Source organism: Lithobates pipiens, unplaced genomic scaffold, assembly GCF_037356315.1.
Source record: "Lithobates pipiens isolate NorthernLeopardFrog02 unplaced genomic scaffold, aLitPip1_a1.2 Scaffold_13, whole genome shotgun sequence".
In the NCBI taxonomy this organism is placed as follows: domain Eukaryota; kingdom Metazoa; phylum Chordata; class Amphibia; order Anura; family Ranidae; genus Lithobates; species Lithobates pipiens.
In genome coordinates, this window is record NW_027507718.1 from 417,302,883 (window position 1) to 417,447,061 (window position 144,179).

Below are 144,179 nucleotides of genomic sequence, written 5' to 3' on the forward strand. Positions count from 1 at the left end.
AAACAAGACAGGGACTGTGTAGGTTTGTTGTGTTAAGTTGAATCTGTTTGTCATTTTCAACCGGTACATTTTTAAAGTGTAGCTCCAGTCAAAAAAACTATCTTTAAGCTTTTTGGAAAACATAGGGAAGGGTTATCACCCCTGTATAATTTGTTTTGTCGTCCATCTTTTTTCATCTCACTTGCTGCTGTCTCCTTGCGTTTGCAAGTAGGAGATGTTTGTAAGTTGGATGTTTGAAAGTAGGGGCCTGCCCTATATTATAGTGTTATGTACTGGGTACAGAGCACGCAGACAGCACGCACTATCTCCTAACACTACTGACTGCAAGCTCTATTATTAACCACTTGTTAGCCCAATGTTTGCATAAAGTGAAAGATGAAGTTATGCTGAGTAAATAGATATCAAACATGTCACTCTTCAAAATTGCACATGCCCGTGGAATGGCGCCAAACGTCGCTACTTAGAAAATCCCCATAGGCGACGCTTTAAATATTTTTTTACTGGTTACATGTTTTGAGTTGCAGAGGAGGTCTAGGACTAGAATTATTGCTCTCGCTCTAACATTCTCGGCGATACCTCACATGTGTGGCACATGCGAGCACATGGGGACATGGGCGCTTTAATTTTTATTTTATTTTTTTATTGTTCATTTTACTTTATTTTAGTTTGACATTTTTTTTCCCAAAAATATATTTTTGATCACTTTTATTCCTATTACAAGAAATGTAAACATCCCTTGTAATAGGAATATGGGGTGACAGGTCCTCTTTACAGTGAAATCTGGGGGGTCAATATGACCCCACATCTCACCTCTAGGCTGGGAAGCCTGAAATAAAAAATAAAAAAAAAGATTCTGGCTTTGATCGTACTGGCGAGTTGGTAGAAGCACCGGAGGGCGGTGAGGGGTGGGGGGCGTCTATGGCTGGGTACTTCAGGGTATCACCGAGTATGGCTGGGTATCTCTGAGTATGGCTGGGTATGGCAATTTATGGCAGGGTATTACAGAGTATTGGCGGGGTACTACAGAGTAATAGCAGGGTACTGCAGAGTATTGGGGGTACTGCAGAGTAATGGCGGGTACTGCAGAGTATTGGGGGGTACTGCAGAGTAATGGGGGTTACTGCAGAGTAATGGGGGTTACTGCAGAGTAATGGGGGGGTACTGCAGAGTAATGGGGGGTACTGCAGAGTAATGGCAGGGTACTGCAGAGTATTGGGGGGTACTGCAGAGTATTGGGGGGTACTGCAGAGTAATGGGGGTTACTGCAGAGTAATGGGGGGTACTGCAGAGTAATGGGGGGTACTGCAGAGTAATGGCAGGGTACTGCACTGCAGAGTAATGGCGGGGTACTGCACTGCAGAGTAATGGCGGGGTACTGCACTGCAGAGTAATGGCGGGGTACTGCAGAGTAATGGCAGGGTACTGCAGAGTAATGGCAGGGTACTGCACTGCAGAGTAATGGCAGGGTACTGCACTGCAGAGTAATGGCGGGGTACTGCACTGCAGAGTAATGGCGGGGTACTGCACTGCAGAGTAATGGCGGGGTACTGCAGAGTAATGGCGGGATACTGCAGAGTAATGGCGGGGTACTGCAGAGTAATGGCGGGGTACTGCAGAGTAATGGCGGGGTACTGCACTGCAGAGTAATGGCGGGGTACTGCAGAGTAATGGCGGGGTACTGCAGAGTAATGGCAGGGTACTGCAGAGTAATGGCAGGGTACTGCAGAGTATGCACTGGTATTGCAGAGTATTGGCAGGGAATTGAGGGGTTAAATTCGGTGAGCAGCGATGTGGGCACTGCAGATGCAGCCCACATCGCTGCTGACACCGATCTCTTTCCCCTCCGCTGTACCGATCGGTACAGAAAGGGGAGGGAGGAACAGGCGTCATAACATGACGCCGGTTTGTTTCCAAGTGATCACTCCGTCATTTGACGGAGCAATCACGTGGTAAACGGCCGCTATGAGCGGCCGTTTACCGTGATGCGCCGGGTCCTATGGACCCGGCGGTCACGGATGCTCTCGAGTGCGCACACCTCGGGGCACGCGAGAGCAGAATTCTGGGAGGCTGTTAATTAACGGCCTCTCTGAGTTAAACAACCGCCCTGAAGCCGTTAATCGGCAATGGGCAGTTGTTAAGTGGTTAAAGCTAGATCACTAGCTATATAGGTGAGGTGAATATAGTGGTGTATACTGCAGTCAGGGCACAGACAACAACCACTACACAGCAGCAAGATAGGAAATCAGCCAAAAACGATTGGTGTGTACTGTGTTGAAGGTACACAGAACACCCACTGCTTCAGATGCAAAGTAACACACTACAGGAGGCCTCCTTAAAGGCGGCCTTATATAGTGTGGGGCGTGCACTACACAGTCTGAGCTATGATTGGCCACAGGCAGGATGCCTGTGGCCAATCATGGCTCTCCTCGCTGCCGGCGCTGCGATTGGCCAAGCATGCGGGGTCACAGTGCATGCTTGGCCAATCATCGGACAGCAATGCACTGCGCCAACGCAGTGCATTGTGGTCCGCGCGCGCGTCACTCGAATTTTGACGCGAACGGCCAAAACGTTCGGAATTCGCCGAACGCACGAACAGCCAATGTTCGAGTCGAACGTACGTTCGACTCGAACACGAAGCTCATCCCTACTCCTGAAGACATACTATATTTGCTCCCAGGTATTGTAGTTCATCATTTATCATGTATCTTTTCCTTTTTGTATTTAAACCCCTTACATTATAAGTAACTACATTAATTATTACCATAACTCCCTTCTAACGCCTGGTTACTTCCCCCCCCCTTTTTTGGGAGCGTCTGGTGAGACCCAGGGATATACCTGTCATACTACCTCTATGGAAGAAGCGAGTGAGAGCACACATAACAAAAAAGAAACAAACCACACAACAACAAACCCCCTCCTATAAACCCCCCCTTCCCTCTCCCCCCCCCCCCCTTGTCCTGTAACGAAACGTCTCGCAAGACTGGGCAGGACTCCCTCTTTCCCGTTAACTCTATGGTTCAGGTTGGCCATTATTTGCGGCCACCTATCTCCCATAGTATCCCTGGGGTTCACACCCCCAATCCATCAGAGACCTCTCTTGCCCCCTCCCTTCTTCCCCCCCTTCCCCTCCATCCTGACCTTCTACTTTTATAACCTTTAATTCAATTAAAATCAAGGATTATTAGCCTTTCCTCTCTCCTTTCACCTTGCTCTGCCCTCCTGAACCCTGTTGTTTTTGGGCCTTTTCCGTGAGTCCCCCATATCCTCTTCCCTTTCCCAATCCAACTGTGGGGGAGGATTTATATCTAGACGATCGCAAAAATCATGAAGATCTTCCGGAAAGCGCAGAACTGCAGAGCGTCCCTCCTTCCTTCCTATCAGGCATGCCGGGAACCCCCATTGATATGAGATATCGGCTGCAACCATCCGCTCCATAAGCGGTTTTAATCGCCTCCTTCTTCTCAATGTCTCTACCGCTAAATCAGAGTAGATCTGCAATTCCGCGCCCCCATAGGTCACCCCTGGTAGTGTTCTAATTCTTCCCATTACCTGAGTTTTTTCCTCAACATAATGAAATCTCACTATTACGTCCCGCGGGGCTTCTGATCTTAATCCTGGGGGTTGCGCCATTCTATGTATTCTGTCTATTCTGAGTGGGTCTGAAACTTCCTTATCTAACAAGGGGTTAAATAGTTGTTGGGGTATTTCTCTAAGCACTGAATTGCTATGAGTTTCAGGGAGTCCTTTTATTCGTAAGTTCTTTCTCCTACTCCTATTTGCCTGATCTTCTAACTTATACATAAGTGTTTTATTTCCTCTCTGAAGGGCTGTTACCTGATCCAGAATTTCTTCTATCTTTTGCTCATGGGCTTCCACCCTATCTTCTATTTCCTCCACTCTCTTCAAAACCTGGCCAATATCTGCTCTAACTACTGCAATTTCCGCTTTTAAAGATGCTTCCATTCTTGAAAACATCTCTGAGTGCATTTCCCTTATTTGCGAACCTTGTTCTATGCCGGGGGGCTGAGCATTCTCTCTTAAACCTAAATCTCCTCCCTCAGTGCCCACTTCACCCCCCTCTCTTGGGCACCTTTCTGCCTTATGTCACTAGCTTGTGTCCTTTCCTCATTTTTATTGGGTCCTGTTGTCCTTGAGGTAGTAATCTTCCCCCCTCTACTCTCTTCCCCTTTATGTCTACTAGGTCCAGAACGCAGTTATTTTTCTGCTCTAGGGCTCCCAATCTCTTCTTCTCTTATGCTAGAGTTGGCAACCATATATTTCTGAATGCCTACAGGACTTGAAACAGGAGTGGTTGTTTTATTTGCTTTCCCCGATTTCCCTTTCATATTGGCGGTGCCCTTACAGCAATCTGGGTTTTACCTGATTTCTATAGGATTCTAAAGCTTACTTTCCTCCCCTTCCAAATACTATCCCTGAGCTTACTTTCACCAAGGAAATTGGGGGTGGGGGGTGACTGGACCCCACAAATAGCCCAATATGTCGCCGAGCCTATGCTCCCCACTGGCCCGCCTCCTATCTTACACCCCTATAAAGTATCTCTAACTAATTCTTAATGAAATATACACCCGACAGCCAATATTCCCCCCACAGTCCCAAAGTCCCACTTCAGTCTTAGTTCAATCTTTCATAAAATGCTGATCTTTGGTACAGGTCTCTTCTTCTTGCTTAGATTTCCTCTCGGGTTTCAGGTATATAGCTCAGTTTTGTGTTTTTTTTTATCCGTTTTTTAGCCGTTATGAACCGAATACTAATAGGACCAATAATTTCACTTAACTTAACAGTACCCGATAGCGTTCAGTAATGCTCCAATGATATTTTAGGCAATTATTGCACCAATATCAAACCAATATCAAACAGTCCTTAATATTTTTTATTTTAATTCTTCCCGCTCCGTCCAGGTCCCATTAACCACTTGAGACCCGCAATACGTCTATTGACGTCATGGGGTTTCGCTGGTTATATCTAAATGATGCCTGAGTCCACAGACATCATTCAGATATTGCCGTTTTCAGCCGGCCATTCCCTACACCATAAGAACGATCATAGCGGCTGTTCCGCCGCTTGATCGTTCTTACGGGCGGCGGGAGGGGACGCCCCCCCTCCCGCCGCCCTCCGGTGCTTCTACCGACTCACCGTTTCCATCGGTGAGTCGGTCACAGGATCCGCCGGCCCCAGCATGTGATCATAGAGATTTCCGGCGGACTAGATTGTCCCCGGAGTCTCTATGATCGTTCGGAGGCCGGGCGCGATGTTATGACGTCACGCCCGGCCTCGGTATTCAAATTAACGGCGCCAATCTGGCTAGGAAGCCAGGATCGTTTTTTTTATTTATTTTTTATTTTTTTATTCTTCCCAGCCTAGAGGTGAGATATGGGGTCTTATTGACCCCATATTTCACTGTAAATAGGTCCGATCGTGCCATATTCCTATTACAAGGGATGTTTACATTCCTTGTAATAGGAATAAAAGTCATCAATTTTTTTTTTTTTTTTTTTTTTAAGTGTAAAACTAAAAAAAATCAAAATAAAATTAACAATAAGGGGAGCGGATGGCAGCAGACTAGGTGAGCTCCGCTAAACCCTCAGCCCCGACAGCACGTTTAACACCGTAACCACCGGCGAACATGAGCAGGCTCACCCGCCGCAACTCAGGCAGCCGCTCGAGCCGTCCCACACCGACCTCCGGAGCCAGGAACATCCCGGACATTTTCAAATCGCAGCCTCGCCGCACTAAGGCCTTGCCCAAGATGGCGCTGCCTCGTGGAGAGGACGAGCTCAGTGATGATTCGCAATCCGCTTATGAGGAGGAGGTAAGGGAAGCGCAAGCCGAGCACCCCCTTACACTGACTGACATGATGAAAATAGCGGCAGACATAAAGGGCACATTTTCATCCGCCATTACCGAGCTGAAGGCAGACATTCTCTCCATATCAGAGAAGCTGGAGGGGGTGGAGAGGGCAGGCTCCAAACGGGACAAAGCTATCATGCGCCTGGAAAGAATATCAGATTCCCACACAGCCCATCTTATTGCGATGAACAGGCAATTAGAGGACTTGGATAAGAGGGGGAGGAGGAACAACGTTAGGGTGAGAGGCATACCGGAATCGGTGGAGCCCGATAACATCCCCTCCGCCCTTCAATATGTATTCAACGACCTACTAGAGAGACAAACAGACACGCCAATAGACTTTGTTCGGGCACACCGTGCCCTGAGGGCACGACCCGCGGATACAGCACCACCGAGGGACGTAATATGCTGTCTCTCTGACTTCAAGCTGAAGGAGGACATTATGGCCAAAGCAAGGAATGCTGCACATATTTCGTTTAATGAAACTGAACTTTCCATTTTTCAAGACCTCTCGCCCATAACTCTGAGTAACAGACATGCGCTGCGTCCCCTGCTGGAAGCCCTACGCAGGCAAAATATCCCATACAAATGGAAGTTTCCCTTTGCTCTACATGTCACTTTCATGGGCAGGCAGCTGTTCCTACGCACACCGGATGACTTACCGGATTTTTGCCAGGCAATTCAAATTCCACCGATCGATCTCCCGGATTGGTACAAGGACTTTCACTATGTCCCAGCAACTCAGCCCTCACCGGATTCCCCCAATTCCACGCCCTCTAAGCCCCCACACAAGAAGGGGAAGTTCCAGAGGTTGCCGACACCGGGCCGGAGCTCCACACCCAGGCGCTCCTCCGCTCCGAGGGCCTTACAGATGAATCCACCTCAGGAAGGATGAACGGTTGGTAAGAAGAACTCTTATATCACCCTTAGGATCTTATAGGCGGTCATGCTTGGAATGGAGCCGTGGTCCGAACGGCCCTCCTTTTCTCTTCTTTTGTACATCGTTCGTTGGTTCGCTTCGTACCCAGTTTATACTTTAAGTTGTTGTGGTACCTACATGTTTTTTCGGACCTTGCACGGACGCGCCCCGGCGATGGATCGGACGGATCAGCCGATCGATTTCTACGCCTCCTTCTTTGTTGCGGTGTCTACTTGCTTCTTCGGAACTCACACGGACGCGCTCCTGCTACAGACCGGGCGGACCGTCCGACTGGTTGTTATGTTCCCCTCTACCTTTTTACTCACCACAGGAGGACAATGGCTGGCATGTAGCAGTGACCGAACTGCTTTATTTTAGATAAGTACTAACACTGTGGTATAAGGTTTCTCTTTTTACACCCAATGAATGGGTTGGTTACGGTTGTTAATTTTATTATGCACGAATATAATTAAGCTTCATATTAAGGGGCTGGGGGGATGCGGAGAATGATTGGCAATTGTAGACGGATTAATCACCCCGGGTAGACTGGGTTTCTGTCTGTTGGCATTGCTTTGAGTGCTCTCCCACTTCCCCCGCAAGGGGTATCGTGGATTGGTACCCTGGGCGGCCTCACTGGGGCTCTCTTCTGCCCTGGGGACTGTCGCTGGGGGGGCCAATCTACAGCCCCACTTCTAGATTTTGCCTCTGGGGGCCACCCCCCTGGAGGTTGTTAACTGAATTTTCTTGACCCACTCTCTTGGTGTCAGTTAGTGGGCTTCTCTACCCCCCTTCTCCCTCACTTCCTTCCCTCTCCCCTTCCCTCTCTCTCCCCCCCTCCCCCCCTCTCTCTCCCACCCTCTCTCTCCCCTCAATCTCTCGTACCTCTCTTGGCCTCCCCTAAACCCACTCCCTTACTTGTTCCTATTCTGTTCTATTCCCTCTTCTTTCCCCTCCCTCCTCTATCTATTACATAATGATCTACTCTGCTCTAGGCCAGAACCCGACTGTGGTTTCACACAATGTGCGCGGTCTCAATATACCGCATAAAAGAACGCAACTGCTCCGCCACTTGAGGAAGGGGAGGCCGTCCTTCGTGTTTCTGCAAGAAACCCATTTTAGGGCTGATTCCATTCCTAAAATGACTGACAAATTTTTCCCTAAGGCCTTTCATGCGGCTAACCCTGACTCGAAGACTAAAGGGGTCTCGATACTGTTAGGGAGAGACTCTGGATTCGAGCTCACACAGCAGCTGGCGGATCCGGGGGGACGGTACCTATTCCTCAAGGGCACAGTAGGGAAGCTCCCTGTTACGTTAGCATGCATTTATTTTCCAAATACAGCACATGTGAGTTTTTGCCAAACCATGATTGATGAACTTGCTGGGTTTGCCGCCGGGTGCATAATCCTGGGTGGGGATTTCAATGTTCCGTTGGATCCCCTCCAGGATACCTCGGACGGCAAATCCGCTATCACTTATCGTAAGCTCAAAAAGATTAGAACTATCTTGAACTCTCTAACATTGGCTGACTCTTGGCGAGTTTTGCACCCACTGGACAGAGATTACACCTACTTTTCCACTGTACACGACAAGTATACTCGTATCGACTTCTTATTTGTGACACAAAGGGACTTGAACAACCTTAAAGAGGCGCATATCGGGACGAGATCGATCTCGGATCACGCACCGATATCTCTGAACCTCGCGTTACAACCTTCACGCCCACAGTCGAGTGGCTGGAGACTTAACCCAACATTACTGACGGATCCTACAATCCTAGACCAGATTAGAGAAACTATACAACACTACTTTAGAGAGAACACCACCGAGGATGTTTCCCATTTAACTATATGGGAGGCGCACAAGTGCGTTCTCAGGGGCAGGCTGATAGGCTTGGCGGCACAAAAGAAAAGAGCGACGGAACAGGATTTGAAAGAGGCCTTTATAAAAGTGAGGGATTTAGAAGCTCAACACAAACGATCGATGGTGGTTGCTCGGGCGGATGACCTGCTTATTGCGCGCAAGGCGCTCCAGGATAAACTAGACTTACAGGCTAAACGGATATTATTTTTTCGGCGAGGATTCTTTTATGAACACGGGAACAAAAATGGCAAATTTTTGGCACGAGCTTTGAGGGGCGTACGGTCCTCCAACACCATTATCCAGATCAGAAACAAGGAAAACAGGCTAATACACGATACGGAAGGCATTGCGGCGGAATTCCATAGGTTTTACTCTAAGCTCTACAACATTCCACCCTTGCATAAACTGGCGACGGTGGATGGGCCGAGAGGCGCGATCATAGACCAATATCTACGTAACAGCGGCATGCCAGGCCTATCAGTGGACGACGCTACAGAACTAGATAAACCCATTGAGGAATCGGAACTAATCCGGGCTATTAAATCTTTGAAAACGGGCAAGAGTCCGGGCCCAGATGGTTTTTCCGCTATTTACTATAAGACCTTTATACCCTTATTGACGAAGCCATTGCTCCGCGCTTTAAATTCCCTCTCAGCACACCAGGAACCCTCACCTTCCTTTAATTTAGCGCACATCACAGTGCTCCCTAAACCTGGGAAAGACCCCAACTCCTGCTCCAGTTACCGACCGATTTCGTTGCTCAATTTAGACATAAAGCTCTTATCGAAAATTATTGCTACCAGGTTGAACACTCTGCTACCCGAACTAATCGGGCCGACACAGGTGGGTTTTATGCCAGGGAGGGAGGCGCGGGATAATGTGGTTAAGGCGATAAACCTTCTCCATTGTATTAGGGGGGATGCTGTCGAGGGCCTTCTCCTGTCTACGGACGCGGAGAAGGCCTTCGACAGAGTGGCATGGGACTTCATGTTTGCAGTATGCAGGTGGGTGGGTTTCCAACCAAAATTGATGGCCTGGATCTCTGCACTCTATCGAAGCCCGACGGCCCGGCTCAAAATCAATGGAACCCTTTCGGAACCAGTACTTATACGAAACGGCACGCGTCAAGGGTGCCCTCTATCCCCTATATTATTTATCCTAGCATTGGAACCCTACATCCGCACAATCAATGCTAATCCGTCGATCAAGGGCCTTACGTTGGGACAAACGCAATTTAAAATAGCCGCTTACGCGGATGATCTTCTATTTGTCATAACCCAACCCCACACTTCAATCCCTAACCTCTTGAAGGAATTTGAGCTATTTGGATACATCTCCAACTTTAAAATTAATTACGAAAAATCTGAGGCTCTGAATATCTCCCTTAACTCTACCCACCTGCTGTCTGCCAAATCTAACTGCCCCTTCAAGTGGGTGGACCACAGACTTAAATACCTGGGGATCTGGCTAACACCCGACCTGGACAACCTTTATGTACAAAATTTCCAACCCCTCCTAAATGAACTTCGCACAGATCTTCATGACTGGCACCGTCACCCACTGTCATGGTTCGGAAGGGCGGCGGCGGTCAAGATGACGGTTTTGCCACGGGTACTGTACCTTTTCCACACTCTACCCATCAAACTACCTAGGCGGTTTTTCGCACATCTGACAGCGCTAATAAGGGACTTCATTTGGGCCGGGAAGAAACCCCGAATTAGCTTATCGACCTTGACATTGCCAAAAGTTAAGGGGGGGATTAATCTACCGAACTTCAAATATTACTACTATGCGGCACACATGGTTCGTATTCTGGACTGGAATTGTCATGCAGCATCCAAGGACTGGGTGGGACTGGAGGGCCGAATGACGGAGACTCCCTTGCGGTTTCTGCCTTGGGTCACCAAGGAGGCCCGTTCGGCCTCACTGTCCTCGCACCCCCTGATAGGGCCCACCCTGGAGGTCTTTGGAGAGGCTTCACGCCAATGTGGACTGGCCTCCGATCCGGGCCCTTTGACTCCCTTAGCCCACAACCCTAGCTTTGCATCAGGACACACTACAGTTTCGTTCCCGCACAGAAATGATGGGACGCCTGTGACAATAGCACACTGCGTAGAGGCAGGCAAGCTTAGGTCTTTTCAGGACCTCTCTAGAGACTTAAGAGCAAAGCATTTTACGCACTGGCAATACCGACAACTGCACGACTTTGTACACTGCCCGACTAACAGACCGCATGTTCTGAGGGAACAGACATGGTTTGAGCAACTGTGCATCACGGGAGAACCGGTCCGGAAGGCGACCTCTCTGATTTACAGTTGGTTACAGGCGACCAGTACAGACCACTCGACCAAACATAAACGAGACTGGGAGAGGTTCCTCTCCACAACCTTCACTGATGAGCAATGGAAACATGCCTGCATATTGGCACACAAGTGCTCCATAAGCACTAGTTCCCAAGAAACAGCATACAAGGTCTTGTCAAATTGGTATTTCACACCAGTCAGACTTAGCAAATGGTATCCAGGCACGTCAGAACTCTGCTGGAGATGTGGAGGGGCAGGGGGTGATATGATACATATTTGGTGGGATTGCCCACAGTTGCGGAGTTTCTGGATTGAGATCTGTGCACAGATCAGGGCCATCACCGAAACCAAAATTACTCTCACACCTGAGTGCTGCTTGCTCCACATCTCCAACTACTCTCTGGGCAGGTACAAAAGATCAGTGGTACGCCATATACTGAATGCGGCCAAGACAATTATTCCCCGGCACTGGAAATCGCCTCACCCCCCTTCACTGCGGGAATGGCTCTTAGAAGTAGACTTCCTATATAAGCTAGAAGAAACCGTGGCGATGGCCTCGGAAAAAACCGATAAATTTCACACACTATGGAGACCCTGGTTTATTTTTAAACTTACAGATGGTTATGCAAAACTCTGTACTGGTTGACTTGTGATAATCAGCTCGTCTAATTATATCTCTGTCTAATTGTAAATGTGATCTTACCGAAGCTGGCTATTATGATGTACGAATATGCAAAATGGTATCTCTGTCCACCCCTCGGGTTCGGGGCCAATGGAATTGGTACCCCTCAAACTACCCCCCCCCCCCCCTCTATCCCCTATCCTCCTGTCTTGATCCTTTACTTCCCTCTTCTAACCCTTTTTCAGACACTTCAAAAATTCCTACCCCCACAAATGAAAATATTATTTTGCACGAGTTTCAGGGGGTTTTTGACTTTGACACTGATGTTTTATGTTAAGGTTCCCGTTTCTATAGAGACCTCCCTATGGTTTGTTTTTCTTATGTACCAACTTATAACACTGGATTGTGCGGTGCTCTATAGCGGACTTATGTAATAGAACAACATGTTTTTTCTTTTTTTTCAATGCCCTGTGGGCTGAATGTTGATGGATATACTTGTTCTTTTCCTGCAATGTATCAGGCTGTCAATTGTTCAATAAACTATATTGTTCAAAAAAAAAAAACAATAAGAAAAAAGTAAAATTTTAAGCGCCCCTGTCCCCGTGAGCTCGCACACAGAAGCGAACGCATACGTAAGTCCCGCCCACATATGAAAACGGTGTTCAAACCACACATGTGAGGTATCGCCGCGAACATTAGAGCGGGAGCAATAATTCTAGCCCTAGACCTCCTCTGTAACCCAAAACATGTAACCAGTAAAAAAATTTAAAGCGTCGCCTATGGGGATTTTTAAATACCAAAGTTTGGCGCCATTCCACGAGCGCGTGCAATTTTGAAGCGTGACATGTTGGGTATCTATTTACTCGCGTATCCTCCTCTTTCACATTATGCAAAAAATTGGGCTAACTTTACTGGGTTTTTTTTTTTAAGCATGAAAAAAACGCGTTCGAAAAATTGCTGCGCAAATACCGTGCGAGATAAAAAGTTGCAATGACCGCCATTGTATTTTCTAGGGTCTTTGCTAAAAAAACATATATAATGTTTGGGGGTTCTATGTAATTTTCTAGCAAAAAAATTAGGAATTTTACATGTAGGAGAGAAATGTCAGAATTGGCCTGGGTCTGAAGTGGTTAATAGCTAGTTACTACGTCTCAAGGAGAATGCATGGGAAGTCCACAATAATTCCACAATAATTATCCTTAAACTTGCTCAATTAGTAGTAGGTATTAGTAGTTCATTATTTCTGATAGAATTCATGGCTTGATTCCACCCTTGTCAGGCCCAATATAGCAGAGATCGTCCAGTAGACATGTGCATTCGTTTTAGTCCGAATGCATTTTCGTCCGAATTTCAGCTATTTTCGTTTTCGTTTTGACAAACGATAACGAAAGCACAGAATCCGAAAAAAGAAAGATCCGACATAAATAAATGCTTTATTTTCGTTTTAATTGTTACAACAGTTCGATATAGAATAGGAGATTCGACGTGACTCTGACAATAACAATCTGTGTCTATAGAACCTGTGGTCGAATGTGCCTAACCTTACCTCTATTAGTCCAAGATTATATAGAGAAAATATTCGACAGAGAAAAAAGATTTGACAGAGAGAAAAGATTCTGCAAGTTACTGTCCTAAAAAGTGTTTGGGGACCCGGGTCCTGCCCCAGGGGACATGTATCAATGCAAAAAAAAGTTTTAAAAACTGCAGTTTTTTCGGGAGCAGTGATTTTAATAATGATTAAAGTGAAACAATAAAAGTGTAATATTCCTTTAAATTTCGTACGGGGGGGGTTTCTATAGTATGCCTGTGAAGGGGCGCATGTTTCTGGTGCTTAGAACTGTCCCTGCACAAAGTGTAATTTATGCAGGAAAAAAGTAATTTAAAATCACTCGCAGCTATTATGAGTTGTCGGCTCCGTAATACAGAGAACACTCATTGAAAGTCAATGATAAAAAAAATAAAAATAAATAAAAAATAAAAGCGTGGGGGTCCCCCAAATTCAATTACCAGACCCTTCAGGTCTGGTATGGATATTAAGGGGAACCCCGCGTCAAATTAAAAAAAAATTGATGTGGGGGTCCCCCTAAAAATCCATACCAGACCCTTTATCTGGCAGGCCGCAGGAAAAGAGGAGGGGACGAGAGAGCGGCCCCCCTCCCTCCTGAACCGTACCAGGCCACATGCCCTCAACATTGGCAGGATGCTTTGGGGGTCTGTGACCCCTCAAAGCACCTTGTCCCCATGTTGATGAGGACAAGGGCCTCATCCCCACAACCCTGGCCGGTGGTTGTGGGGGTCTGCGGGCGGGGGGCTTGTACAAAAGTACCCCTACCATTTCACAAAGAAAGTGTAAAAAATAGTTAAATAAGACAAACACACTTTTAAAAATTCCTTTATTAAAAATAAAAAAAAAAAAAAAAAAGATTCCAGCGGTGGTAATCCACTCTTGCTATCCAGCGACGGACAATCATCTCTCCGGGGTCCAGCGATGACTCATCTGAATCAGCGCAGCGAATCCATCCATCTTCTGTCTCCACGGAGGAGACACTGCGGGGATTCCGGCGGCCTGGCGTTTATCATATGCAGAGGGTGGGGCCACCCGTCACCTGACCCCGCCCCCTCTGACGCAAGGGGAAACCCGGGCTTCCCCGTGACGTATGGGTGACCCGCCCCCCTCTGATGTAACGGAAACCTGCCTGTGTTACATCAGAGTGAAACTTTTATTGTTTCACTTTAATCATTATTAAAATCACTGCTCCCGAAAAAACGGCCATTTTTAAAACTTTTTTTTGCATTGATACATATCCCCTGGGGCAGGACCCGGGTCCCCAAACCCTTTTTAGGACAGTAACTTGCAAATTAGCCTTTAAAATTAGCACTTTAGATTTTGAACGTTGGAGTCCCATAGACTTTAATAGGGTTCTAAAGTTCACACGAAGTATGCTATATACTAGCTCCGTCGAATCTTCTTTATACATTCAACAGACACCATAAGCCTTCAAAGACAGATTGGACCGTAATTCATGTGGATTTTCGGATGAATGCAATTTTTGAACGAAAAACTAAATAAATAAAAACGAATTTCGGGAGTAACTAAATAAATTTATTTTTTGGACGAAAACGAAATTCCGAAACGAAATATTTTACTCTGCACATGTCTATCGTCCAGCATCACCAACCTTTTATTAAACCACCGTCTATGCGTTTATGAGGGAAAAACCATCCACTTAAAACAATAAGACTATACGAGCCACCTCAAAAGTGTGTTTCTCCTTTATCCTTATTCATCGAACTCTGGATCAGCATGCTCTTTTTTTCTTCCTCTTTTAAAACATCCCCAACATTTACAGCTCTTCTCTGCTTAGAACTTTAAGCAGCCACCACAGATAGACACTTGCTAATGTCCTTATGGGCCTTTCCAATCTGGCCCAGCTGCTCAATGCCCATCATACATTGTACACTGTATTCACTCTCCCCTATCAGCCTTACCTCCGTAGTCCGGGTGTCTCTAGCCGGAGGGGCGCGGAAGAGTCCTCAATAACTTCTATAGCAAAAAGTCCCATCCACAACAGCCACCTGAAGCACTCACCCGGTCTGATAGATTAGAAAGAGAGCCTTTCCGTAGTATCATGCTGCACCACTCACCCGGTCTAGGAGAATAGAGCTTCAGGCTACTATACCGCTGTGTGTCTCAGCCTCTCTGCCTGCTTCTGCATATCACCGCATATCCCAGTGTCAGGCTCCACGGGATCGGCGCTACATCCTTCTCCTCCGCCGAACCCTCTCAGCTAGCTGCAAGTATGCTAGCGGCGTAATGTCCGGCTGGCTGCCGGGATGGAGTAGGGTGCGGGCGGACTGGGGATCGGCTGAGCGGATCGGCTGAGCAGGCTGAATACAGCTACACAGCGAACCGGAGCAGCAGCATATTGCTGAGGAAGGAAGAGGAAGGAGAGCGCAGGGTTAGCGGGAGGTTAGGGCTTCCGAGGTACCTCCGGCACACCTAAGTCATGGTGCTCCACCCCCCCGTCATGGTGCTCCACGCTATATGCACAAAGTATAACTCAATATTAACATTTATAGATAATAGCATCAGAGATCGAACCATGGAATATCTGATTGCCTTCCGGGGATTAGAAAGGAATTTGTTTCCCCCACTAGAGCCTTCCTCTGTATCAACTGTGAGTATAGGGTTCTGTATATAAAGGCTTTCTATTTCATTTTTATTTTTTTCTATTGGTTGAACTAAATGGATGTTTTTTTCAACCTAACTAACTGTAGCTTGGGGAGTTATTTACGAAAGGAAAATCCACTTTGCACTGCAAGTGCACTAAATCTAAGGGGTAGATCTGAAATGAGTGCGCTCTGCTGATTTTATCATCCAATCATGTGCAAGCTAAAATGCTGTTTTTTATTTTCCTTGCATGTTCCCCTCAGATCTACAGCGACTGCACTTCCAAGTCCACTTTCGGTGCACTTTCAAGTGCACTTGCAGTGCAAAGTGGATTTTCCTTTAGTAAATAACCCCCTTTGCATCCTTGCTTGTTCCGGAACAGGCACACTTTTCTGTTGTCTACAAAAAGCAGAAATTACAATTTTAAATGTTTATTATGTTTATCCACATTTATACCGAGTTACATAAATATCAGTTGTGAAAATACCCATTCTATTAGTTAAAACTATATTATTTACGAACTCTGAAAGCAAATCTTACGAACTCTCTTGGAAAACTAAAGCTACCCAAATCTAGCCTCAATGCAGGCAGCGGAATCTCTCACCCCAACGAAGGATAGTGTACATTTACCCCCTAAGGGACTTACTATCACCCCCTACACCCTGGACCGCTCTCCACTAACTATGAGACAAGTAATTTGCATACCTATAGGATTAGCACTATTGTATAGCATTATTTGTTAGAATCACCTATATCCCCACCCAAGAATGTACCCTAATTTAAGTAACCCACAAAAGTGTCAGCATGCATTGTATATGATCTGTTTCTTTTTCTGAACACTGTTGTAATATCTAACTTGGAATAAAGAAATAAACTATATTTTAAAAAGTGGCAACAATTCTCATTCAATATTGGCTCAAGTTCCTGTAATCTGTTTGTCTGCAGTAGACTCGACATATCCTCTTCCTGCTCCTTGCTTCAGTTTGTGTATTTGATAACAGCGTCATATGCTGACAAGAAATTGAAAGAGTGACTAAGGACAAGTGAGCTGAGTGACAAGTAAACTGGGTCTATATGTATCATATGGCACTGGGGACTAGATGGCACGCTTTGGGGGGGGCATCTTAACAATGTTTATGTACAGTTGTACAGTTCAATAGAATTTCTGCATACACTGCAATGGTGCTTTGATTTTTATTTTCATTTTTCTTGTCTTTATGGTAATTTATAAATCAATTTAAACCTCTAAACAAAGTGGAATAAATAGTGGCGGTCTAATATAGCCAAACTGATAATAAGACTGCATAGACAGTAACCAATTATTAGTTAAGTAGTAGAAGTTAAGTAGAATCTGTTTGTAATTTTGAACTGGTACATTTTTAAAGTGTAGCTCCAGTCAAAAAATCTATTTTTAAGCTTTTTGGAAGACATAGGGAAGGGTTATCACCCCTATATAATTTTTTTGTCCGTCCGTCTTTTTTCATCTCACTTCCTGTTGTCTCCTTCCATTTGCAAGTAGGAGACATTTGTAAGTTGGATGTTTGAAAGTAGGGGCCTGCCCTATATGCTCTGCAGAAATTTGCGCCTAAGTTGTTGGTGTTGCCACAACACTGTAAGCCCTCAAAGTGACTCTTGGTAAGCGCTGGAGAGCCCTGCTGTGACCAATATATCAAGAATTGTGATTACATGCCATTGTTGAACAGTGGTAGAAAAATAGGGCCTTTGGTGGTAGTGGTGGTGGTAGTGGTGCTGGTGCCACAACACTGTAAGTCCTCACAGTTACTCTCGGTGGGCGCAGGAACGGGCCCTGCGGTGAAATATTATATCAAGAATTGTAATTGCATGCCCCTGTTAAACAGGGGCTGAAAAATTGGGCCTTAGGCACTGCTTGCTGGTGCCACAACACTGCAACCTCTCCCAGATACTCTAGTTGGAGTGCAGGAATGAGCCCTGCTGCAAAGCATTGCATCAAAAATTGTAATTACACGCCCATGTTAAACAGGGGCTGAAAAAATGGGCCTTAGGCACTGGTGCTGGTTCCACGACACTGCAACCTCTCCCATATACTCTATTTGTAGTGCAGGAATGAGCCCTGCTGCAAAGCATTGCATCAAAAATTGTAATTACACGCCCCTGTTAAACAGGGGCTGAAAAATTGGGCTGGTGGCATCACCCAGAACCAAAAATGTTCTTCCAAGATATCAGCGGAGGAGGAAGAGGATAGATAGTCAACATAACAGGACAGTCACTCAGCATCAGCATAGGCAGTCTTGAAGGGATGTGATATTTCAAAAAAAATTATTCTATTACATCAGCTTCAGGTGCTTGGTAGCTGGTGGTGATCCAAGACTGATTCATCTTTATGAAGGTCAGTCGATCAACCGAGTCGGTGGACAGACGCCCCCTTGGATTGGTAACAAAGCCACCAGCAGCATTGAAGGTGCGTTCCAAAAGAACGCTGGATGCAGGACAGGCCAGTAGCTCAATTGCATACTGTGCAAGCTCTGGCCAGTGATCCATCCTCAAGACCCAGTAAGACAGAGGATTTTTGGTGGGAAAGGTGTCCAAGTCTGACCTTGCCCCTAGGTATTCCTGCACCATGTAAATCAGACGCTGGCGATGATTGCTGGAACCGATCATACCTTGGGGCTGTGGACTAAAAAATTGTCGGAACGCAACGGTCAGACGGCCACCTTCTCCACCGCTCCTTCTGTGGCTGACCGATGCCTCAGCAACACGTTGTCCAGGACCAGGAGTTTGTAACCTCCCAGTCTCTGGGAACGCGTTGCACAGACCTTTCTACAAGGCCTCCCGGAGATGTCTCATCCTCTGCTCCCTCTATAAGGTCCGCAACCTTACCCTTGTACCGTGGATCAAGGAGAGTGGCCAGCCAGTAATGGTCCCTCTCCTTGATCCGAAGAATACGAGGGTCCTTCTGCAGGCTTTGCAGGATCAGTTAGGCCATGCACCGTAGGTTAGCTGAGGCATTCGGTCCAGATTCCTCTGGGTCACTAAGGACAACATGATCTGCAGCTACCTCCTCCCAGCCACGTACAAGTCCACAGGTTTCTTGGGACTGTAAATCATCCCTACAAGACTGCTGCTGCTGATGCTGAGTGCCAGGATCCACCTCCATGCTGACACAATCATCCCCCTCCTCCTCCTCCTCCTCCTTGTCCTCTTCCTGTGTGATGGGTGGGGCAGCAGGAACACTGTCTGGATAAAGGGGGCCTTGAGAGGCAAGGAAGTCCTCCTCTTCCTGCCTCTGTTCTGCCTCAAGTGCCCTGTCCATTATTTCACGCAGCGTATGCTCCAACAGGTGGACAAGAGGTACAGTGTCACTGATGCATGCACTGTCACTGCTCACCATCTTTGTGGCCTCCTCAAATGGTGACAGGACAGTGCATGCATCCCTGATCATGCCCCACTGGCGTGGTGAGAAAAAAAACAAGCTCCCCTGACCCTGTCCTGGTGCCGTAGTCACACAGGCACTCATTGATGGCCCTCTGCTGTGTGTGCAGCTGCTGCAGCATGGCCAACGTTGAGTTCCACCTGGTGGGCATGTCACATATAAGGCGGTTCTTGGGCAGGTTCAACTCCTTCTGAAGCTCAGCCAGCCGAGCACAGGCATTAAATGATCTGCGGAAATGCACACAGACTTTCCTGGCCTGCTTCAGGACATCCTGTAAGCCCGGGTACCTGCCCAAGAACCTCTGCACCACCAGGTTAAGGACGTGAGCCACACAGGGCACATGGGTCAGTTGTCCCTGTCAGAGGGCGGAGAGGAGGTTGGTGCCATTGTCGCAAACCACCAATCCTGGCTTAAGCTGGCGTGGCGTCAACCACCTCTCGGCCTGCCCCTGCGGAGCTGACAAAATATCTGCCCCGGTGTGACTCCTGTCCCCCAAACAAACCAGCGCAAGCACGGCATGGCATCGTTTTGCCTGCGTACTTGCGTAGCCCCTTGAACGACTACGGAGCACTGCTGGTTCCGAGGACAGAGCACTGGAAGAGGCCATGGAGGAAGAAGAAGAGGGGGGGGGGAGGAGAGAGGTGTGTCACAACCAGTAGTAGCATTTTGGAGGTGTGGTGGCGGAGCAACCTCCAACACTACTGCACCTTGTCCTGCATCCTTCCCAGCTGCCAGAAGAGTGACCCAATGGGCCGTGAAAGACAGGTAACGCCCCTGTCCATGCCTGCTGAACCATGAGTCAGCACCTTACCACTGACTGCCCTGTCGAGCGAGGCAAGGACATTGTCTTCCACATGTCGGTAGAGAGATGGAATCGCCTTCCGTAAGAAAAAGTGGCGTTTGGGGACCTGCCACTGAGGAACAGCACATTGCACAAACTCATGGAAGGCGGCCGAGTCTACCAACTGAAAAGATAGCAGTTGAAGTGCTAGCAATTTAGCCAAGCTAGCATTCAACCGCTGGGCATGTGGATGGCTGGGAGTGAACTTCTTTCTACGGTCCAGCAGCTGGGGCAGGGAAATTTGCCTGCTACAATCGGACGTGGGTATACTGCTAGCAGAGTGCCCGCAAGTACTTGGCTGTGACACACCTAATTCTACACCTTCATTCCTCTCAGTGCAGGTTTCAGAGAGGACTGAAGGTCTAGTGTGGTTGGAGATCCCAGCTGATGGAGAGCAAGGAGAGGTCCGCTTTGTTCTTTGGTGTGGGTCTTTCAGGTAAGCTTGCCAACGAGCTGCATGGCAGGTCAACATATGTCTGGTCAAGCATGTGGTGCCCAAGCGGCTGATGTTTTGGCCACGCGAGATACGCTTGAGGCATATGTTGCAAATAGCAGCAGTGCGATCTGATGCACTCCTCTCAAAAAAGGGCCACACCAAAGAACTTTTAGAAAAACGTGCAGAGGCAGCCCCCGGCACAGGCGGAGGTCTGCGGTGTGATGCAGTCAGTGTGCTGCCCCCAAGCTGGCCCCCGGAGGGCATCCTGCTTCATTGGAGATGTGCCTCCTCCTTCTCTTCTCTCCTACCAGGCACCCATGTGGAGTCAGTGCCCTCATCATCCTCTACCTCTTCATCACTTGAGCAAACCTGGCAGTATGCTGCAGCTTGTGGAACATGCTAGATTGCTGTCCTTCTGGAGCATCCCCTTGCTCTGCGCTCACGCTACTGCCTTCCTCTAGCTGAGTATCATCATCAGAGCCTACAAAACACTGGGCATCCTCCTGGAGCATGTACCCAACACTGTGCTCAAACAGTTCGGGGGACTCCTCAGGAGGACGTGGTGGGTGTAGGGAAGGAGTCACTGATGATGACATTGAGACGAGGGAAGAGGATGCGTTGGTAGCTGCTTTGCTAGTACCCTGAGCCTGGGAGAGAGAGGATGAGGAGGATGAAGAGGGCTTGGTCATCCACTCTACTAAGTCTTCGGCATGATGCGGCTCAACACATTCAGCTGCCGAAAATAAGGACAAGTGTGTCCCATGGCCAGGTGCTAATGACGATGCACCGCGTCCACGACCAGCACTGTTGTCTCTAGACACAGAGCCTGCTTGCCCTCTTTTATTGGCTCGTGCCTGTCTGCCTTTCCTTGTTGGCCTTCCAGACATGGTAATGGCCTGCAGGGAGATGGGAAAACCAGCAATTGGGTAGTCTATATTGTGCTGGAGGCACAAAACACCCACTAACTCCCGCAGATGCCTTTATTATAGAACACCAGCAATAAAGGGCAGATACAGGTGTATATTGTGCTGTGCTGGAGGCACACAACACCCACTAACTGCCGCAGATGCCTTTATTATAGAACACCAGCAATAAAGGGCAGATACAGGTGTACAGTGGTGTGAAAAAGTGTTTGCCCCCTTCCTCATTTCCTGTTCCTTTGCATGTTTGTCACACTTAAGTGTTTCGGAACATCAAACCAATTTAAACAATAGTCAAGGACAACACAAGTAAACACAAAATGCAATTTGTAAATGAAGGTGTTTATTATTAAAGGTGAAAAAAAATCCAAACCATCATGGCCCTGTGTGAAAAAGTGATTGCCCCTTAAACCTAATAACTGGTTGGGCCACCCTTAGCAGCAACAACTGCAACCAAGCGTTTGCGATAACGTGCAATGAGGCTTTTACAGCGTCCTGGAGGAATTTTGGCCCACTCATCTTTGCAGAATTGTCCTAATTCAGTTACATTAGAGGGTTTTCGAGCATGAACGGCCTTTTTAAGGTCATACCACAACATCTCAATAGGATTCAGGTCAGGACTTTGGCTAGGCCACTCCAAAGTCTTCATTTTGTTTTTCTTCAGCCATTCGTGGTGGACTTGCTGGTGTGTTTAGGATCATTGTCCTGCTGCAGAACCCAAGTTCGTTTCAGCTGGAGTACACGAACAGATGGTCGGACATTCTCCTTCAGGATCTCTTGGTAGACAGCAGAATTCATAGTTCCTTTTATCACGGCAAGTCTTCCAGGTCCTGAAGCAGCAAAACAGCCCCAGACCATCACACTACCACCACCATATTTTACTGTTGGTATAATGTTCTTTTTATGAAATGCAGTGTTCCTTCTACGCCAGATATACTTGGACACACACCTTCCAAAGAGTTCCACTTTTGTCTCATCGGTCCACAGAATGTTGTCCCAAAAGTCTTGGGGATCATCAAGATGTGTTGTGGAGAAATTGAGACGAGCTTTGATGTTCTTTTTGCTCAGCAGTGGTTTTCTCCTTGGAACTCTGCCATGCAGGCCATTTTTGCCCAGTCTTTTCCTGATGGTGGAGGCATGAACGCTGACCTTAACTGAGGCAAGTGAGGCCTGCAGTTCCTTGGACGTTGTTGTGGGGTCTTTTGTGACCTCTTGGATGAGTCGTCGCTGCGCTCTTGTGGTAATTTTGGGCGGCCGGCCACTCCTGGGAAGGTTCACCACTGTTCCATGTCTTCGCCATTTGTGGATAATGGCTCTCACTGTGGTTCGCTGGATTCCCAAAGCTTTGGAAATGGCTTTATAACCCTTTCCAGACTGATAGATCTCAATTACTTTCTTTCTCAATTGTTCCTGAATTTCTTTGGGTCTCGGCATGATGTGTAGCTTTTAAGGATCTTCTGGTGGACCTTACTGTGTCAAGCAGCTCCTATTTAAGTGATGCCTTGATTGTGAACAGCTGTGGCAATAACCAGGCCTGGGTGTGGCTAGAGAAATTGAACTCAGGTGTGGACAACCACAGTTATAGTATGTTTTAACAAGGGGGGCAATCACTTTTTCACACAGGGCCATGATGGTTTGGATTTTTTTTCACCTTTAATAATAAACACCTTCATTTACAAATTGCATTTTGTGTTTACTTGTGTTGTCCTTGACTATTGTTTAAATTGGTTTGATGTTCCGAAACACTTAAGTGTGACAAACATGCAAAGGAACAGGAAATGTACACCACTGTATATTGTGCTGTGCTGGAGGCACACAACACCCACTAACTCCTGCAGATGCCTTTATTATAGAACACCAGCAATAAAGGGTAGATACAGATGCATATTGTGCTGTGCTGGAGGCACACAACACCCACTAACTCCTGCAGATGCCTTTATTATAAAACACCAGCAATTAAAGGGTAGATACCGGTGTATACTGTGCTGTGCTGGAGGCACACAACACCAACTAACTCCTGCAGATGCCTTTATTATAGAACACCACCAATAGAGGGTAGATACAGGTGTATATTGTGCTGTGCTGGAGGCACACAACACCCACTAACTCCTGCAGATGCCTTTAATATAGAACACCAGCAATTAAAGGGTAGATAAAGGTGTGTACTGTGCTGTGCTGGAGGCACACAACACCCACTAACTCCTGCAGATGGCAGATGGCTCAATTAGAGAAGAGCAATATAGGCAGATACAGGTGTATACTGCGCTGAAGGCACACAGACAACACCCACTAACTCCTGCAGGTGGTAGATGGCTCAATTAGAGAAGAGCAATATAGGTAGATACAGGTGTATACTGTGCTGGAGGCACACAACACCAACTAACTCCTGCAGATGGCAGATGGCTCAATTAGAGAAGAGCAATATAGGTAGATACAGGTGTATACTGTGCTGGAGGCACACAACGCCAAATAACTCCTGCAGATGGCTGATGGCTCAATTAGAGAAGAGCAATATAGGTAGATACAGGTGTATACTGCGCTGAAGGCACACAGACAACACCCACTAACTCCTGCAGATGGCAGATGGCTTAATTAGACAACAGCAATAAAGGGTAGATACAGGTGTATACTGCGCTGAAGGCACACAGACAACACCCACTAACTCCTGCAGATGGCTGATGGCTCAATTAGACAACAGCAACAAAGGGTAGATACAGGTGTATACTGCGCTGAAGGCACACAGACAACACACACTAACTCCTGCAGATGCCGAAACACTACACAAGGCCGCTGCGCTGGCGGCCTTATATAGTGTGGGGCATGTACTACACAGCCTGAGCTATAATTGGCCACAGGCATCCTGCCTGTGGCCAATCATGGCTCTCCTCGCTGCCGGTGCTGTGATTCGCCAAGCATGCAGGGTCACAGTGCATGCTTGGTCAATCATGAGCCAGCATTGCACTGTGATGGCGCAGTGCATTGTGGGCCGTGAGTGCCACACGAATTTGGCGTGAACGGCCCATAACGTTCGGTATTCGGCGAACGTGCGAACAGCCGATGTTCGAGTCCCAAGCTCATCCCTAGTGAAGGTCCTAAAAAAGGGCTGGAGGACAGGGAGAGGTAGACCTGCACTCAGGCTTTAGTCATCATGTCTGGTGGTGAAGACTAAAATTGGTTGTAAATAGCCTTTTAGGCCAGGCCAAGTGAAGCTATCCCCCTGGAAAATTTGAGAGAATTTACCCAAGCAAGATGTGAACTGCAGTGATCTGGTCTCAGGAGGCTACAAGTAAGGAGTTCTGAGCTGGACACAGAATGCTTAAGGAACACCAGAGCCCTCTGAGTACTAATGACTCCGGGTGGAGAAAAGAGTGAGCAAGTGAGTAAGATGGCTTACTCGAAATGTACTGTGTGTTGCTTTCACATGTGACTGTGAGTGATTGACAAAATGCTGTCAAAGGACCCTGGATAGTATGTCTGGGATTTGACTGTAAATGTCATCTTAAAGTAACATCATTAAAATACAGCATCCCTATCTTTTTGTGTCGACCTTCCTTGCGATATAAGGCTTAATGGCCAAGAATGTAATGGAAGGCCTCTGGTATGAAGATGGGCACAAGCAAGAGGGTTGTTTTACTGGTAGGAACATGTGGGGAAGTGACCTGTGCTCCTGGCACAAACACACAGCCAAGCTCCATTACACATTAGCAATTGGGGTTTAATATGGCTAATATGAATTGTGTTTAACATTTCTATATACTAGCACTGCATCTTACAATAAAATATAATTAAAAAAAAGTCAAGGTATGTAGAAATTAATTTTATTGATGCAAATGTCACCTTAAAAAATGTGCAAGAAATGATTAATTGTAAAATGAGGCTTTACAAAGGAGCTTTGCTTGTCTTATACAGTACACCTTTTACAGCGCTGTAGGCCATTCTCATTGCAGGCCGTGCACTTTAAAGCTTTAAAAGAGTCCGTGAAGCAGTTCCGGAACACTGACATCTTGCTTCCATGGCACACTAGACAAGGGACAAAGCCAAAACCCCCACAGGAGGCACATGCATGGGGGTGCTGAACTCTCTGCAGGAAAAACAAAGAAACACACATTATTAGATTATGCTGTCGGACTGGCTATATGAACATTTTAGTTGGGCAGCCCTCCATTTAAGTCAAAAACATATATATAATAGAGGATGTGGTTATATGAGAGCTGCATCACCACTATTTGGTCCCATATGACTTCTTTCATATCCCCTCCACACAAACACACACAACATGGATGTCCATATCTCCTTTATTTGGCCATCCTTAATTGCCATATCTGCTACAGGCTGACCAGATTTTAGTCAATCAGAGGATTGCTTGTGTGCATATAGTACATAACTTGCAAGTGCACCACTACATTAATAACACCTGGCTGTGCTACTGGGCAACCACAAATTGCGACTATTTATCTGGGTCTGTCCCCAGGCTTTTTATTAAAGGAAAATGAAGTGTCTTCCATTTTAGACATTTCAACAACTTGTTTTGTAAGTCAGATTTTATACTGTAATCTGCAGATGTTCAGGAGATGTAAACAGCTGCATACAGTAGTTCCCTTCTGAAGTACAGTTTGTACTTGATTGTAAAGGCAATCTGTGAATTGCTCATGTGCCATGTATCCAATTGTTTAGAGTAACATATTCACAATTGTGCATGTGCCTCAATCAGTGCTAACGATTCTCTAAAGAGCAACTAGAACAAACAATAATGCAGGATAGCAAGCCATTATGTCAACTTGTAACAGAAGTATTAGGTAACCTAAAGTCAACATACCATGGATAAAAAGCCATCAAATGACATGGATAATTCATAACCGTGAATAACATAATGTATGAATGTTTATCTGAACTGAACACTACAAATACTTTATGGATGACTATAAAGATGTAACCAGTGCAGTAATAAATGTTGATTGTTGCTTTTCGGAATGATCAGCAACCAAAACTAAAATAGGAAAAAGCTATAACCAGTTGTACCCTGTTTTTTTTTACTACTCTATAAAGCCTGTCCCCAGGGCCGTCTTTAATATTGATTTGACCATGGGCAAACATTTTCTGTAATTTCACTCTCCATCTGCTCTGAGACATACAATAAATAGCAGCTAGACTTAAAACCAGTTTACTGTATCAGATCAGGCAGCAATTGCGATTGGTCGCCAGCAGTTACAGCACATCATTACTGCTTACTGACTAGTTGCTAGAGGTTGCAGCACACATTATGGCTCACTGATTAGTTGCTAGAGGTTACAGCACATCATCTCACTGCAGGGGAGCATGATATACATATGAATGCTACTTTTATTTACAAATCAATGCCATTGGCCGCAGGTATTTACTTAATAATGCTGCCGCTATTTACATATGAATGCGGGTTATTTACATGTAAACACATGGTCTGCAGGTGAGTCATCTGTACATAACAATAGGCCAGAGCTGGGCAGCATTAGTACCAGCACTTCACACTGAGATATCGGGACACAGCACAGGACTAAAACTTCAAGGAACAAGGGAAATTTAACTGGGATGGTTGGCAAGTATGAGGCAGCAGTTTTGGGCCCCACAACAATGACAGGGCCCAGGGCAGCTGCCCCTTTTGCCCTGCTTTAAAGACGGTCCTGCCTGTCCCCAACATATACTGTACGTATGTCAACAAATACAATTGTTTAACATCAGGCAAACAACACCTCCAATGTTTACCCCTGATAGCCCTTGCTATCTGCCAGAAAAATATCACCATCCCTGGGAACCAGGGGGAGGCAGTAAAAAAAGACTGAATGTAATAGAAAAAACAATAGAAAAAACAAAAACTTAAGCATTTAGTTGTTCTAAAGTTAAAAGTTCAGTTTTCAATAGATGCTTGTAACTTCCTATCAATTGAACTGAAACCACAAATAAAGATGTCGTCCAACCAAACTATGGAATATACAGAAGGACAAAAGATAGCTGGATGGAAGATATCCAATTAATATTGCAATTCAAGTCACAGGAAGGTACAGTGCCTTGAAAAAGTATTCATACCCCTTGAAATTTTCCACAATTTGTCATGTTACAACCAAAAACGTAAAAATATTTTATTGGGATTTTATGTGATAGACCAACACAAAGTGGTACATAATTGTAAAGTGGAAGGAAAATGCTAACTGGTTCTTCAACTTTGTTTTACAGATAAATATCTGCAAAGTGTTTGCTGCAATTACGGCTGAAAGTTTTTTTTGGGTATGTCTCTACCATCTTTGCACATCTAGAAAGTGACATTTTTGCCCATTCTTATTTGCAAAATAGCTCAAGCTCTGTCAGATTGGATGGAGAGCATCTGAACAGTAATTTTCAAGTCTTGGCACATATTCTCAATTGGATTTAGGTCTGGACTTTGACTGGACAATTCTAACACATGAATATGCTTTGAGCTAAACCATTCCATGGTAGCTCTGGCTCTATGTTTAGGGTCATTGTCCTGCTGAAAGGTGACCCTCCCCCCAATCTCAAGTCTTTTGCAGACTCTTATGCCGCGCACACACAATCGGAATTCCGGCCAGAAAAAGACAGATGAGAGCTTTTCATCGGAAAATGCGACCTTGTGTGTGCTCCATCGGAATTTAGCTGTCCGAATTTCAGCCAGCCAAAAATTGGTAGCATGTTCTCAATTTTCCAGACGGAAAGACTTTCTATTGGAAATTTCCGATCATGTGTATGCAATTCCGGCATGCCAAAAATTACGCATGCTCCGATTCAACTATGAGACGGAAGCTATTGGCTACTGGCTATTGAACTTCCTTTTTCTAGTCCCATTGTACGTGTTGTTCGTCACCGCGTTCTAAACGACCGGAATGTGGTGTGACCGTGTGTAGGCAAGTCGGAATTCCGTCGGGAAAACCATCAGAGCTTTTTCCGACGAAAATTCCGATCGTGTGTACGTGGCATAACAGGTTTTCTTCTAAGATTGCCCTGTATTTAGCTTCATCCATCTTCCCATCAACTCTGACCAGATTCCCTGTCCCTGCTGAAGAAAAGCATTCCTACAACATGATGCTGCCACCACCATGTTTCACATGAGAATAGTGTGTTCAGGGTGATGTGCAATGCTAGTCTTCTGCCACACATAGCGTTTTGCTTTTAGGCCAAAAAGTTCAATGTTAGTCTCACCTGCTCAGAGCACCTTCTTCCACATGTTTGCTGTTTCCCCCATATGGCTTAGCTGGATGGCCATGTCTTGGTAGGTTTGCACTTGTGCCATAATTTCCATTTTTGGATGATGGATTGAACTGTCACTTTGTACTGGTCTATCACATAAAATCCCAATAAAATACATTTAAATTTTTAGTTGTAACATGACAAAAAGTGGAAAATGTCAAGGGGTGTGAATACTTTTTCAAGGCACTGTATTCTGTAAGCATCTACCGAAACCTGAGCTGTTTGCTTTGAAATGACTAAATTCAAGTCTGTTTTCTCAAATATATCCAGTCATTTTTAAGAGTTAAGTAATCCTAAAGCCAACAGTTCAGTTTTTTTAGAATTTGTGAATTGAACTGAAATCTCAATTAATGATATTCTTTCACCCAAAGTATTTTGTAAGGTGAAAAGAAGAAGTTTGAAATAAATGAGGGGAAGTTTGAGATAAAAATGAGGAAGACAAAGCAGCAGCCGAGTGTGCCAACACTGCTCCGCCATGGATGCATTACACTGAGTTAGTGATATCATCTTAAGACAGGAAGTGTGTTGCTGGCACGATCCCAAGGTGACAAAAAAGGAGAAAGGCCTGAAAAAAATCTTTTGCAGCCATCACATCTTTAATACTTTAACTAGCTGTAGACAGTAATCCCATGGCTATCCTACACAAATACCATACAGATGCCCTGCTTATGAATACTTTGCAGGGGGTGAACTGTCTTAGATAGTCTTTACTATACCACAACAAACAATCAAGTTTAAAATCTATGGCCTTAGATCTTGTGTAATACTCCTTATTGCTATGCATTATGGGTACAAAAGTAATTATAAAAAAAATTAATTCCCGCCAGCAAAATGATAAAAAAAAAAACACTTTATCAGTTTTCGATGACGTGAGGGCATTTTTGGAATAAAATCTTACAATTCATAAACTAGCACAAAATCCTTGCACACAAAAAATTAGAGAAGTTCTCACAATCCTCATCATGTTTCATGTGATCTGCCTTCTCTAGTGACCACCTCATTAAGTCCTGAAACCTGTCTTTGGAAGTGACTTAGAATTAATTTTGGGGGTATTGTAGTGGTCCTTGGCTACTCCTTGCAGTTACTTAAAAAATGACAACTTCCTACCTTCCGTCCAGACTTACCCCTGACTGCCACTAATCATTGAGGTCACTCATGGTATTTCCTGCACAAATGTCAGAAACATCATTTTTTTGGCCCCTCTTCTCACACTCTTTCTCTTTTTCTTTCTGTCTGTAGCCACCATGTCCTAGGCAGGGGTGGCTGGACATTTTCAGTTCTGCCAAGTGGTAATCTGCCCAAGCTAATTTGTAGCATCTCACATGGTTTTCCCATAAGCTTAGTGTTGCTGATGTTCCAGGCTGCTGTCAACAAGGCCTTTAATAATATATAGGGGAGTAACAGCAATGCTGGGTCGACTCATGAATAATAATGTCCTGTCTGGTTAAGGGGGACATAGCACCCAATGTGCAGAGCCAGTAGAAGATGACCTGCCATGGGGAATAAGTGAAACCCTCAGAGAAACCTGGTACTCCCTTAGAGAGGAAGCATGGATCACCTAATGCCTTGCTATGTCATTCTAAAGATAGTGCTGCCAGTGTTTGCTGTATTGTCCTTTTTTTTGCATTGCACTGTGGTCCCTTCTACCAACAGAAAGAATGGGATCAGAGTCCGGAATTGCCGCTGGATAGATCTGGAGACCTAACCCTCCTGTGAACCTGGAGAGAATTCTTTCAGAAAGACAAGCACAAGACTGGTGCCATATGTTATTTGAATCTGTAATTTCAGCCATGGATTCGCTCTGGGGGATTTTTAGCTTACTAAGTGCTGGGGTACTTTTTTCCACTGAGGGGGTTGCTACATATCTAAATCTATGGGGCAAGGGGGCGCTACATATCTAAATCTATGTCAAATCAGTACATGTGCATTTCCTTCACATACAATATTTTTCATGCAACAATCACTACAAAGATTACTTTTGAAAGGATCATTTACCTCAATCTTCATTAGGAGATCTTGAAGTTCTCCAGATTCGTTCATTGACAGTATCTTTTCAGCACCCTGTAATGGAACATAATCATGAAATCAAGCATTTTTGTATTACAATTGAAGTATGATAGTATGTGCAAAAAAAAAAAAACATGCTTATTTTCCAGTTTCTGGTAATTTGAGTCTGTATGGTCATATATTGACTTGTAAGTTATTAAAGCCTCCAAGCAAAAATTTCATGTGTTACTAGTCTGTTATGCAGCATTAGGAATAAAATTTAGCTAATATATATGTATGTATGTATGTATATTGTAAGTGATACAGTACTTTTACACATAGGATTATATAGTAACACATATAACACATCTGGTGGGGTTATTGAAAGTTCATTCTCTCAAAGTCGTAAATCTGTAATTCTTGAAGCTAGTTAAATCTTATCAAGATGAGTTTGATAACACAGACTGTCTCTACACAGGTGTTTTTAATTGGACAAAACCAGTTATAAATTACTTTAACCTCCCTGGCGGTGATCCCGAGTCTGGCTTGGGTTGGGATTTTATTTCCACGAGCAGTAACCGAGCTGGATACATCGCTGGATACAGGGAGAGGTTACTTATCTTGTCCCCTGGATCCAGCGATGTCCTCCGCGCTGTGATCGAACTGTCCTCCGCTCGATTCACACAGTGCCAGAGTGCCACCGAGCTCCATTCCCTGCGACGTTATGGCGCACGGGAGCGGAGATCGGCGCCAAATTCAAAAAAGTAAAAACACACAAAACACACACAGTACTGTAATCTTACATATTGCAGTACTGTATAAAAAATTACACACCCCCTTTGTCCCCAGTGGTCTGTGCAGTGCCCTGCATGCACTTTTATATTATAAATACAGTTTTTTCTGCCTGGAATTTGGAGATTGTCCATAGCAACCAAAAACTGTCCCTTTTTTGTCAAAAGTGATTTTAGACCAACTAGAAAACAGCGATAATAAATTATAATCACTTGCAGAATTGAGTGATAGTGATTTGTGGGGAAATTCGCCATCAAACACTAAATCTAATGACAGCGACAATTCAGCAAATTAGCTAATTTCAGTGTTTTTGGATTTGATTACATTATTGAATAATTTTTATTATTATTTATTATATTATAAACTTTATCATACCCGGGATGTCTGCTAGAATTTGAACAGATTTAAGAGAGTTATTCCTAAGAATTACAGTACTACAATAAAAAACGCCAAATTTCCATGCAAAATAATCGTACCGCTTTCAGCACCTAAAACCAGAACTAATCATACCGCCAGGGAGGTTAATGAACATATAGGAATTCTGGGAATAATTAAGTTTATCTGGTTTTAGAACAGGTGTCAGATTTATGGATAGTTTTATTGACGTAGATCTTAGCGACCAATCATATGTAGGAGAGATGATTAAGAAAAGGCTTGTAAAAGGGTATATAAATGCAAGCTCTACAATTGTTAGACAGACAAGTCAGATAGGCATATATCAGGCTGTCTGTTTGTCTATGCAGCCCTATTACAAGGGTGGCAGATGGTCAGAACCAATAGGCAAATATCTGTCCATAACTTGTCTCCTCATACGAGTCAAATAGAGAAGACTTCTTAACTTGTTCCAGAGTGTGATCTTAGGTGAATTTCCCTCACGAACTTGGTCGAGCTGGAACCCAGAACTCTGAGGGGACCAGACCACCGGTCGATCGACTGGTCCCTATCAGGTGATGGGTTCCCAAGAATTGGCAGAAAAGACCCATTCTGCTTCAAAGTGAGAACAATACACAATTGTGTTTCAATTTGGTTAGAGAATAAGAATACCTATATCTAATATGCTTGCATTGTAAGAAACTGTATAAATTAGACCTGTATCTTTTAATACTTTGAACATAAACCTGTATGTTACCAGCTGTTAATAAACCTGCATTGCTAAAGTCCTGCCTGGTTCGATACTTTACTATTCTACTTCATTACCCACCACATTATTTTATTCAAAATGCTAACCATAACATACAAAGCCATCCACAACATCGCCCCCAACTATATCACCAACCTCATCTGCAGATATCGCCCAAATCATCCCCTCTGCTCCTCTCAGGACCTCCTGCTTTCTAGCTCCCTTGTTACCTCCTCCCATGCCTGCCTTCAAGACTTCTCCAGAGCCTCTCCCATCCTCTGTAACTCCCTGCTCCAATCTGTCCAATCAGCCCCTACCATGTCCACCTTTAGGAGATCCCTGAAAACTCATTTATTCAGAGAAGCCTATCTCACATCCACCTAACAACTGTCCCCGAGCTACCCCCCATCAAATCATTCTATGCAGCTGTTACCTTTTGTACCACCCCCCCCCCCCCCCCTCCCTTTAGAATGTAAGCTCTATGAGCAGGGCCCTCCTATACCTTTTGTATTGTACTGTAATTGTGTTGTCCCCCTATACATTGTAAAGCGCTGCGTAAAATGTTGGTGCTATATAAATCGTGTATAATAATAATAATAATATTTAGGTCTTCCTGTAAAATTTCTATATCCTGATGTGAAGTTATCGCACTGCTTATTTTTATGTCGTCAGAAAAACTGAGATTGATATATTTATACTAACCTCTATATCATTCATGAATAAATTAAACAGAATTGTTCCCAAGACAGAGCCTTGAGGTACCCCACTTACAACTCCAGACCAGTCTGAGTACACATTATTTATCACCACCCTTTGGACATGTAACCAGTTTTCTATCCAAGAACAAATCCTATGGTCCATGTCTACAGACCTCAGTTTTTAGATGACACGTTTATGGGGAACTGTATAGAATGCTTTTGGAAAATCTTTTGGGATGAAGATTTTACACGAATAAACAAAAGCTGGTCATTATAAGCACTCCTGTCAGTAGTAAATGGTTTGTGTCATGCCTTTCCATATACAATTTCCTGAAATTAAACATTACACAAAGGTAAGGGCAGAAGGAAAGGTTAGTACTGGCAGTCCTCTATTACAGTTATGGCATTTTTGTGGAAGCATCTATTTAAAGACAGAGTTTGGTAAGCCTATAGATCTTAACTTATACATTAGCTGCCTGTAGGCAAGTGTTAAATGCTTTAGCAAAGCTCATCCACAGCCATCCATTTGTCTTAAATTTAGCTTTCTTCCTCATAAAAAAAAGATTTGTTTGTGAATCCATGCTATCCTTTGCCTATGATACAGTTTTCATACTCCTTTATGTTTATCAAACACCTAAATGTTTTCCCTACTATATAAGTTAAGCTATACAGGCCTGTAGTTACTGGGTGAAGCCCTTGGTGCCCTTTCATTTCCATTACTTTTTAGTAATAAGTATTTCAAAGAAGTACAAAAGCCAACTAGAAAATATGTGGCAGAAAATGTTGGATAACAGTCTTTGGATATATTCATGCTTACAAACATGGGCGTAGCATCAGGGGTTGCATGGGTCACAATTGCAACCCCACCCATGTTCCAGGGGGGCCCTTGAAGCCTCCATCTTCCATTATATGTTATGCCTGTGTTAGGTTCTGCAGCAGCACACACTGTCATATCAGGGCACTCATGAGGAGCTCAGCTGTCACAGGCAAGATAAGGAGACAGAGATCCACCCCTCCCCCAGCAGCCTACCAGGCACTCTTATTGGGGTTAACTCACACAGAGCATTCCCGAGTGGTGGGCATAGCCATCCTAATAAGCAGGGGTGGGGGGGCTGCACTTTTCCTGACCTTTCAGCTTTGCAATATGTACTGCTTTTCAAAGTCCATCGTGGTCCACAGAGGGCCCAGCGGTGCGGGGGAGGCTGCCTATAACATTCCCCTGTTATTCAATCAGTTGCAGTTGTCCCTCTGGGATCTTCAATATCTCCCGAGGCAGCCGGAGTTGGTGAGCAGAGCCGAGGGTGTAGCTGCCTCCTCCATTCCTCCCAAATACTTATTCACAGGCTGATCCCATGGCTGAAGGTGGAGAAAGAGGAGACAACACAGCAACCCCAGGTGTCTGCATCTCCAGCCATGCAGTAAGGGATTGAGCACACTGTCATTGTATACAGTCCTAACCTGCCACTATACCATCCCAACCTGCCACAATACCACTCTATACCACCCCAACCAGCCACTTTACTGCCCAATACTAACCTAACCTGCCACTATACCACCCCAACGTACCATACCACAAACTGCTCACTGACACTACATACTGCTCACAGACTTCCCTGTCACTACATACTGCTCGCAGACTTCCCTGTCACTACATACTGCTCACTGATCTCCCTGTCACTACATACTGCTCACTGACTTACCTGTCACTACATACTGCTCACTGACACTACATACTGCTCGCAGACTTCCCTGTCACTACATACTGCTCACTCACTTCCCTATCACTACATATTTCTCAGGGACTTCTCTATCTCTACATACTACTTACTGACTTCACTATCACTACATACTGCTCACTGACTTCCCTATCACTACATATTGCTCACTGCCACTACATACTGCTCACTGACTTCCATATCGCTGCATATTGCTCAATGGCTTCTCTGGCACTACATGCTGCTTACTAACTTCCTTGTCACTACACACTGCTCAGTGACCACACTGCCAATACATACTGCTTGCTGACACTACAACAGCTGCCTACTAACTGTCCTGTCACTAAATACAGCTCACCGACTGCCTTATCACTACATACTGCTCACTGACTTCCCTGACAATATATACTGCTCACTGACTTCCCTGCCATTACATACTGCTCACTGACTTCCCTGTCACTATATACTGCTCATTTACTTCCCTGCCACTATATGCTACTCACTGACACTACAGACTGCTCACTGACTTCCCTATCACTACATACTGCTCACTGATACTACATACTGCTTAATGACTGCACTGCCATTACATACTGCTCAATGATTACCCTACCATTACATACTGCTCACTGACATTACATACTGCTCACTGACTGTCCTGCTTCTACAAACCGCTCACTGACCATCTTACCACTACATACTGCTCTATTGACTGACACTGTCTGCTTATAAAAGTAGTGTAAGTTTAGAATTTTACAGTGACATTCGTTTTTTTGTATTTTTACTATTTAGTTGGGCATTACTAGTTACTGTATTTATTGGTGTATAACACACACTTTTCACTCTGAAAGTCGGGTGCAAATAGCGTGTGCATGTTATACGCCAATACTTCAATTTTAGCTGCCTCTGAGGGGACAGGGAGGGGGCGGGACAAGCACTGTCAGATTCCATACAGTAAAAATCTCCTGTTTACTTGGCAGCCTCTGTAATAGGAAGTCCCGTTTCCTGGCCCGTCATTGGACCACTGTTCTGTCTATCATAGGAGATTCTTACTGTATGTAATCTGACAGTGCTTGTGTGGCGGTGCTCATCCCGCTCCCTCTTTGTCCCCTCTAGGCTGCAGGTGGGCATTGATCAGGCTGCATTGATGACAATGGTGAGGCTGCTGCTTTGAAAGCAATGGTGAGGCTGCTGCATTGGTGGCAATGGTGAGGCTGCTGCATTGATGGCAATGGTGAGGCTGCTGCATTCATGGCAAAGGTGAGGCTGCATTGAAGTGGACAGATGAGGCTGCATTGATGGCACTTGTGAGTCTGCAGATGGGCATTGATAAGGCTGCATTGATGGCAATGGCAAGGCTGCAGATGGGCACTGATCCTTATTTTGCTTCAAAGTTCCTTATTTAAAATGTAAGTTTTTTACTGAAACTTCCCTCTTAAAATGAATCTGCGTGTTATATGCCTGTGCGTGTTATACACTGATAAATACGGTAATTTATTTTGTTTTAATTTTTTTTAAAGTTGCCTAACTCTGGTGATCTTTTATCTCTTTCATTTTGTTCAGGTAGATCTCCACCTTTCAAAGGTGGCCTACCCCTGCTCTACGGTATTCAAAAGATTTTGGAGAAACTATCCACATTTTGACATATCTCTCCAATTCTTTTGAATTACCCTCTCAAAATGTAAATAAAGGTCTGAGCATCTTTAGCTACTTGGAGTATCTTGGCACGCAATGGAAGTTGCAGGTGGTAGTATGTGTGTGTTTGGCAGTTCAGCTTTTACATCAGGGCCCACAAGCTTCAAGCTACGCCTCTGCTTACAAAAATACAGTAATCAAGGTCTGTATCCACTAATCCAAAATCATCTGTAGTGCTATACATTTAGCTTCAAGAAATAATTACCGTGTGTAACAGAAGAGAATCCCTTTAAGTAGCCTCTCTGCCTCTCCGTTCAGACTATGGAGAAGTATATGGCTACATCAATAGATATTAACCATGGCGTAAACCTGACCTCTCCCATTCGGGAGAAAGGAGGGGCAAATCCACCTCCCGTGCTGGAGTGTGTTTTACGCCTGCTTTAAAGAACAAATTTTCTCCTACATCACGCTGTGCAACACTTGTCAGCTTATGTACGATTTAGTACATGCAAACCTTGGTGCCTTTTAATAAATAGACACCACATTGATCTTGCACCAATCCTTTGGTACCAAAACAGTAGTTAAGGTGTCTATAAAAATTAGAAACAATGACTACAATTAGAAACAATGGCTGTTACCTCTCATAACTAAAAAAAATTTATGTATTTTGAGGAGGTCTTCAGTTACTGAGTGCTGACCGATATTTGGTTATTTTTTTTAAATAAATGGTCAACATACAGTTTATCAAGTTAATCACTATTCCCATATCTCCTCACCTTACAGTTTTTACAGTACAGACTTAAGTGTATATCTGTTAAATGGTATTGTATCACAGTCAGCTGAACCTCTAAAGTACATTGGGCAAAATGCTGATACCAGGAAAGGATAAACAAAGACCTGATCCTAGCACCTTTTATCGTCCTCATTCTAAGGTAGCTCATAATATACAGAAATAAAGCACACATACTATATATCCCTACTAGCTCATCAATGTTATCGTCAGCACATCAACTGTGATTTATCACATACAATAATCCTGTTTAAAAGGCAGGTGGTGCTGTGTATCCGTGCAGGACAATACAGGCCAGAACTCTAAAGCTACCCGCTATAGCACATCATAATATACTTAAATCATCTGCAGTGTTTCAATTACTTTACCAATCTAAAATATAATAAAATTTGGACATATACCTGTGGCAGCCTCATGATTTGCTAGCTAAGGCTGCTTCATTTCATAATACAGAAAATTTGACTTGTCATTGTCCAGATGACATTGTGAAATTTAGTAAGTGACAACAGATCCATTCTGGGTTAGTGACTTTTATATCTGTAGGAAAAGCACACCATTTGTACTTCAGTGGGTTAATAAACCATTTTTATTTTATGACCAGGACTAGATTTTAATTAGAAAATGTGTTAAAAGGTTGATTTTTCTCCCTTTTTTCATCTTAAGCACATACGTAACAAAGTTTTATAAAGCAAACAATGAAACAAAGGGCAGATTGCTGCCTCTCCAATATGGGCTGATGTGCATAGATGTTTTATAAAGGTTTGTGATTACATTGCCCTTTACATTCATTGTATGCATTAACCATGCGTTTGCTATGCGAATGTAGCACCCTGTAGTTTAGGCAGGGAGCTCCTTACACATTTACTTGCCAGGAGTAGTTATCCTGGTTGATTGATAGAGATCTATTGATTTCTCCCTACGTTAAGCCTTGTTGCACTTTTCTCTTCTACCACTAGGTGGCCAGGTACTTGGTGGTACTAGATATGAGAAGGGCAACCCAAGGTCAGGTTATGGGTATGTAGGGTAGCTTAGCCAATGGACAACGGTTTCCGTGAATCCCTTGGCCTGCTGAGAGAACCTATATATTTGGGTGGAGTCAGTTGATTTATGTTCTGTGCCACCTGGACGGCTGTCTGGGTGGACATGTGTCATATTGCCTGGGCTACTAGGCCAGAGATTGGGCCTGCTAGGCTGTCCGAGGGCCTATCCAAAAGCAAGAGAGCAATGCGGGGTTGGGACTGCGGCTTGCAGTCCAACCAAAAGTGACGGTTCTGTCGGCCAGAGAACCTGTCATGGTCGGAGGTAGAGGAGAAGCTGTCGCCAGTAAGGGACCATCTGCCTTATTACCAGGGACCACAGTGAGTAACTGATGCAAGTACCAGAGCAGCATTCTCATCCGATGGGGACGGTGAAGAATCAGGAAACTTCAATGATAATCAAGCCAGAGACTCAGCCAGTGGAGGTGAAGCTTGCAGAGCAGCCAAGTGTGTCAAGCTAGGGACCTGAACGGGCCAGCGTAGGTGAAGCTTGAAAGGTATCTAGAGTGCCAAGCTAGGGACCCAGCCGAGAAGCACGGGTGACGCTTGCGGAAAATACCACATGAAGATTGGAGGAGCTCAAGGGTTTCAGTGGCAGTGAATGAGAGGGTCTAGTGAGAGACTGGGAGCTCAGTGTATGGAAGAACTACAAGGAGAAGTTGTAGTAAAGCTTAAAGGACTGTTACGCTTTGTGTTAGTAACTGTTAAAGACTGTTGCCATAGGAGACATGTGCAGATGTGGCTTCTTGCTAGAGGCCTTTCCCTGCATGGCTGTCCTCCTATTGAAGTCTCAGAGTCTGCTAATTGAGTTTGCAACTCTAAGGGCGTCCTGGCCCTAACCCTCTCTCCCCCCCAAAAATACAAAAGAACAGTTAAGAGAAATAAAACCTCTTTTACATCCAAGAAGTATCTGGCACCCAATGACTTTCACCTTTGCACTCACTATGCCTCACAACCCACTACATACAGAAGGATGTCAGCTATGTCTGGCCCTGGAGGTTTTCATTAGACCGAAGAAGGCCTGGGACCTTGCTACATTTTGCACCCAATGTGGGGCCAAGACATTATTTATGCAGCCGTCGCCCATAGCAACCGACCTCAGCTCCATCGGGATTTCGTCTGGCTCCGTGGGAAGGTGGCAAGTAACGTTTACATTTTTAATGGACTGTGTTGTCCTGTGTACTATTGATGTGGGGAAGAACCAAGTCTCACTGCTCAGAGGAGAGGATCAGCCTAGTCTTTTGACACTTCCCGCCAGCGCTGTGAGGGTTAATTCAGACTCCAAAATGGACTCCATTACAGTTATGGTGCATTGCAGCCTGAAGTAGGCGTGTGCCACAGTTCCCAAAGAACCTTTGCACCAATCCGTTGGCAGGGGGAGGAGTTTCCGCTCTGCAGAGGAGTATAAAGAAGTGCTGATACTTGTGTCTGATTGTGGGTTGGAGAGAGAGATGGCACAGTTCGTGAGCAAGATGACAGATTGGAGAAAGTATGCTGCTTGGTTTTAGTCCGAGTGATGTGAAACCTCTCCTAATCGACACTGGAGTGCGGTATACACCGAGAGGCAAGCTTGCCCTGTATACAGCTGGAGGCTACGAGTCTCTGGGACTGATCTGTGAAAATTGTTCTGGCCTTGGATCGTCTGTGAACACTGTGGAGAGCATCTGTTCAAGGTTGTCCCTCCAACTCTACCTCTGCGGATTCTACATGTGGATTGGAATAAGAATGTTGCTATCCCGGCTGGGAGTGATGTCCAGATCCTGCCAGCTGTCATCAGAGTTGTGCAGGAAGCTGCTGCCCCTGCTTCTGTGCCCCAGGACCCAGCGCACCCATTACTCCTCGCCCTGATGTCCGAGCCACCCGGGAAGGAAGTACTGGAGCCGCATAAGCCAGCAGGAGTGAGAGTGGTGTGCCTGTGGGGGAAATGATTCCAGTGGCCATCAAAGGGGATGCCAAGGTTGTGCCAGCTAAGGCATTAGCCTTCCATTTCAGACTCAGACATTCTGTATGACGTGAGGAAGAGAAACTTTCCCCTGTTGTTGCTGCCAACGTAGCAAATAAATTGTCTGCTAATACAGTCCCACTGATCAGCATCTCCAGATCTTTTGAGAAAAATCGCTGGGCTCAACAGGTTCCCAAAGTTCACCCTACTACGCCCATGCCTACATCTAAAGCTGATTATAAGCTGGATCGGGTCGCTGGGTGCTCCATTCAGAGTGTTTCAGACGTCTAGGTTCTACCCGGATATGGGGATCCCAAGACCCTGCCTCGGCTGTTGAATATACAGTGGTTTATCATAAAAAAGTGGCAGAAGACTATGGATACCTATACTTCTACATTCTCCCTCATCGCGAAGAGAAGGAAACTCAATGGGTGGATGAAGCTGTGCGCAGTTTCCCCCGCATCCCCCTGCAGATAGACTTTCTGAAACTGTTACCTAAGGTGGCTGGAAAATATCTCTCAGTGATAAATACCTGGGGCTACAGCCATAAAATTAATCTGGACAGCGTAATCCTCCGTAGACCAGACAAGAAGGATGCTAAGATCCCAGGTACTACTTGTAAATATCATAAAGATGCTACTATTACTATTACCCTAGATTACAAATATATGTTGTGTGATGTCAAGGACACTATGCTGACAGCCACTTCACACACACATTTAAAGTGTTGCTGGTGGTGAAAATTCCAGAGAGCTGTTCTGCCCAGACTATCCAGGACTGAATGCTGCCAGTAGATACATAGAGTACTCAACTGAAGCCATGTTGGCTAAAGTTTTAAGTTGTTAGGGTGATCCATCCTGAAGGGCGACTTGTGATCTTCAGAAGGTTGTTGCTCTTAAGAAAAATCTTCTAAAGTCTCCAGCTGTCGTGGGCAGACTGCGGATTTCTTTGCAAGGGGGCCTGTGTCCTGAAGTGTGGCCCCTTGTGTAAGAGAATGTATAAACAACTGACTCCATCTTAGATTCCCCTCCATTTTACATAAAGTAGAAGTGAACTTTTTGTGTGTGTGTGAGTTTTTTCATGGTCAGCTTGACTAGCAGTTTGAGATAGTGTGGTTAAGCTAATTCTCGAAGCAGAATCCTGTGTCAGCAAGTCATCAGCTATTTCTTGTTATCTAGTCAGCAGCCTAACTCTTGATAAGAATGTCCTGAGTAGGGATGAGCTTCGTGTTCGAGTCGAACATACGTTCGACTCGAAAATCGGCTGTTCGCATGTTCAGCGAATACCGAACGTTATGGGACATTCGCACCAAATTCATGTGGCGCTCACGGCCCACAATGCACTGCGCCATCGCAGTGCATTGCTGGCTCATGATTGGCCAAGTATGCACTGTGACCCCGCATGCTTGGTCATTCACAGTGCCGGCAGCGAGGAGAGCCATGATTGGCCACAGGCAGGATGCCTGTGTCCAATCTTAGCTCAGGCTGTGTAGTACATGCCCCACACTATATAAGGCCGCCAGCGCGGCGGCCTTGTATAGTGTGTTGGTGTCTGTAGGAGTTAGTGGGTGTTCTCTGTGTACCTTCAACACAGTATACACCGTTCGTTATCGGACGATTTTGCATTCTTGCTCTTCTGTAATTGAGCTTTTAGCAATCTGCAGGAGTTTATGGATGTTGTCTGCGTGCCCTGAACGCAGTATACATCATTCTATCCACCTATATAGCTAGCTATATTGCTCTTCTGTAATAGAGCTTGCAGTCAGTTGTAGGCGATTGTGCGTGTTGTCTGCATGCCCTGACCGCACTATACACCATTATATCCACCTATATAGCTAGCTATATTGCTCTTCTGTAATACTGACTTGGTAGAGTGGATGACCAAGCCCTCTTCATCCTCCTCATCCTCTCACACCCAGGCTCAGGGTACTAGCAAAGCAGCTGCCAATGCACCGTCTTCCCTTGTCTCAATGTCGTCATCAGTGACTCCTTCCCTACACCCACCACGTCCTCCTAAAGGAGTCCCCTGAACTCTTTGAGCACAGTGTTGGGTACATGCTTCAGGAGGATGCCCAGTGTTTTGTAGGCTCTGATGATGATACTCAGCTAGAGGAAGGCAGTAGCGTGAGCGCAGAGAGAGGGGATGCTCAAGAAGGACAGCAATCTGGCAGTCATGTTCCACAAGCTGCAGCATACTGCCAGATTTGCTCCAGCGATGAAGAGGGAGGGGATGATGAGGGCACTGACTCCACGTGGGTGCCTGGTAGGAGAGAGGAGGAGGAGGAGGAGGCACATGTCCAACGAGGCAGGATGCCCTCCGGGGGCCAGCTTAGGGGCAGCACACCGACTGAATCACACCGCAGAGCTCCGCCTGTGCAGGGCGCTGCCTGTGCGTGTTATTCTAAAAGTTCTTTGGTGTGGGCCTTTTTTGAGACGAGTGCATCAGATCGCACTGCTGCTATTTGCAACATATGTCTCAAGCGTATCTCGCGTGGCCAAAACATCAGCCGCTTGGGCACCACATGCTTGACCAGACATATGTTGACCTGCCATGCAGCTCGTTGGCAAGCGTACCTCAAAGACCCACACTAAAGAACAAAGTGGACCTCTCCTTGCTCCTCATCAGCTGGGATCTCCAACCCCACTAGACCTTCAGTCTTCTCTGAAACCTGCTCTGCGAGGAATGAAGGTGTAGAATTAGGTGTGTCACAGCGAAGTGCTTCCGGGCACTCTGCTAGCAGTACACCCACGTCTGATTATAGCAGGCAAATTTCCCTGCCCCAGCTGTTGGACCGTCGAAAGAAGTTCACCCCCAGCCATCCACATGCCCAGCGGTTGAATGCTAGCTTGGCTAAATTGCTAGCACTTCAACTGCTGCCTTTTCAGTTGGTAGACTCGGCCCCCTTCAGTGAGCTTGTACAATGTCCGGTTCCTCAGTGGCAGGTCCCCAAACGCCACTTTTTTTCACGGAAGTTGATTCCGGCTCTCTAAGGGCATGTGGAGGGCAATGTCCTAGCCTCGCTGGAAAGGGCGGTCAGTGGTATGGTGCATATTACCGCTGACTCATGGTCCAGAAGGCATGAACAGTGACGTTACCTGTATTTCACGGCCCACTGGATCACTCTTCTGGCAGCTGGGAAGGATGCAGGACAAGGTGCAGTAGTGTTGGAGGTTGTTCCGCCACCACGCCTCCAAAATGCTACTACTGGTTGTGACACACCTCTCTCCTCCACCCCCGTCTCTTCTTCTTCCTCCATGGCCTCATCCAGTGCTCTGTCTTTAGAACCAGTAGTGCTCCATAGGCGTTCAAGGGGCTACGCAAGTACGCAGGCAAAACGATGCCATGCAGTGCTTGCGCTGGTTTGTTTGGGGGACAGGAGCCACACTGAGGCAGATATTTTGTCAGCTCTGCAGGGGCAGGCCGAGAGGTGGTTGACGCCACGCCAGCTTAAGCCAGGAATGGTGGTTTGCGACAATGGCACCAACCTCCTCTCCGCCCTCCGACAGGGACAACTGACCCATGTGCCCTGTGTGGCTCATGTCCTTAACCTGGTGGTGCAGCGGTTCTTGGGCAGGTACCCGGGCTTACAGGATGTCCTGAAGCAGGCCAGGAAAGTCTGTGTGCATTTCCGCCGATCATTTAATGCCTGTGCTCGGCTGGCTGAGCTCCAAAAGGAGTTGAACCTGCCCAAGAACCGCCTTACATGTGATATGCCCACCAGGTGGAACTCAACGTTGGCCATGCTGCAGCGGCTGCACATGCAGCATGGGGCCATCAATGAGTACCTGTGCGACTACGGCACCAGGACAGGGTCAGGGGAGCTTTGTTTTTTCTCACCACGCCAGTGGGGCATGATCAGGGATGCATGCACTGTCCTGTCACCGTTTGAGGAGGCCAAAAGGATGGTGAGCAGTGACAGTGCATGCATCAGTGACACTGTACCTCTTGTCCACCTGTTGGAGCATACGCTGCGTGGAATAATGGACAGGGCACTTGAGGCAGAACAGAGGCAGGAAGAGGAGGACTTCCTTGCCTCTCAAGGCCCCCTTTATCCAGACAGTGTTCCTGCTGTCCCACCCATCACACAGGAAGAGGATGAGAAGCAGGAGGAGGAGGAGGAGGAGGATGATTGTGTCAGCATGGAGGTGGAGCCTGGCACTCAGCATCAGCAGTCTTGTAGGGATGATTTACAGTCCCAAGAAACCCGTGGACTTGTACGTGGCTGGGAGGAGGTAGCTGTGGATCATGTTGTCCTTAGTGACCCAGAGGACTCCGGATCGAATGCCTCAGCTAACCTACGCTGCATGGCCTCCCTGATCCTGCAAAGCCTGCGGAAGGATCCTCGTATTCTTCGGATCAAGGAGAGGGACCATTACTGGCTGGCCACTCTCCTTGATCCACGGTACAAGGGTAAGGTTGCCGACCTTATCTTGCCATCACAGAGGGAGCAGAGGATGAGACATCTCCGGGAGGCCTTGCAGAAAGGTCTGTGCAACGCGTTCCCAGAGATTGGGAGGTTACAAACTCCTGGTCCTGGACAACGTGTTGCTGAGGCATCGGTCAGAAGAAGCGGTGGAGAAGGTGGCCGTCTGACCGATGCGTTCTGACAATTTTTTAGTCCGCAGCCCCAAAGTATGATCAGTTCCAGCAACCATCGCCAGTGTCTGATTTACATGGTGCAGGAATACCTAGGGGCAAGGTCAGACTTGGACATCTTTCCCACCGAAAATCCTCTGGCTTACTGGGTCTTGAGGATGGATCACTGGCCAGAGCTTGCACAGTATGCAATTGAGCTACTGGCCTGTCCTGCATCCAGCGTTCTTTCGGAACGCACCTTCAGTGCTGCTGGTGGCTTTGTTACCGATCACAGGGTGCCCCTGTCCACCGACTCGGTTGATCGACTGACCTTCATAAAGATGAATCAGTCTTGGATCACCCACAGCTACCAAGCACCTGAAGCTAATGTAACCGAATATTTTTTTTTTAAATATCACATCCCGTCAAGACTGCCTATGCTGATGCTGAGTGACTGTCCTGTTATGTTGATTGTCTATCCTCTTCCTCCTCCGCTGATATGTTGGAAGAACATTTTTGGTTCTGGGTGATGCCACCAGCCCAATTTTTCAGCCCCTGTTTAACAGGGGCGTTTAATTACAATTTTTGATGCAATGCTTTGCAGCAGGGCTCATTCCTGCACTACAACTAGAGTATATGGGAGACGTTGCAGTGTCGTGGCACCAGCACCAGTGCCTAAGGCCCAATTTTTCAGCCCCTGTTTAACAGGGGCATTTAATTACAATTTTTGATGCAATGCTTTGCAGCCGGGCTCATTCCTGCACTACAACTAGAGTATATGGGAGAGGTTGCAGTGTCGTGGCACCAGCACCAGTGCCACTGGCCCAATTTTTCAGCCCCTGTTTAACAGGGGCGTTTAATTACAATTTTTGATGCAATGCTTTGCAGCAGGGCTCATTCCTGCACCACAACTAGAGTATATGGGAGAGGTTGCAGTGTCGTGGCACCAGCACCAGTGCCTAAGGCCCAATTTTTCTGCCCCCGTTTAACAGGGGCATTTAATTACAATTTTTGATGCAATGCTTTGCAGCAGGGCTCATTCCTGCACTACAACTAGAGTATATGGGAGAGGTTGCAGTGTCGTGGCACCAGCACCAGTGCCACCAGCCCAATTTTTCAGCCCCTGTTTAACAGGGGCATGTAATTACAATTCTTGATATAATATTTCACAGCAGGGCCCGTTCCTGTGCCCACCCAGAGTAACTGTGAGGACTTATAGTGTTGTGGCACCTGCACCACAACCACCAAAGGTCAATTTTTCTACCACTGTTCAACAATGGCATGTAATTACAATTCTTGATATAATCGTTCACAGCACCCACCAAGAGTCACTTTGAGGGCTTACAATGTTGTGGCAACACCAACACCTTGTGCGGCCATTTCTGCAGAGCAACATCCAACTTACAAACGTCTCCTACTTGCAAACGGAAGGAGACAACAGGAAGTGAGATGAAAAAAGACGGATGGCAAAACAAATTATACAGGGGTGATAACCCTTCCCTATGTTTTCCAAAAAGCTTAAAAATAGATTTTTTGACTGGAGCTACACTTTAACCACTACAGATCCGCGCTATTGCCAAATGACGGCATTAGCGCGGACCTACATTTCCGGGACTACGTCTATTGACGTCGTCCCAGTTACGAGCGGCCTGCGCGCCCCCTGAGGGGCGCGCGCGGCGCGCTCTGTGATCGGCGAGTCCGTGAGACTCGCCTGATCACCGATCCGTGTAAGGGGTCGATCCCGACCCCTTATCACATGATCAGCTGTCAGCCAATGACAGCTGATCATGTGATAGAACGGAGCCGGTAATCGGCTATTATTCCTCCTCGCGCTGACAGCGCGAGGAGAGAAAAAAAAAGCCGATCACCGGCGGCCGTGATCGGGACATCAGTCCCGATCACGGCCATCAATACAAGGGACCACCTGCCACCTGCCTGTGCCCACCTGCCTCCCGCAGTGCCATCCTGAAGTAAAATAAAAGCAAAAGTAAGTGCCCCCCGTCAGTGCCCATAGTGCCCACAGTGCCACCCACAGTGCCACCCACAGTGCCACCCACAGTGCCACCCCACAGTGCCACCCACAGTGCCACCCACAGTGCCACCCAATCTGCCTCAAAGGTGCTGCACCCCAGTGCCGCCCATCAGTGCCCAGCAGTGCCGCCCATCTGTGCCCAGCAGTGCCGCCCATCAGTGCCCAGCAGTGCCACCTATCAGAGCCACCTATCAGTGCCACCTATCAGTGCCCATCAGTCCCATCTATCTGTGGTACCTATCAGTGCCCATCCGTGCCACCCATCCGTGCCACTTATCCGTGCCCCCCATCCGTGCCATCTTATCTGTGCCCATCTTTGCCCATCAGTGCCGCCTTATCTGTGCCCATCGGTGCCGCCTTATCTGTGCCTATTAGTGCCGCCTTAACTATGCCTATCAGTGCCCACCGGTGCAGCCTATCAGTGCCCACCAATGCAGCCCATCAGTGCCCACCAATGCAGCCCATCAGTGCCCACCAATGCAGCCTATCAGTGCCGCCTAATCAGCGCACTTCAATGAAGGAGAAAAATGACCCGTTTGCAAAATTTTATAACAAACTATTAAAACATGATTTTATTTTTATTTTTTTTTGCATCTTTTTTTGTTTGTTTAGCAAAAAATAAAACTCCGAGCTGTAACTAAATACCACCAAAAGAAAGCTCTATTTGTGGGAAAAAAATGATAAAAATTTCATTTGGGTACAGTGTTGTATGACCGCGCAATTGTCACTCAAAGTGCATCAGCGCTGAAAGCTGAAAATTGGTCTGGGACTGAGGGGGGTTTAAGTGCCCAGTAAGCAAGTGGTTAAAAATGTACCAGTTCAAAATTACAAACAGATTCTACTTAACACAACAAATCTACACAGTCCCTGTCTTGTTTGCACCTCCTGTATACTGCTGTTCTGAGTATATAGGGCCTGGGGGCCCCACGTCTTTCCTTTTTGTTAATATGGGTACGGGGTTCACCTTAATATCCGTACAAGACCCAAAGGGGCTGGTAATGGGCAGGGGGGGGGGGCTACCCATGCCATTTTTTCTCAATGATTTTCATCCATATTGCTGGAACCAATTATTACATTAAAAACGCAAGCAGTTTGAAATGACTTTTTTTCCGTTAAATGTCATTTTGTGCAGGAACTGTTCTAAACACGGGAAACACGTGGTACTTCACAGGCATACTATAGACACCCCCCAGGCACGATATTTAAAGGAATATTTCACTTTTTTTCACTTTAATCATCATTAAAATCAGTTCTCCCGCCAAAACTTCCATTTTTAAAAACATTTTAGGCATTGACCCATGTCTCCTGGGGCAGGAGCCAGGTCCCCAAACCCTTTTTAGGACAGTATCTTGCATATTAGCCATTAAAATTAGCACTTTTTATTTCGAATGTTCGAGTCCCATAGACTTCAATGGGGTTCTAAAGTTCGTACGAATTTCCGGTCCATTCGAAAGTTCTGGTGAAGAAACGAACCGGGGGGTGTTCGGCTCAACCCTAGTCCTGAGTGTAAGTTTTGTAAAACCCTTAGACACATATTTTTACTGGTATATAAACTACTGTTGTATTCAATAAAGATGGAGATCTTATGAACACACTCAAGCCTGTTTCCCTTGTCTCATTTAGTCTCTCATGAATCCAAGTGTCCCGGTGGTCTGCCTGCATAAACCAGGGTGGCCATCACGGTGTATAATTACTTTCACCTTGCACTAAGGCCTGGCTGCCTGTTGCTTGAAATGCAGCTATGTGATCTAATATCTCATGTGTCTAACACCGGAGATAGGCATTCTGACGTCTCCGCGTTCTACGCCCAACTAGGAAGTGCGGGCGGCACACGAGTCCCGGCCGGCTCGTTTTATTTATACGATCGTTTTCTTCTTTGCACATGTGAGTGTAATATTTTATATTTTATTCCATTAAACTAAGTGGTTTTACGCTATGCGAGTGCCTTTTGATTTATTATATGATCCACGATACCCTCGTTCCCTGTATGGAGGCTTCGTATTGGAGATAAAAGCTGTGTGGTGCCTGTGATGGTTCATCCAGAACTTCTGTGCTGTTGCTCTGTTGATCTCATTGACACTGAGATCTATAACTCTGGTAAGCGGCCCCTCTTCTCACTGGTGGAGGATTGTTTGGATTGTTTTTCACACAGGAATCTGTGGGTGTCTACTCCATAATATCACCTTTGAAGAACCAACACTATTCTTTGGACAATTTTTTCAGTTTTTTTCTCCTTTTTTTATTCAATGCATATTTTTTGTTAATTTTTTTCTTTGCTTATTCACTACAATTAATTTATTGGTGTGTAGGTTTATCTTTTCTAATGTATATGATTTATATATAAGGGGTATACAATTTATGCTAATTTCATTATTGGTTCTGATTTAAAAACACTTTTTTCACTTATACGATGAAAAGATATTATTCACTTATATAATTTAATTATTTGCATTTAATTAATTGGTTAATTTAATTAATCTAACTATTTGCATCTATTTTTGTCACCAAAAATTATTATTTATTTTTTTTTTTTCTCATGATTATTGATGTCTTTTTGTGATTAGTTTTTAGAAAAAAATAATTTTTGTTTTTAGCGCAGCTCACTTTGTTCACCTATTTAGTTTGATATCGGAGTATTACGATTAGGGTTGTTGCTTGTAGGGAATTTATATAATATAATTTTTTGTTTGAATAGCGCGGTTTACTCTTTATACCGTACTTATCAAGGATGCATGCACTGTCACCCTTTGAGGATGCATGCATCAGTGATACTGTCCCTCTAGTCTTCCTGCTGGAGCACACGCTTTGTGTTATTATGGACAGGGCATTTGAGGCAGAACAGCGGGAGGAAGAGGAGGACTTCCTTTCCTCTCAAGACCTCCTTTATCCAGATAGAATTCCTGCAGACCCGCCAACCACACAGGAAGAAGAGGAGGAGGATTGTGTCAGCATGGATGTAGAGCATAACACTCAGCAGCAGTCTTCAAGGGATGGATTTCAGTCCCCAGAAACCCAAGGAGTTGTACGTGACTGGGAAGAGGTAGTTACGGATAATGTGATCCTTAGTGACCCAGAGGACTCATAATCGAATGCCTCTGCAAACATACGCTGAATGGCCTCCCTGATTCCGCAAAGCCTGTGAAAAGACCCAGGGATTTGTGGTATCAAGGAGAGGGATCATTACTGGCTGGCAACCCTTCTTGGTCCACTTTTCAGGGGTAAGGTTGCAGTACTCATCCTGCCTTCGTAGAGGGAGCAGAGCATGAATCATCTTTAGGAGGCCTTGAAGAAAGGTTTGTGAGACGCATTTCCAGACCCTGGGAGGTTACCATTTCCTGGTGATGGACAACTTGTTTCTGAGACTTCGTTCAGTGGTGGAGAAGGTAGTCAGCTGGCCGATGCCGTTAAACAATTTTTCAGTCCTCAGCGTCAAGGTCTGATTGGTTCAAGCAACCATCACCAGTGTCTGCATTATATGGTGCAGGAATATCTAGGGACAAGAGCAGACTTGGAGACCTTTCCAACAGCGCATCCACTGGGTTTCTGGGTCTTGAGGATGGACCACTGGCCAGAACCTGCTCAATATGCAATTGAGATACTGGCATATCCTGCACCCAGCGTGCTTTCTAAATGCACATTCAGCGGTGCTGAAGGGTTTGTAAGGGATCAAAGAGTGTGCTTGTCCACAGACTCCGTTGATAGGCTCACATTCATAAAAAAGAATCGGTCTCGGGTCAGCAGCTATCAGGCTTCTGACGCTGATGAAACTGATTAAATTTGTTATGGATCTGGGATCCCTTGAAGACTGCCTATGCTGACTATCCTCAATCTTGATGATACCAGATTCCAACAATATATATAGTTTAGGGCACCACCACCCAAGGCCCAAAAGTTTAACAGGGGCATGTAATTACAATTTCTGATCAAATATTTCACAGCATTTTTGAGCCCAACAAGAGTATCTTTGAGGGGTTACAGTGTTGTAGCAACACCACCACCACCCAAGGCCCGATCTTTCTACCCCTGTTTAACAGGTGCATGTAATTACAATTCTTGATATAATATTTCATAGCAGGGCCGTTCCTGCCCCCAACAAGATTAACTGTGAGGGCTTACAGTGTTCTGGTACCACCACCACCAAAGGCCCAATTTTTCTGCCCCTGTTTAACAGAGGCATGTAATTCCAAACCTTGATATAATATTTCACGGCAGGGCCCATTCCTGCCCCCAACAAGATTAACTGTGAGGGCTTACAGTGTTCTGGTACCACCACCACCACCAAAGGCCCAATTTTTCTGCCCCTGTTTAACAGGGGCATGTAACTCCAAACCTTAATATTATATTTCACAGCAGGGCCAGTTCCTGCGCTCACCAAGTGTAACTGTGAGGGCTTACAGTGTTCTGGTACCACCAACACCTAAGGCCCAATTTTCTGCAGAGCATATATGGCAGACTGTATAGTATATATACTGCTGTTCAGAGTATATAGTGCCTGGGAGACCCCCGCGCCATTTTTTTTAAACTTTGGGTGCAGGGCTCCCCTTAATATCCATACCAGACCCACAGGGCCTGGTAATGGCCTGGAGGGGGGCCATGCCACTTTTTTCAATGATTTTCATCTATTTTTCCGGGACCCGACAATACATTACAACTGTTAGCAGTTTTAAATTCCTTTTTTTGCTTTAGAAATGTCATTTTGCTGTGGTATTGTTCTAAACGGAGGGAAAACTGCGCCACTTTACAGGCATAATATAGACACCCCCAGGCACAATATTTAAAGAAATATTTCATTTTTATTGTTTCAATTTAAGCATTATTAAAATCACTGCTCCCGAAAAAAACACCCATTTTTAAAACTTTTGTTTGCATTGATACATATGCCGTGAGGCAGGACCCGGGTCCCCAAACACTTTTTATGGTAATAACTTGCATATAAGCATTTAAAATTAGCACTTTTGATTTTTTCATGTTCGTGTCCCATAGACGGTGTTCGAACACATTTTTTGCCTGTTCGCATGTTCTGCTGCGAACCGAACCAGGGGGTGTTCGGTTCATTCCTACTCTTGGTACTTCTCTGATTAATGCTCTTCTTGCCCTTTGTGCCATACTCTTTCCATTCTTAGATTATGGATTGAACAGTGCTCTGTGAGATGTTCAAAGCTTGGGATATTTTGTTATAACCCTGCTTTAAGCTTCTCCACAACTTTATCCCTGACCTGTCCGTTGTAGGGTCCTTGGCATTCATGATGCTGTTTGTTCACTAACATTCTCTAACAAGCCTTCAGAGAGCAGCTGTATTTATACATAGGTGACACCTGAAGGCAATTGGTTCCACTAGATTTTAGTTAGGGGTATCAGAGTAAAGGGGGCTGAATACAAATGCACGGCACTCAGATATTTATTTATAAAAACTTTTGCAGACCATTTATGATTTTCCTTCCACTTCACAATTATGTGCAACTTTGTGTTGGTCTATCACATAAAATTTCAATAAAATACATATTTACGTTTTTGGTTGTAACATGACAAAATGTGGAAAATTTCAAGGCACTGTACATAGAGTACGCAATCCACTTGCACTGAATGTCAACATACATCATAACTCACATCAAATCCACATTGACATGTTCACCATGCACGTTTATATGTGGTAAGGTATTTCTGAGTTGTGATTTGACTGCATCCAGGTTAATCACTGAAAATCAACTAGGGACCTGGCATATTCAAAAGGAGATCAGTGATATCAGCCCCCATATTTTTCTTTAATTGATTGTAAAGACTTAATATTTTAATTCTTGCATAGACACAGGCATAGCTAGTTCTGTTTAAGCATGCCTTATGCTGGTGTGCTTAAATATATTTTTAAAAACATTACAATCATAACTTGATGTATGTCGTTTAAAGATACTTCAAAATTTTGTTTTTACCATTCAATTTTGAAGTGAATGGACTTTACGAACAAAAAACACAAACAATGTTAGAAATAAATTCATTTGAAAAAATTGTTTCAACCTACTCTTTTAAATTTTCTTATCAATGTCCCTATTAACAATTAGAAAATCAAACTTTCTTAAAACTAAACATTTCAAAAAGAAGTAAACCACTCAAAAATTGTATTTAAAGTGGTGATCTACCCGCATTTTTTTTTTTTTTAAGTCAGCACTACAAACACTGTAGCTGCAGACTTTTAATAAGGACACTTACCTGTCCAGGGATCCTGTGATGTCGGCCCCCCAAGGCTGATCCATCCATCAGATCGGGTGCAGGCTCTGCCATTCTAATTAAGGGAAACAAGAAGTGGAGCCTTGCAGCTTCACAGTCTGTTTCCTACTGTGCATGTGTGAGTCGCGCTGCACTTTGTGGATGGATGGCTGTCTTCTGAGACACACACATGTCCCAGAAGACATTGGGGGGGCATGCCGAAGATGAGGATATGACATCCTGCGCCACAGACCGGATGGATTGGAAGTACAGGCTGTACTTCATAAAAAGGTAAGTTAGAAGAAAAAAAAAATTTAATTAGCTAAAAACGAGCCGTGTTGAGGTGGTCTTTCATTTAAGACCCCCTCTCAAAATGGGTGGAACTCCGCTTTAATGTTTAACATAGTTAAAGTTATTATTATTATTATTCAGGATTTATATTTGAATTTAAGTACATTCGTTTGTCCTGTCTTTTGTTAGGTGAAAAGTTTAAAGCCAATGAATGCAATAAAAATCATACTACCTTTATAGCAACTCACCCCGAGATAATGGTGCACATGCGCGTCACGTAGCACTTTGTAAATAGCCGCCTGTCTTCTGAGACACACACATGTCCCAGAAGGCATCAAGGGGGCTCGCCAAAGAAGAGGATTTGATGTCCTGCGCCACAGACTGGATGGATCGGAAATACAGGCTGTACTTCATAAAAAGGTAAGTTAGGCCGCGTACACACGGGCGGACTGTCTGACGGACTTGGTCCGCTGAAACGTGTTTCAGCGGACAGTCCGCTCGTGTGTGGGCTTCAGCGGACTTTTTCAGCGGACAGTCTGGCGGACTAAGTCTTTCGGAATTTCCGTAATATTGTCCGTCCAACTTTGGTTTCAGCGGACAGTCCGCTCGTGAGTAGGCAAGTTGGACGGACTAAGTATGGCGCATGCTCAGAAAGGATTTACACGGCCGAAGGTTGCATTGCAGTGTATTGGACGTTGTATTTCTAGTCCCGTCGTACGTGCTGTACACGTCATCGCGCAAGCTTTCAGCGGACTGTCTGTTCATCGTGTGTGGTCAAGTCCGTTCATTCGAAAGTAGGACGGACTGTCTGTCGGATTGTCTGACGGACTTAGTTGGCCAGACAGTCCGCCCGTGTGTACGCGGCCTTAGAAGAAAAGAAAATGTGACTAGCAGTGTTGAGGTAGTCTTTCATTTAAGACCACCTCTCAAAAGTGGGTTGAATTCCGCTTTAATGTTTAGCATAGTTAAAGTTGAATTTAAATACATTAGTTTGTCCTGTCTTGTGTTAGGTGAAAAAGTTTAAAAGCCATTGAGTGCAATAAAAATCATACTACCTTTTATTAGAACTCACCCCGAGATAATGGCCATCAATGAAAACGACAGGCAGAGATGGCAGTTCCGATACCCGGCGACATCTATCATCCAGCTCTTTTCCATAATCACCATTCAGAGCAATATTCTTTTCTTCAAACTTTACTCTATGATTCTGGAAGATCTTCCTTACCATTTCACACCTTTCAAATGTGTTTCTCACCACACGTAGACTGGTAGTGTAGATCACTATCCGCCCATATTCCAGTGTGGAAGAGGCCTGCAAGACAACCAACAAAGAACAATGTGCAAAACGCAGCAAATCACAGCAGCCAATAATCAGCCATCTTGCATTCTTTCAACTGCTCTAATCTATTAAAAGGGGGAAAAAATGTTATAGGTCTATTGTCAGTAATTACAAAATGATGATTAAATAGGCATTTTATTATTTTTCACATCTGTAGTACAGCTTAATTAGTAACCTGTCAAAATTGTAATTATTTTAAATTTTTTTTATCATTAAATGGCTACATCAAAGGATGAAGAATACTGCACTTAAAGTAGAACTGAACGCAACATTTTTCATTTTGGATAGAGTCCCACTTGGAAGACTTCTGTTTACTGCCTGTGTCATAGCCATAACAGGAGGTGAGAGGAAGAGGAAATCCCTCCAAACTGTGGGAAATCCCTGATAGTTGCCAGGGTCACTTGATATATGCATTTTTTTTCCTGTTCTAGTGGCCACTCTCAATTTTTTTTTTCACTTTCACTTCAGTGATAATAGTCATCGAGAAAAATAGGGATAATAAGACATGGTTCTACTGCCTTGAATATACCTGCATCAAGTACAATGGGTTATAAGGTCCATTCTGACATGTAAGCCGAAGTGGGGATGGAACACACCTACCCAATTACCTTCCCCCTCCCCTCTCTTTTAGTTATTTTTTTATTTTTTTTGGCGGGGGGGGGGTTGGACCCAGGAGTGCCATCTTGAGTTTGATTTAGACAGGTAAAGTCCAGGGAAGTGATCACCAATGGGAGACACAGGTGAACCGCCCATGTAGCTTGCTGTGGTGGGTGGCGATGAGGCCGGTTATTTAAACTATTGGACAAGTGCTAATTGTGCAACATTGTCCTCACAATTGCCTGTGTACAAGGTACTTTTTTTCTCTACGTACAGTATCTATGTTTATAATTTTTGTACACCCACTTTTGGGGTGGTCTGTAAGGTATCTTGATTTTGGTAGTTTACCCCTATGTAAAAACAAAAAAAACTTTTTTATTTGAAAAGTAAAGAATGCATAACACAAATCCAAATTGGGGGTGAATCTCCCTAACAGGAAGACAAGCAACAAATAAAACCTGTTCTAATCCCTTTCCACTCTGTTCTGTGTTCAGTTATACTTTATAGCTGGCTAGTCTGTACATATAGCCACACTTTAAAGAACTTCTATATAACTAAAACTAATTTTAAGAACACAGGTGTGAAAGTAAAGGAGAATTTGAGATTTTCAGTGGGCATCAGAACAGGAAAAAAATACATATATCAAGTGACCCTGTTGACTACCAGAGATTTCCTTCTGTTTTGAGGGATTTCCTCTCACTTCCTGTTATGGCTATGGGACAATGAAAAAGTTTGCGTTGAGTTCTACTTTAGGTGTTGAATTCCTTATCCTTTGATTTAGCCATTTACTTATAAACAAGACTTCTAAAAATGTAAAAAAATTACCATCACTCTGCTGTGCCAATGGAAAGGTTTGACAACATTTGTATGTTTGTAATGCTCCTGAAGATGCACATGTGTAGTGTATAAAGATTCTATAGTCTCAAAGCCACGTCACTTGTGAAGGATGAATAAATTCAAATTCACTCCCAACCACTTTTCAAAACCAGACCTGTGCCCTCTCCCATTTATTTTCTGCATAGACGACAAAAGGTCAAGAAATGCAAACATAAATAAGCAACTTTTATAACAACGATGGTCATCAATATAGGACACAATTACTACTGGCTCATTCACTTGTAGTGAAGATCAGAGAGGATGTGAGGGGGTTTGCTTCAAGGTCAGCATGAAGGAAGTAAAGTGGTAGGGAATCCAAAGGTCACACCATTTGGTTGATCTGGTGAGGCAAAAAAGTGATCTTCAGCAAATATCTGATTGCAATGAAATTATGAGTTTAGGTAAACTTATGTTGTGCTGTGAGGTTATGACAATGCTGTAAGTTTAATTTTTGGTAGGTATGAAAGAAGATAGACAATACAAGACAGAGAAAAAATAGAAAATGGAGCCACTGATATTGTGCTTGAGGCTGGAGAGCGGAGGATTTGACTGTCCCTACTGTATTGTTCCCTTTTGACAGGCTTTGCCCTGTACTCAAGCACTGTTGATCTCTTGGTTTTGAGGTCAATCCTTCTGGTAAGTAGGTCGGGTATTTCTGTGATGGTAGATCTGCATGATGGAATGCTGACACTTGAAGGGCACATATTAGAAGGACTGTTCACAATATTAGCTTGCATTTATATACTAATTATAATTTTTTGGTGTTTGAGCAGTTATATCACTGAATGGTATAAAAAGGGTTGAAACTGAAGCGCCACACCACTGCTAAGAGGTCCAGATACAACGTTATTCCATTAAAGGCCAGAGGTACAATTCAAAAGGTAGCCAAAGTGTTTCATCAGGGCTTAAATGGCAACAAAGCAAACAAACCAGAAGCAGACTTGACCTACAATGGTATTTCTTCCAGGAGTGAATTCAAAGCACAGGCCTAGTCAGCAGCTTGTTTGGCAGCCTATCACTAAATCACTGAATAGTGACACTATATTTGTCAAAAGTTGTTTGGCAACAACACATCTAAAGTTGTTGGGACAACACATCCATTTTTTTCATTATATTATTTGTGTTTTGGTATCCTGACACTTTTTAATGTGCATCATCCCTTATTTCACATTTTGAATATATTTATTTGGCATTATTTCATTAATTTATTTTTCACCAAGCACCCGGACTTGCTCCTTTGCTGCTTCCAGTTGCATCGCTTGAATAGCACTCTGTCACACACACACACACCGAAGGGCCCCAAACTTAATCAGGCACTTGTGACCTTATAGCCAGAGGCAAAACCTATAGAGTCTCTCATCATAGACTGAGTTAGTAGTGCAGAGACAGATAGTATGTTTGATGTCACAGAAAGGACTACACCAATAAGTTGCAAGAATTTCTATCTATGGTCATTTCAGGAGATCTCTTGGTATAGTGATCATTTCCACTTGGTGTAGTGATCATTTTATGCTTTAATTAGAATGTCACATAGATCTTTAAAGAATATCCAAACCCAAAAGCAAAAACGTAAGATGTTATCGTAACAACTTACCAAATCTTAGATGTGGTGGCTTCAATAGTATTCTTCTCTTCCTTTATTTTCACCTGGTGATCTGGCCAGTAAGTCTGTTATTTTTCAACTTCCTTTAACAGACCAAGCAGTCCAGAAAAAGTATCAGTTAGAGGATTGAGACAAACCATTTACCACTGATGACTGAATGGTCAGCTTTTTTTCATTTATGTAAAACCTTTATCCCAAAAGAAACAAAATAACTATTGCTGCAACTGCTTAAAAAGAGTAAGCTGGAGTTCGCCGTTAATGTGTTAGTCAAGTCCATCAGGTTGAGATTGCTGCTGTCCAAATGTGTCTCTGTTGCTCCTCCAGTAGAGTGGATACACCCTAAGACAGAAAGCATGTTACTGGCCAGATCACAAGAAAAGAAATGCAACTACCACATTTATGGACTGGTAAGCTGCAATATCATAAATTTTTGTTTTTGGGTTTAGATACATTTAAAGTCTAGCAATAACTCAAAAGAATGTGGGATAACAGGTCATTATATCCCTGTGTTCCATGCTTTTAGAATTAAAGTGATTCTAAACGATCACCTTGTAAAACAACCCATTCAGTTTAAGACTGAGTTCACACTATTGTAAATTGCATGTGAATTTTTCCACATCTATTTGCATGTCAGGAGATTGTGACCGGCTCTCAATGGAGCCAGTTCACACATCACCGGAGCGGCTCTGGAGTGAAGTCCTGTGTGTCTTCTGGTCGTTTTCAAGTCCGAATTCAGCCAAAATTCGAACCGTAATCAGACCTGAAACGGTGAACAGGGACACATCAGGCCGCTGCTGTGAGCTGCTCCATTCTGCAGTGTGCGCCCAGCCTAAAAATGACAGGCAAAAGATTTATGTATAGATACAAGCCACAAGATACTAGACACACCACCGGACCTCCTAGATGCCTTACTACTCTCTAAATGTGGGCACGGCATGTGGACCCCCTGAATCTATCTGGGCATATTATGTGGATGGTCATGCCCTACTTGACAGCCTGAGGATACATAGAGGATACTATATATTTAAATTCACTGGCCTCTGGGGTTTTCTAACTATATTTTGGCCTCACTCCAATCCCCAATATTGTGAATGGACCATATCCTATGTACTATTAGCAGGTTTATAAGAGGTTTACCAAATATTCATGTTCATCACTTACATTTGGGTTTCTCTCACCCTTTTGGCATGCCTACATGTATGTGCCCTAAGTAGTGACCTGTGGGTGAACTCCTTTGGTTGGACTTGATGCTCCAGTGCCCACCCAGAGGGCTGCTGTGTTGATGCTGTTATATGCCAGAATGAGTGCTATATTGGTTTCAATAGCTCCAATGCAGCTAAGTCTGGTAAAACATGTTGGCACATGAAGAACTTTCTTACCAGCACTAATATTTTAAACATCTTTGTGGATAAACACATAGAATGTACTCTACTCACACGGATGTATAATTATTTTTAACTATCAAAAATACATATGAATTATACATATTTATAATGTTTGTTTATAGATTAAAAAACTTTATAATTTAATAGATAAGTTGCTTACTCCTTGTCTAGCCTGTACAGTCCAATTTTTCTCTTCTTTCATTCATTCCCCCCCCCGCAAAAAAACACTTTCTAAATACCCTTTTCCCCTTTTTCTTATAAGTGATCACTTTCCCTCTGTTCTCAGCTGCATAAGAGAAGGTCTGTTAGGACAAGTCTGATTATTGAAGGAGAGCACACTGAGTTGCCAGCATGGCTAAATAACTGACCACACTGTGTTCTCCTGCTTAGTGTGGTCAGTTTTTAGTAGGAAAGCAGAAGGACTGACAGGAAAACCAGGGATTTTACACAAAGGAAGCAATACAAAGAGAACAGGATAATTGTCCATGCAAGTACATGATACAGCAGGCACAAATCAGGAATACAATGTGTTCGGGTAACAAACACTTTAAAGCGTTTGTTAACCCAAACGTCAAACATCATTTCACTAATTATGTGACTTCTGAAGGTAATTGGTTGCACCGGAGCTTTGTTTTTGCTTCTTTAAAGCATGTTATATAGCACAGTGCTTGAGCTATGTCATTTGGGTCCCCCCCCCCCATATCACCTGAAATACCTGGGTGATCCTGCCTGTCCTTCCCTTTGTAAACTGACTACAGTGTATTATAGCCGCTAAGCCCCGACACCGTGGTCAGTTCACATGCCTCCATCACCCGCAGCTCTCCTGTTCTCCTTTTTCCTCTCTTCCATCCTCTCCCACCACCCCTCCCTGCCTGTCTGCTCCTGTGTCAGTGCTCGCCCCTCCCCTCCTGCTGCTAAAATAACTTGTATTGTCCTCTATAATCCTCTCTGCGTCCTAATGACAAGTGCTCATGTCTGTGTGGTTTATAAAAAAAAGCCTTCTTTACTGTATTTCAGAGTGTTTCTGGACAATAACGTGACCAGCCATCTCTCTCTCTCCTCTCCTCCTGACTGACGCCAGTGGGGGAGTCTTGGCCCCACCCGATGCATCTCTCAGACAGCGGGAGGAGAGAGGTGGCCAATCTTTTGATTGCCGGGAAATGCTCTGAAATATGGTAAAGAAGGCATTTTTTTTTTTTTTGAAATCACACAGACAGGAGCACTTGTCATTAGGACACAAAGAGGATTATATGAAGTAGTCAAAGTGGGTTAACAACCACTTTAAGGACAGGGGCCTTGCTAATTTACAAGTTATTCATTACCTCTGTAGGGATCTGCTGCCCTCCTCTGTCTATATTTGTAAATAACTCCTAATATGAAAAAGTTGTTTATGTACATCATTTCTTGTGTCTGAAGGAAAGAGGAGCTGAGACCACATATCCCCATGGAAGAACTGTTGCTATTCCAGAACAGAAGCATGGGTTATTAGGCAAGTGTTTCTATCATAGCTTCTGGGTGTATATACTGTATGTACAGTGCCTTGCAAAACTAGTCACCCCCCTTGGCATTTTTCGTGTTTTGTTGCCTGACAACCTGGAATTAACATGGATTGTTTAAGGATTTGCATAATTTAATTTACAGAACATGGCCACAACTTTGAAGATGTTTTTTTTTTGTTGTGAAGCAAACAACAAATAGGACAAAATAACATAAAAAGTCAATATCCATAACTATTAACCCCTCTAAAGTCAATACTTTGTAGAGCCATGCCGCTTTGGATAAGTCTCTATGAGCTTGCCACATCTTACCAGTGGGATTTTTACCCATTGCTCTTTGCAAAACTGCTTCAGCTCCTTCAAGTTGGATGGTTTGTGCTTGTGAACAGCAATCTTTAAATCTGACCACAGATTTTCTATTGGATCGAGGTCTGGGCTTTGACTAGGCCATTCCAACATCCCCACAGCATGCTGCTGCCACCACCATGTTTCACTGTGGGGATGGTGTTCTTTAGGTGATATGATGTGTTGGGTTTGCACCAGACATAGCGTTTCAATTTTAGTCTCATCAGCAGAGCACCTTCCTCCATACATTTTGGGAGTCTCCCACATGCCTTTTCACAAACTCAAAACGTGCCATTTTGTTTTTTTGCTGAAAGTAATGACTTTCTTCTGGCCACTCTGCCATGAAGTCCAATTCTATGGAGCGTACGGCTTATTGTTATCCTATGTACAGATACTCCAGAGTTACCTTGGGTAACTGCTGCCTCTCCGATTAATGCCCTCCTTGCTGGTCCGTGAGTTTTGGTGTGTGGCCGTCTCTTGGCAGGTTTGCTGTTGTGCCATGTTCTTTCCATTTGGTTATGATAGATTTAATGGTGCTCCTAGGGATGATCAAAGATTTGGATATTTTTTTTATAACCTAACCCTGAGTAGTACTTCTCAAAAACATTGTCCTTTAATTGTTTGGAGAGTTCCTTGGTCTTTATGGCAGTGTTTGGTTAGTGGTGCCTCTTGCTTAGGTATTGCAGCCTCTGAAGCCTTTCAGCCCCCGTTCACACCTATGCGAATTAGATGTGCGTTTCCCCGCATCTAATTTACATTGCAGGAGAATGTGACTGGCTCCCTATGGAGCCATTCACATATGTCCAGGGTGGCTGCGGAGCACACTGCACAAAAACACTGTGCATCTTTGGCTCCATTTCAGGGCTGAATTCAGGCATAGAATCGCCCCTGATTCGTCCCTGAAATGGGGAACAGGGACACACAGCGCTGTGAACTCGAGCTCAAAAAGGTGTGTATATGCAATGACAGATCATGTGACACTTAGATTGCACACAGGTGGACGTCATTTCACTAATTATGTGACTTCTGAAGGTAATTGGTTGTACCAGAGCTTTTTATGGGCTAAATAACAAAGGGGGTGAATACATACGCACATGCCAATTATCAGTTTTTAATTTCTGAAAAATAGTTTTATGTATATATTTTTCTAATTTTACTTCACCAACTTAGATTATTGTGTTCTGATGGATCACATATAATTCAGATTAAAAAAAAACATTGAAGTAATGGCTGTAATGTAACAAAATAGGTAAAAAGCCAAGGGGGTGAATACATTTGCAAGACACTGTATGTATGTGTTTAATGACCCGTGATAGAAGTACCATATATCTTTTCCCTTGTTGTTATCTTACATGCACTATATCAGATAGTTATATGTGTGATCCAGTGTGCGTGTGTGTATGCTGTATGTTAGTAGGTGAGCCAGCTTTTTTTGCAATAAAGTTTATATGCAGCTCCTATTAGTCTAGTTACTAAGCCCTTTTGGTCCGGGATTCTATAGCTAAATTTAGCTCAGGGCTTAGTAATAACCAGCATAGGCTAGAGTCAGGTTAGGCATACGATAGCCACTTGGTAGTTAGAGGTCTGTTTGCATGACAGATTAGATGCTACTAGGGACTAAGCACAGAGTAGATAGGATGACTCCAGAGTCACATCACAGTTTGTTCTAATGAAAAGCTGTGTTCTAGGCTGGTTAGACAAAGGCTGGAGGGTCTTCCTATCACTGCAGATCTTGCCTTTAGTTCTCCGACACCAAGACAAATACTGCATCATGATCATCCTCAGGGGCCCCTGCAACTGGACTATGTTGCAACGTTCATATGGTTGTATCTCTAATAATAACTATATATACCCGGGTATATGTGCACAATTCCACCATGACTCTTGTTGGACCTTTTGCAGATGATACCTGTTTGTACATTGGATGTATGTACTATTATTAATCTTTTTTTAATATAAGCTTGTATTATTGCCATACTGGTGTGCATGTATATACTTATGGTTAAAATGATTGTAAAGGTTAATTAAAAAAAAAAATAACAAACATGTTATACTTACCTGCTCTGTTTTGCACAGAGCAACCCCGATCCCCTTCTTCTGGGGTGCCCCGGTGGTGCTCCTTGCCCCTCCTCTTCATCCAGTGCCCCCATGGAGAGCCGCTTTCCTTGGGGGCACCTGTGCGGGCATGCTAACGAGTCCCACTTCTGTGTCCATTGACACACACACACACCAGGACTCGGCCCTGCCCCCCGCTCTCGTGTCACTGGAGTTGATTGACAGCAGCTGGAGCACTGATCTCGTTCTCGTCGCTGGAACAAACGGGTTCAGGTAAGAAAAGGGGGGGGGGGGCTCTGGGGGGCAGCTGCAGCACAGAAGGTGTTTTCACCTTAATGCATAGCATGACTAAGATTAAGTCATTATAATATTGTATTTGACAAACATCTTTCTTACCAGAAATTTTAGCTTGTACGACGCATGCTGAGTAGTGCACTGCTTTGTGCTCTTAATCCCCAGAATATGTATTATTCAGTTAAACTCATACATTGTGTGTAAGAAGCACAGTCGCTTTCTATGAAGAGAGCCTTTGTTCTTGTATTATAGTTACTCAAAGTCATTATCAGTTCAGCCTTGTGCCATGCCTGAAGATAAAGTGTGTGTCCTTTGGGACGCAATCTAATACGCCTGTCTGTCTGATCTCAAACACTCGATAGTAAAAGTGTTTGTGAGTGACTTCAGTTGACCCTTACAGATTATTTTCACAAAAAAAGTATTAGTTTAATTCGTGCTATGTGTCTAGAGAGAAGAAGCAAAAGAACACAAAATAAAGGTGACTGAAAGGGGGATATTTGAAAGCAACCTTTCAGGCAAGAATTATGGTTATTGCTGACATATTTGGACATTCCAGGACTGTCATCCTTATCCTTTACTGCTTGGTAAGTCAATAACCTGCAATATGTAAATTGTGCCTTTTCTGTGTCAGCGATTTACCTGGTGGTGAAGGAAAGATAAGAATGACATCCCTGTGCTGTGTACCTAAAAATACATCACAATTGCCAGCTGCCATTTTTCTGTCCTGACCAACATATCTTTAAAGTGGTTGTAATCATCTGAAAATAAAAATGAACAAAGCATATTATTTTATAGTGTTTACTTCTATAGTTGGGTGCCTGTCTTTTCTGTCATTTCTCTGCTTTTAGCATAAGCTAATTCTGAGTTTTTCAAGACTCCAGGAAACTGGCATCCTCAGATGTGCATGTTTCCCTATGAGACTGTATAAAGGGGGGCTGTGCCCTTTCCTTCCACTCAGGTCTCAGATTATACACAGCTCCATGCTCTGTGCTGTACAGTGTGTGACATCAGATCCCCACCCCCCCACCTAATGGATGCTGAGAAATATGATCAAATTGTGTACTATGGAAGGCTGCGTAGGAGGAAAAACATGTAGATGAACAAGTACAGCTTATGTAGGAGGAATCACTGGGTATTATCTGATGCTAGTAACTTCAGTCGGCTTATGTAAGGGTTTATTATCCATTTAAATTGTTTTGAAATATCTGTTAATAAATAAAGGAGATTTTTAAAATGCTTATGTTGCATCCAAATCTGTTATGTTTTGTCAACGATTTCTCTGGTTTTGGCAGAGATCCAACTGTACCCAGGCCCGGATTTACTCCCTTTGCCATCCCAAGGCCAGGTCCTTCAATGCCGCTCCCCCACTCCACCCACATACACAATACACAATACACTACCATTCTTGTCCTTTATCGATGACTGCTACAATAGATCAATTAAAAACATATCTCTACACACGAGAACACTGAAAATAACTGGCTTTAATTGTACAGACTGAAAATACTCTGTAATGCAGAAAATGCCTTTTAAATATTATAGCAGTAAGAAACTCCCTACATTTTTATTTTTTAGTTCTAACTTTTCTTTTGGCAAACTCATCGATAATCATCTTCATAGGACAAAGTATTTAAAAGGTCTGACTCAATGGCAAGTAAAGCTAAACTGTTCAGTCTTTCTTGACCCAAAGATGATCGTAAATAGTTCTTTATGCAAAATACATTTCATTCATTTTTATGCACGACAGCTCAGTTGCAGTGCACAGATACAGTATGCATTTTGTACCACACTGCTCAGCTTGCAGTGGCGCTGTTGCAGTGTGAAGAGGACACATAGAAAACAATTGTTTTCTATTGCCCTTGCAGAGACCTGTGTTTTGCTAGTGCAGAAATCCCAGACCCCCTTTACATCAGTGTCTTCAGTCCCCCCCTTCACATCTCATCACAGACCCCCTTTTACATCAGTGTCCTCAGTCACTCCTTTATATCTCATACCCCCTTTTACATTACGACCCCCTTTTACATCAGTGTCCTTAGCCCCCCTTAGGTTACATCCCCCCGCCTCATCCCAAACCCCTATCACAGACCCCCCATTAAAGACTGACCCATAACAGACTTATGCCCCCATCACAGACTGACCCATCACAGACCCTCCCATCACAGACTGACCCCCCAGATCACAGAGCCCTCATTACAGACTGACCCCCCATCACAGACCCCCATAAAAGACTGACCTGTCCCACAGCAGACCCCCCCATCATAGACTGCCCCCCCTCATCACAGAACCCCCAACACAGACTGACCCCCATCACAAACTGGTCCTGACCCATCACAGACTCCCCATCACAGACTGACCCCCCAAATCACAGACTGAGCCACCATCACAGTTCTCTCTCAATATCAAACTCCTTTACAGCACAGCACTCCCCACTCCCTAAAGAACCCTACCTTATTCACACAAGACATGGAGCCTGGCCGCTCTGGGCAATGGGCGGGACTTTTCACGTTAAAAGTGAGTGATTTATTGCTGGGACCGCCCCGCTGCCTAGCAACCAACCCTCCACTTCTTAACTTAAAAAGTCCTGCCCTTTGACTAGAGTGGCCACGCTTCGTGTTTTGTGTGAATAAGACAGGCAGTGTAGGAAGGGGGCAGTGCTGTGATATTAGAGAAGACACGGACCTGCCGCACCTGCCATTCTGCTATGTTAGTGCAGGGGGCAGCTGAGAAGTCGCTGCAGGTGTGACACCCATCCTGCATGACTGCCACCCCAAAGCCTGGCCCCAGTGGCCTGGTGGGACATCCGGCCCTGACTGTACCATATGCATATGTCAAGGGAGACAGACTACTTACAATGCGTGTACTAATACATTAAAGTGAACCTTTTTTTGGTCATGCAGAGAAAAGTCATAGAGCCCATCCCCCCTCCACAGCGGCATATACTCATGTTTTCTCACTTGCCCACCATGTCATTCAGCCACTGGAACTAGAGAAGGAAAGCCCCAAGAGGGCAACAAACCAATTTGTAAGAGCACACACAGCTATAGACTCTTTTCCCATAGTCTATATGACATAGCTGGACCAATACAGAAGGTGCATAGCACTGTCACAAGGGACAGAGGGAGAGCCACATGCTCATCCTTACCCAAAAGTGTCAGGTATTTCATCTTCCCCCAAGTAACTGAACAAATGTGCATTGCCATTGTTAGGCCCAACACAAGCAGCTTCTCCTATGGGTGTCTTCTTTGGTGTCTGTGGGTTAAGCACTTTTATGCAGAAGCATCCTTATAGTGATAAAGTGCCAGTAAAGAACAGAGTTCAGATGTATAGATCTTCCCTAGGCTCTCCTTGGTCTCGAATGTGTCAGGTGATATAGCCAAAGAAAGTCTAGAAGGACGTCTCCATACTCTGAGCCAGGAGCCATGCATCCGTGGCCTGATGTGTTTTGCATGAATGGTAGATTTGTGCTATGCTTGGAGGGATTTCTGTTGGTTGGGATTTTTATTTGGGAAATGCATGAGAATGCAGAGAGATTTCTGCTTGGGGAGCAAGGGGGGATTTTGCTTGGGGAGGGGGGGCATTTTATCTGAGGACATTTTTTTTTGTTGTTGAACTCTTGCAAAAAAATAAAAAAATGGCGGAGGTGGGACTTTGTGTATGGGGAAACATGATTGTATGGGAGAAAGGGAAATGTTTTGTTCAATTGTTTCCTGTGGTGCTAGAGAAGTATTCCATGTTACATAGGCTTAAATATTGTACTCTGTGCTAAGTACTCCTGACCACTGCACTCTGTACTCTGGGAATAGAGCAGTCAAAAGCAAGCAACAAACAACACAGCATACATGATGCAACAGTCAGGAGTATGCAATGAATAGCGTGACATACAAAGCTAAGCATTTAGGGTACAGTATGTAATGTGCAGTGTATGTCATATACTCCTGACTGCCACATTCTGTACAGTTTACTGTTTGATACATACATATGTTTAGCCCCAGTCCAAAGCACTAGCAGTAAAGGAGCTGCTGCATGGATCAGGCTGTCAGCATTACAATGATACTGCAGCTGCCCAAACTCAACTGCCTCTGCAATTTCTTTCTCCCTCCTCAGTCACAAAGGAGTCGAGCAGCTGTGAGGAGAGAGGACAGAAAGAGTCTGGAACACAGTGGTGATGGACATCTCTGTCTATGTAAAGATGTGTACTGCCACCTATAAAATAATGAATGGTATCATCCAATCGCCATTCTGTTGGTTGATAAATTTAAATGTCAGTTTTACAATCTAGTAGACAAAGCCCTACATATGGGCACCATCACCAAGATGACTTGGGAAGTACATAAGAGCCCAATATCCCAAGTTACCAGCATTGTATGCCCTTTCAAAAATTCATAAAAAACGATCTACTCCACCTGGAAGACCAATAATTTAATAAGTTTAACAGGAAATGGCAGTAAGTTAGTGGATTCTTATGTATGTACTTTCATGCTTGGTCTATCAATTAATGGCAAAATAAACGATAGTCCATGTTTTTCTGAAAGTGTCACATTGGTCGACATTGATGTGGCGAGTTTATATTGTTCTATTCCCCATGAGAAGGGTATCAAAGTAGTGAGACAATTTTTTTAGCAGGGCAATGCCCATAGCAGCCACAAATTTGGGTTTAGTTTGAGTTGACTCAATTTTATTTTCAGTCACAACGTTTTTGTGTATGATGGGTCCCACTTCCTCCAGGTTCATGGAGTAGCTATAGGCACTTGTTGTGTTCCATTCAACACAAACCTGTTCCCGGGGAAGTAGGATCTGGTTTTCTTGCTATCTGAGAAAGCATCTACATTTATGTCCCACATTGTCCCTTGGTTGTGCTATATTGACAACATTTTTCTAGTGTGGGAGGGTTCCACCAACTTGCTTCACAGTTGTTTGGCTTTTTTGAAAGCTAATAAGTATAATCTAAAATGTACTATGTCCTACAGTTCACAGAAAACTACTTTTCTGGATGTTGAAGTTGATTTTTTACCAAAGGGTACACTGTCATGTAATCTCTATCGCAAACCCACAGCTGGGAACACAATACTGGAGGACAGATAATTTTGCATCCAAGCCTTTAATAGGATTGATTCTGTACAGCCAATACCCAAGGTTAAGAAGGAAGAGTCAGGACGATAAAAAAATAAATAAATTGAAGCAGCTGATGCACTCAGATGCTGCCTCCTTGAGAGAGGATATGGCTAGACTTGTCCTAAAAAGGCTTTCCACTGGGTCATTGGCCACTCTCATGATTTATTGTTTAATCATAAAGGTAAAAGCAATGAGAAAGCTCCCTTTCATATCATGAATTGTCATATATCATGAAATGCTATTCCTCAATACTGGCATCTTTTTTGATTATTGACAGTAAGGTAAGCAAATTTGTTTTAGGTCACATTTAAAAGAGCATAATCTCTATGAAACAGGCTGGTAAAAAGCACTTGGTGATATGGGAGCTGTTAAATGTGTGGTTGGCAGATTCTTCTTCATTGCAAAGCATTTTGTAATTTTCAACATCAAAGATGTTGTATATCCGATGGTATGTTCTTGCTGAGTCTTTTATATTGGAATAAATGTCAATTTGGATGACACATATATGATCACACACATGCCATGCCAAATAGATATTCTGCTATCAGTAGGTACATGCTGATGGAACAAAATTATGTGCTTCCAAAAGTATGGTTTCTGGTGTTGAATAGAGTCCATGTTGATCCCAGGGGAGGTGATTGGAATAAGCAGATACTTCAGAGAGAATTGCAGTGGATATATAGGGTAAAAGCCACAATTTCCCAGGCATCAATTTCCCAGGCATCAATGAGACCACGAGTTTCAAATGATATCTGGAGGATTTAGTGTCTGTTAAATTGAAAGAAAAAACCTGAGCAAATGATGCATATGTGAAATACCATACGTGCACCTACAAACATGTGCATATTTTTGTATATGGTTCTTCAAATTTCCAACCTCTTGGACTCTCTCTATTGAGTAATGTTGTTTGACGAATTTCATGTTACTGTTCACTGTGCATTTATACACATTTACACATTTATGTGTATAGTCTTTTAAATTTCGAACTATCTCCCCAATGGGTATTGTCTTTTGACACACTTTATATTATTGCTTATTGTGTGCTATATGTTTCTGTTGTATTTTGTGATTAGGTTTTTTATTACCTCTATCTAGCCCTTTAACTGTTTATCAGTGGTTTATACTAATTTTATCTTTGCCATTTTGTTTCTCTTGCAGGATTTGGGACTCTGAGGGAGACTCTGCATTGGTTCCCTGATATACTCGATCTCACCCAGCACACATGGGCCCACCCCATAGTTCTATGGGGACAGGCATTCGTGGTCCATCTGCCCTGGGGTGAGATGGTCTGCTGGGCTGCAGTAAAGCATGCTTGCTTGCCCCACATCACCTGTTGCCTCTTTCCCTGGTGGATCCCTTCCACCCATTTTAGGCGGGTGGAGTGGACAGCATGTTGTTTCAGCACCCCCACTACTCTGTACTCACTGTTAAGCAGTTGCGCAGGCAGTGATGTCATGGTGCCTCAAGTGGGAGGGGATCGCCGCCATTTTGGAAAGTTGTTCACTTCCCCACATCCTGTTTGCAGCACATGGTTTACATGCTATTGGCACCGTTTTCACTTCACTAAAGTAAGCTCCTCCTTCCATATTGGGCTTATATAAGGTGCTGTGCTGGCAGCTATTTTATCCTCATTTGCACTTTGATCTTTGGATCCCTCCATTCCATCAAAGGATGAGGCATATTGCAATGCCTTGCTTCATTGTTTTTCATTTTGTGGTATTATATTAAAAGAGAAGTATGGGGTTTACAAAATAATAATAAAACATTATGCTACATCTGTCCCTTGCCACCTCTGCACTGAGAACTGAGCAATCAAAGACCACTGATTGCTCAGTTCTCCCCACCGCTCCGAGCAGAGAGCAGTAACTGTCAGTCAATGGCTCTCTGCTCTGCCCCTCCAGTGCTCATTACTCCCCCCAGGCAACACTGGCCTGGGGGGAGGGAGCAGCTGAGTCAGTCTCCCAGCAACACAGGTGAGGGGCTGAGCCAGCTGGCAGTCCAGGCCTTTTGGTAAATCCCGACTGTAAAGTCAGGATTTTTCCCCAGCCTGGACTAGCTGAGTGACATCAGCAGACAGTGGGTTTTAGCCAGCTGTTGGATGAAAACAGATCACAGGAGTGTAGAACAAGCTTCAATCCTGTGACCCATAGGATAAGTAGAGCCAAAAAAGCTTTAACCATACCTCTCCTTAAATTTTGCTCTGTTTATATAGATGTTTTATGTCGATCCCTGTGCGGTCTATTTATGGTGGGTAACCAGTGTGGGGTGGTCACTGACTCCAGAACCTTTGTATTGTGAATACGTGTTGCAATGAACTGATGGACACAGTATATGCAAGTGACGTGTGTATACACAGTATGTAATATCTACTGAGATCCTCTATTGGGAATCCATCATATAACGTTCATCTTATATAACATGTTATTTCATCCACTTTGTATCTGTACCACAGTGGCGGCTGGTGAAGTTTTAAGATGGGGGGGCGCTAGACCACGCCCACCCTTTTGACCCATCCCACTTCTCATAAGCCCCACCCATTATAGAATCCACCAACTCCGTCCCCTGTAGTACATCATATACAAGGCTCTACATTATACACAGGGCTCTATACTTCATATACCAGGCTCTACATTATAGACAGGGCTCTGTACATCATATACCAGGCTCTACATTATACACCAGGTTCTAATGACACATCAATATGTCTGACAGCCCAGCCACACTCCTCGTTCACCAGAGAAAAAAAAACAGGAAACACAAAAAAGGTGCTCGGGAAACAGCAATAGGCAGAGGTCACCGCAGACAATGAAGTACAAGAAAGCCTAATAAAATAAAACAAATACAGTCATCACATTTAGTGACTGCAATAATGCAATATCTTACATGTTTTCCTTTAGTGGTGGGATCAGAGGGATGGTGATGATCAGAGACAGAAGGATGGAGGTGGGGTGGGGAGTTGGATCAGTGGTGGGTGGGATGGGATCAGGGACAGAGGGATGGATCAGGGACAGAGGGGTGGATCAGGGACAGAGAGATGGTGGGTGGGATGGACCAGGGACAGAGAGATGGTAGGTGTGATGGATCAGGGACAGAATGACGGTGGGATGGATCAGGGACAGAGAGATGGTAGGTGGGATGGACCAGGGACAGAGAGATGGTAGGTGGGATGGATCAGGGACAGAAGGACGGTGGGATGGATCAGGGACAGAGAGATGGTGGGTGGGATGGATCAGGGAGAGAAGAAGGACGGTGGGATGGATCAGGGACAGAAGGACGGTGGGATGGATCAGGGACAGAGAGATGGTGGGTGGGATGGATCAGGGAGAGAAGGACGGTGGGATGGATCAGGGACAGAGAGATGGTGGGTGGGAGGGATCAGGGACAGAGATATGGTTGGTGGGATGGATCAGGGACAGAGAGATGGTGGGTGGGATGGACCAGGGACAGAGAGATGGTAGGTGGGATGGATCAGGGACAGAGAGATGGTAGGTGGGATGGATCAGGGACAGAAGGATGGTGGGTGGGTGGGTGGGATGGATCAGGGACAGAGAGCTGGTGGGTGGGATGAATCAGGGACAGAGGGATGGTGGGTGGGTGGGATGGATCAGGGATCAGGGACAGAGAGCTGGTGGGTGGGATGAATCAGGGACAGAGGGATGGTGGGTGGGATGGATCAGGGATCAGGGACAGAGAGATGGTGGTTGGGATGAATCAGGGACAGAGGGATGGGTGGGTGGGGGGAGGCTTCATATGGGCTGTGTGTTTCACAAGAGCCTCCACTGGTATAGACTACATTAAAAGGCTAAACATTTTGAACTGGCATACAAATTGTTCTTTAGGTTTAAAGGCAGGAGAAATTGGCTTAAAGCTCACAAAAAAAATCAAAGGCAGTGAGCAAATCTTCAATATTACATATCGATAAAGATTTACTACTACATACTAAAGGGACAGAAGTCATCAGATGATACACAGAATGCAAGCACAATGCGGAGAATATTTGACAACTACTAAAAAGGCTTCTATTGAAACCACAGCTACAGGAGGTAAAGCTGAACAGCAACCACGACCATGCAGACATAGCAGCGGGACCTAGGCATTCACATCCAGATGCAATACACTGTCAGGGTTTGATGAGTATATTTTAGTGAAGCAGTGGGGAACTTTTGCTAAAGGTAATGTTATCCTGGGGTGTTGGGGGGGGGGGGTAAAACACTGGAAGGAGTGTTGGTTTCCGAATGGCCAACAAGTGCCTATACTAGATGTCACTGTCTGCAGTAGACAGGCTTTTGGAGAGATTCAGGTCTGACTGCCAAACCGAGACACAGCAAAACCAGTGGAGATAATAGAAGTGCTGATCGTCAGTGCTGCCCGTGTGAAGCCTCCCCCTCCATCCATCCTGTAGCTCTGCCCCCCTCCTGTGGATTTCCAGCAATGCATCGCCATCTACCTTGTTGTTTCATAGTGCAGCAGCAGTTCACATTCCTCTGCTCCTCCGCTCGGCGCACTGATCCGACAGGGGAAGACCGGAAGTGACGGCTAACTAGTCTGTCACTCAAACCCATAGCATAGTAAACCTATGGGCGCCGGGCGGATGCAGATCGGCATTTGTAGTTGCGCCACAAGGCGGGTTAAAACCCCGCAAATGAAGCGCCGCGTCTGCAATCTTGTGATTGCGTTGACGTGGCGCTTCACATAGTGCACTGTGTCCAGCGCTGCACTGTGTCCGGCGCTCGTACACAGTGCACTTAAGGACTTTTTTTCTTTTCTTTTTTTTTAAAGGGCCATTTAAAAAAAAAAAATTTTTTTTTTTCAATTTTTTTTTTTTTTTTGTGACTGCCTGGAGGGGGGGCGGCGCCCGGGCGCCCCCTATGGACGGGCCGCCACTGCTGTACCACCCATTGATGGATGATTGTACCCACCAGTGATCTACAGTGTTATATCTAGTATATTTTGTTAATGTATTGTGAGATCATTAAATCTCCATCTTTGACCCAATGCTGCATGATCAGCCCTTTCACTACTTTTGATCATTTTTTATGCTCTTTGCAATGACGATTGTAAAAAATCTTTTATTCATTGTTCTTGTGTCTTTCTTGGGTGCTTAAAAATGCCCTCTATACTCTAAAAAAAAAGTTTATATGATTCCTTAAGGTGTGACACACCAAGTTGAAACAGACCCAGTAGCCTTTTTGTTTTCTGTACAACTACAGTACCCATACCTGGATCAAAATTTGGCCGGTTCAGAAAGGACTGGAAGAATTTTGATCCATGTATGGCCAGCTTAAGTGTAACTGCACTGAAAGTGTAGCAACACATTAACGCTCAGTTTTCTGTGATACACTTGTTTAGCACAATAACTGAAAAAGCATTGATGGCACAGGATCAGCAAAACAGCTGGGTTAGTATTTTCAGAGGGAGATTAACAATGGCAACTGAAAAGCTCACTTCGTAAAGGTTCCCTTTTAGGACATGGGTGCTCAACCTGTGGCACTCCAGCTGGTGCGAAAAAATACAAGTCACCTCATGCCTCTGCTTGTACCGCTCAGCCTTGCAATGCCTCATGGGACTTGTGGTTCCGCAGCAGCTGGAGGGCCACAGATTGGGCACCCATGCTCTAGTACCTCTTCACATTTGCTTGTTTTTCTGCAGTAAAACACACGCACTTTACTGCCTGAAAATTACATTCTTTTTTATAATTTCCATCTGTGTGCTATAATTTTATGTGTTTTTAAACAATAAGGTTCCATTCACTTCAACAGTCGAAAAACAAAAAAACATATGATATATACACACCTTATAGAATATTACTCCAAAATAATTTATTGAAAAAATCCTATAAAAACAAGGGTCATGTCCAGATATCCTCCTTAACCCTCATCCTCCCATAAGACCAACCCCCCCCCCCCCAAATCCCAATGAAAGCACACCCCAACCTACCTAACCTACCAAATCTCCTCTCAATCCAGTACTCTAACTAGTCTGCATGTACCCCCAAGTCCAGGGGCAATGGTCCTACTTAAAAAAAAAAATCACAGAAAAATATCCTGCTGAAAAAAGTAAAAGAATGGTAACATGAATCCTCAGCATTGAAGTAAAGATGAAAGTATGAATATTTTTGAACGTGTATAGAGTGAACCAAACAAAGGTATCCATAGGCTTCTACATTAGCATATAAGCAGCTGGGAAAGATATCACATCATGTGGTGATTTGATTACTGCTGGGCTATAAGTTCAGTAAACGAAGGGAGAGCTGAAATAGGGATTGCTCAGACAGTCCATCCATCAATATGAAACAGTGGAAGACTGTTGGTTTTGACATGTCTATTCCAATGTACACAAAAAAGTTGACAAATCCATATTACTTCTTGACAAGCTTGTGCTGCTGCAATGTATTCTGCTTCAGTTGAAGATAGAGCGACAGTTGCTTGCTTTCGACTAGACCAACTTATGGTTCCTTCCCCATACTGGAAGATGAATCCACTTGTGCATTTGCGGTCTGTGCAGTCCCTGGCCCAATCAGCATCCACATGCCCGACCAGTTTTGGATTGGATGTTGCTGGTAACCAAAACTTCATCTAAATTGTTCCTTTGAGGTATTGTAGCACTCTTTTTATTGCATTCCAATCACACTGACAGGGAGCTGAAACTTTCCTGCCTAGTAGGCCCACTGCTGCCGCTATGTCTCATCTTGTCACAGTGGCAGCATATAGCAGCTTACCGATTGCTCTGCGATACATGTCATTGTTGGGTAGCAAGTTTTCTGCTCTTTAGAGCCTGGTTCCATAGGAGTTTTCACTTCCTTTGCATCTTGCATACAGGCATACCCCACTTTTAAGTACACAATGGGGTTTATTTACTAAATCTGTAAAGTGCAAAATAAGGCTCACGTCTGCATAAAAACCAGTGAGCTTCTAACCCCAGCTTGTTCAATTCAGCTTTGGTTATAAAACCTGGAAGCACGTTGGTTTCTATGCAGAAGTGAGCCTGATTTTGCACTTTATAGCTTTAGTAAATAAACCCCATTGTGTACTTAAAAGTGGGTTATGCCCGTAGGGAATTATTTAAAGATTTAGGAGATTTTCTGAGATTGGTTAAGAAGATAACTTCCATCTTCCCTCTCTATTTGGATTCCCAGATAGTAGCAAATGTTCCCAAGTTCTTTGATTTCAAAATTTTCTTTTACTTCGTGAACTATCTGATTGTAATCCCCTTCTTGTTCAAAACAAGTTATAATGTCATTGACATAAATAAGGATGTATATCCATCTGTCTGCTTGATCCCTGGAGTAGATTCTTCTTGAGAATCCCTCTCTAAAAAGCACTTTGTTCACTTTCTCATTCCACATCCTTGCAGATTGCTTAACATCGTAGATGCTCTTCTGAAGTTTACACCCAAGGTTGTCTCCTTGCTCAAACCCTGGTGGTTGCTCCCTGTAGAGATTTTCCTTAATGTTTCCATATACAGTGCTTTGCAAAAGTATTCACCCCCTTGGCTTTTTACCTATTTTGCTACATTACAGCCTTTAGTTCAATGTTTTTTTTTTATCTGAATTATATGTGACGGACCAGGACACAATAGTCTAAGTTGGGGAAGTAAAATTAGAAAAATATATACATAAAACTATTTTTCAGAAATAAAAAACTGATAATTGGCATTTATGTATGTATTCACCCCCTTTGTTATGAAGCCCATAAAAAGCTCTGATACAACCAATTACCTTCAGAAGTCACATAGTTTGTGAAATGCTGTCTACCTGTGTGCAATATAAGTGTCACGTGATCTGTCATTACATATACACACCTTTTTGAAAGGCCCTAGAGACTGCTACACCTAAGCAAGAGGCACCACTAACCAAACACTGCCGTGAAGGCAAATTAACTCTCCAAACAAGTAAGGGACAATGTTGTTGAGAAGTACAAGTCAGGGTTAGGGTATAAAAAAATATCCAAATCTTTGATGATCCCTAGGAGCACCATCAAATCTATCATAACCAAATGGAAAGAACATGGCACAACAGCAAACTTGCAAAGAGACGGCCGCACACCAAAACTCACGGACCAGGCAAGGAGGACATTGATCAGAGAGGCAGCACAGAGACCTAAGGTAACCCTGGAGGTAATGCAGAGTTCCACAGCAGAGACTGGAGTATCTGTACATAGGACAACAATAAGCCGTATGCTCCATAGAGTTGGGCTTTATGGCAGAGTGGCCAGAAAAAAGCTATTACTTTCAGCAAAAAACAAAATGGCACATTTTGAGTTTGCGAAAAGGCATGTGGGAGACTTCCAAAATGTATGGAGGAAGGTGATCTGGTCTGATGAGACTAAAATTGAACCTTTTGGCCATCAAAGAAAACACTATGTCTGGCGCAAACCCAACACATCACATTACCAAAAGAACACCATCCCCACAATGAAACATGGTGATGGCAGCATCATGCTGTGGGGATGTTTTTCAGCAGTCGGGACTGGGAAACTGGTCAGAGTTGAGGGAAAGATGGATGGTGCAAAATACAGTGATATTCTTGAGCAAAACCTGTACCACTCTGTGTGGGATTTGAGGCTAGGATGGAGGTTCACCTTCCAGCAGGACAATAAACCCAAGCACACTGCTAAAGCAACACTTGAGTGGTTTAAGGGGAAACATGTAAATGTGTTGGAATGGCCTAGTCAAAGCCCAGACCTTAATCCAATAGAAAATGTGTGGTCAGACTTAAAGATTGCTGTTCACAAGCACAAACCATCCAACCTGAAGGAGCTTGAGCAGTTTTGCAAGGAGGAATGGGCAAAAATTCCAGAGGTAAGATGTGTTCCAGTTTTTAACGGCCCTTCTGGTTATTTGGACATATATATCTTTTGTGGCCCCCAACAATCTCCCAGCACCAGGGCCACAAAAGATGTATATGCCTTGGAGGGGACAGGAGGAGGCGGGACGAGCACCGTAAACACATAGGAGAATTTCCTGTTTATGGGTGGCCTCTGTAATAGGAAGTCTGGTCTCCGGCACTGCCATTGGACGACTGTACTCTCCATCAAAGGAGGCGGGACTTTCTATTAACCTTCCTGACAGTATTCCAGAGTCTGGCTCGGGGTAAGATTTAATTACCATAAGCGATCCAGACTCGGGATCCCATCGCAGGATCCATGTAGAGGTTTACTTACCTTGTCCTCTGGATCCAGCAATGTCTCCCATGCTGTGATCTGCGAGCCGCCGTGTTTCGCTCGATCTGTGACAGCGCAGAGCTCCATTCCCTGCGAGCATTGCGACACACAGGGACGGAGTTCGGTGCCAAATTCAAAAAGTAAAAAACACAGTATAGATACAGTATACTGTAATCTTACAGATTACAGTACTGTATCAAATAATTGCACATCCCCTTCATCCCTAGTGGTTTGTCCAGTGTCCTGCATGCAGTTTTATATTATAAATACTATTCTTTATGCCAGGAAACTGGAGATTGTCCATAGCAACCAAAAAATTTCAGTTTACATCAAAAGTGGTTATAGACCAGCTAGAAAAAAGCGAAAATAAATTAGAATCACTTGCAGAATTGAGCGAAAGTAATTAGTGGGGAAATTTGTCATCAAACACTAAAAGTAATGACAGCAACAATTCTGCAACTCAGCATATTTCAGTGTTTTTGATTTGATTACATTATTGAATAATTTTTATTATTATTATTTGTTATAATTATTTATAGTTATTTTATATATATATATATATATATATATATATATATATATATATATATATTATTATTATTATTATAATTTATGATTTCGTATTTAAAATTTTATCATACCCGGGATGTCTATTAGACTCTTGTTTGGACAGGTTTAAGTGAATTATTTCTAAGAATTACAGGCCTACAATATAAAACACCAAATTTCCATGAAAAATAATGGTACCTCTTTCAGCACCTGAAATCTAAAATAATCATACCACTAGGGAGGTTAAAGAGGCCACCATGTAAACAGGAGATTTTCCTGTAGATAATCTTTGGCGCTCGTGAGTGCATTCCTGGAAATGGTGCTGCATTCCTGGCAATGGTGAGTGCATTCCTGACAATAGTGCCGCATTCCTAGCAATGGTGGTGCATTCCTGGCAATGATGAGTGCATTCCTGGCAATGGTGGGTGCATTCCTGGCAATGGTGGGTGCATTCCTTGCAGTGGTGGGATCTGCATTCCTGGCAATAATGGGTGCTGCATTCCTAGCAATGGTGAGGCTACATTCATGGCAGTGGTGGGTCTGCAGATGGGCACTTGTGAGGCTGCAGATGGGCACTGACCCTTAATTTGCTTCACAGTTCTTTATTTAAAATTATTTTTTTTGTCCTGAAACGTCACTATTAAAGTGAAGGTGTGTGTTATATGCCAATAAATACGGTATATCCAAATAATGCGCCCGATATTCACACACAGCCACAAAGGCAAGAGAATTATTGTTGGGTAGTGTATTAGTGCTCGAACACACTTAGACCGCATTTTAATAGTTCAAAGAATTCAGGCAAAATGGTCAGCCCTCAGTCCTGTCCAATTCATCAAATCTGGCCCTTTTTGAAAAAAGTGTGGACACCCCTGTCATAGAGACTTATCCAAAGCAACTTGGAGCTGTGATAGCCGCAAAAGGTGGCTCTACAAAGTATTGACTTTAGAAGGGTGAATAGTTATGTACATTGACTTTTTCTGTTATTTTGTCCAATTTGTTGTTTTCTTCACAATAAAAAAAAAAAAAAAAAAATCTTCAAAGCTGTGGGCATGTTCTCTAAATTAAATGATGCAAATCCTCAAACAATCCATGTTAATTCCAGGTTGTGAGGCAACAAAACGCAAAAAATGCCAAGGGGGTGAATACTTTTGCAAGACACTGTAACACAATAAGGAAGGTACATCCTGTGATTACATGATATCATAGAATACATGCTATAAAACTTCAGTGCCACCTGCTGGTATAGATATTTATAATGCATAGAGTATATAGTTCATAGTACAAAGCATTGCTGTTGCTCTTCAAACAGGGGCTTGTAGTTCATTCACACACAGAGCTGTGTAATGACGAGGGAGTGTAAGCGGAGCCCCACATGGCCACACTTCTTTTAAAAACTGACAGCTAGTACAGGAAACTTCTCTCCATACTACAGCTCAGTTTCAGTGTCTTAGCAATCTTTATGTAGAACAACAATTAATTTCTTCAGATCCTCAGAGAGTTCTTTGCCATGAGGTGCCATGTTGAACTTCCAGTGACCAGTATGAGAGCAATAACACCAAATTTAAAACACCTGCTCCCCATTCACACCTGAGACTTTGTAACACCAATGAGTCACATGACATAGGGGAGGGAAAATGGCTAATTGGAACCAATTCACTTGGAGCCAAGTAGAGGGGTATACTCACTTTTGTTGACAGCGATTAAGACTGGCCATATACCTATAGATTATCTGCAGATTTTTTATGGTCAGATGGAAAAAGTGGAACAGATTCCTCCATCTATGCTAAACTGTGTGGATGGAGGAATCTCCCACTTTTTCCATCTGACCATGTTAAAGGGGGCTCCTGGATTCCAATAAGCCCCCCGCCCGCAGACCCGACAACCAACGGGCAGGGTTGTCGGGAAGAGGCCCTTGTCCTCATCAACATGGGGACAAGGTGCTTTGGGGTGGGGGGGGGGCGCTCGCTCGTGCCCACCCCCTTTCCTGGCCGGCTGGGTAGCGTGCTCGGATAAGGGTCTGATAAGGACCTAGGGGGGACCCCCCGCCGATTTTTCGACGCTTACTTCGCTGGTCCCGGCTACCTGGAGCCGCACTCAAAATGAGCGGACTTTCCTCCGTGTGTGTGGGCGAGTCCGTTCATTTCAAAAGTACAGTGAACTTAGTACGCCATACTTAGTCCGCCGCAAAAGTACAGTGTGTGGGCAGGTAGCTCGTTCGGAAAATCCGGCGGACAGTCCGCCAGACTAAGTCCGCCGGATAGTCTGCTACGTGTGTAGGCGGCATTTGTGTGACCGTGTGTATGCAAGACTAGTTTCGGCCAAGATTTTGTGGTCGGAATGTCCGACCGTGTGTATGGGCATTAGACATTAATGGCTGTTTGTTGAGGTTTTTTGAGGGGACAGCAAATTTACACTGTTATACAAGCTGTACACTTACTGCTCACTGCATTGTAACAAAGTGTCATTTCTTCAGTGTTGTCACATGAAAATATATAATAAAATATTTACAAAAATGTGAGGGATGTACTTACTTTTGTGAGATACTGTAACCCCTAAAATAAAAAATAAAAATAAAAAAACAAAGCTCTTCTGTCTCAAGTGAGCCTGTAAAAAATTAGATTTGCCTGGCTGTGCAGGATGGGGGACCCTTTTCACCAGCGGCTCCTACGGGGATGCTCTACACATGCATTCAGCATAATCAGATCATCGGAGTACTGACTTTTGATAAATATATTGCAATCCGTGTCCCAATGCAGCCCTCCAAAGCAGGGAATTATAATTGTATGGCATTTGTCAAACTGAATGCAGAGTTTACATTCATGAATATTTACAAGGATAGGACAACATATGTTCAACAGAATCTGATTAATTACCATATCACTGTCTGCTGCCTTTACTCCTGCTGTCTCAAGTAAATATCTACATAAATAATGTATCTACAAAGTGAATTATTTTGTTTTTTGTCTCTGTAGAGCAAGTGATACTTTGCACCTATATATTGCAGCAAAAACAAAAACACCACCAAAAAAAAATCATAGTCAAGAAGCTATAAGGATCTATTTATGTTTGACAATGGTATTAATAATGTGGGTCTGACTTATAAGCTGCAATATGATCTTACCGGGCTAAACCACTATATCCAGCACAGAGCTGGGCTTTACAGATGCGCCTAAATATAGTAGGTTCCCAAGCAAGCAAAGCTAAGTACATTTTAGCGTATGAGGAAAAGAAGGCTAATAGCTTGGTCAAATAACCTGTCAAAACCATGTGACATAGCTTTCATCCAATCAGGAAGAATTCTCAGCAGCAGTATGCAAAGAACATTCTGCAGAACACTGCTGAGTGCTCCAATTTTAGTAAATCTACACATTGGATTCTGCAAAACGCTCTCTTATATTCTTTCATTTAGCATTACATTGCTGTGTACTTCAGGAAGTACATCACAGAGGTCTCTCTCTCTTTCTCTCCCGTAACTGTCAGGCCAGGTCCCTAGGATGCCTCATAGCATTGTATACTGTGTTCTGTAATACACCTTGCATGCACCATTTGTTTCTCTTCACCACAACACTTAATTTCCTTAGAGAATTTCTTACATACATAGCATGACAGAAACATACTCTAGGGGTTTATGTACTAAAGGCAAATCCACTTTGCGCTACAGGTGCACTGCAATTGCACTTGGAAGTGCATTCACTGTAGATCCAAGGGGGACATGCAAGGAAACGAAAAAACAGCATTTTTGTGTGTACATGATTGGATGAAAAAATCAGCAGAACTTTCCCTGATTTCAGATCTTTCTCTCAGATTTACAGCGACTACACTTTCAAGTGCACTTGTAGTGCAGAGTGGATTTGCCTTTAGTAAATCAACCCCATAGTCTCTCCAATACATCCACTTGCCAATAGTGCATTAAAAAAGCAAAGTCCATAAGTGGCTCAGTCCCTACTTTGGAACCCCAAATGGGTGGAGGTAACTTGTAGAACAAAAAGATCTTACATTCTGCAAAACTCCTCCTCTATCCTCCTCCTCTATCCACACATAGCCTGATAACTCCTACCAATGCAGATTGCTTGTATTTATAGGCTCACAAGAGCTAGAACATGTGAGTTTGCATGACTAAGCAACAGAAAGTGAAAATAATAACTCTTAACTCTTAACTATTGGTGCACCAGGGAGGGGGGTCAGTAGGGGTTCACTTTTTTAGTGCCAAATAAGTATCATTTATACTAAAAAGCCATGGCATGTTTGTTTTACCCATTCAAAGTCTATGCACAGCAAGTGGTTAAAGGTTTCAGAGAAGACTTTAGGTGGCATTTGTGCTACAGGAGTATTTTCCAGCAATAGATAGGGTTTGGATGAAAAGGACAGCAGAATAAATGTCCTATTACAAACTCATGAGGAACAAAACTCAACAGGAAACAAAACAGCTATAACACACCACAGTATATGGGACGTACACACTCTAGGAACTAGCTTTCCCAGGTCTTCTATTGGCTATTATTCTTCCTCCCATATTACACTGTAGCCCAGAAAGGACAAGGCAATATGAAGCACACTCCATTTATCCTACTTAATGATGGTCATTGTATACCTCTTCACAGGTCTTCACATGGTGCTCTTGGCAGCAATAACTTTTGACAGACACCTTAGTACTGTCCCTGCAATATCTCCTCTACTGCTCTATGTCCTTCTGCATCTCTCTTTCTCTTGACATGTTGACATGTTGATTGGTTTTAAAGCCTGCTTAGAGCCTATTTATTTGCTAAACACTGGCTTTTTATTCATGAGCTTTGCAATTGTGTAACTTTCCCTTGCTGTTTCATAGGGCTATGCCTCGGTTTTAAATCTTTCTGTTTATTTTAAACCTATCTGGACTTCCTTGTTGCCACCAGCCTTGATATGTCTGTCTTCTTAATAAGTGCCATTAGGTCATGTTAGGTGTGCTAAAAGAGGAACACTGGGCAGATATATAAAAAAATAAAGCAAACAAATACAACTTAATCCAAATGTGGATTCATTAAAAAAATCATACCATTTATTTTTACATAGAACTAGCAAAATAATTTGTCTTTATGTCAATCTCTTGTAATCACCAGCTCAGCCAAACTCAGACTGGACAGGGGCAGCATGGACAGCCAATCAAAATGCACTATATTGCACAGTGCTGTTCATCTATGTGCTTCCTGGGAGGAGGAGGAAGCAGAGTGATGATCTCAGTATGTTACTGCTTTTTTTTTTTTGACCAATCACAGGCAGATCCTAGACCAGGTCAATATCTTCATTTTTACTTTTGTAAAATCCCTATGTGAACTACTCGTAAATGAGAAATAAGGAAGACAGAAGAAGAATTTTGCATCTGCCTCTTTCCCTCACAGTGAGATATTTAGCAGAGCTAAAAGTAAAGTAAAGCAATACTCATTTATAACAGGTATGTAAGAGAACAATGTGATTGGTTTCTGATACTAAATTCGATGTAAGCACCATGAACACCATTTTAATGTGCCTCAGGTAACCATAAAAAAAAACTTCCGTGAGGAGGGGCTGAAGTACAAGTAAAATATTAAAAATATATGTATCGCCAACTGCCTGAAAGAGCTGCTTGAGTTCTGTACCCTGCCTCTCAACCCCAAGAACAGACCCTTCTGGCACACCTAGTGAACAGTGTTAGTGTAAACGCAGTAGTAGATAGATGGAATTTTTTGTAAATCTGAAGTTATGTTTGCCAAAGACTCTTTTGCATACAGCAAACAGTAAATGGGTATCTAGTAGTCAAAAATAGCAAAACTCTCTGAATTATCATGGTTTAGCACAAAGCTATGGGTGAATTTCAAATAACACAATCAAAACAACTTAAATGGCTCCAATGCAGCCTATGTGCTCAGGCATAAATAAAGACAGATTTGGCTTGATAGCAGACAGTCTGTTTCCCTTGAATCTTGAACTCACAGACCCAGACAATAAATACATGAAGAAATAGGCAACAGTGTAAATGATCAACTTTAGGGTTTACGTTAGAGTGCCTCTTTAATGAAAATTACTAGGACCACCAAATCACTGCTACTAAAGGGCAAACAGGAAGGTCCCCACAATTGAGATATCTGCTATCTTCAGCTAGCCTGGCATTGGTGCACTTGATGTCCCGTTGGGCAGGATGAGCAAAGTTTATTTGGAAGTATTCTGGCAAGGTAAATTGATGTGCAGAATGATGGCAGTATCCTGGTAAACAAGATGGATACTGTGACTGCTACTGTGTTTCTACAAATGTGGGCACAGCTAAGGAAACATTGCCTGCATACAGTGTCTTTAAGGTGGACAAGTGCCCGCTCACCAATCATGACCAAGGGATCAAGTGAGATGTCATGGCAGACAGGTTCACCAGAAGGCCCGACTGGCCACCTCACAACCGGAACAGCTCACGTCCTCAGGAACGCCTGGAGATACACTTGGGTCATCTGACTCCTGGAGCTGTGACAGGATCAGTAGGCTAACCTCTGGAGATGTGGCAGACAAGTTGCCCTGATGAGGAACAGCTGTCCCTCCAGTCAGGTCCGTCTTTTTCCTCTCACCTCGTGGTGTGTCTCTCCTTCTCTCAGGCATCCTCTGATGTAAGAATCCCACATGTGAGGGCATGCTGGGCTTTGCAGTTCCTGACCACAGGGAGAAAAATGGGACCACCTGTGCTGGGGACTACATGTCCCAGGATCCTTTTTTGCTCCATACAGCCCTGGATTTAGTGGCTCTCCTCCTGTCAATGGGAATGGAGGGGATGGAGCAGAGGGGACAACTGAGTCCTCACGAGCGTCGCTTGCACACTGTAAAGAAGAGGAGAGGGAGGGGGGATAATTCCACCACAGTAGCTGGCAGGCACTCTCTCCCTCAGAGAATGTGTTATGTGAACCTCGCGCTAAGAATAGGTATAATTTATAATAGTGGAAATAATTAAGTGATAAAGATGTAAGCTACTCCCTTCAAAGTGTACACAATGCTAACTTAAGTGATCAGTGACAGTGGTAGGGGGCGCTAATAAATTTGTTTGATCAGTTATCAATCAAATAATTAATTGTAACATATATAACTAAATATACATAATAAAGTGCTCCGTGCTAAATAATTTGGATTTTACATTTCCTATACAACAATAATTGAAAACATAAATGAATAAATTAATTTAAAAGTCCATAGGTTCCTCTGTGGTATATTTCCAAAATTCAACACCATCTCCATATGCAGATAACTTTGCAGTTGCACCCGATGTGTATGGTTAAATTGCTTACTCACCAGAAGAACATCACCTCTTTAACTAAAAAGAAGGTAAGAAAGAGCTTTTTTTATGGATGTTTAGACTTGCTTCAATAATAAGAGATGAGCCAGGGTAGCCTTGCAAATAACAACCTCCTCTCCACCAAGGTATCCCATTAGAAATAAGATAAAAAGGGTGCATAGCGTAAAACCATTTATTTTAAAAGATCACACATAACAAATGCCAGTTGGATGTTTACATTTAAAAGTGCCTTCTCCTGGCACTAAGGACACTTGCACGTGGTACCTGGCAGGGATTGTCAGCCCCCCAGCACTTGTGGGCCGGCGTGTGTTCCACCGCAATAAATCGGAAGTTCGGGCCCTGGAAGTGACGTGACCGGAATGCGCACATGCTGATGGTGTTGAATTTTGGAAATTTATCCCAGAAGAACCTATGGACTTTCAAAGGAATTTATTTATGTTTTCAATTATTGTTGCATATGAATGTAAAATCCAAATTATTTAGCATGGAGCACTTTATTATGTATATTTAGATATATATGTTACAATTAATTATTTGATTGATAGCTGATCAGATTCAATAGTGCCCCCTACCACTGTCACTGATTTCTCTCCCTCAGAGCCTATGTCTATGTCCTGGCGGCAGCCGAGCCGCACTCACTGCATGAACTTCAGAGAACTATTTATATCTACATGAATAACTTCTGCTGACGCATTCCATATAGTTCAAGAGCCCCCGGTGATCTGACATCTGCTTGGTCAAATTCACTGTACCTCCCTAATAAACATAGGGAGGTCAGGTGCCCCAAACATTCTTCATTTACCAAACATGTCATAAAACCTTAACACAAATTCAACTTTTAGTGTAAATCAGATAAATAAATCTCAGATTGGACATTTGGCTTTACCACAAACAAAAGCTCATACGTCTAGATATTGGAACGATCTAGCTCTGAAACAGCTGGGGCATGTTGGACCACTGCAAAGAGGTTGCTAATTTCCCACATAGGGAAAGTGTCCTTCTCTACAGCAGAGGACATACTTTTTTTTCTTTACTTAAGATGTGGCTACTCTTTAAAGAAAATTAATTGGAAAACCTTAAACACTTTTTTTGTATGCACCTGGAAGATATTTAGCTGATTAAGGGCCCTTTCACACTGATAATGGAGGAAAAATGTTTCCCTCTAAATCCTATGGGAATTTTCACACCACTGCGTTGTGGGTGCAGTGCGTTTTGAAAAGTCCTGCATGCTGCATCTTTGTTGTCATTCTAAAAACAACACCAAAATGCAGCTTCCCATTGAAATGATCAGAAACTGCGGTAAAAATGCACATGCAATTTGTATTTTTGGTGCGTTTTTGAATCACATGTCCATTTTTCACGGGTGCAGACAGCCCAAAAAAGGCCCCTGAAACGCAGGGGAAATGCATCTGAAACACAGTAAAATCCCGGTAAAAACGCACTTGCCATCTTACAGCGATTTTGCTACAGAGCAGTGTAAAAGGGGCCTTAAATTAAAAGTTCAATTGAGTTTTAAAGCATGTCTATGGGTAAAATGTAATACCATAAATACACAGATATTTATTTAAATTCTGTGACACATATTCACATTGTCCTGTGAGTAGGCACTGCTATGTCACACATTTCACAGAGCCTGCCTTCTGGACTACAGAGTTATTGAGAGTAGGAGCTTCAGGCAGATGAATCAGTACAGGAATAAATACATGCAGACAGCAAGGTACCATGGGATATGTAGTCCTTAGAAATTGAAAGTAAACAGTAGAGGAGAAGATAGAAATCATGCATCCAGGAAGTTGTAGAAATAGACGACCAGCAGACAGGCAGCACTCAAAACATGGAAGGAGATTTTTAGGTATGTTTAGATTGAATTGCCTAAAGAGATCATTGTTTGTATTGCTATTACAATGCAAAATTTACTTTTAAAGGATAGGCAAATGTAATCTGTTTGGATATGCAGTTTTTGGGTTTTGCTTTGTACATGCATTCATGAAGCAGGTTGTAAGAATCTTAAACATAGTGAATTTCCTTTGCTGCTTCACTAAAAAAAAAATGTTGTTCACAAATCTCAGTAGCTAAATATGAAATTTACACATACAACTGAAAGAAGCAAAAGAATGACTTATCTGCATTCTTATGCCACGTACACACAACCGGACTTTGACAGCAAAGGTCCGACAGAGTGAATCCGTTGGACAATTCGATCGTGTGTGGGCTCCATCGGACCTTTGCTGTGCAAAAATCTGAAGGACTATAGAAATAGAACATTTGAAATTTTTTTGCCGGAACTTCCATGGACCCAGTTCCTATCTAGAAATCCGCTCGTGTGTATGCTAGTCCGACAGATGAAAACCGACGCTAAGGCAGCTATTGGCTACTGGCTATGAACTTCCTTATTCTAGTCCGGTCGTACATCATCACGTTTGAATCCGTCAGAATTTGGTGTGATTGTGGGTGGCCAAGTCCGTTCATTTGCAAAAGTCCGTCGGGAAGACCGTCGGACCTAGTCCGTCGAAAAGTCTGGTTGTGTGTACGTGGCATAAGGCTGCTGCTGGTAAACGGACATTTAGAAACAGTAGGACATTTTTTTTCAGCTTCCCCGAACTCTCCTCTATGTTATCTTATCAGTACATGTACACAGGGTCGTTTATAGTAGTTTCTAGGCAGTTGAGTTTAGAAGCAATTTTTGGAAAGCAAAAAAAATGTGTTCTGGATGGATGTTCAAGAGGCATTTGAAATGCCAAACACCTGTAACAGCTTGTAAGCACAGTAACTCGCGTTTAGCCATGTTTCCGTTTACAGGCATTTTATATTTTTGACTATTTGGAAAAAAGCATCTAAAAGGCAAACGCGGCTAAATGCGGCTAAATGAGGCAAAATGGGCATTTTTAAACATTGGCTATTATCTGTTAAGTTAAATCGTTCAGGAGAGGTTATAAAATGTCCCATGTACATTAAGCCTTATGCCTCTCTACTGTTTTTGTAAATAGGCAATTACAACCTTGGGTCATTTTGGGTATAAGCAACAAAAACTGCACACCTGGATTTGGGGATTTTCTGCCATTCGTTTTGTAAATCCTCTCAAGCTAAATCAGGTTGGGTGGGGAATGTCAGTGAAGAGCCATTTTCAGGTCTCTCAAGAGATATTAATTAGGGTTCAAGTTAGGGCTCTGGCTGTGCCATTCTAGGACATTCACAGAGTTGTCTCTAAGCCACTCCTGTGTTGTCTTGGCTGTGTGCTTAGGATCATTGTTATGATTGAAGGTAAACCGGTCTGAGGTCCTAAACGCTGTGGAACAGGTTTTCTTTAAGGCTATATCTGTACTTTGCTCTGTACTTTGCTACATTCAGCTTTTCCTCAACCCTGACCAGTCTCCCAGTTACTGCTGCTGAAAAACACCCTCACAGAATGATGCTGCCTCCATGCATCCTTGTTGGGATGGTATTGTGCAAGTGATGAGCAGTGCCTAGGTTTCTCTAGACATAAAGTTTAGGATTGAGGCCAAACAGCGCAATCTCCTTTCATTAGACCAGATAAACTTGTTCCTCACAGACTGAGAGTCCTTCAGGTGCTTTTTTGCAAACTCCAAGCAGGCTTTCATGTGTTTTGTGCTTAAGAGAGGCTTCTGTCTTGCCACTCTACCATAAAGCTACAATGATGGTTGTCCTGGAAAAATGTTCCATCTCCACACAGGATCTCTGGAGCTCATCGGGTTATCGGGTTCTTTGACACCTCTCTTACTAAGGCCCTTCTCCCCGATTCCTCAGTTCCTCAGTCCGATGGCCAGCTCCTAGAAGAATCCTAGTTGTGCCAAAATTCTTATTTTTGTCTTGCAATAATGCTGTCTGAGCTCTGCAGGCAGTTCCTTTGACCTCATGGCTTTTGATCTGATACAGTGTCCATTGTCAGCTGTGGTGACTTTTATAGAACGGTGTGTGTATTTCCAAATCATGTCCAATCAATTTCATTTACCACAGGTGGAGTCCAATCACAGTCTGAAAACATCTCAGCGTCAATCAAGAGAAATGGGAGGCACCTGAGCAAATTTCAAGTTTTGTAAAGGGCCAGAATACTTATGCCAATGTGATAGTTCAGCTTTTCCCCTTTTCAAACCTTTCTAAAGTTCTGTTTTCACTTTGTCATTATGGAATACTGAGTGTTCAGTAATGAGAAGAAAAAAAAATAATTTAAACACCTGTAGTATCAGGATGCAGCATAACAAAATTGAAAAAAGTGAAGGGGTTTGGAATACTTTATGAATACATACGGTTACCAGAGTGGTGCAGTGTCACCATAATGACACTGTACTGCTCTGGGAGGGTGATCAGGATTTTTTTACACTTTGAATGCTTATACAGTGATGATCTTTAACCACTTCCCATCCCGTAAATAGTAATATGACGGCCCCAATTTGGCTCTCTCATCCTGGGCGGCCATTACAGGCATACCCCACTTTTAAGTACACAATGGGGTTTATTTACTAAAGCTGGAAAGTGCAAAATCAGGCTCACTGTTGCATAGATACCAATGATCTTCTAACCCCAGCTTGTTCAATTAAGCTTCGATAATAAAACCTAGAAGCTCATTGGTTTCTATGCAGAAGTGAGCCTGATTTTGCACTTTCTAGCTTTAGTAAATAAACCCCATTGTGTACTTAAAAGTGGGGTATGCCTGTATATGACGTTCTTGGCTTCCCGGCCGTTTAGGGGGTGCGCCGCATCACTTGGGAGCTGATGCACGTGCCTGGTGGTTGCAATGTCCCCAGGGCACCCGCGATTGCTTGTCACAGGGCAGGAACATGGATCTGTGTGTGTACACACACAGATCCACGTACTGTCAGGGGAGAGGAGACAGATTGTGTGTTCCTTGTATATGGGGACACTGTCGCCTCCCCCAGTCAGTCTCCTCCCCCCACAGTTAGAATCACTCCCTAGGTAACACACTTAACCCCTTGATCGCCCCTAGTGTTAACCCCTTAACTGCCAGTGACATTTATACAGTAATCAGTGCATATTTATAGCACTGATCGCTGTATAATTGTCAATGGTCCCACAAATGTGTCAAAGGTGTCCAATTTGTCCACCACAATATTGCAGTCCTGATAAAAATTGCAGATTGCTGTCATTACTAGTAAAAAAAAAAAAAATTCCATAAATCTATCCCCTATTTTGTAGGCGCTATAACTTTTTTGCAAACCAATCAATATACGCTTATTGCGATTTTTGTTTACCAAAAATATGTAGAAGAATACATATTGGCCTAAAGTGAGGAAGACATATTTGTTTTTTTTTTTTATTTTGGTAATTTATTAAAGCAAAAAGTAAAAAAATATTGTGTTTTTTTCAAAAATGTCTTTTTTTTGTTTATAGCGCAAAAAATAAAGACAGCAGAGGTGATCAAATACTACCAAAAGAGAGCTCTATTTATGGGGGGGGGGGGGGGGGGGGGGTAATTATCACAATTTCATATGGGTACAGTGTTGCATGACCGTGCAATTGTCTTTCCAAACGTTACAGCGCTGAAAGCTGAAAATTGGTCTGGGCAGGAAGGGGGTGAAAATGCCCTGTATTGAAGTGGTTAACTGTGTTTGGCATCCATTCGCAATACCATTGTTTGCTATTGTGATTGCTGTGATTGACACAGCTATCACATGGTACAGGGCACATTTCAAAATCTAAATGTAAAATGTATCCAATGTGCAGCACTGAGGTCTGCAGCTCAAGTCATAGTTGAGACACTATCTGCGTGCAGTTTCCATATCCTCATTGAGCTTGCATGGGTTTCCTCCTAGTACTCCAGTTTCCTCCCACGCTCACACTTCACAGACGTGCTAGAAGGTTAATTGTCGCTGGTCTAAATTTGACCCTATGTTAATAAAGATTCTACCAAGTGTGCCAAGATGGCTGCCTCACCATCTGTCCCAGCAGCAAAAAAAGTGCTGTAGGTCCCCAGAGAGATAAATGGTAAAGAAATATAAATACATTTTTAAAAAATATTAAGCACAGTGTACTAACATTTGTAATTGCTGTTATAAGCTTCAATATCAGGTAATTTGTATTTTCAATTTTAGGTACCATAACAGTCCACCATGTGATCATAAAACATATTCTTTTTTCAACATATATATTTAAAACATAAAAATAATCAAAATGATTCACATTTGGTGTTTTTCACTGTGGCAAACATTTTGGTTATATCTCCCACCTTCCAAGGTGTACTAGATACAGTACATTGTTGTTCTAAAGACATCATAGGTATCCACTCTCTATAAACTGCTGAAAATTAGATGTTCTGCACTTAGAATCAACTACTTCAAAGCTTGAAAATTAATGTAGAAAACAAAGTATTATGTCTGTTTCCTGACTGGTAACTCAACTGTCAATCCTCGTACAGGCAAGGGGGAACATCTTTAATAAGACTCCAGTTGAGTTAACAATACATTCAATACAGTGATAAGCAGTTCCCAGATCTGCTATTCTGGCATCAGGTAACTCGGCTCACAACAGTACAAATCATTCCAAAAATTGTAAATACGTATTTGTTGCTTTATTTATATGCCATCTGTTATTCCAAGTATGTTCTTAATGGTTAGGCCAGTACTCCAGTTTGCAGTCAATATCGGCATTAACATAAAATAAATTAAAAGTTCACTTGCATTAATAACTATAAAAGTATTTATTTGCTTACCTGGAATACTTTTGCCAAGTTGTCAAACAAGGCTTGGCCAGCACTGACTTTATGTTTGACGCCTCTGACTGTTCCGTTTTTACTCAGTATGTTCACTCGTTTAGTTGCAAATCCCCTGTCCTTAGTGGCTCTTGCTAGAACTAACAAATCATCTGGCTCATTTTCACTTTCATCAAATTCTGAACCTAAAAATCCATTATGGTGCCCATCTGTCTCACTTGGTATGCTATTCTGGTCAGTCTCCGAGCTGCTGGCACATTCAGAATCCACAGAATCCCCATCCGTGTAGACCTCTTTCAACACTCTCCCACTATAGGATGACGCTATCCTGAACCTGACTTTCCTTGGTTGCCTGTCCCCTTCCGACTTCATGTCCATGTTTAACAAATCTTCATCCATGGGTAAAAGCAAAACATTGTCCAGGGCCAGAGTGTCACCTTGTTTCCTGGTCTCCTATACTATTGCCACTAATGACAGCAGCACCCATAAGGAAATAAAGTCTACTAAGGAAATGTCTAGCTTACTCTGAAACTGCGATAAATAATGAATTCCTGTGTGCTATGGTTACCCTTAAGCTAAAACCTGTAAATTAATATGGCCAATTAATAATGTATGAACTCTTGTGTACTTTCACAGAAGATAGGGTAAAGGGAAGCAAGCAACACTTAGAAAAATATATACGAAGTTGGGTAAACAAAAAGAATTATGAAACTGCAGGAGACAAAGTCAACTTTGCAACAACATGATCGCAAACTAGATGTGCTTTACTATATAACAAAAACCCTTAGTTTTATGTAGGTCAAAAGCACATTGTGACAAGCAGAGAGGAAAAGATTAAATTTTTTTCTGATTTTACCATTAAGAAAAATTATTTTGTGTGTTTTTATCTACTTAAACCTTCAACTCTGATAAAAAGGGGAACATTTACAAAGTAGCATTGTGATCCTAAATGAAAAAATTAGCGAATTAGTTTTACATATGGTAGTTATAATAGTAACAGTAATAGTATTACTACTAGTAGCAGTAGTTTGTGTTGCAAAACATAAATTAATACATTTATTTTATTAACCTTCCATTAATAGCCTACCAACATATTAACACTAGACATGTGCAAAAGGAAAAAAATTGTTTAGTTTCGTTTTAATTCGTTAATTCATTAATTTCGTTTAGTTATATTCGTTAACTTCCTTAAATTCGTTTTCGGATTTCGTTTAGTTTTCTACCGAATTCGAAAAATCGGCCACATTCGAAAATATTTCAACCAAATTTGAAAATATTTCTACCGGATTCGAAATGATTTCAACATGATTCGACATTATTTCAACCACATTCGAAAATATTTTGTGACCCGACTTTAGGGCCATGTATCTCGGGGTCACTTGGTGCTAGAAACTCCAAATTTGGATATTTTGTAGTGCTAGTACTATTGTGTTTGCATACAATTTGGGGTTTCTAGCTATAAGTGACCCCGAGATATGTGGCCCCAAAATCAGGTTGCAAAATGTTATTCTCTGCTCTAATAACTAATAACATTTTGCGACCCGATTTTGGGGCCACATATCTCGGGGTCACTTATAGCTATTTATTTGGTATTTGGTATGCAAACACAATAATACTAGCACTACATATCCAAATTTGAAGTGTCTAGCACCAAGTGACCCCGAGATACATGGCCCTAAAGTCGGGTCACAAAATATTTTCGAATGTGGTTGAAATAATGTCGAATGCAGTTGAAATAATTTCGAATGCGGTTGAAATAATTTCGAATCATGTCGAATTCATTCGAATTCATTCGTTATATTTCTTTCGTATTCGTTGTAATTTGTTATTTTTTTATTCGGACATTCGGATGCATCCGAGTGTCCGAAAGATGCAAAATTCGGCCGAATTTCGATTCGTTAAAGAAACGAATTGCACAAGCCTAATTAACACCATAAAACTATTAATAACAGTATATGACCCTTAAAGTGAATGTAAACCCTCACATATACCCAGTGAATTGAACAGCCTCGGATTATACACAGAGATGAAACAAATCCCCATACATACGTTTTACTTGAATATCTACTGTCTTCAGCTTTATATACTGTTTAGAAACTGCACATTGTGTTAGGGGATTTTCTCTTCCTGTTCAACACTGCAGCAAAGACAGATGATTGGAGGAAAGACACACACCCCCTCTCCTCATAGGTAGAGACTTTCAAAGCTGATGGTTGAATAGTTCAGGGCTCTGCTAATCCATTTATAGCATCCTCCCCAACACAAAACTCTGATTGCTTTTAACATATGTGACGGAGAACTTGTCAGAATTATCTGGCTGATAACAGAAGAACAGGGCAGGAGACAGCTAGGGGACATAGTGCTTTGAAGAGAGATAACAAAACACTGCAGATATATGTACCCAGCTCAAATTTCATGAATCAGATTTACATCCACTTTAAGGAGCATACATAAACTAAATACATACACTCATTTTATCAACATATTTTTTTGGATAGTGAAGGGAAACTGAAGCAGCTGGTGGAAACCCTCTGAATCATGGGCTGACTATGCAGACTCCAAGAGACATATATATCCACGAGACCCTATATTGTCAAAAGTATTGGGACATCTGCCTTTACACGCACATGAACTTTAATGGCATCCCAGTCTAATGCCACATACACATGATCGGAAATTCGACCAGGAAAAGAACGATGAGAGCTTTTGGTCGGAAAATGCTACCGTGTGTATGCGTCATCCATCCAGGAAAAGAACGATGAGAGCTTTTGGTCGGAAAATCCTACTGTGTGTATGCTCCATCTGACTTTTGCTGGCCAAATTCCCGCCAGCAAAAGATTGACAGCAGGTTCTCAATTTTTCTTTTTTTTACTTTTCATAATCTTTATTTATTTTCTTCAATATTTTACAGAGAAACATACTTTATATAAATATATAACCAATTTTTCAATTAAAAAAAGTAAATCGCTCTTGCTCAGAATATAGCCATAATTCTACTAACATCTCGTTCTTCTTTTCACCTACTCAGATGTTTTCTCTTTCTTTGCTCCCTTTCTTGTTTTCTCCTCCTTACTTTCCTTCTCCCCTTCCTTGGGCTCTCTAAACCCTCACACTGGGTATCTCAAACTATCCAGCCATGGTTTCCACATTTTTTTAAATTCTTTAAAATTTCCTCTCCTTACATACAGTGCCTTACGAAAGTATTCGGCCCCCTTGAACTTTTCAACCCTTTGCCACATTTCAGGCTTCAAACATAAAGATATAAAATTTTTATTTTTTGTGAAGAATCACCATCAAGTGGAACACAATTGTGAAGTGGAACGAAATCTATTGGATAATTTAAACTTTTTTAGCAAATAAAAAACTGAGAAGTGGTGCGTACAAAATTATTCGGCCCCTTTACTTTCAGTGCAGCAAACTCACTCCAGAAGTTCAGCAAGGATCTCTGAATGATCCAATGTTGTCCTAAATGACTGATGGTGATAAATAGAATCCACCTGTGTGTAATCAAGTCTCTGTATAAATGCACCTGCTCTGTGATAGTCTCAGGGTTCTGTTGAAAGCGCAGAGAGCATCATGAAGACCAAGGAACACACCAGGCAGGTCCGTAATACTGTTGTGGAGAAGTTTAAAGCCGGATTTGGATACAAAAAGATTTCCCAAGCTTTAAACATCCCAAGGAGCACTGTGCAAGCGATCATTTTGAAATGGAAGGAGTATCAGACCACTGCAAATCTACCAAGACCTGGCCGTCCCTCTAAACTTTCAGCTCAGACAAGTAGAAGACTGATCAGAGATGCAGCCAAGAGGCCCATGATCACTCTGGATGAACTGGAGAGAACTACAGCTGAGGTGGGAGAGTATGTCCATAGGACAACAATCAGTCGTACACTGCACAAATCTGGCCTTTATGGAAGAGTGGCAAGAAGAAAGCCATTTCTCAAAGATATCCATAAAAAGTCTCGTCTAAAGTTTGCCACAAGCCACCTGGGAGACACACCAAACATGTGGAAGAAGGTGCTCTGGTCAGATGAAACAAAAATCGAACTTTTGGCCCACAATGTAAAACGATATGTTTGGCGTAAAAGCAACACAGCTCATCACGCTCAACACACCATCCCCACTGTCAAACATGGTGGTGGCAGCATCATGGTTTGGGCCTGCTTTTCTTCAGGAGTGACAGGGAAGATGGTTAAAATTGAGGGGAAGATGGATGCAGCCAAATACAGGACCATTCTGGATGAAAACCTGTTGGAGTCTGCAAAAGACATGAAACTGGGACGGAGATTTACCGTATATACTCGAGTATAAGCCGAGATTTTCAGCCTCTTTTTTGAGGCTGAAAGTGCCCCCCTCGGCTTATACTCGAGTCATCGCCGTCTGACTGCCCGATCAGCGTGTCGAGCAGACAGACGGCGGACATTCTACAATTCAAAAGCCGCGCCTCCGCCTCCACCTCCGCCTGTGATAGGCGGAACACTCAATTTCCCAGCAGTCAGTGTTCCGCCTATCACGGACATCCGCTCATCCTCGTACTACGGACGAGGATGAGAGGATGTCCGTGATAGGCGGAACACAGGCTGCTGGGAAATTGAGTGTTCCGCCTATCACAGGCGGAGGCGGAGGCGGAGGCGCGGCTTTTGAATTGTAGAATGGCCGCCGAGAAGAGCGGCGATCCTGGAAGGACGGAGGCTCGGCTCGGCACGGGACGACGGAGGCTCGGGACGACGGAGGCTCGGGACGACGGAGGCTCGGGACGGAGGCTCGGGACGGAGGCTCGGGACACAGGTAGGCTGGACACACACAAGGCTGCACGGACACACACACAGGGATGGATGGATGGACACACACACAGGGATGGATGGACGGATGGATGGACACACACACAGGGATGGATGGACACACACACAGGGATGGATGGACACACACACAGGGATGGATGGACGGACACACACACAGGGATGGATGGATGGACACACACACACAGGGATGGATGGACGGACACACACACAGGGATGGACGGACACACAGGGATGGACAGCCATGTCTCACCCTCGGCTTATACACGAGTCAATAAGTTTTCTAGTTTTTTGGGGGTAAATTGGGGGCCTCGGCTTATATTCGGGTCGGCCTATACTCGAGTATATACGGTATCTTTCAACAAGACAATGATCCCAAACATACAGCAAAATCTACAAAGGAATGGTTCACAAATAAACGTATCCAGGTGTTAGAATGGCCAAGTCAAAGTCCAGACCTGAATCCAATCGAGAATCTGTGGAAAGAGCTGAAAACTGCTGTTCACAAACGCTCTCCATCCAACCTCACTGAGCTCGAGCTGTTTTGCAAGGAAGAATGGGCAAGAATTTCAGTCTCTCGATGTGCAAAACTGATAGAGACATACCGCAAGCGACTTGCAGCTGTAATCGCAGCAAAAGGTGGCTCTACAAAGTATTAACGCAAGGGGGGCGAATAATTTTGCACACCCCACTTTTCATTTTTTTATTAGTTAAAAAAGTTTCAAAAATCCAATAGATTTCATTCCACTTCACAATTGTGTCCCACTTGTTGGTGATTCTTCACAAAAAATAAAAATGTTATATCTTTATTTTTGAAGCCTGAAATGTGGCAAAAGGTTGAAAAGTTCAAGGGGGCCGAATACTTTCGCAAGGCACTGTATACTACCTTTTCCTTCCATACCGTTTCTGTAATTAACAGCATCCAATCTGCTACCGATGGGGGATTTTCTGCCTGCCACCTCTGCGCTATAAATTTTCTTGCCTGAAACATACACCGCAATACTGCTTTGTTTGTACAGGCTGAGCCTCCTATTTCTTCGTCCAGACCCAGCACACACAATCTGGGGTTCCCATTAAACGCCACTCTGAATGTTTCATTCAAAATATCAATGATTTCTGACCAGTAGCGAAACCGTTTAGGGCACCGCCAGAACATGTGTGCCAGATCCCCAGTCTCCTGGCATCTTGGACAGCCATCATCCGCTCTCCGTCCAAAGCTAAATAATCTCTTCGGCGTATAATATGATCTGTGTAACAGCATCAGATGTGACACCTTCTGGGCAGGCGAAACTGAGATCAAATGCCCGCCCTCCAATATTCTCATCCACTGCTCATACAAAAATATTCCAAATTCCTCCTCCCATTTCCCTCCACTTTTAAGCTTTCCTGGGCTTTCTATACTCCCTTCACATATGTATGGGTAAATTTCTGCTATGAATCCTCTTAACCTATTTTAGGAGTTTATTCTACAATAAATAGGGGAATTACCCAAAACTGGTCCTTGCTTATCAAACTGTTTCCCTAAAGCATGCCTAATTTGTAGGTATTTATAAAATCAATGTTTTGGTAGATAAAATTCCGCTCTTAATGCATTAAATGTTTTTAATGTGTTTCCTTCATACAACTGGGCCAGCTTGTCTATCCCCTTTATTTCCCAGTATTTATATCTTCCTATCATTTCCATTTCCTGCAGATTCAGGTTGTTCCCTAGAGGGGCATATTTGGACATACCTCCTAGGCCTTTTATCGCCTTTACTGCCTTCCATACTTTTAAAGCTAATTTTATTGTGGGTGTTCTATGGGAAAATGAATTAGCCTCCAAAACTTCTACTATAGTCTTTTGGGGTGTCCCTATAATCATGAATGCCGTATTTATTCCTCCCACAGTCTCCTTACTCATTCCCCACTGCTGCAGTTGAGCATCTAGAAAATAGCTTCTTGGGTGTGGTACTGCCATTCCTCCTTTCCTTGTTGGTAACTGCAGGATTTGTAAGCCAATCCTTGAAGCGCCACCTCTCCATATGAGTTCTCGAAATAATACTTCAATTTTTTTAAACCATTTTATATCTATCCATATCGGAGAGTTATGCAGCAAGTGCAATAACTGAGGCATCCACAGCATTCTAATCAAATTGCATCTCCCTGCAACTGATAATGGGAGTCTCTTCCAGATTTCAATTTTACTTTTAAATTTAGCTATTAGTGGGACTACATTATAACTTATATACTTCTCAGGATCTCTTTGTATGTGTATCCCTAAATACTTTATTTGTTCCACCACTTCCATCTGTGGGATTGCCGACAAACTCCCCAATGTGTCTACTGGCAGTAGGGCTGATTTTTCCCAATTTATAGCCAATCCCGAGAAACTACCAAACTCCACAAGGACCTTCATCCCCTGCCTGAGGGACTGCTCTATGTCCCCCAGAAAGAGGAGAATATCATCAGCGTACAACGCGATCTTTTCTTCCCTCATCCTTCTTTGGAAGCCTTCCATATTAATATTAGATCTTATTGCAATAGCTAATGGTTCCATAGCGAGGGCAAAGATCAGAGGTGACAATGGACACCCCTGTCTTGTCCCCCTCTCTAATAGAATCTTATCTGAATACTCGTTATTAACCCTGATTCTGGCGCTAGGGCCGTTATACAAAGTTTTTATCCATGCAATAAACGTAGGACCAAATCCAAATTCGCCCAGTACACGCCAGATATATCTCCATTCTAAACTATCAAAGGCTTTAACTACATCTAAAGCCATAATTGCCCTTTTGCCTACATTTTATGTTGGTACCTGCAGGTTAAGATATAGCCTTCTAATATTCATGCTGGTGGATCTGCCAGAGATGAATCCCGTTTGGTCAGGATGTATCAATCTGGAGATGATTTTATTCAATCTAGCTGCTAGTACTTTGGCTAATATTTTGGCGTCCGAACAAAGAAGGGAAATAGGTCGGTAAGACTTGGTTTCTAACGGGTCCTTCCCCTCCTTGTGCAAAACAATTATCGTTGTTTCGGTCATTGAAGTGGGCAATCTCCCTTCCTCCTTTGCCCAGTTTAATACTTTAAGAAGTTCTGCAAGCAATATTTTTCCATAGTGTTTATAGGTTTCCACTGGGAGACCATCTGGTCCTGGGGATTTCTGGTTGGCCATTTCTGTCACTGCGGATTAAACTTCCTCTAAGGTTAATGGTGCTTTCATTGTCTCTCTTTCCTCTTCGGTAAGGGAAGGTATTTTGATATTTCTAAAAAATATATCCATTTCCTCGCCTCCCGTCGCCCCCTGTGATCTGTACAGTTTTGCATAATATGATCTGATAATGTCTGTGATTACTGAGCCCTGTGTTGAAATTTCTCCCTTCTCTGTGCTAATCAGGGGGAAGGTGGATGGCGAGGAATTGGTCTTCACTAGATGTGCCAGCATCCTCCCAACTCTTTCCCCCTCCCCATACGCCACTTGTTTCTGAAACAGTCTTTTATTCTCTATTTTCCTAATAATCGCTGTTTTATATTCCTGTTGTTTAACTAACCATTTATTTTGTTTCTCTGGGATGGGATTTTTTACGTATTCTCTTTCTGCTTCCGCTAACTCCCTTTTAACTCTGTTCTCCCATTCTCTAGATGTTTTCTTAACTTTCACTACCTGTTGAATAAGGATACCCCCAAGATAGGCCTTTAGTGCATCCTATATCACTCCTCTTGCTGCTGTCTCTTTATTAAACCCTATAAACTCTTTTAGCTTAGATAGCACCTTATGTGGATTACCAATTATCTCAAACCATACTGGGTTCATTTTCCATACTCTTGGAGGTCTTATCCCCTCTAAATTTACTAATACAGTCACCAATGAGTGATCTGACACCCCCCTAGGTTGATATACTATCTCCCTTACTACTTGATTTGCTTCCTCATTCCCCAAAACTAAATCTATTCTTGAGAGTGAGGAATAAGAACTTGAAAAGCATGAGTATTGTAACAGATCCGGATTCCGGACTCTCCACATATCAAACAGTCCACCCTCCTGCAGGAACCCGAGATAACCGACTCTCATCCTCCCTCTGTGTATATATTCCTGGTGGAAATCTATCCTGATTTTTATTAATAACCTCATTAAAATCCCCCACTACTATAACTGGAGTCCCAGGTTTATCCACTATAAATTCCATTAGGCAATAAAAAACTTCTAATTTAAATGGAGGCGGAATATAGATATTTGCAAAAACATACAATTACACAATGCAAAAAAAATACCGCCCCTTTTTATCTATGCTGAGCTGCCGAAAGGTAAACGCAACCTCTCTCCTTACCAACACGGCCGCACCCCTTGAATAAGAGGTGTGAACTGAGTGGAATTGAGCTTGAAATTTCCTACTTCGATTTTTTAACTTGGAGTCCTTGGTTAGATGCGTCTCCTGTAGACAGATCAGCCCTGCGTCGCATTTTTAGAGGGCGTCAAACACCGCTGCTCTTTTAACAGGTGTACCCAACCCCCGGACATTCCATGAGCCAATATTCAAAACTCTAGACTGCATGGCTTAAAAAAAAAAAAAGAGAAAAAAAAAGGAGAAGAAAAAAAAAGGGAAAAGAGGAAGGGAGAAAAGCCAAAAGGTTAAGGTTAATATCCCTTGACACAGAGAGGAAGCAATCCCTGCGTAACGACTGACAGACCGAGACAGAGAAAAGGACGGAAGGAGAAAGAAGAAACCCCACCAAGTAAAAATCATAATAAATCCGTGCATCCCTTTATACATCGTAATGTCATCCTGTCCTAATCTTCCCATCTTAGTGAAAAATATAAACTTTTCATCTATTCGTTCTCTTAACCCTTGTTTTATCCTTAATTTTAAGTTATCATCTGTTTCTGTCCAAACTTCACCATTTTCCTGTGCATTGTATGCCCCATTATTCCTTGAACCCTCCCCACTCCCGCCCGTACCATTCTAGGTTACCCCAGGGGCTTTTTCCGTGACCGATACATATCCACCCATACCTTCATACTCCCCCCCATCTCTCTCTCGTACTTTCAACCCAGCCCCCCTTCCTTCCTCCCCCCTACTCTCCCCTTGTACTCAACCAGTGTCTCATTTATAACCCCTGTTCTTCTCATTCATATATTCCATTATACTGTGTGTCTCCCACCACCCACCGAACATACATATTGTGCTTATGATTCAAGTACAGTGTACCCAGCGTGTCCCCATATATAAATATTCTCCCCCCTCCCCGCGGGGGGTTAAAAATAGAGGGGAGAGAAGAGAGAAAAAAAAGGGAAAAAAATAGGGAGGGGCGGGGGGTTAAAAATAGAGGGGAGAGAAGAGAGAAAAAAAAGGGAAAAAAATAGGGAGGGTGGGATTTTCCTCCTTCCCCTCAAACCCATCACTTCCTCATCAGCTGATCCCCCTTTTCCTGCACCCAAGCTGCCACACTGGCTGGGGAATCAAAAAATAAAGTCTCTCCCAATGCTGCCACCCGTATCCGGGCTGGATACAGCAGAGCATATGTAACGTCCAGTTTCTGAAGTCTGCGCTTGGTTTCAATAAATTCTGCTCTGCGCTTCTGCAAATCTGGTGAGAAATCGGAGTAAAATTAGATTTTGGCCCCCTTATAAGTAATGCTTCCCGTCTCTCTAGCCTTACGGAGCAGAGATGCTTTATCTTTATAGTTCAAAAATTTCAATAGCATGGATCCCCCCCCCCCCCCCCCCCGGTGTGGGGTTCTAAGCGGAACTCTGTGTGCCCTTTCTATTGCAAACTGTTGAGAAAAAGTTTCTTTTCCAAATACTTCAACAAGCCATCTTTCCAAAAACACGATTGGGTTAGAGCCTTCACATTTTTCCGGGAGGCCTACCAGCCTCACATTGTCCCTTCGGAGTCTATTTTCCATTTCGTCCAATTTCCCTTCAAATTTCCCCATTTGTGTTTTTAGATCTTTAACCTCTTGATTCAATGGGTACACCTAATCTTCAATCTGACATATTCTCCCCTCTGCAGCTGTCAACCGTCTTTTGGAGTTCATGCTGCATCATAGCTAACTCCTCTTTAATACCTCTTGTTTGATCACATAACTCTACCAGAGACTGTTTGCATATATTAACTGCCCCCAACACCTCCTTTAACGTTGGTTCTCCTTCTCCATCTACCAGGGACACCTGCATAAGGGCTGTTTCAGATCTTCCAGCAGTGCCTATAGTTTGTTTGGTTGTATTCTTTGCTCGCGCCAATGGTAACTGCCCTTGGCTCTTTCTGTCCATTGAAGATTTTACTTGGGCCCCCCTGTCCCCCCTTAGTTGGTTCTCAATTTTTCGGTCGAAAAAGTTTTGATGGGAAATTCAGATTGCCTGTAGCAATTCCGATACGCAAAATTCCAAAGCATGCTTGGAAACAATTTGACATATGCTCGGAAGCATTGAACTTCATTTTCTCGGCTGGTCATAGTGTTGTACGTCACCGCGTTCTTGACTGTCGAAAGTTCAGTGAACTTTTGTGTGACCGTGTGTATGCAAGCCAAGCTTGAGCGGAATTCCGTCAGAAAAACCATCCAAGATTTTTCTGACGGAAAATCTGCTCGTGTGTATGCGGCGTTAGTCTGTAGGGTTCAATACTGAGTTGGCCCACCCTTTGTAGCTACAACAGCCTTATCTCTTCTGGGAAGGCTGTCCACGTAAAGCCAAGTGTCCCAATACTTTTGACAATGTAGTGTATGTCCTTTTTGGCACTGGCATAAAAACCTGGCACCGAGAACTGCAAGGCAAGTGTTCTAACCACTTGCAGACTGTGCTGCAGATGTTTTCTGTACCCATATGCATTTACTAGATGATCAACAGTAAGTTGAACACCATAACTAATATGCTAAAATAATTGGTAATATCTATTTTTGTGGTTATTCAAACATTGTAGTGATTATTATTACTATATTTTTTTTATTTATCTACATTGATGTCACTTTTTATATACAAAAATATAAAGGTTTAGTGAAGTTATATACTTGAATTTTTTCTGAGGATTTTTTTTTTCATTTGTTCGTTGGTTAAACAAAAAAAAATGTAAACAAAGACAAATCAGACTCTTGTAATCACCTGATATTGATGACTTATAACATTTTTTATTCTTAAAAGTTTTGTGACTAGTACAGACCAAATCTAAACACATCAAAATTGTCTGTTATTATAGTTATTATACAGGGCCTTGAAAAAGTATTCATACCCCTTGAAATTTTCCAAATTTTGTCATGTTACAACCAAAAATGTAAATGTATTTTATTGGTATTTTATGTGCTAGCAGCTAGACCAACACAAAGTGGCACATAATTGTGAAGTGAAACGAAAATGATTTTCAATTTTTTTTTTTACAAATAAATATGTAAAAAGTGTGGCATGCATTTGTATGCAGCCCCCTTTACTCTGAAAATCTAGTGGAACCAATTGCCTTCAGAAGTCACCTAAATAGTAAATAGAGTCCACCTGTGTGTAATTTAATCTCTGTATAAATATAGCTGTTCTGTGAAGCCCTCAGAGATTTGTTAGAGAACCTTAGTGAACAAACAGCATCACGAAGGCCAAGGAACACACCAGACAGATCAGGGATAAAGTTGTGGAGAAGTTCAAAGCAGAGTTAGGTTATAAAAAAAATATCCCAAGCTTTGAACATCTCACAGAGCACTGTTCAATCCATCAGCCGAAAATGGAAAGAGTATGGCCAAACTGCAAACCTACCAAGACATGGCCATCCACCTAAACTGACAGGCCAGGCAAGGAGAGCATTATTTAGAGAAGCAGCCAAGAGGCCCATAATACCTCGGAAGGAGCTGCAGAGATCCACAACTCAGGTGGGAGAATCTGTCCACAGGACAACTATTAGTCGTGCACTCCACAAATCTGGCCTTTATGGAAGAGTGGCAAGAAGAAAACCATTGTTAAAAGAAAGCCTTAAAAAGTCCTGTTGACAGTTTGGGAGAAGCCATGTGGGGGACACAGCAAACATGTAGAAGAAGGTGCTCCGGCAAAAAAAGACAAAAAGTTAAATTTGCTAGGACCAAAAGATCCCAACAAGGAGCTAGGTCCTTACTCCTGACTAGACAGAAAAAACTGAATACCTAGAGTAGGGAGGGAGTTATATACTGAGGACAGCCAATGGGCGTTGCCAGGTTTTTTGTTCTGCCTAGTCCTACTCCTGCAATGGTCAAGATTAAGTGCCCGTTCACACTACCGCGACTTGTCAGGCGACTTAGCCGCCTGACAAGTCGCGCTCTATTCTGTACTATGGAACCGTCCTAATAGGAGCGACTCAAGTCGCTCCGACTTAGAAAAAGGTTCCTGTACTATTTTTGGGGCGACTTCAGGCGACTTGCATTGACTTCTATACAGAAGTCATTTTGCAAGTCGCCGCTGAAGTCATGTGCAGGTCGCGTTTGTGAGTCGCGCTGCAAGCCGCGTCGCCCCTGTGTGAACGGGCACTAAGGAGGTGCTGTGTCCGTCAATGAACGAAAGAGAAAACATTTATCATTTTTCTTTCACTTCACAATTATGTGCCACTTTGTGTTGGTCTATCACATAAAATCCCAATAAAAAACATTTACGTTTTTGGTTGTAACATGACAAAATGTGGAAAATTTCAAGGGGTATAAATACTTTTTCAAGACACTGTATGTTTTACAATGAATCCAAAAATGGCAAAAGTAAGAAAACTTAAAACTGTGTTCTTTACATAATAACCCTTTCATGACTAAGCCTATTTCTGACATTTGGTGTTTACAAGTTAAAATCCCTATATTAGCAGAGAATCTAGAGATTAAAATGGCAATTGTTGCAATATTTTATGTCACATGGTATTTGTGCAGCGGTGTTTTAAACGCAATTTTTTGGGAAAAGGGACAATTTCATGAATTTTAAAGATAGCAAAACAGTATAGTTATCCCAATTTTTTTGTGTAATGTGAAAGATAATGTTACGCCGAGTAAATAGATACCAAACATGTCACGCTTTATAATTGCACGCACTCGTGGAATGGCGACAAACTTTGGTACCTAAAATTCTCAATAGGTTGACGGTTTAATTTTTTTATGGTTACCAGGTTAGAGTTACAGATGAGGTCTAGTGCAAGAATTATTGCTCTCACTCTTGTGATCGCGGTGATACCTCACATGTGTGATTTGAACACCGTTTACATATGCGGACGCGACTTCCGTATGCGTTTTCTTTGCTGCGCGAGCTTGCTATGACGAGGGCGGTTTGGGAAAAAAAATTCTTATTTTATTTATTTTTTTACTATTAAATTGTGTTTAAAAAAAAAAAAAATTATCACTTTTATTGCTGTCACAAGGAATGTAAACATCTCTTGTGACAGTAATAGGTGGTGTCAGGTACTCTTTATGGAGGGATTGGGGGTCTAAAAGACCCCCAATCCCTCCTTTGTGCTTCAAAGTATTCAGATCACCGAAAACAATGTTTTTGAATACTGTATATTTTTTGGCATTGGCAGCCGAGTAAACAGGAAGTGACATCATGACATTGCTTCCGTGTTTACATCAAGGAGACTGGAACGAAGCCATTTCCGGCTTTGTTCCAATCTGTCACTAGTCGCCGGAAGAGCCGGATCGTTGATTGGCTCTCCCGTGCCACCGGGAGGCCCGGGAAGAGCATCAGGAGGCGCGGGAGGGGCGAACGGTTTTTAGACGCATCGGTTGTTATCCTCAGAAAGCCGATCACCTAAAACAAGGGTAAAACAACGGTCTAAACAACGGTACCGGGATGATGCCTGCAGCTGCGGGCATCTTCCTGGTATAACCCCCGTAAGATGAGTATGCCCATCTGCGTATGCTCAGCGGGAATGGGATAAGAAACAATAAGGATCCACATGCAGTGCCACTTATTGTGATATGATATACAATCACATATACTATATCCTGGGGTAACCAGTATACCCGATCTGTACTCCATTTACTCTTCTAGAGCCATTCATTCAAAACATGACAAAAGAAAAACATCTACCTAGGCCACTCTACGTATATAAGAACATGCATAAAGTGCAGAATTTTTCACTTATAATCAAACACAGGTGATTGCTCCTTCAAATATCATCCATGATGTCTGCCAGAAAATGCAGTATGTCTTCATTATCTACACAGCGGGTATTCCCTCCCTAGAACAAGTCAGCAATCTACTGTATATTCTCCAACAAGAGATGAAAGGAAATCTGCTAAACATGATGTCAAATGCTAACAGCAAATGTATCATTAATCAGTTGAGGGAGTTCTATAGTATTTGAACATCTTGCAGGATTTCACTTAAAGTGAACCTCTCATTAACAAAAAAATAAAATAAAAAAATCACAGTTTGCATTATTTGATAAAGTAGATGAAAACTAGCAAATTATTTTATATATTTTTAGTAAAAAGTATTTTTTTTGCAATTAATTAAAAACACACTGCCATGTCACCTAAGTAAAAATGTAATTATCTCTGGCAATGTGGGCATTTGACAGAGATTGCAGAGGGTCATTGTCTATTGTCTATTGTATAAGAAAGACTTTATAAGTAAGATACAAGGGTCAGTATAAAGTAAAGCCTATTTATATATTAAAGTGGGAGTAAACTCCCATGGTTGATATCTACCTATAGGTAAGCCTATAATAAGGCTTACCTATAGGTACAGTAAATATTTCCTAAATGTGCACCATTTAGGGGATATTTACTTGTGAATGGGCCAGTTTGCGGTTTACTACCGCTTTAAATAAATATAGACAAGGTCTTTAGGCAATCTTTAAGCCTCTGGGCTATTTATGAAAGTCAAACTTGACAAACTCTTCTGAGCCAGGGCTGTCTTAATAGCATCATGGGCCCCTGGGCAAAGTAATGCTCTGGGGCCCCTACAATGGAGACAGCACAGGTAAACAGACATCAAGTAGGTAGCAGGCAGACAAGCTGAGCTTCCCCTTTTGGGTGAAGCTCCGCTTTAACTACATGAACAATCATTCTGTACAGCAAAGAAACAGTGGGAAAACTAACAAAGCTGTCCTGTGCATATAATATATCTGCTAGATTGATGCTGCTCAGAACAGTTGTAGCAAGTATAAACACGGCCGCCAATAAAAATCATGAGGCACCATCCAGCCTGACAGGGCCTCGGGTACCCCCAACATTGTAACCCCTCTACATCTTATGTGCATCCAGCACTTCTTACTCCACCCAACCAACCCCCCCCCCCCCCACACACACACACACACACCAGGTTTCCCACAAGGTTTCCCCCTAAAATTTTTATCCTGTTACCACCTCCACACCCCTGGATTCTCAACCCCAAATAAATAACTCCCAAGCACTCCCAAGCACTCTGACCCCTCTACACCCTAGCACTATAGCCACCCAAGATACCCCAAGCATTGCTACCCCCTATACATCCCAGATCCCCCCCCTCAACATTGTTTTCCCCCATACACCCTTTAAATCCCCCAGCACCATTATTCCATCCATCTAGTACCCCCTTTTCCAGTGGAGATGCATGTGAACTTGTGCCCACCTCCAGCACTGTGACAAGGACTCACCTATACCAATCAAGTCATGCAGGCAGAAGGAGTGGTGGAGGAGGGAGCATCCCTCTATGCATTCCAAGTCCTTTGGTGCAAACAGTGCTGGACAGCTGGGCTTACCATGACACCATCCACAATGCAACTTCCGAAGGTGGGCTCTCAGTGCTGCCGACTCAGCAGCTCCCACTCCATCTTCCCCGCAGCCTCCGAGTCCCGAGCAATCAAGCTGCATGGGGCGGGGTCAGAGCATCACTGGTGCTCAAGCCCCGCCCTTCTCTGCTGGCTGTAAAATAGGCATCGTTCTGCATGGCACACCGCTGCCAGCCTTCCTCCCCTGTGTATCCATTACTCTCAGTGCCGTCATGGGGCCCCCAATTTCCAGGCAGCATGGGCTCAAGGAGCAGCTTCTTTGGGGAAAGTGCAGGGGCCTCCCTGTACAGCTGGGGCCCCTGGGCAGTGCCCAGGTGTGCCCTCTCATTAAGATGGCCCTGTTCTGAGCACATACTACTGAGAAAGCTCCCACCAGGACTCAGTCTGAGAAACAGGAAGAAGCACAGTCTGTTAAAGTAATCATGTAATAATAATTACAAAGTTATACTGTGGCAACACCTGTTAGTTAACATGTACTTTACCCCATTTCACTAAAACATACTGCAGCATACAGCTCTGCATGCTGATATAAAATCATCTTACATTCATCAGCTGAACAAACATGTTTTACTTTTACAATTACTGTTTTTCCACTTTCTGGTTGAGTGAGGTACTGGTGATGTAATCTTGGCCTTACAGTTGCGGAAGGCAGACCCAAAATTTCAAACAGAGTTCCAGGAGGTAAAGGGAGATGGATTAATCTGCCCTTAGTGAAAATGACCACTGTGAGAAGAATGGGGAGAAAAAGAAGGTATGCAAAGAATAATCAAAAAAAAACCCAAAACACAATCATCTATAAGTATCTGTTTGTAGATTTCTTCTTCTTCTGTGACTAAACATAAAATAAAATAAATGTTCAAACGCTATTACCCCCTCTGTGCTTCAGCTCTGTCCCTGCATACTATGCTGCAAATCTCTACAAGGTTGAATGACAGCCAGCCCTATTACAACTCACTTCCTGGGAGCACATGCTGTTATAGACACCCCTCCCAAGGGTGTGCCATCATGCAGCTTGTGCTCATTGTAATCCTGGACTCATGTGTAATTACATGAGCATCACTTACTCCAGGAGGCAGAACCGCCCATTGCCACTGCCTAGGAAAAGTAAAAGGACCCATGACATCACTGGACTAGGCTGCAGAGTGCAACAAAGTATGTAGCACTGACCCCCGAAGGAGCTGCTGGTTTTGTTTGGGCCTGCACTTTGCTTTAGAACCACTCCTTGACACAGCTGTGGTGCGATATGAGTGTGTAATGAAATGGGGAGAAATAACCCCACAATACACAATACAATGTAATATACCTGTATTTTCACCAGGGTATCCAGTGGCTTCACCTGCTGGGAGAAAGCAATACTCCACACAATTGGGGGACTTAACCAGACCTATATTTTACTGTAAATTGTGATAAACAGGTGGTTACAATAATTGTACTGCCACCCTAACGTAAAGCGACAGGACAATGAATCTGAACAACAATTCTACAAGGTGAAACTACAAGGGAGCTCCTCCTACTTTAATAGCTTGTTGCAAGATCTTGTTAATAGTACACAGTCCTTAATCTTCTTTTCTTCTGCTAGCTATGATGGCCTTTTATAATTTGTAATCCAAAGGGTAAAGAAGTTGGTCTGGACTTAAAAGTGATCCTGTTACTATTTCTTTAAATGCTCCAGGGAGCATTCCCTCAGGTATAGTACAAAGCTCAAGATGTAATGAAGATTAGGCCTGCCTAATGTCAGTTTCTGTGAGCTTCTTCCATGGGACTACAGGTCCCAGCAAACACTGTATATGAGTCTAACTGGATGCAAATGTGTAATAAAACTGTGGCCTGCAACCCGCTCACCAATTGGATCCGAAGTCCTATATAGCAGCTCTGGTCCGGTGTACTGTGGCTTGCTTCAATGCCGGCCGCTCCGTCACACTGCTCCGCTGGGTGAGCTGGGTCCTGTGACGCTCCGAGAAGTGTCTCTGGATCCTACCTGATCAGGTCACTGTGTCTCTTATGCTGTCAGATGACTGGCAATGTCTGTCTTGGCTGAACTCCGGAATGGCTGTAAGCCGCTCCTTCTGGCGACCTCCTCACAGGTCCTCATAGGCAGGCCATGTGTCCAGAAGATCCAAGATGGCCGTGCGGGGCCCTTTTAGCATCTACCCAGCATGCAGTTCTGTCCAAGGTGACCATGGGTAGGGCACTTGGCATTCTGGGTAGGCAAAAGTCAAATAAACGGAACATAAACATAGTCACTTCTTGTGATGCTTTTCAATGTTCAAGAAGAAAAGAAACCAAGTCCATTTCTTGTTACTGGCCACTAGATGGCGCCAAATACTAAGCCATGATAATGTCCATAGACTTACATTGTAATAATATTAACACTGGTTCAGTAGGCAGAAATGTCAGCCCTACAGTAGGTATCTAATATATAATGTGCATTTGTTTATAAATAGTTGAATGAGCACATAAAAAACAAAAAAAACATGCTGGGTGTCTATTTGTTCTTAAACTGGGGTAGTGTCAGGGACGTGCTGGCCAAAATGCAGCCGAAGCTCCGAGGCAAAGGAGAATACGCATGCGCAGGTGCGTTCCTACAGGTGCCTTTCTTTCCGGGCACAGGCGCACGAATGTGCACAAATATTTGCACGCAGATGCAACCGCCTATGCGCATGCAGGTGCATGTTCATCAGTAACACTGGCGCCAAATGGTATATGCAAGTGCAGCAGCTGAAATAATCCTTTGCTGTCTGATCTGTAGCTTTACCCGTGTTCCTGTTCCTGTGCTCTGTGTTTGATTCCCGTGTTTGACCCAGCTTATCCTGACCACTCTTACTCTCCACCTATCCTGAACTTGGCTTGCCTTAAGACTTTTATCGCTAAACATCCGCCTAACATCCTGTTGCCATTCTCTGCCTGCACATCGACCATTCTTTGGTTGCTGTGTATGCTTATACCTGATCGTCTGTTTCTGACTCGGCTTGTCTGACCCTGCATCCAGTCATCCTTCTATCCTTCTCTGTATTGTGCCTGTAGACACTGGTCCTCCATCTGCTGTGTGGTGTCACTCTGACCACATCTGCTACCAGCTACTGCCAGGGGTCTGATGTTCCTGCCACCATCCGCTGCTTCAGCTTTCCAGCCCAACTCTGGTAAGACACCTGCCACGCATCCCTGTGACCAACAGAAGATCTTACAGGGAATTATACCTCACCACACTCTCACAGGCACTATCGCAACATCAGTGGTCCCTGAGCCGGGGCTGTACAAGAGGTTTCTCTCTACATTTCAGGCTGTGGAACAGGTAGGTAAAATACCCACATTTACTTATTTCCTAAATGAGCATGGGCGTAGCATAAGAGTTTGCAGGGGACACAATCGCAACCCTGCCCCTAGCTCCAGGGGGCCCCTGCAGCCTCCCTGTTGTATTATCGTATCTGCCACAAAATCCAGCTCCAATCTGCCCTAGGACCCCACAGCCACACTCCAGTACTGGGCTTCTACTTTGCCTTCCACAGTCCACACCCCTCTGTTCCCATTGGCTGTAGGGAAGCTGTGAGCCATTTCCTGAATGGAGAGGAGCATGAGGTGAGAACAGCCCAGCATGGGGAAGTGTCTGTGCTGTGTGCTGGCAACATGGAATGGTAACCAAGCTCAATGAGGCAAGAGAAGGAGAGTACCGTCCTGTAGCCACGATGGGACCGATGTCACTGGTGAGGTATGACACTGCTTAGTGTCTCAAAGTCACCAGCTGGGATTCTCTGTACCCCCCCACCTGGGAATGTCTATTTACCACACTTCCCTGACATCTGGGAAAAAGACACACACCTTCGGGAGATGACCTTCCCCCAACACCTGCCAACACTGACAAAGAAACCTTCAGAAATTGCTAAAACAAATCCCTTAGCACCTCCTCTGGATCCCCTGAAGGGCTGCAGGCTTCAGATTTTGTGTCACATGGTTTTGCCCTCCCAGATCTAAGTTGCCCCCCCCCCCCCCAAAGCCCCCTGACCACCCTGCATGCTATGCCCGGCTGCTGAGCTCCTTTCCCATTACACAGCACTCTATAATGTTCATCCTCCGCAGGGCTGAAATCACATTCCTTTACAACACAGCCAGGTAGCCATGATCTGCACAGGGTGTATCTGCCTACTGCAATGAACACTGCCATTACAACCAGAGTATTTCACAGGTCAGAAGGGCAACATAAAAGTCAGATACACACTGTGTAGGAATGTGATTTCAGCCCTGTATACAGTGATGGGATGGGAAAGGAACTCTGCCAAGTAACCTGCCAAGGGTCCCTGTCCTCTGATTCTCCAGCGGTGATCCCTGTCCTCTGATGTAAAGAGGAACTCTGGGAACTCAAAACTCTTGGCGTGCGGTGGATGTATCTGCACGCACGTTGGAAGAAGTGGGGAGGGCCTAGGTCAACTTTTGCAGCAGGCCCACAAGCTTCAAGATACGCCTCTGTAAATGAGGCCCCAAAAGTGTAGCATTACTCAATGCCTATCAGTACAAAGTATTGAGTTCCCCCTACCCTCTAGAAGCTCCTGTATGATGCTGAAGGCCACGCAGACTGGGGGGGGGGGGGGGGGCAATAGCAGAGATCCATTACAATGATGGCTCTCTTGTCTTCGTGATACTAGTCTGTACAGCTGAAATGACAAACTAAAGACTAAAACAAGGGACATTTATAAAGCATATAGACACATTCAAGTTTGTACTATGGCAAATGTGTGCTCATTGACTGCCCAAAAGTCACAACAAGCACAGCAAACAGCTTTACCAACTTACATTAGAACAATAATGCCCCATACACATGATCGGAAATTCAGCCAGCAAAAGACTGTTGTGAGCTTTTGGTCGGAAAATGCGACCATTTGTATGCTCCATTGGACTTTTGCTGCCTAAATTCCCACCAGCAAAAGATTTAGAGCAGGTTCTCTATTTTTCGGTCTGAAAAAGTTCAGATTGGAAATTCCGATCGTCTGTACAAAATTCCAATGCGCAACATTTCTATGCATGCTTGGAAACAATTCGACGCATGCTCAGAAGCAATGAACTGCATTTTCTCGGCTTGTTGTAGAGTTGTACGTCACTGCGTTCTTGATGGTCGAAAGTTCAGAGAACTTTTGTGTGACCGTGAGTATGCAAACAAGCTTGAGCGGAATTCAGTTGGGAAAACCATCCAATTTTTTTCTGATGGAATTTCTGATCGTGTATATGGGGCATTACTGTGTTATCTGGAGCTTCCCATGGTGCTCAAAGTATGTATTTACCAAGGTCCAAAACATATTTTACAGAGAAATTCCCCTTCATCTTCTTTTCTGGTGACAGGTCAAATTAAGGAATATCATATCAGTGACGGCTGGTTTTCCCATCACCTAACATTTGCTTAACTCATTCAGCAGCATGTAGTACACACAGGTCCTGCAGAATAAGTACCAAAAAGTACCAGTCCCATAATTTACCTTGCAACATATCAGTTTTTAGTGCATGGGGTCTAAAGCAGCAACTGTCTATCATGCAAATAAGTACCACAACATTAGCTCTTAAAAGCACTGATCCATTGAGCTATATCTACTATACGAGCATGCCATCAGAATAGCACAAACAAGCATCTACATTGTGATTTGATCCTGGAACAAAATTTAATAAGCCATGATATTAAAGAGTTATTGGTTGTTTGGGTTTCTGTAGATAAATGAAGATTCCAATTCGGAAAAAAACTATTAAGAATGTTCTTACTCACGTCAGAGAGACCACATTTGTTTTATCTTCAGTTGTATCATAGTTTCTGTGTGATATTTAAACTTTAGTGATAGTACATAGAAAGCCTCACTGACAACTCATTTCCTGGACTCTGCAGGACATTCGTGTTTGTCAGCATGTGGGGAGTATTCAGTTATTTGCTATGTTGCTGATCATTTGCTCCCAGTGTGAAGATATCATCTACAGGCAGAGCTATTAGCCTTCCTTGATAAAGCTATTTTATGAAAACGTTAGCGTAAGACCTGTGTCAAAAAATACAGTGAAGAAATTTATATAAAAAATCAGGAATATACATTTGGCCTTTTGGAACAGGGTGTCAGGAAGGGAAATAACCTAAAACAGAGGTGATTTATTTGTGATAATATACAGTGCCTTGCGAAAATATTCGGCCCCCTTGAACTTTTCAACCTTTTGCCACATTTCCGGCTTCAAACATAAAGATATAACATTTTTATTTTTTGTGAAGAATCACCAACAAGTGGGGCACAATTGTGAAGTGGAACGAAATCTATTGGATATTTTAAACTTTTTTAGCAAATAAAAAACTGAAAAGTGGTGCGTGCAAAATTATTCGGCCCCTTTACTTTCAGTGCAGCAAACTCACTCCAGAAGTTCAGCGAGGATCTCTGAATGATCCAATGTTGTCCTAAATGACTGATGGTGATAAATAGAATTCACCTGTGTGTAATCAAGTCTCTGTATAAATGCACCTGCTCTGTGATAGTCTCAGGGTTCTGTTGAAAGTGCAGAGAGCATCATGAAGACCAAGGAACACACCAGGCAGGTCCGTAATACTGTTGTGGAGAAGTTTAAAGCCGGATTTGGATACAAAAAGATTTCCCAAGCTTTAAACATACCAAGGAGCACCGTGCAAGCGATTATTTTGAAATGGAAGGAGTATCAGACCACTGCAAATCTACCAAGACCCGGCCGTCCCTCTAAACTTTCAGCTCAGACAAGGAGAAGACTGATCAGAGATGCAGCCAAGAGGCCCATGATCACTCTGGATGAACTGCAGAGAACTACAGCTGAGGTGGGAGAGTCTGTCCATAGGACAACAATCAGTCGTGCACTGCACAAATCTGGCCTTTATGGAAGAGTGGCAAGAAGAAAGCCATTTCTCAAAGATATCCATAAAAAGTCTCATCTAAAGTTTGCCACAAGCCACCTGGGAGACACACCAAACATGTGGAAGAAGGTGCTCTGGTCAGATGAAACCAAAATCCAACTTTTTGCCCACAATGCAAAACGATATGTTTGGCGTAAAAGCAACACAGCTCATCACCCTCAGCACACCATCCCCACTGTCACACATGGTGGTGGCAGCATCATGGTTTGGGCCTGCTTTTCTTCAGCAGGGACAGGGAAGATGGTTAAAATTGAGGGGAAGATGGATGCAGCCAAATACAGGACCATTCTGGATGAAAACCTGTTGGAGTCTGCAAAAGACCTGAAACTGGGACGGAGATTTATCTTCCAACAAGACAATGATCCCAAACATACAGCAAAATCTACAAAGGAATGGTTCACAAATAAACGTATCCAGGTGTTAGAATGGCCAAGTCAAAGTCCAGACCTGAATCCAATCGAGAATCTGTGGAAAGAGCTGAAAACTGCTGTTCACAAACGCTCTCCATCCAACCTCACTGAGTTCGAGCTGTTTTGCAAGGAAGAATGTGCAAGAATTTCAGTCTCTCGATGTGCAAAACTGATAGAGACATACCCCAAGTGACTTGCAGCTGTAATCGCAGCAAAAGGTGGCTCTACAAAGTATTAACGCAAGGAGGCCGAATAATTTTGCACGCCCCACTTTTCATTTTTTTATTAGTTAAAAAAGTTTCAAAGATCCAATAGATTTCGTTCCACTTCACAATTGTGTCCCACTTGTTGGTGATTCTTCACAAAAAATAAAAATTTTATATCTTTATGTTTGAAGCCTGAAATGTGGCAAAAGGTTGAAAAGTTCAAGGGGGCCGAATACTTTCGCAAGGCACTGTAGCTGTTGATTGAACGCTCCTAAATAGCATATATTCTATGCTACCCATCTAAAGCAATCCCTGTAGCCGCAAGCAACAAAAGTTAGGTAGTGATTTTTTATATATATATATATATATATATATATATATATATATACAGGGCTTTTTGTAACAGGAACGCAGGGGAACGCAGTTCCGGCACCTCCAGCGCTGACTGTACTGTATGTAATGGCAAGGGGTGCTGGGGTGTGCTGCAGGGTCTATTGATTGGGGGATCAATTTTAGCTGGAGGGGATCTATTTTTAAAGGGGGATCTGTTGTTGATGGTGGGGGACCTACTGTTGCTAGGGTCTTATATTTCTGGGGGGTCTTATATTTCTGGGGGGTCAGTTGCTGCTGGGATACATCTACTGTTGAGGGAGAGGTCTATTGTTGTTGGCTGACAGAGAGTCTATTGATGCTAGGGGGGGATTTTGTTGTGGGTAGTGCATTGTTGTTAGGGGTATCTATTGTGGCTGGCAGGGGGGCTCTAATGTTACTGGCTGCAGGGGATCTATTTTACTTGCTTTTCTTGTTATCATTACCAAATTGCATACAAATTACTTAGCACCACAAAATGATACTTGGTTCTGTATTCTCTAAAAGGGCAATAATGGGAGGTGGGTAGGGGGTGGAACCAAGAAATGTTGCTAAGAGGTTGTGGGGGGTGGAAAAAGGGGTGACTCAGAAAGGGGGGGGGGGTTCCTGCACCTATTCTATGAGAAAAAAGCCCTATATAATATATGTATAGGTATAGATATATTTTACAAGTCAGGTGTAATGGAATGCTGTAAAGTAACAATGCTTTTAAGAATATACCTTTTCATTGTTTTTTTTTTATCAATTTACAAAATGCAAAGTAAACAAACAGAGGAAAAATCAATATTTGGTGTGACTACTCTTTGGCTTCAAACCAGCATCAATTCTTCTAGGTAAACACATTGTGCACACCATTTTTGAAGGAACTTGGCAGATAGTTTGTTCCAAACATCTTGGAGAACTACTACAAGGGAGAAGCTGCACTAAAAAAAATTTTTTAAACCAATGTGTATTATACCAAAATAGTGATCATATAAAACTAGGTACACAAACTAAATTAATTAATTAAAACCTAATAAATTAATGCAAGTGTTGTGTAAATAAAGCAAAAAGTGCATTGTGCTAAATGAAGTCCACAGTGATAGTCGTTATTATAAAAACTTCCAAACAAGAAGAGCCACCAGTGAATTTTCACAAGAAGGCCAAACGAGCAGATGGCTTTAACCCAGCCTGGGTCTTGAAATACGAAGGGATGGAACAACAATGAAGTCCTGGCAAGCCTAGAGTCCCGGATAAGCTTGGCTCCTCAAGCGTATTAACCCAGAATAAAAATGTAATATGCCATAGCGTAATATTGTTAAATATATAAACAAATAGGACACCACATAAATGCACTTACAATGTGAATTAAGTATAAACATAAGGAATAAAAATACCCAGTGATATATGAAATATGACAAATCCAAGTGCACCAACACCACATGAAGGGGCTTAGCTGATGACCAGCCCACAAATGCAGATATTCCCACAGTGTTATAAATCCTCAGCCGGATATATAGGCAAGCCAAATGATGATTAATTCTGATTCCCAGCAATAACAAGCTCCGTATCTCCCGTACGTTTTGTGAGTATCAACCCAAAAGAAAGGCATAGCAAACCATAGCGTTAAGGATGAGCCGAGCACCCCCCTGTTCGGTTCGCACCAGAACCTGCGAACAGACCTAAACTTCGTGTGAACTTTAGAACCCTATTAAAGTCTATGGGACTCGAACGTTCACAATCTAAAGTGCTAATTTTAAATACTAGTATGCAAGTTACTGTCCTAAAACATGTTTGGGGACCTGGGTCCTGCCCCAGGGGACATGGATCAATGCAAAAAAAAGTTTTAAAAACTGCAGTTTTTTCAGGAGCAGTGATTTTAATAATGATTAAATGAAACAATAAAAGTGTAATATTCCTTTAAATTTCGTACCTGGGGGGTGTCTATAGTATGCCTGTGAAGGGGTGCATGTTTCCCGTGCTTAGAACTGTCCCTGCACAAAGTGTCATTTCTGCAGGAAAAAAAGTCTTTTAAAATCACTTTCCATTGTCGGCTCCCGTAATACAGAGAACACTCAATGAGTGTTCTCTGTATTAGCCGACAATTCTTCATTGATAAAAAAAAAAAAAAAAAAAAGCGTGGGGGTTCCTCTAAATTCAATTTCCAGGCCCTTCAGGTCTGGTATGGATATTAAGGGGAACCCCGTGTCAAATAAAAAAAAAATTGACGCGGGGGTCCCCCTAAATATCCATACCAGACCCTTCAGTTCTGGTATGGATATTACGGGGAACCCCGCATCAAATTAAAAAAAAATTTGACATGGGGGTCCTCCTAAAATCCATACCAGACCCTTTATCCGAGCACGCAACCTGGCAGGCCGCAGGAAAAGAGGGGGGGATGAGAGAGCGCCCCCCCTCCTGAACCATACCAGGCCACATGCCCTCAACATTGGGAGGATGCTTTGGGGGTCTGTGACCCCTCAAAGCACCATGTCCCCATGTTGATGTGGAGAAGGGCCTCATCCCCACAACCCTGAGTGGTGGTTGTGGGGGTCTGCGGGCGGGGGGCTTATCAGAATCTGGAAGCCCCCTTTAACAAAGGGACCCCTGGATCCTGGCCCCCCTGTTTGAAATGGTAAGGGGGTACAAAAGTACCCTTACCATTTCACAAAGAAAGTGTAAAAATGGTTAAATAAGACAAACACACTTTTGAAAAATTCCTTTATTAAAAATAAAAAAAAGATTCCAGCGGTGCTAATCCACTCTTGCTATCCAGCGACGGATGATCATCTCTCCGGGGTCCAGCGATGGCTGATCTGATCCAGCGATGGGGGATCTCTCAGTCCAGCGCTGCCCATACATCCGTCTTCTGTCTCCGCTGCGGAGACACTGCGGGGATCCCAGCGCTGTTTCTTATATTAGGAGGGCGGGGCCACCCGTCACCTGACCCCGCCCCTCTGACGCTGGTGAGGGGAGCCAGGGATTCCCTAATGGTGTATGGGTGACCCCGCCCCCTCTGATGTAACGGAAACCTGGGTACAGGAGAAGATGCCCGCTTAAGGAGGAATGTCTGAATTTCTTTTTTACTGGTAAAAGAGAGCTTTTGACATTAGAGATCTTTTGTGGGTATTTATCCAAATCATCTCCAAATAGCTGTTCACCATGAAAAGGGAAACTAGCTAAGAGCTTTTTACAGGGTGCTTCGGATGACCAACTTTTCAGCCAAAGAATTCTGCGAGAATGCACTAAGCCAAGCATAAGCCATGAGATTTGAATGACAGCATCTCTCATAGCATCTACTGTGAAACATAGTGCGTCTGATAAATCAGTGCGATGTTGGGCCTGGTCATCCGGCAGAACTTTAAGCATCTCCTCAAACTGTTCCTTAATGGACTGGGATACGCCAATTGCAGCAAGAACCAGCTGCGCTACTGAACTTGCTAAAGCCATATGGCTTTTAGAAAGAAACTCCAACTTTTTATCTGCTGGATCCTTTAACATGAGCGCATTATCAACAGGACATGTGAGATTCTTATTCACTAAGGCAATCGCAGCATCAACTGCTGGAACCCCCCATTTTTTATAGAAATCTTCTTCCATAGGATAAATTGTGGAGAATCTCTTAGGTGGATAATATTGTTTATCCGCATGTTCCCATTCAGCATACATAAGCTTCCTTAGCCATGCATGAATAGGAAAGGCATCCCCAGACGGAGGAGGTTTTAATGATCCAAACTTTGAGATGGGATCATCAAAAGCCTGCCCTGCAGGCAGCAAATAAGGTGAAGGAACCAACTTAGTAAGAGAGTGCACAAGCAACCTGTCTTGAGATGTTACTCCTTCTATATTAGCATCCAGTGGCGGCCCGTCCATAGGGGGCGCCCGGGCGCCGCCCCCCCCCCCCCCCCCCCCCTCCAGGCAGTCACAAAAAAAAAAAAATTTGAAAAAAAATATTTTTTTTTTTTAAATGGCCCTTTAAAAAAAAAAAATGAAAAAAAGTCCTTAAGTGCACTGTGTACGAGCGCCGGACACAGTGCAGCGCTGGACACAGTGCACTATGCGAAGCGCCACGTCAACGCAATCACAAGATTGCAGACGCGGCGCTTCATTTGCGGGGTTTTAACCCGCCTTGCGGCGCAACTAAAAATGCCGATCTGCATGGGCTTGAGTGACAGACTAGTCTGTCACTTCCGGTCTTCGTCAGATCAGTGCGCCGAGCGGAGGAGCAGCAGAGGAGTGAACTGCAGTGCACTATGAAACAAGGTAGACCGTAGATGCATTGCTGGAAATCCACAGGAGGGGGGCAGAGCTACAGGATGGATGGAGGGGGAGGCTTCACACGGGCTGTGTGTTTTGTCAAGTGCTGATCGTCAGTGCTTCTGTTTATCTCCACTGGTGTTGCTGTGTCTCGGTTTGGCAGTGTCAGTGGAGGCTCTTGTGAAACACACAGCCCATATGAAGCCTCCCCCCACCCACCCATCCCTCTGTCCCTGATTCATCCCAACCACCATCTCTCTGTCCCTGATCCCTGATCCATCCCACCCACCAGCTCTCTGTCCCTGATCCCTGATCCATCCCACCCACCCACCATCCTTCTGTCCCTGATCCATCCCACCTACCATCTCTCTGTCCCTGGTCCATCCCACCCACCATCTCTCTGTCCCTGATCCATCCCACCAACCATATCTCTGTCCCTGATCCCTCCCACCCACCATCTCTCTGTCCCTGATCCATCCCACCGTCCTTCTCTCCCTGATCCATCCCACCCACCATCTCTCTGTCCCTGATCCATCCCACCGTCCTTCTCTCCCTGATCCATCCCACCCACCATCTCTCTGTCCCTGATCCATCCCACCGTCCTTCTCTCCCTGATCCATCCCACCCACCATCTCTCTGTCCCTGATCCATCCCACCGTCCTTCTGTCCCTGGTCCATCCCACCCACCATCTCTCTGTCCCTGATCCATCCCACCAACCATATCTCTGTCCCTGATCCCTCCCACCCACCATCTCTCTGTCCCTGATCCATCCCACCGTCCTTCTCTCCCTGATCCATCCCACCCACCATCTCTCTGTCCCTGATCCATCCCACCGTCCTTCTCTCCCTGATCCATCCCACCCACCATCTCTCTGTCCCTGATCCATCCCACCGTCCTTCTCTCCCTGATCCATCCCACCTATCATCTCTCTGTCCCTGGTCCATCCCACCCACCATCTCTCTGTCCCTGATCCATCCCACCGTCCTTCTGTCCCTGATCCATCCCACCCACCATCTCTCTGTCCCTGATCCATCCCACCGTCCTTCTGTCCCTGATCCATCCCACCTATCATCTCTCTGTCCCTGGTCCATCCCACCCACCATCTCTCTGTCCCTGATCCATCCCACCTACCATCTCTCTGTCCCTGGTCCATCCCACCCACCATCTCTCTGTCCCTGATCCATCCCACCAACCATATCTCTGTCCCTGATCTATCCCACCCACCATCTCTCTGTCCCTGATCCATCCCTCTGTCCCTGATCCCATCCCACCCACCACTGATCCAACTCCCCACCCCACCTCCATCCTTCTGTCTCTGATCATCACCATCCCTCTGATCCCACCACCAAAGGCAAACATGTAAGATATTGCATTATTGCAGTCACTAAATGTGATGACTGTATTTGTTTTATTTTATTAGGCTTTCTTGTACTTCATTGTCTGCGGTGACCTCTGCCTATTGCTGTTTCCCGAGCACCTTTTTTGTGTTTCCTGTTTTTTTTTTCTCTGGTGAACGAGGAGTGTGGCTGGGCTGTCAGACATATTGATGTGTCATTAGAACCTGGTGTATAATGTAGAGCCTGGTATATGATGTACAGAGCCCTGTGTATAATGTAGAGCCTGGTATATGATGTACAGAGCCCTGTGTATAATGTAGAGCCTGGTATATGATGTACAGAGCCCTGTCTATAATGTAGAGCCTGGTATATGAAGTATAGAGCCCTGTGTATAATGTAGAGCCTTGTATATGATGTACTACAGGGGACGGAGTTGGTGGATTCTATAATGGGTGGGGCTTATGAGAAGTGGGATGGGTCAAAAGGGTGGGCGTGGTCTAGCGCCCCCTCATCTTAAAACTTCACCAGCCGCCACTGTTAGCATCCTCAGAAGAGGATAAACCAGTATCTTCCAAATCTTTGGGAAGATATACCTGATCCCCAGCATCCTGAACCTCCAAAGGAGGGTCTTGAGCACTAGATGGGGATTTGCTATGTTTAATCCCACTATGGAGGGATAAATAGCATCAGTCTTCTTTTCCAAATTAGCAATGGTAGAAGACAAAACCTCTTGTGTAACATACTCAGGGGCTGAAGCGTCTTGTGCGACTGCAAGCACAGTTTCCCCTGATGGCTCAATCTGACAGCAGGCAACACTCTCAGAAGAGGATGACATTCTTTTGGAAATGGTTTTAGTTTGTTGTGTAACCACTGATCCCTTAGAACCCTTAGAGGAGTTCCTGGTCCCTTTGCCACTCATAGCTTAAAAGCAAAAAGCAGAGGCACTACCAGCAAAAGACTGTAAACTTGCTAGGCTATGGGACAGCACAATAGCTGCTATTAATCCCAGTCTCTTTACGGTACAATATGTCAAAGGGAAATGCCTGTGTCACCAAACCTGATACAGCCAACCTCTTTGCTCTGTCCCTCCACCGCAAGGTAGCAGCTTCACACACAGTGCTTTAAATCACTCCCTGAACATGTGGCCGGCGTCTGATGCCATTAGCCATGCCCCTCACGTGGAATACGGCCTGCCCTTTTCCTTTTCAAAGGAAAGCACTTTCCCACGCGAGCAGCGTCTGCAGCATGGCGGGGGGGGGGGGGGGGGTAAAGCCCCTTCCCTTGATATTTTTTTTTTTTTAAAGGCAACTGTTTTGGCATCCTGTCCCCTGAAGGGGAATAAAGCCAATCTGGGGGCACAGAAGGAGATCAGACCCCCCTTTCTTACCGGTGGGTTTGTTGCGGCTGAAGGAGAGGAGGATGAAGGTTTCTGCTGTTTCCAGCGTCAGGACGGTGAGAATACAGCCCCCAGTGGTGACACATAGGCATGACAACATTATACATAGAAGGAGAAATTCCTGAGAAAATCTCCTTTACTTTATCCTTGCAGCAGGGTTTTACCAGAGATAAAGACCCAATCTTCACCCCTCACGGTGGGCTCCAAGACCTTTTAGGAAACCTTCAGGAACCGGGGAACCCCGGGTTACCTACAATCCTGGATCTGCTACAGCACCCTGCCAGTAAAAATTGTATGGCCTTGTACTGGATCCCAGGGCCCAGCTCTCTAAAGAGAAGCGTTTGCAAGCAAAACCTTGTTTCTTCGGGCACGAGGTCCGGGTACCATTCATTTAGCCCATGAAAAGACATCAGAATGTATCCGGTCAGCATGGCTAGCCCCAGCAAGGATTGCTTCCAGTGGAGCTCAGCACAGCACATCTTTACTCGTGACCAACACCTTAGACACTGGTGAAAAAACTGAGGACTCCCAGTAATGGGAGGGGTTATATAGGGAAGTACGCGCCTTAGGGGCGTGCCAGTGTCCATCACCTGTCGGTCTGATATAACCCACATAGTAAATACTATGGCTCTGTGTCCCCTGATTAAAGAAAATAAATAAAAAAGCTCTTCTTCTTTGTTGGGCAAAGGGTAGTGTCTGCTTTGACAATCAGAAAGTATTCATGAGCTTTGATCTGCTTGCCTCAATGTGATCCTCGCAGCAAAGAAAGCTAGATAGAAGGCCTTTGTCAATTCTTTGATTGCCTACCTTGAGTGAAACTTCCAACTCCTTTCAAACATCAGTTTCCTTTTTTTACTTTATGCTATCAATATGCTCCATATTATCAGAATTGCCCAGGGATGCAGTTGAGGCCAAACTGAATAACCATCATAGGTTTGCGCACAAGGTGTGCTGGATGTGCCCCCCCCCCCCCCAGATTTCAGCTGTGCCTCCCAGGCAACCCATAGCAGCTGTCCCTGGGCAGAGTTACAAACCACTCATCAGGAAAAGTTGTCTGTAAATTTAGGGGTGGTTGGCTGCATAGGAAGATTGAGTGTCTGTGGGACGACCCTCACAGAACCCAGCCATCATAGTCCCATAACCTCCCCCCTCGTACGGGCAAAAGATGATAGAGTTATCAATCTACTCTGCCTCCTCCTGCCCATCTCCATCTGTGTCTGCCCGCCTACACTCCAATCCCCTTCCAGTGCTGTGCCAAAGAAATGGGATGAGTGAATGGGAAATTTGAAGCGCTGTAGCCAGCAACTACATGGTGGCTGCCAGAATATGATCGGGAGGAATCACATCAACTGGAGCCAACTCCATCTTTGAAGTGGAGGAACACTGTCATGACAAAGCAACAGCCCTTACATTCTTAGTACCCGGTAAGAATGAGACGATGTTATTGAAACTTGACAAGAAAAGAGCCCATAGCGCCCTTCTGGGAGAGAGGCGTTTAGTCTCAGACAAGAATGTAAGAATCTTATGGTCAGTAAGAATGAGAACCAGCACAGTGGTATCTTCAAGGAGATGTGTCCATTCTTTCAGGGCTAAATTGATCGCCAACAGCTCTCTGTCACCAATCTCGTAACTGCACTCTGCAGGTGACAATTTCTTGGAAAAGTAGCCACAAGGATGCATAGCACTCTCAGAGGTAGGACGTTGAGACAGAAGGGCGCCAACACCAGTCTCAGAAGCATCAACCTCAAGGATAAAAGGTAACATTGGATCAAGATTTGCCAACACAGGAGCAGAGACAAAGGCAGCCTTGAGAAGGCCTTAATGGACTCTGGAGACCAACTCTGTGGGTTACAGTCCTTTCTGGTCATATCAGTCAGGGGCTTGAACATAGACGAGAAGTTACGAATAAACTTGCGATAATAGTTGGCAAAGCCCAGGAAACGCTGCAGAGGACGTAAACCCACGGGTCGGGGCTACTGTAGGACTTCCGAAGGTTTTTTGATGGACCCAGAGAAACTAGGAGTGGAACTGACATAACCAAGGAATTTAACCTGTTCACGATGGAACTCACAGTTCTCCAGTTTATAATAGAAATTGCTCCCTCTTATTTTCTGAAGCACATGACAGACATCGCTCTATTTTTGTTTATAGCGCAAAAAATAAAAACCACAGAGGTGATCAAATACCACCAAATGAAAGCTCTATTTGTGGGAAAAAAGGATGCCAATTTTGTTTGGAAGCCACGTCTGACGACCGCACAATTGTCAGTTAAAGCGACGCTGTGCCGAATTGCAAAAGAGGGCCTGGTCCATTGGCTGGAAATTGGTCCAGAGCTTAAGTGGTTAAAGATGAGGAACACAAGAATAAAATCTTAAGAATAGCTTGTTTCTCTTCAAGGGATGTCAGGTGAAAGGAAATGTGCTTTAAGCTATTGGCAAGGTGGTATGTGACCCCCCCCCCCCCCAAAGAGCACATAGGTGCGGGGCAGAGAGCCCTCCAACTTGCTGGAGGGGCTGCCACACCCCGGGGACCCTTGCGCATCTTTGGTGGGAATGCATAAAAATCCAACCCTACGGGAGAACGGATTCAGAAAGGCACCTGGGAATGTTATTTCACAGTTATATTTATATGAGAAAAGCGGTCTTCCAATATAAAAACATCTTAGTCCCATATCTTCTAAATGCAGCTAAAAGCTTGATTCTGAGTCTATGGAGAACCCAAGAAGCCCCAAAGATGAAAGAGTGGGTGGAATGGGTGAGATCCATGGAGGAAACAATACACACAGTAGAAGACTCACTGGAGGTATATTGTAATATATGGGGAAAGTGGATGTTCAAAAAATCGGATTGATATACGTCAATAATGGAGGTGTAGGGAGAGGGGGGAGAGGGGAGGGGGGGAGCTGCTGAATTTGTTTGGGCCTGTACTCTTCCAACGAACCCCCACTGACTAGGCTCAGTCCCCTTGACACAGCTGTGGTGCGATGTTGGTGTAGAGCTAACAGTGAAAGACAACCTAACCTGGATACTGAAAAGTGAGACAGCAACAACAATGTCTTGCTTCTGGCCGACCGGCTCTGTCGCACCGATCCACTCCACAAGTTGAACCGGGTCCTTCTGATGCTTCAAGAGGTGTTTCTGGATCCTCAACCAATCAGGTCACTGTGTCTTGCTTCTGCGCTCAGAGGGATGGCAAAGTCTGTAAATGTTCCGCAGTGGCTTTAGGCCACGCTCTCCGGAGACCTCCTACAGCAGTTCTCAGAGGCAGGCCATGCATTGCGAAGAGACCTAAGATGGCCGTGCTGGGCCCCTTTATATCCTACCCAGCATGCAGTTCAGTACCAGGTGATCATGGGTAGGTCCCCTGGCATTCTGGGTAAATGAGGTCAAATATAAAAAGTAAACACAATCACTTCCTGTTATATTTCCAACATTATGAAAAGGAAAATCATCCAAGTCCATTTCCAGTTCTGTATATATATTCTATATATATATATATATATATATATATATATATATATATATATTATATATATATATATATATATATATATATATATATAATAAAATAAAGAATATATAACAATACAGTTTACTATTTACAATCATCTTCATTATCTATATCATGCATTGCAGTGTGATTATCATGTGATTATGTTTACATTTCAAATAAGAATAAAGTCACCCAAAATATAAATCTCACCTGATGAAGGAATAAATACTGATAATTCTGAAACATGTTGGGATGCATACAAGAAATTTCCATGGACTGATCTCAGCCTGAATCTGGCAGTACCTGGATATAATTGCTTCCTTGGGTTTGACAGCTATATACTGTACATGTACTATTTGTTTCATTTGCATATTTTGTATATTTTAATATAATTGTCTATATGGCTATATGCATTTGGGGGGGGTTTTGTGCTATTTTGGCATTTTATGGCCTTCGAAACTGTGATAGGTAGTGAGGAGTGAAATCAAAAATTTGCACCCTTAGAAATCCTGAAGGCGGTGATTGGTTTTCGGGGTCCCGTACGCGGCTAGACTCCCAAAAAGTCCCACATATGTGGTATCCCCGTACTCAGGAGAAGCAGCAGAATATATTTTTGGGTGCAATTCCACATATAACTATGGTATGTGTGAGCAATATATCATTTAGTGACAACTTTTTGTAAACTATTTTTTTTTTTTTGTGTCATTATTCAATCACTTGGGACAAAAAAAAATATTCAATGGGCTCAACATGCCCCTCAGCAATTTCCTTGGGGTGTCTACTTTCCAAAATGGGGTCATTGGGGGGGGGTTTGTACTGCCCTGCCATTTTAGCACCTCAAGAAATGAGATAGGCAGTCGTAAATTAAAAGCTGTGTAAATTCCAGAAAATGTACTCTAGTTTGTAGACGCTATAACTTTTGCGCAAACCAATAAATATATGCTTATTGACATTTTTTTTTACTAAAGACATGTGGCTGAATAAATTTTGCCCTAAATGTATGACTAAAATTTAGTTTATTCGATTTTTCTTATAACAAAAAGGAGAAAATATATTTTTTTCTCAAAATTTTCGGTCTTTTTCCATTTATATCGCAAAAAATAAAAATCGCAGAGGCAATCAAATACCATCAAAAGAAATCTCTATTTGTGGGAAGAAAAGGACGCAAATTTCGTTTGGGTACAACATTGCATGACCGCGCAATTACCAGTTAAAGCAGTGCAGTGCGAAATTGTAAAAAGACCTCTGGTCCTTAGGCTGAAAATTGGTCCAGGGCTGAAGTGGTTAAGTTTGACCTCAAATTATATGTTTTTGGTTAATATAAAGTAGAATTTTGCAAGAGAATTGTGGCTTTTAATGCTTTTTTAATTACCCTTTTCTGACGTCATGTGGCTGGTTAAATGATGCACTGGGCTCTCTTCATTCCCAATAGCCTCCTAACGGCAGACAGTCATGAATGATGCAGAGAACAGCACAAACATGATGACATTGGTGCAGCTCTCAGTATCAATATGTTGTGGGTGCAGGATCCGTGCTCAGGGGACAGCAGTTTACTTCCTTTTATATTATGAGCATTAGGAGTTCTCTTTCAAAAGCTAACCATAGATGGATTGAAATTCATGCTGAACCAGCCAAATTTTGATTCATGTGTGGTTGTCCGTGTTTGATAGAAGTTGATTGTTAGCCCTTGTACACACGGTCGGAGAATCCGTCGGAATGTGTCCCATCGGACCATGTTGTCGGATAATCCGACTGTGTGTGGTATGCATCGGACTGATTCCGTCGGAATATCCATCAGACCCAATTTTCCAACATGTTGGAAATATTTTCCGACCAACTGGTTCGATCGGACATACTCCGATCATGTGTAGAGAATTTTGATCGGACCAAGTGCCACGCATGCTCAGATCAAATTCCTACATCAAAGCTATTGGCTACTAGTCCCATCGTAACGAAATTACGTCATCACGTTCTGAATGATCGGATTTTTCGACAACTTAGTCCGACCGTGTGTATGCAACAGTTTCGGACAAGATCCAACAGGCAAAATCCGACGGATTTGGTTTGCAGAATGTCCGACCGTGTGTACAGGGGCTTAGATTGACTTTTGTTGAATGGGAATGTTAGAAAACGTCTGTCCATCTGCAGCCCCTGATCAGTGTATTCTGACAGCAGAGATTCCTATTGTCAAAATGCAATGACCCAGCATGGGGGTGCCTCCATCCACCTCTCTTGTGTGGATGGAGGAATATGTTTTTTTTGTCCAGCCCACTGGGGTCTGATGAATCACAGGAGTCCTTCCCCCATTCATAAATCTTCTTACAGGCAGTAAAAGCAATTTAACTTTAATAAAGGGATGAGAAGGTGGATCCTCGTGGACACATTTTCACAGCAGCTCAGCCTGGAGTTTGAAGCTATTAACTCCTGCAGTCCTTCAACCACTTAAGGACTGCCCCACATACATATACTGTGGCAGGATGGCCCTTAAATGCAAAATCACATACCTGTACGTGATTCCTTTCTTTGGGTCTAGGCCCCGTGTCGCCGGTAACCCACTCACCCTACCAGCAGGACCTGCCAATCGTTCCTAAGGCAGACAGAACGGCAGTCTGCATATGTAAACAAGGCAGTTTGACATTCTGTCGGAGAAGAGGGTGGAGATCTTGTGTTCCTGCTAAGCAGGAACACAGAGCTCTGTCTTCGCACAGTCACAGCATTCCCCCCACAGTTAGCAAGCACTCCCAGGGAACACATTTAACCCTTAGGTTGCCCCTGATGTTAACCTCTTCCCTGCCAGTGTCATTAGTACAGTGACAGTGTATTTTATTTAGCACTGATCTGTATTGGTGTCACTGATCCTCAAAAAGTGTCACTTATGCCGCGTACACACGTAGCCGACTATCCGATGGACTTAGTCTGGCGGACTTCCCACCAGACTGTCCGTTGGACTTTCCGAACAGGCTACTTGCCCACACACGGCACTTTTTCAGCGGACTAATACGGCGTACTAAGTCCGCCGTACTATCCGCCCTACTTTTGAAATGAACGGACTCGCCCATACACGCGGAGGAAAGTCCGCTCATTTTGAGCGCGTCTCCAGGTAGGCGGGGCCCGCGAAGGAGACGTCGCTGGCCCCGCCACCTGGTATGGACTTAAAGGGGAACCCCAATGCCGAAAAAAATCGGCGTGGGGTCCCCCCCAGTCCACAACATACCCTTGTACGAGCACGCTACCTGGCCGGCCAGCCCAGTCCACAACAGACCCTTGTCCGAACACGCTACCCAGTGAATGGGTAGGGGTACATTGTACCCCATACTCATTCGCATAGGGTGGGGGGCCGGTATCTGGGGGCCCCCTTATTAAAGGTGGCTCCCGGATTCCGATAAGCCCCCCACCCGCAGACCCCGACAACCAACGGCCAGGGTTGTCGGGAAGAGGCCCTTGTCCTCAGCAACTTTAAGACACCCCCCCATGTTGAGGGCACGCGGCATGGTACGGCTCAGGGGGGGTGGGGGCGCTCGCTCGCCCCTCCTTTCCTGGCCGGCCGGGTAGCATGCTCAGACAAGGGTCTGTTGTGGACTTGGGGGGGACCCCAGCGTTGGGGTTCCCCTTTAAGTCCATACCAGGTGGCGGGGCCAGCGGCCTCTCCTTCGCACGCCCCACCTACCTGGAGACCCGCTCGAAATGAGCGGACTTTTCTCCGGGCGGGAAAAGTCCGTTCATTTCAAAAGTACGGCGGACTGGCATACGCACGGCAGGATTGTCCGCCGAAATGCGAGTCCGGCTGGAAGATTGGAGTGCAAAACTACTTTCTAAGTCCGCCGTATTTTCGGGTCAAAAAAGTATGCCGGAGGCTACACACGGGGGATTGTCCGGCGGACTTGAGTTTGCCGGACTTTTCCACCTGATTGTTTGATCGTGTGTACGCGACATTAGTGTCAGATTTGTCTGCCGCAATGTCATATTCCTGCCAAATATTACGGATAGCCACCATTACTAGCAAAAAAATACATCAATTTTATTTGAGTACAACTTCACACGACCATGCAATTGTCAGTTGAAGCAACGCAAAGCCTCATAATGTAAATTCATAGTCAATCACGTCATCCAGATCCATGATCGCATACTAGACCCCATGATGTCACTGACTGTATATGATCATGTTAATATCTGGTCAATTATTGTCACTGGGAGATATGCCCTGTTGTTTACTTTTAGTGTTGGGGCCATGGGAACTTTCATTCAGCGTGATTAAGCAATGGGATCATATTGTGTCAGTGGTCAGCGGGATTTTAATCTTTTAGCAGGTGTGGGTGGGGGGATTATCTGTTGGCCATCATATTGTTAAAAAGGGTTTTCAGACTCTGATAAGCTCCCCCCCGCCCACAGACCCTCACAACCCCCAGACCAGGGTGGCAAGGTACCCTTCCCATGCTGAGGGCATGTGGTCTGGTGTGGTTTGGGGGGGGGGGAGTATTTTTTTCATTAGCTTTGTGTTTTGTTTTTTTGTGTGGAGTCCCCCTTGAAGTCCATACCAGACCCTTAGCAAAAATACAGGTCTGGTATGTATTTTAGAGGGAACCCCATGCTGTTTGGAGTCCCTTATTAACATCTATACCAGACCCTCATTCAATATAATGATCTGGTGTAAATTAAAGGAATCCTCAAAGGCTTTGTTAACAAACAGAAATAAACATCCAGCAGCTGACATTTCCAGGCAATTTAAGCATATTTTTTTATTTTGTAAATGTCAATTTTGCTGCAGTAGGTTGTATATTTCGAACAAATGTGCCACTTCAAATACAGGTTCATGACATCCCCCAGGCATGTTGTATAACAGAATTTTGCATTTTTAGTGTTTCACTAATCATTGCTTCCCACCTACTGGAATTTTTAAAATCATGCTTAATTTTGTACATGTTCTTAGGACAGTGACCAGCAACACAGAACCCCGCCCCCCCCCCCCCCCCCCCCCACTGCCATTTGTTTGACAATTGAATAACCTATCTACTAACCTAGAAAATGAACATTACAACATTACTGGCTTTGTTTTTGTTTTTAACATTCAGCTTCACTGACTTCAATGGGGTTAAGATTTGGCACCCAAACTTTAGTAATGTTTGGCAAACCCACCTTGAACTGAACCAAGGTACAGTACATTTGGCTCATCCCTACAAGGAAGCTAACTTACATCAGATTCGTAGATATAGAATTGGACAAAGGGTAGCTTTAACTTGAACTTTACTAAACAGGTGCAGAGTAGGATTCACAATGCAAAAAGGGTCAAAATGAAAAAAGGATGTGCACACAGTACAATAGTAAACTGATTATGAAGCTGTACAAATTTCAGTTCTAAAGAGCAAGAGCCACTAGGTGGCAGCTCAGGACTGTTTCTAAAAGGCTCTGTAGTTATAGATAGCAGAAGCTCTGCTCTAGCACGACAGGCAAAAGGCTGGAGGTGTGTCCAAGTTGGGTGGCTGAAGATGCAGTGCCACCTCACTTGAAGCACGGTACTCTGGGCTGGGTCTTCCATTGCAGTCATGTGGGATAGGCTGAACAACCCCTGGTTCAGTTCACAGAAGAACACCTCGGACAGGCAAAAAGTTTGAACGAAAGTGCGAACATGCAAACCCTATTAAAGTCTATGGGACACAAACATGAAAAATCAAAAGTCCTAATTTTAAAGGCTTATATGCAAGTTATTGGTAAGTGATAAACTCTGCGCCAAATATAAAACTGCAGTAAAAGATAAGTGAAAAAACACTACAGTGTACTAAATCAAAAATGCTAAATTAGAACAGCTGCTCGCCTAATTGAACACAGTGATCAATAAAATTGTAAATATGAATAGAGGGCGCTACATAAAAAAAAAGCTCATATACATAAAAGTGAAAATCAAAAATCAAAATATTATCATCACAACATATGTGAACAATCATGCATGTGATAAATGAAACATTAAACCACAATAGTGTGAAATAACACTTGTGCCAAATCACATATAGAGTGCACACAGAAAGACAAAAAACTAGTATATAGAAAAGTCCCAATTGAGTGACCACAACAGTGGTAAATGCCTTCAAGTCTTCCACTTAAAATCTACAATTCTTCTATGTGAGAAAATTCCTTCACCAAAGAGAGGAAACGACACCCTGCAGTGATGAGTTATGTATCTGCTTACCAGAAGTATAATTGTGCCTGTTCACATGGAATAGCTGGATTAGATTGGTAAAAAGACTTCCTCTCCGTATTGTTAGATGTAGGATATATGAAAAACAATGGATGCTTCCATAGTGCATTAAAGTTTATTAAAAAAATTAAAACCAAAAGGAGAAAGCCAAATGGCCCCATTAGTTAGTGCTAACCCAACACTGAGGCTGCTCGCTCATCTGGGGTTTGCTGTGGTGTGGAGCCGCGTGTCACCTCTGTTAACGGCGTGTGTTCCACCTGGCGATAGTGGCAACCAGAGATGCCGGAAGTCCGATGGGATCACATGACCAAGGTGATGCTCCAAGAGCGATGGGATCACGTGACTAAGGTGATGCTCCAAGAGCGATGGGATCACGTGACCAAGGTGATGCTCCAAGAGCGCCACCTTGGTCACGTGATCCCATCAGACTTCTGGCATATCTGGCTGCCGCTATCGCCAGGTAGAATGCACGCCGTTCACGGAGGTGACACACCGCTTCACACCACAGTGAACCCCAGACAAGCAAGCAGTCTCAGTGCCGGGTTGGCACTAACTAATGTAAGGGGCCATTTGGCTTTTTCCTTTTGGTTTTAATTTTTTGATACTATTTTTTAATAAACTTTAATGCACTATGGAAGCATCCATTGTTTTTCATATATCCCACATCTAACAATACGGGGAGGAAGTCTTTTTACCAATCTGATCCAGCTATTCTATGTGAACAGGCACAATCCTGTACAAGCCTTTAGGACTTTCTTTCAAAATTCATCACTGCAGGGTGTCATTTCCTCTCTTTGGTGAAGGAATTTTCTCACATAGAAGAATTGTATATTTTAAGTGGAAGACTTGAAGGCATTTACCACTGTTGTGGTCACTCAATTGGGACTTTTCTATATGCTAGTTTTTTGTCTTTCTGTGTGCACTCTATATGCGATTTGGCACAAGTGTTATTTCACACTATTGTGGTTTAATGTTTCATTTATCACATTCATGATTTTTTTTGATTTTCACTTTTATGTATATGAGCTTTTTTTGATGTAGCGCCCTATATATATATATATATATATATATATATATATATATATATATATTTACTATATGCAAGTTATTGCCATCAAAATTCTATTGGGATCCGAGTACTGCCCTAAGGGACATGTATCAATGCAAAAAAAAGTTTTTAAAACAGTCATTTTTAAAGGAGCAGTGATTTTAATGATGCTTAACCACTTTCAGACCGGACCATTTTGCTGGTAAATGACCAGAGGTCTTTTTACACTTTGGCACTGCGCTGCTTTAACTGGTAATTGCGCGGTCATGCAATGTTGTACCCAAACAAAATTTGCGTCCTTTTCTTCCCACAAATAGAGCTTTCTTTTGATGGTATTTGATTGCCTCTGCGATTTTTATTTTTTGCGATATAAACGTAAAAATGATATTTTCTACTTTTTGTTATTAGAAAAATCCAATAAACTCAATTTTAGTCATACATTTAGGCCAAAATGTATTCAGCCACATGTCTTTGGTAAAAAAAAAGTCAATAATTGTATATTTATTGGTTTGCGCAAAAGTTGTCACATCTACAAACTAAGGTACGTTTTCTGGAATTTACGCAGCTTTTAGTTTACGACTGCCTATCTCATTTCTTGAGGTGCTAAAATGGCAGGGCAGTACAAAACCCCCCCAAATGACCCCATTTTGGAAAGTAGACCCCCTAAGGAAATTGATAAGAGGCATGTTGAGCCCATTGAATATTTTATTTTTTTGCCTCAAGCGATTGAATAATGACAAAAAAAAATTTTTTTTTTTTTTTTTACACAAAGTTGTCACTAAATGATATATTGCTCACACATGCTATGGGCGTATGTGAAATAAATTCTGCTGCTTCTCCTGAGTACGGGGATACCACATATGTGGGACTTTTTGGGAGCCTAGCCGCGTACGGGGCCCCGAAAACCAAGCACCGCCTTCAGGCTTTCTAAGGGCGTAAATTTTTGAGTTCACTTCTCACTACCTATCACAGTTTTGAAGGCCATAAAATGCCAAGATGGCACAAAACCCCCACAAATGACCCCATTTTAGAAAGTAGACACCCCAAGCTATTTGCTGAGAGGCATGTTGAGTTCATGGAATATTTTATATTTTGCCACAAGTTGCGGGAAAATTACAAACTTTTTTTTTTTTTTTTTTTTTTTCACAAAGTTGTCACTAAATGATATATTGCTCACACATGCCATTGGCATATGTGAAATGACACCCCAAAATAAATTCTGCTGCTTCTCCTGAGTACGGGGATACCACATATGTGGGACTTTTTGGGAGCCTAGCCGCGTACGGGGCCCCGAAAACCAAGCACCGCCTTCAGGCTTTCTAAGGGCGTAAATTTTTGAGTTCACTTCTCACTACCTATTACAGTTTTGAAGGCCATAAAATGCCAAGATGGCACAAAACCCCCACAAATGACCCCATTTTAGAAAGTAGACACCCCAAGCTATTTGCTGAGAGGCATGTTGAGTCCATGGAATATTTTATATTTTGCCACAAGTTGCGGGAAAATTACAAACTTTTTTTTTTTTTTTTCACAAAGTTGTCACTAAATGATATATTGCTCACGCATGCCATGGGCATATGTGAAATGACACCCCAAAATAAATTCTGCTGCTTCTCCTGAGTACGGGGATACCACATATGTGGGACTTTTTGGGAGCCTAGCCGCGTACGGGGCCCCGAAAACCAAGCACCGCCTTCAGGCTTTCTAAGGGCGTTACAGTTTTGAAGGCCATAAAATGCCAAGATGGCACAAACCCCCCCCCAAATGACCCCATTTTGGAAAGTAGACACCCCTAAATTTAGGGGTACACTAGTGAGACTAGGTAATAAATGGCGGGTGCCCTGAAACTATAAAAAAATAACTAACCAACCAGCGTCACCTGTAACAGTTATATGGTGATCACTGGTGAAAGGGTTAACTAGGGGGCAATCAGGGGGCTTTATGCGGTAGTATATGGGGGTCCCTGGCGCTATAAAAAGCTGCGGCGAACCTAAATACCTACCTGCCTAACTAGCGTCACCTGTGACACTAATACAGCGATCAGAAAAACGATCGCTTATTAGGCTGGGTTCACACTGGAGCGATGCGGGAACGCCACGAATGCGCGGCGGGTTCCCGCATCGCATGCCTCCCGGCGGCAGTTCACACTGCCCTATGCGAACTGCTGGGAGTGTCAGTGAAATGTTACTGACACCCCCAGATCAGTTCGCATATCGCAGTGCGATCTGCAAACTCGGATCGCATGGTGTGAACACCCATGCGATCCGATTCTGCTGCGGGCCAAAAAAAGGGTCCCGTGCGAATTTGCGGCGGGTGCGGCGAATGGCTGAACTCGAATCGCACAGAGATCGGATGTGATTTGCACTGCAGTGCGGTGCGAATCACATCCGTTCTCAAACCGCTGCAATGTGAACCCAGCCTTAGTGACACTGGCGACGGGGGGTGATCACGGGGTTAAACCTTTATTGGGGGGGTTAGGGGGGTACCTTAGAACTAAAGGGGGCTAACCCTAACTGCCCTAACAGTTATTAGTCACAAATGACACCCGCCGGGTGATCAGGGGGTTAAACCTTTATTAGGTAATAAATGGCGGGTGCCCTGAAACTATAAAAAAATAACTAACCAACCAGCGTCACCTGTAACAGTTATATGGTGATCACAGGTGAAAGGGTTAACTAGGGGGCAATCAGGGGGCTTTATGCGGTAGTATATGGGGGTCCCTGGCGCTATAAAAAGCTGCGGCGAACCTAAATACCTACCTGCCTAACTAGCGTCACCTGTGACACTAATACGGCGATCAGAAAAATGATCGCTTATTAGGCTGGGTTCACACTGGAGCGATGCGGAAACGCCGCGAATCCGCGGCGGGTTCCCGCATCGCATGCCTCCCGGCGGCAGTTCACACTGCCCTATGCGAACTGCTGGGAGTGTCAGTGAAATGTTACTGACACCCCCAGATCAGTTCGCATATCGCAGTGCGATCTGCAAACTCGGATCGCATGGTGTGAACACCCATGCGATCCGATTCTGCTGCGGGCCAAAAAAAGGGTCCCGTGCGAATTTGCGGCGGGTGCGGCGGGTGTGGCGGGTGCGGCGGGTGCGGCGAATGGCTGAACTCGAATCGCACAGAGATCGGATGTGATTTGCACTGCAGTGCGGTGCGAATCACATTCGTTCTCATAAACCGCTGCAATGTGAACCCAGCCTTAGTGACACTGGCGACGGGGGGTGATCACGGGGTTAAACCTTTATTGGGGGGGGTTAGGGGGGTACATTAGAACTAAAGGGGGCTAACTCTAACTGCCCTAACAGTTATTACAGTCACAAATGACACCAATGCAAAAAAAAAAAAAAAAAAAATGACATTGGTGTCACTGTGACTGGGGGGCAGGGGTAATTGGGGGGGTGATCGGGGGGTAAAGGGGGGGTGTGAGTGTGCCTGGCATGTTCTACTGTGTGTGTAGAGTGTTGGTGCAACTCACCGATCCGCTCTCCTCCGTGTCGGAACGAAAAATACCGACACGGAGGAGAGAATACATCACTTCCTCTCCTGTGTTTACATTACAGGAGAGGAAGTGATGTCACCGGGGATTTCCATTCGTCGAGAGCGATCGCGAGGGGGTGGCCATGAATGAATGGCCGCCCCCTCATCCCGGATCGCTCTCGACGGAATGCCGACCGCCGCAGGCACCGGGGGGGGGCCCGATCGGGCCCCCCACCCGCGGGCAGGCAGGGACTTATATATACGCCCATATGCCTGCCCGTGCCATTCTGCCGACGTATATCGTCGTGCGGCGGTCGGCAAGTGGTTAATGTGAAACAATAAAAATTTTATATTCCTTTAAGTCTGTCTATAAAGTGGTGCATCTGTGCGATGTATAGAACATGCCACAGCAATAATGACATTTCTAAAGGACAAAATGTAATTTAAACTTGCATGTGGCTGTAATGTATTTTCAGCTCCCGGCAATACAGATGAAAAAAATGAAAAAAACACCATGGGGTCCCCCCCCCAGTCCCTACCAGGCCCTTCGGGGACACTCTTCACTGTATCAAAGATTCTTAGCACAGTCCTTCTAGTAGCAGCCAGAGGAGTGAACAGCACTGGTTCACATCTATGCAGGTTGCAGTTGATGCATATTTCATGCATTGTGAGTTTTTCAATACACATTTTTGATACGCTGAAATCTATGGAATCAAAAACCAGAAAAAAGTCCCTGGCCCTTTCCAGAAAATGCAGAGATGTGAACATGATCCATAGGAAACCATGTTTTAATGGACTATAGTGTGTTTCTGGAAAACTGAAAACACACTAAAAAAACATGCATAGGTGTGAACCAGGCCTAAAATTCTATAGGAAATGTCCTGATACAACCAGGCACTGACACCAGTGCTGAAAAGCAGTAGCAAACAGTCAGTAGACTCAAGCACTCAGATCTGTAGGCAAAACGTCCTTGGAGTTGTCTGCCACCCAGCATCCACAGATCTGTATTCATAATGTCCTTGGAGCTGTCTGCCACCCAGCCTCCACAGGTAGATCCTAACTGAGAGAGACAAAATATCTTTCACCAGGCCAGGACTTCAGTGTAGTGGAAAGCAAAGCCAAGCCGCTCCGGGTGATAGCAATCACACGCTTCAACCTCATGGTCCGTAATCTGGATAGTAGCCACTGGAACAGGAAAAGGTTTGACCACACTCACAGGTTTGAAGCAAAAGTGAAGACTATATTGAAGATAAAAATTATCAGACAGCATCGTAGACATCATGACATCAATGCATACCTGGCCAAGATTAACACGTTTCACGAATTAAGAATTCGCTTAGTCATAATCTTGATTTTTACTAAGCGAATTCTAATTCATGAAAAGCTTTTTATCTTCAAAAAAGTCTTCACTTTTGCTTCAAACCTGTGAGTGCTGTCAGAGCTTTTCCTACTTCAGTATAGTACTTTGAATACTCTCAGGATACCTGGGATCTCGATGAACACATGCAGAACTTTAGCTGGTGTCAGGGAAATGGCCATAGGAGAACTAGCAATAGTGCCAGTTGTCAGGGAACCAACAGCAGGAGAAGTGCTCTAGGACCCAGCATCTCTACCAGCACTTATGTCAGGAGAAGGACTTTAAGACCCAGCATCTCTGGCAGGAGAAGGACTTTAGGACCCAGTATCTCTACCAGCAGGTCACATGGGCCTATATAAGGAAGTCTGCTAGTTTCTGCAGTTGCTGGTTTGTCAGTCTTCCTGTGTCCCTGACCCTCTGTGAAATTACTATTTGGATTCCTGATATGACCCGGCTTGTTCCTGACCTGTCTGATCTGCTCTTCTGGTTTGACCCCCCTGGCTTGCTTTACCGACTTGCTGTGTTCGCCTGCTTCCTGATACCAGACCTGTGGCTTGTCCCCATTTCTGCAACCTGCCTTTTCCTCCTGCCGGATCTACTGTGTTTGACCCCTGGCCTGGCTTCCACTACTGTTCCTTATGCACACCTTGCCAAGTATTACCGAGGATGCTTATAGACTTTAGCTCAGCTGTGCTTCCTGCATTACCCGGTGTCCTTCAGGTGCCCACCAGCTCTTATCTCCGGAATCCATCTGGGAACCTGTGCTTCTCTGGGCACTACACCCTCTGTACCCAACTTCAGGGGTGTACTGCGTCCAGCCAGGTACATGACAGTACAAACCAGCCATGACCGAGGCCGACGGAGGTGCTTCCCCGCTCAAAATGATGTGTCAACAAGTCACCACCCTTACGCAAGCTGTTCAGAAGCTCCAGGGTGGCTACTTCCAGTTGGAGGATCGGCTGCAGCATTTGCCTGTTGCTCCAGCCTTGGTGGACTCCAGTTTTTCCTCCTCTAACACGGTTCCAGTTTCCTTGCCTCCTCCTGAACCATGGGTACCTACACCCGAACGATTCTCCGGGACCGTAAAAAGTTCAGGGCCTTTAAGAATGCCTGCCTATTGTACCTGGCCCTCCAACCTAGAACTTTTGCTTATGAGTTTGTGAAAGTAGGATTTGTCATTTCTTTATTATCTGAGGGACCCCAAGCCTGGGCTCATAACCTGCTGAAACAAAAAGACTCTGCTTTTAATACTATGGACACTTTCTTTGAGGCAAACGCCCAGTGGAAGATTATACCGCAGATTTCCGCAGATGGTCCACCGACACAAACTGGAATGAGGCAGCACTCAGGTTCCAGTACCGCCAAGGACTTTCTGAGATCCTTAAGGATGAACTGGCTCGAGTTGCTATTTCTGACACTCTTGATGGACTTATTCACCTAGCCATTCAGCTTGACAGGCGCCTGCGGGAGCAGCGGTCTGAACGTACTCAATCCTTCCAGCCTACACAGATGCTACCCAAGTTTTCTCCTGATGTAGCACCCACATCTGTTTGCCCTGCAATCCCTGAAAGGGAACCAAAGCAAGTTGGCCTGGCCGGTTCTTCCCTTACTCTTGAGGAGAGACAACACTGGTAGCAGGCCAATCTCTGCCTGTACTGCGGAGGGGCCGGACATTTTTTTTTTTACACAGCTGCCCCATAAGACCCAGTAAGGTCTACCCACCAACTTCCACATATCTCCAAGTCTCTGGATCCTGCCATTCTTACCTTGTCCTTCCCATCTCCTTACAAGTGGCAGAAAGGGAGATCCGGCTACAAGCAATCTTTGATTCTGGGGCATGTAGCTGTTTTATGGACTTATCTCTGGCTAAGAAACTTGGTGTGCCTCTCTATGAAAAAAAGCAAAGACTTGAGGTTCTTTTGGCTGATGGTTCCCTGCCCAGTTCTGGAGTTGTCACCCAGGAAACCATGCCCATCTTCACTACCACAGATACCGGCCATCAAGAATTTGTCCGATTTGACGTCCTATGTTCCCCCATGTTTCCCATCATCCTAGGAATTCCATGGCTGCAGGCACATAACCCGCAAATCAATTGGACCAAGAAGGAAATCTCTCTTTCTTCAGTATATTGCCTGCAGCATTGCTTTACTCCCAGCAGTAAGCCTGTTAGCTGTCTGGCGGTGCAACCTCTTCTCAGTAATCTCCAGTATGTTCCTCCAGCTTATCATGAGTTTATAGACATTTTCGACAAAAAAAGGCCGATGCCCTCCCACCTCACCGGCCTTATGACTGTCCAATTGAATTGCTCCCGGGGGCTGAGATCCCGTTTGGACGAATTTTCGCCCTATCTGAGCTGGAGACCCTACGAGTATATATTCACGAGAACCTTGAAAAGAGGTTTATCCGACCCTCTTCTTCTTCTGCTGGGGCAGGTATATTCTTCGTGGAGAAGAAGGATGGTACATTGCGGCCATGTGTAGACTACAGAGAAATCAATAAGATCACTGTAAAGAACAGATACCCACTCCCTCTCATTCCTTAACTCTTTCAAAGGTTCCGAACCGCCCGAATCTTCACTAAATTGGATCTGAGGGGCGCTTATAACCTTGTCCGCATACACCAGGGTGATGTGTGGAAAACAGCATTTCGGACATGGTTCGGCCACTTTGAATACCTTGTGATGCCGTTCGGGTTATGCAACGCCCCAGCTACGTTCCAGCATCTAGTGAAGGACATTTTTCAGGAATTCCTGGATTACTTTGTAATCGTATACCTCAATGATATCCTCATCTTTTCTGCCTCTGGAGCTTCATCGAATTCACGTAAAAAAGGTGCTCTCAACCTTGAGAAAACATGGTCTATATGTCAAGGCAGACAAATGTGATTTTGAAAAAACATCTATTCAATTCCTGGGTCTCATCGTCTCCACAGAAGGAATTTCAATGGACCCAAAGAAGGTGGAAGCAATACTAGACTGGCCACCTCCTTCGGACAAGAAAGGTGTTCAGCGCTTCGTGGGGTTCTCCAACTTCTACAGTAGGTTTATGAAGGATTTCTCCACCACCTTAGCACCCATCACTCAGCTGACCCACCAGAAGGTCCGGTTCTAGTGGTCTTCAGAAGCCCAGACAGCCTTTGACAAATTAAAGAATCTGTTCACTTCCGCACCAATCCTACGGCACCCAGATCCGACCCTGCCTTACGTGTTGGAAGTGGAAGCCTCTGAAGTAGCTACAGGGGCAATCCTGTCCCAACGGCAGGAACCTAAGGCTCTTCTTCACCCGTAGCCTTTTTCTCTCGAAAGATGAGCCCACCAGAGAGAAATTATGATGTGGGAGATAGAGAACTTCTGGCCATTAAATCTGCCTTAGAAGAATGGAGGTACTTATTGGAGGGTGCCACTCATTATTATTTTTACAGACCATAAGAACCTAGAGTACCTCAGGACAGCCAAGTGTTTAAGACCCCGGCAAGCCCGCTGGGCTCTGTTCTGCAGGTTCAATTTCCATATTACATATTGGCCAGGTTCCAAGAATGGGAAGGCAGATGCAATCTCCCGAATGTTTCCGGACACCCCTGAAATGACAGAGCCAAGTACGATCCTATCCACCCAGAATTTTTTGCTTATCCAACTTGACTTAAAGACCTTAATCAAGCAAGCCTCAACCCAGTACTGTGGATCAGAAGTGTCCTCACTGAGAAACCGAGATGGATTTTTGTGGCACCAGGATAACATTTTTGTTCCCCAGCCAGACTCCAAGTTCCAAGTTGACAATTCATGACTCAAGAGCGCATGAAGGCAATGGAGGAGAGGAAAGGTCAGGGTAGGCTATGAAGAGAGTGCAGGAGATGATCACCAGCACCGTGATAGAGAGCACTGACACCAGCACCGTGATAGAGAGCACTGACACCAGCACCGTGATAGAGAGCACTGACACCAGCACCGAGATAGAGAGCACCGACACCAGCACCGAGCTAGAGAGCACTGACACCAGCATCGTGACAGATTGCACTGACACCAGCACTGTGATATAGAGCACTGACACCAGCACCAAGATAGAGAGCACTGACATCAGCACCGTGACAGAGTGCACTGACACCAGCACCGTGATATAGAGCACTGACACCAGCACCATCATATAGAGCACTGACACCAGGACCGAGATATAGAGCACTGACACCAGCACCATGATAGAGTGCACTGATATGAGAACTGTGATATAGAGCACTGACACCAGCACCGTGGTATAGAGCACTGACACCAGCACCGTCATATAGAGCACTGACACCAGCACCGAGATATAGAGCACTGACACCAGCACTGTGATAGAGTGCACTGACACCAGCACCGTGATATAGAGCACTGACACCAGCATCGTGATATAGAGCACTGACACCAGCACCAAGATAGAGAGCACTGACACCAGCACCGACATATAGAGCACTGACACCAGCACCGTTATAGAGTGCACTGACACCAGCACCGTGATATAGAGCACTGACACCAGCACCGAGATAGAGAGCACGGACACCAGCACCATGATAGAGTGCACTGACACCAGCACCGTGATATAGAGCACTGACACCAGCACCGTGATATAGAGCACTGACACCAGCACCGAGATATAGAGCACTGACACCAGCACCAAGATAGAGAGCACTGAGACCACACCAGCACCGAGATCGAGAGCACTGACACCACACCAGCACCGAGATTGAGAGAGAGCACTGACACCAGCACCGAGATAGAGAGCACTGACAGCAGCACCAAGATAGAGAGCACTGACACCAGCAACGAGAGAGAGCACTGACACTAGCACCAAGATAGAGAGCACTGACACCAGCACTGTGATATAGAGCACTGACACCAGCACCGAGATATAGAGCACTGACACCAGCACCGTAATAGAGAGCACTGACACCAGCACCGTGATAGTGAGCACTGACACCAGCATCGTGATAGAGAGCACTGACACCAGCATCGTGATATAGAGCACTGACACCAGCACCGAGATAGAGAGCACTGACACCAGCACCGTGATATAGAGCACTGACACCAGCACCAAGATAGAGAGCACTGAGACCATACCAGCACCGAGATCGAGAGCACT

General features: G+C 44.0%; 1 protein-coding gene across 1 annotated transcript; it reads right to left on the bottom strand.

Moving 5' to 3' along the window:
- Positions 1-25,157: 25,157 nt before the first annotated feature.
- GRXCR1 (glutaredoxin and cysteine rich domain containing 1) lies at positions 25,158-92,616 on the bottom strand. Its single transcript, XM_077478584.1, has 4 exons — positions 92,180-92,616; positions 54,473-54,712; positions 30,582-30,647; positions 25,158-25,434 (listed from the first exon to the last, which is right to left on the bottom strand). Exons 1-4 carry the CDS (start codon positions 92,576-92,578, stop codon positions 25,255-25,257), a joined length of 885 nt encoding a protein of 294 aa, XP_077334710.1. The 5' UTR covers positions 92,579-92,616; the 3' UTR covers positions 25,158-25,254.
- Positions 92,617-144,179: the final 51,563 nt, after the last annotated feature.

Coding starts and splice junctions, on each gene's coding strand:
- GRXCR1 (XM_077478584.1), bottom strand. CDS start 92,578: ATGGATGAAGATTTGTTAAACATGGACATGAAGTCGGAAGGGGACAGG. Junction 54,713..92,179: donor ACTTGGCAAAAGTATTCCAG/GTAAGCAAATAA, acceptor GTTGTCTTGCAG/GCCTCTTCCACACTGGAATA. Junction 30,648..54,472: donor TTGATGGCCATTATCTCGGG/GTGAGTTCTAAT, acceptor GTTCCATTACAG/GGTGCTGAAAAGATACTGTC.